The sequence below is a fragment of the Sphaeramia orbicularis genome, chromosome 21, assembly GCF_902148855.1.
Source record: "Sphaeramia orbicularis chromosome 21, fSphaOr1.1, whole genome shotgun sequence".
Lineage (NCBI taxonomy): Eukaryota > Metazoa > Chordata > Actinopteri > Kurtiformes > Apogonidae > Sphaeramia > Sphaeramia orbicularis.
In genome coordinates, this window is record NC_043977.1 from 55,701,175 (window position 1) to 55,845,353 (window position 144,179).

The 144,179-nt window shown below is 36.7% G+C and overlaps 3 protein-coding genes across 5 annotated transcripts in view; 1 reads left to right on the forward strand and 2 right to left on the reverse strand.

The window, feature by feature from the left end:
* Positions 1 to 18,749: 18,749 nt before the first annotated feature.
* Positions 18,750 to 45,278, reverse strand: LOC115413070 (rho-related GTP-binding protein RhoE-like). Its single transcript, XM_030125827.1, has 5 exons — positions 44,966 to 45,278; positions 44,743 to 44,830; positions 24,510 to 24,619; positions 21,765 to 21,890; positions 18,750 to 19,321 (listed from the first exon to the last, which is right to left on the reverse strand). Exons 1-5 carry the CDS (start codon positions 45,068 to 45,070, stop codon positions 19,076 to 19,078), a joined length of 675 nt encoding a protein of 224 aa, XP_029981687.1. The 5' UTR covers positions 45,071 to 45,278; the 3' UTR covers positions 18,750 to 19,075.
* A 17,992-nt stretch (positions 45,279 to 63,270) lies between these two features.
* mmadhcb (metabolism of cobalamin associated Db) lies at positions 63,271 to 72,739 on the forward strand. 3 transcript variants are annotated; one of them, XM_030125595.1, is made up of 8 exons: positions 63,271 to 63,484; positions 63,751 to 63,803; positions 66,358 to 66,502; positions 66,614 to 66,831; positions 68,458 to 68,563; positions 70,102 to 70,232; positions 70,332 to 70,418; positions 72,330 to 72,524. In XM_030125595.1, the coding sequence occupies exons 2-8, from the start codon at positions 63,795 to 63,797 to the stop codon at positions 72,522 to 72,524; spliced, it is 891 nt and encodes a 296-aa protein (XP_029981455.1). In that variant the 5' UTR covers positions 63,271 to 63,484; positions 63,751 to 63,794. The 3 variants fall into 3 exon arrangements, with proteins under 3 accessions (XP_029981455.1, XP_029981453.1, XP_029981454.1); XM_030125593.1 differs by lacking the exon at positions 63,271 to 63,484 and adding an exon at positions 63,548 to 63,598 and having other exon boundaries at positions 63,751 to 63,821; positions 72,330 to 72,739; XM_030125594.1 differs by lacking the exon at positions 63,271 to 63,484 and adding an exon at positions 63,548 to 63,598.
* Positions 72,740 to 92,348: 19,609 nt separating this feature from the next.
* The window catches only part of lypd6 (LY6/PLAUR domain containing 6), a 52,530-nt gene continuing 699 nt past the window's right edge, over positions 92,349 to 144,179 (reverse strand). The window contains exons 2-5 of the mRNA XM_030125822.1: positions 103,354 to 103,530; positions 100,997 to 101,095; positions 97,678 to 97,808; positions 92,349 to 92,975 (exon numbers count right to left, since the gene is read on the reverse strand). Coding sequence (XP_029981682.1) covers positions 92,802 to 92,975; positions 97,678 to 97,808; positions 100,997 to 101,095; positions 103,354 to 103,471 — 522 coding nt within the window. The 5' untranslated portion in view covers positions 103,472 to 103,530 and the 3' untranslated portion in view covers positions 92,349 to 92,801. The remainder of the gene's footprint in view (positions 92,976 to 97,677; positions 97,809 to 100,996; positions 101,096 to 103,353; positions 103,531 to 144,179) is intronic.

Sequence of the window (144,179 nt, forward strand, 5' to 3'; positions counted from 1 at the left end):
CAGTCTTCAAATCCTTCTCCTCTTTCATCCGTCTCCATGTTTCTAAATCATCTCCTTGTTTTGTTTCTCACTTTGTCACTTTGACGTATTTGGAATAATCCCTTTAGTCCTTTTAGGTTTATTAAGGTCAGACATTTGTGCTCATAAATGTTCAGCTGCAGCTCAGTGGAACTGCCAACCTGGATGAACAAAGGTACTGACTCTGTGATTGGCAGACAGGTGATGGGCGGAGCCTCAGACCAAAACACACAATGACATCATAAACATCATTTGGGGGCTGACACTGAGCTTTTAAATGTAAATATTCTGTCTGGACTACTACTGTCAGTGAGATCAGGATTTAAATGAACAGGATTCCTTCGTGTCTGTGACAGTCAGAGACATTTTAGAATGACTGAGAACAGAATTCACACAGACTGCACCTTTAACTCAGAAACTGTGCAGAAATCCAGCTGTGTTATACAGATACACAGTTCCATTCACTTTTAGTTTTACTGTCAGACGCAGCATCGGCCGCCCACCAGGTTGTGTTGTTTCTCTGCATTATTGTCTTTACTCTCTTTACCGAATCAATGCAAAACACTTTAAACTGTTCGAGTGTGCTGATGATATTGGCCTCCTACACAAAGCTACCTGTTCAGACAATGCAGAGGCTCTTCGTACACAAAGTCACACTGGCAGAAAGAAATCTAAGAACTGATCATCTCCTCTAGACTGAAAACACAACAGGTTTCATCTGAAAACTACCCTGTGGAAACTGTAGAAGTCTTTCTCAGAGGAGCTTCTGACAATACAAAGTGTTTTTTTGAGAAATGCTTGGACTTGTCGACCTCAGTGTTAGTGTGCAGCACATCCTAGACTTAATCGAAAAAGTTCTTGAGAGTTTTAACCATTCGTTTACCTGCAGTAGGGGTGAAAATGGAAAACAGAACACATCCATATTAACAACTGTGGACTTTTGTTTTAGCTATTGGCAATTATAGTAGCACCAGCTGTCTCAGTTTTTTACAGTTCTAGTTCAGTTTGCTGTGCATCCATGGGTTTCCTCAGGATATTTCACACATGTGCAGACCAGCTAGCAAGAGTTTTTACCACCATCCTCACATCGAGTATGGAGGAAAGTTTTGACAGTAACACCAGGACTAGGGCTGTGTATCGGCAAGAATCTGCCGATACGATACCAATCACAGTACTAGGCTCATGATACTGTTAAAAAGGCAATTTTTTGTTTGTTTCTTTTTAAAAAATGATTATTTCCTGGAAGAACTGAATTACACCAGAAATCTGCACAAATACTAAACACATTTTTATTTGATCACAACAGGATCTAATGTTATATCACAAAACTTTCCTGTTAAAACTTAAATTATGTTTCACAGACACTACAGTTTCAGATCCTGTTCAAATGTTCATATTCTATCAGTTCAGAACTAACATCAGAACAGTATATTTGTACAGTCCCAACAAAGGAACGAACATCTGCCTCTCAGACAGTAAAAAGTGCTTTTAGGATGCTTCAAATAATCATTATTTCATAAAACAGTGATAAATAATAATAAATAAAATATGAACAAGACAACCAGAAAACAACTAGAAAAGCACTCGGAGAGCGCAGACCTCCACCACAGCAAATCAGTGCCACCCCACCCCACGATCACCACCAAAATTTAACCATTTGTTCCTTGTGCCAGAATCAACATTTCCTGAACTTTTCGTCCAAATCCGTCCATAACTTTTTCAGTTATCTTGCACACGGGCAGACAGACAGACGGACAGACGCCGGCAAAAACATAACCTCCTTGGCAGAGGTAATAAAAAATGAACCTCCACCATATCTGCATCTCAATAAATATCTAAAAATATCGATACAGTACTTTTTAATATCGATACAATATTGTGAAATGAAATATTGCGATATATTTTCTAACAGCCCTAACCAGGACTATGTGACAGGGGATCAAGAAACTCACCGGCTACAAGGACATGCACATCTGACAGAAGCCATTTTAGTCATTTTATATGATTTTATTTATTTATTTATTTATTTATTTATTATGTTAGCAGAACCAATAGGGTCTTTTAGTCTGCATTGGTATTTATTGATTATTTATTGTTGATTATTTAAATGCAAACAAAAAAAAAGTAAAATCCGAATATTCAAGTCTGAATATTAAAATCTGAATATTTGCGTAATTTTGGACTGATGTTATTACAGTACTAACCTAATAGCCAGAAGAAACCTAGAAAAAAATGTGCTCATTGATGCGCTGGTAATGCTCCTGTTAGTACATGATGTTCCATAATGTGTCAAGTAAATTTTAAGCAAACTTTTAAAAATGTTGCCCAAAAAAAAAAGGAACTTTTCATTAACATGCATAAATGTATATAATTTATTGCATAAATAACACACAGATGCTTAACGAACCTTTTCAAAGACTTTAAAAGTGAATATTGGTTCCAAATATTAGATAAATACAATTAAAATTGTAATAAATTAAAACTATACTCAAATATTTGACATAAAAGCAGATCTTTACATAGGCGTTTTCTCTGGAAAAGTGCGGTAATCAAACACGATTATCATGAGAATTAGAACTGAAACAGTAATACTAACGGTTGGCAATTTTACCGCGGTTTATCGTTATACCGGTAATCGTTACATCCATAGATAGATAGATAGATAGATGTAACAATATGAAAATTTCATATCACGGTTATTGTGACCAAAATTATCACAGTTATCATTATTATCGTGGTATTATTGAAATTGTGCTCAAAATGTTCAAAAAGTACTAATACACACACTGAAATAATTTAACCAAGTTGTATGTTGGAAAAAAAAAACAAAAAAACAACAACAACAACAACAAAAGTAATTGGCACAATGTACTTTCTGTTGGCAGAAACATTCAAATATTAACCCTTTTGATTTTGCCTTTATATACTATATAAACAAATGTTTACTATACCCATGTATGGGATCTTTTTTTTCAGCACAACTTCATTTTATATCATCTGTCTATTATTTTTTCACTTTAACCTACTATATCAACATAAAAAGCCAGAAAACACCAAAAAATATATAAAATCCGAATATTAAAATCTGAATATTTGCGTAATTGTGGACTGATGTTATTACAGTACTAACCTAATAACTAAAAGAAACCTAGAAAAAAATGTGCTCATTGATGCGCTGGTAATGCTCCTGTTAGTACATGATGTTCCATAATGTGTCAAGTAAATTTTAAGCAAACTTTTAAAAATGTTGCCTTAAAAAAAAGGAACTTTTCATTAACATGCATAAATGTACATACAGGGGGACACAAAAAAACAGGAACTTTTTAACAATCCAATAAAACCCAGAGAGATGGAAGAAAAATATTTTGTTCATAGTAATTGAAACCTTAAAACATGCCAGTTAAGAAACAATGATGGAATTTTCATTTTTTAAAAATTACTTCCTGTAGATGGCGTCCTCCTGTACGAATGCATTCTTGAAATCTGCTGTTGAGATTCCTCATTGACCGCTGCAACATCTCAGCTGGGATACTGTGAATTTCATCCTGAATTCTCTGTTTTAACTCATCCAGAGTTCTTGGTCCAGTCGTGTACACTTTACTCTTGCGATAGCCCCACAAGAAAAAAATCACAAACGGACAAATCTGGCGATCTAGGGGGCCAGGGAACGTTACCGAATCTTGAGGTCACACGGTTACCGAACAATTCTTGCACAGCCGCCAGTGGTTACTAAAATGGGGGTGTGTTCACTTGCTCAAGGTCACTGCCTCACAGTGCTGCCACTTGCTCATGTCTGCCAATACGCACTTCAAAAATTCCCATTTTTTTGGGTCACCCTGTACTTTTTTGCATAAATAACACAAAACGAAACTTTTCAAAGGCTTTAAAAGGGAATATTGGTTCCAAATATTAGGTATAGAAAATTAAAATTGTAATAAATTGTTTATTATTGTTTATTGTTCATTTGCATGATTACAAGACAATAAAAACACAATAATAATAACAACAGCAAAAGACATGCTGGGGAAGCCAAAAACCAAAGTGGTTTATCGTGGGCCTCCCCAGAGACTTGAAATAAAAAAAGTATTTACAGTGTCTAATATGATATACAATCATAAATAAACAAAAATAATTAAAAGAAGGAAATAAGTCCAAAAAAACCCCAAAAAACAAAAACAAAACTAAATACATCGTAAGCAGTGCACGTAGAAATAAATAAGAATCGACAAAACTATGAACCAAAATTCAGAATGAAACTAATTAGTTATGATAAATGAATCAAGAAGAGCGAACAGATCAGGTGAAAGTAGTGCTTGGATGTTCTATGAAAGCCAGTTTTAAAAGTTTTTTGAATCTGGGTAAGAGCACACAGGTTTGCTGTGACTGGGTTGAATTGTTCCATAAGATGGGGCCCCTATACAAGTATTGTAAATTGTTTCTGATTGGATTTTGTCATAATCGGTCTTTAAAACTAAACTCAAATATTTGACATAAAAGTAGATCTTTACATAGGCGTTTTTTCCCCTAAAAGTGCGGTAATCAAACACGGTTATCATGATAATTAGAATTTAAACGGTAATACTAACTGCCTGCAATTTTACCGCGGTTTATCGTTAGACCGGTAATCATTACATCCCTAGATAGATAGACAGACACACACACACACACACACACACACACATGCTGTATGTACACAAATGGGAGAACACAGGCAGACTAACAGTCTTCATCTGTGCTGCTGTGGATAATTCTCCCCAGTTTCCATCCAGTCAACGTCCACATGTGTGCAGCCTCCCTGTCCCTCGGTGACCTCATTTTCTTTGTGGCTGAGTGCAGCTCTGGTCTTTGTAGACAAAATCCATAATTTCTATTTGATGGCGCAGTCGGCCTGGGCTTTCTCGAGGACACTGCCTGAAATTGATGTGTCTCATTTGAGGTCTACTGAGGACGCCAATTACCCTTTGGAAACTGTGGGAGAACACTCATACGACACTGGCTCCCTCTCCTGTTGTGTCGTCGATCTGTGACTCTTTTCTACTCGTTCCCTGCCCTCTCTGCGTTTATTCCTCAGATGTCTCTGTCCTCTTTCCATCAGATTTTTAGCCTTCCCTTGTGCAGTCCATCTTTCTGTCATGTTTGTGGATACTTTTTTGTGTCCATGTATTTTTCCTCGGCCTGGTCAGCTTATGCAATATCAGTCAAGGATGTGGAAGAAACTTTGTTTATAGAGAGGAAAGTTGCATACAAAGCCATCGTCTTCCTGACCACACTGCAAATGATGAGAAGAAAGAAGCCTTTTCCATGCTTTTAAAATGGACATTAATGTCTGGGGTCTAAGAAAATATCGGTTCTGCAATATATTGCAATATTTCATTTTGCAATACTGTATCAATATTACAAAGTACAGTATCGATATTAATAGGTATTTATTCAAATGCAGTTATTTTGGAGGTTCATTTTACTTTTTTTTTGTTTGTCTTTTTTGTTTATATTTTACTTATTATTATTTAATGCTCTTTTATTAAATAATGTTAGTTCCTTTGTTGGGATTGCACAAAAATAATGTTATGATGTTAGTTTCTTCTTCTTTTTCTTCTTCTTCTTCTTATTAATATTAATGTTATCATTATTATCATCATCATCATCAGCATCATCATCATCATTATTATTATTATTATTATTATTATTATTATTATTATTATTATTATTATTATTATTATTATTGTTATTATTATTATTATTATTACTGAATAAAAACACAGGATGCATGGCACACATTTCCAGTACACTACCAGTACCAAAGTACATATCCAGTACACCTAACAAAGGGTAAAAAAGAAAACATCAATCACACTGCCTTATTGTGTAATAATTATTATTGATCATCTTCCCCATCCAGTATGAAATTCAGACTCAATGATAAACCAAACCACTTTAATTGTTTTAATTATTATTCCACAGATGGAATAACTGTGGCAGATAATGTTTAGTATAGGATCCAAACCACAAATACATAAAACCCAGTTGGACTGTCAGGTCACAGCACGCGTTCAGAAGTCCTTTCAAACATGGAAGGTGCATCACATCTGTGGGCTTCATTTGGCTGCAACAACCTGCTGTGGCCAGTAGATGTCACTCACGTGTGTTGAATGAAAGACTGAGTATTGGACCGATTTTTTGGGGGGTTTTTTTAAGACTATATTTATTACATTTTCATTTTTCAAAACAACACAAAACAAAACAGCTGAGCACCACAGTCAAAACAAAGATAGAGAGATTCACAGTCAGCACAGAGACAGATTCTCATCACATATCTTTGTTTTTTAATGAACTTGTGAAAATTACAAACTCCCAGTGAGGATAATAATACAGTAATACAAATGAACAGAAATAAAATAAAGTACAAAAATCATGGGGATATGTAGGGCAAGAGTAAAATTACATTCAAATACAATATACAGTGCAAATTATTAGAAATTTTAATTTATATTAACATATAGGAGCAGAGATGCAACAGAGAAGACTTTTTAAATTAAAATACTAGATAACGGGCAATGTTCTGGCTTATTTTCATTGCAGTTTTTTTTTTTTTTTTTTCTAATTTTCTCAGGGACAAAACAGACATTTTAAATTCATTTGTAAATCCAGAAAAGGAGGGCTTGTTATTTCTCCTTTTTGCACAGTGGATATGATATTTACCCAATAATAAAATTATGTTAATAATATCTGAAACAGATGAGGCCAGTTATCCATATTAAAAATGTTATGATATACACTGTAAAAAAAAACAAAAAACAAAACAAAAACAATAATATACTGGCAGCTGGGGCACCAAAAAAAAAAATACTGGAAAATAACGGAAAATAACCATCTCATAAAAATATGGTCATTTTTCATAATTAAAATACAGTTTTTTGCCCTAACATGAGATTTTGAGGGGGGGGGGGGGGGGGGGGGGACTTTTAATGTTTAATAAAGAATATTTACATGTATTAAAACAATCCAATTCCCTATAAATATATATATAAATAATTTTCAGTGAGACTCAGTTGTCCAATCCACTGATAAAAACTGTATTTGGACAGTTTATCAGTGCTTATACATGTTACACATTCACAAAAATACATTTATTCAACATTTTTGTTGTGAAACCTCCTGTAATTACACAAGATATTTGTCAATTAACAAACAATTCTGGTTAAACTTACAGAACAAATACTTCTGTTACGGTTAATTGTCAGTAATTTTATCTGTTTTTTTTTTTTGTTTTTTTTTTACAGTATTAAACTTTAAATTAACAGTTTAATCTCATAAATAGAAAAGAAATATTTGTGAAATTACGATACATTTGCAAATGTATTTTAACTGTATTTTTCTGTGAAAAAAGAAAAAAATTCTTTTGAAAAATGGAAATTTTATGGTTATTCACAGTAACAGTTTTTTTGTGTTATTTTACATTTGACGTGTAAAATCACAGTCTGCTTTTGTCATTTCAATGATATTTTCCTGTATCTTAAAAATGCAGGAAAAATCTGTAAAATAAACAGTGAAAATTCTGTTAAATTACAGATTTTTTTTTTTTACAGTGTAATTCAAAACATGGAATATCATTAATTTTTAGTGAAGTCCAATTTTTTATGTCTGACCAAAAACAGCGTGATGCAGGACATAAGAAAAATAAATGTTCTAAGGTTCATCACATACAACAAAAAAATCCATTCAAAAACAGATGAAAGCTCGAGACCGATTTTTGACTCAATGGTTCAAAAATGTTCAGAGCTTTAAAAAGCCTCCTTCTGCCGTCTCTGAATACATGTTACATTCATTTTAGATTATTAGTATAAGCACGTGCACTAATTTAGGTGTGCCGTACTTCCAATATTAATTTGTTATTGAATAAAATGCTGACCAATCATTAACAGCTGCTGGTCAAGGCTCGTGCACGTCGTATGTTCTGCACGCCGCCGAATGGCGTCACACACTTTTTTTTTTTTTTTATTGACAACATACAAATATACAAAGAACTTGGCATCCGTTTTAAAGAACATACAAATGCACGGGTGCAAATAGGAGTACATATATGGATGTCAACAACCATGAAGACTGCAATTAGAAAAAAATGAATAAATAAGAATTAACAAATAAAATGAGGTGGGGGGGCGAGGGCTTGTTGTACAAATTATATTCTTCAATAATTGATAGAAGCTTCAGTGCAGGTTTACTCTTCATGAGATGGAGAGTTTTCATCTGGAGCAGAAACTCATTATGGAAACTGGAAAATGTGGGTTTCATCTTCAAATGTTTACATTTGTGTCTGAAAAACTGACCCAGAATGATGATATTATTAATTAAAAAGCTATGTTTGACATTGTCCAGTACAGGTCCATAAGTGTTCCATGCAGGCAGTACTGCAGTGCAGGAGTGTGTGTGGGTTTTTCCCTCCTCCTTTCTCTCTCATCTATCTGCTGGCCTGCACCTGTGGGAAGTGGTGGTGGCCCCTCCCATCCCAGGACCCTCCTATAAAAGGACCGTGCCTGCAGTGATCGTCCTCTTATTCTCTGTCTGCCTGTGGGAGCTGCTGGGCATGGTCTTCTGCTTGTTTTACACTGAGTTATGGTTAGTCCTTTGTGGAGTGAGGCTGTGGGCTTAGGTAAGTCGGGGTACCCTATACATTCTTCTTACACATAGATCACTTTTGTATAGACACATTAGGTTATAGTAGTGATGGGTAGATGAGGCGTCATGAAGCGTTTGGACACTTTGCCAAACTGTGTTGATACTGTGTCACTGAATACTGACACCTGCTGGACCTTCAAAACCCCTACAGGCAACCGAGTTGACAGACTCAACTGACACTGATTTGATGACCTAGTATATACAACAATAGAATTTAAGTCATTGTGTTTTATATTGTATTATTTCATATCTTCATTTAGATTTAAAATATCTTTGATATTTTTAGATACAGTCAATAAATAATGTGAACATGGATCATAACGTGAAAATCTAAGTGAACATGTTGTGAATGAGGATGCTTGTGGACTGGGATTTTTTTTTTTTTTTTTTTTTTTTTTTTTTTTTACAAATTTGTATTAAAAAAAGTTTTTTCCAATGTTTTGAGCTTAATGGTTAAAAATAAAGTAAAGAATAAATTAATATGAATTAATTATCAATGAAGCAACTGTGAGTCAGCTGTAGAACGGCTGTATATCTGAGCTGGTCCTGGTGGATCTGGACTTCATTCTCATGCCTGGACCTAGAATGCCTCAGCACTGAGGAAGTGCTTTTGTTTAAATAGGAAAGTTCTGTCCAACAAATGCAACATTTAACCTGCAGAAAATAATATGAATAGCGAACTAAGAGTCACTTTGAAATGAATTTGAATTCAGATCGATCAAGTGGAAACTCTGAGAGGAACAGGATGAAACAACAAGGACATTCAAACAAATCCCTTATTTTCTGATATCAGATCCAAATGGTCCCACACGGCGGAAACCTTTCTTTTGGTTTGAGCCTGCTTCATAATTCTTGATGAATTTGACGATGAACCGCAAAAGATCACAGGTTCTTTTGGCAGATGCAGCCTGTTGACAGATGCGCTTCCTTATAAACACAGGTTGGCGCCTCAGTGTCAGTTCCAAACACTTCCTGTATCAGTCACATGACTTTCTTGAAGCGATACGCACACCGACACGGGGTTTTGTTCTATGAGCTCGACGCATGCGCCGACGCATCGGTGTTGCCGGACCCATCACTAGGGGTACCCTGTGCATTCTTCCTACACGTAGATCACTTTCGTATAGACACATTAGGTTATAGGGTTGGTGCCACTTTTGTATTTATGTCACTTGTTTCCACCTACACTGACTCATCTTCATTTTGATTGTCAGGTTAACGTCTCCTTTTCACACTAACAAAGGAGTCGTAACAACGTGGGGGCTTGTCTGGGATCTTCCTTCCCTGAGCTAAATTGACGATCAAAGTTGATGAGGCACTGTGGCTGAAACAGTTGTGGTAAAGATGAGGTTCGATTTACAGGATTTTATTGATAACCCTACTCTTGAGAAGGTTGATGCATGCCGTAAAGATGATTTGTTATGTATTGTAGAACACTTTAACATTTCTGCAGGAAAGTATGGGGTTAAAAAAAGAAATCAAAAATAAGGTGTCGCAAGAACTGATTGAGCTGAAGGTCCTTGAAGTTCCAGTCGCCCTGGCCCAGCAGGTGGCAGGAGTTTCATCTGATGAGGTAGTTTTTGTGAACCATGTGCTTCCCCTCTTGTCAGGGGGAAAAGCCCCCTTGTTTACACCTCCAGGTGGTATGCCAGTACCTGAAGCCCCTCCTGCAACTTTGCCTCCTTTTGAGCCGTTTTCCCCACAGTTAAGTGGTGCAGGCGTGGATGGCAAAGTCAAGGTTCGTCTAGCCCGACTTCAGCTGGAAGCACAGGAAAGGGAGCGTAAGGCAGATTATGATCTCAAACTACAGGTTCACAGGCTAGAAATAGAAGCTGAAAAGGAAGTCAAGCTACAGCAGCTTGAGGTAGAGGCTATGAGAAACTCCTCTGAGCAGACGCACACACTCTTGATAAATCTGCATCCTCACAGACAACACTACATAAGCAGGGTTTGGATGGCAGCAAATATACTGTATTACTGTAGCGCTGACTTTTAGGGAATCAAAGGTTGATTCTTACTTTAATGCAGTGTTTCTCAAAGTGTGTGTGTGTGTGTGTGTGGGGGGGGGGGGGGGGGGGGGGGCATGGGATCTCTCCTGCGTGTTTTTTTTTCTTTTCTCCTTCAGGTTAGCACATGTAGCAGGTGGAACTAATATTTTAGTGTTGGAGCACCCTGGACTCATTTTAGGGACGTACAACAAACAAATCTCCTGCCATGGTGATCTGTCACTAGACTAGACCAAGAGTTTAGGTTTGGACACTGGACAAGGATTGGACTGGAAAAGAAAAATGTGACATGTTTCTGTTTTTGTACAGTTTGCACTTTAAGGTTCTGAGATGTGCAGTGGAAACAGGCTCATTACAGCCACTGATATTGTTAAAATGTTCATCTTTATAACCAAAATGTGTTTGTTGTTCTAAAAAAAGTAACTTTATTGTCATAGTTGTAAGATAATTGTGCATTTCCAATTTTTATTTGGAAAAATATTGTCTTGGAGCAGTCTTGTTGAGTTCATTTGTATTGTTCAAGTAAAAATCTAAGTTATTTTTAATTTGAACAACAAATTATTCAAGAAAAAGCAAAAAGTATTGTTACAATATTGACATTTCTTTCAATAAAAGTTATAATCGCACCACTGTTACAATGTTGCTGGGGTTGGGGGGGCCTGGAGATTTTTCATCCTCCAAAGGGGGGGCCCGACAGAAAAAGATTGAGAACCGCTGCTTTAACGCATTTGAAAGAACTGCCACAGCACTAAATTGGCCTAAGGACATGTGGCCAATCCTGCTCCAATGCAAGCTAATAGGGAAAGCACAGGAAGTTGTAGCGTCACTTCCCTTAGAGGAAGAAGCAGTTCTGCGTGCCTGTGAGCTGGTGCCAGAGGCATGCAGGCAGAAGTTCAGGAACCATAAAAAGTCCAGTGGACAGACTTTTGTCGAGTTTGCTCGTGAAAAAGGATTTCTTTTTGACAAGTGGTGTGCCGCCAATGAGCTGAAGAACACTTTTGAAGCCCTTCGTCAGTTAATGCTCTTGGAAGACTTTAAAAGTGCTTTACCAGAGACAATGGTGATGTTCTTAAATGAGCAGAAGGTGGCTTCATTGTCCAAAGCAGCTGTGTCAGCTGATGAATTTGTGCTAACCCATAAGAATGTTTGTCCCTTCCTCCTCCACAGTAGTGATCCTTTGTTAGTTTTTTTTTGTTCAATAAACCTTTGTCACTTGTTTCTACCTTCACTGACTCATCTTCATTTTGATTGTCGGGTTAACGTCTCCTTTCACACCAACAAAGGAGTCGCAACAAGTGGGGGCTCGTCCGGGATAAATAATGTCCATTACAGAAAATTCTTCAGGAAGGCAAATGTTTGTGAGAAGCCAGTCGTGAATGTTCAGCCAAAACACTTCCACATACATACAATGCAAAAATAAATGAATTGTGTTTTCAGACTCATAACAGAAAACACAGTTATTTGCTTCAAAACCAAATTGTTGTTTTATCAGATCATTGAAGGGATAGACTCCATGCAGAATTTTAAAATGAATTTCTTTGGCTTTTGGGTTTAAAGGAAACTTTAAATATTGGATTCGCAAAATTCATACAGATTTATGTGTATAAAATTGAGAAACAGAGTTTCTGTTGGACAGGATGGGATTTCCTAATTATTTTATTGTGGATTTTTGTTCTTTAAAGCTGGATCCTCCAATCAGAAGCTGAGGTAAAAAAGGTGGGACTGGATTTGGATCCATGAGGATTCCTCTGATTATGCAGAGAATGGAATTCAGAATGGCTTTGATAATGGAATCATAAGTGTTGTTGCTGCAAGCAAAATCATATTTCTGACAAAAATCCCTGCATGCATCACACACTTAAGGAGCAGGATAATGACAGTCTGTAAATATACATGATGCTTCCTCTCATACATGTTATGATTTTTTTTTTTTTTTTTAAATAAACCCGGGTGTTTGTAAACTCCTTCCTCCTTTAAACACAGACTAGTCTCCACACTAGTAGAGAATGAACGTAAACCGTGTCACTGTTGTAAAAAAGTAAAGCGTCCAAGTAGTTTTGGATGATGCCAAGTTCCAGATGTGGCTCAAAAAATTGAATTACAAGAAATGAATTAGAATGGGGGCTGAATTTTTCTATTGAATGAAGTATTATTTTAATTTTATTGCAATACACACTAAACTAATAAATTCAATTTCACATTAGACCAGGGGTATCCGGCCTCTGGGATGAATTTTCAAAGTGTAAAAATTCCACAGTCCAGGCTGTGGAACTCATCTTAGTTCAGGTTCCACATCCAGATCAATCTGATCTACAGTCAAATAATAACAGCAGAAGAACCAACACGAAAGAATGACTCCATGTTTTCTTCTCGGTTTGATGTGAAAAAAAATATTACATTATGTCTATAAATAATGACAACTTCAAATTTTTGTCTTTGTTTTAGTGCAAAAAATAACATTAAATTATGATTATTATTATTATTATATTTACATTTACAAACTATCCTGTAACAATAAAATGTGAATAACCTGAACAAATATGAACAACCTGAAATGTCTAAAGAAAAGAGTTATGTCTTTGTATATTCGATCCATAATGCACATGTAGAAATGATAAGTTGAGGCATAATATTGTCAAAATTGCACTTATTTTCCTTAATACATTTCATTTTTTTCAGGTTATTCATATCTTTTTTTGTTTGGATAGTTTAGAAAAGTAAGTATTTTCATAATTTAATGGGTTTTTTTGCACTAAAACAATGACAAAAACTTGGAGTTGGGATTATTTATAGGTTATTCTGTTATTATTTTACTGGTCCGGCCCAGGTGAGATCAAATCAGGCTGAATGTGGAACCTGAAAGAAATGAGTTTGAGAGCCTTGCATTAGATCTTTCAGATTCAAATTTTAAAAGCAATTATTCAAACAGATCAGTTCAGGTTCAAATTGATTCACATTCAGATGTAAAAAAATATATAAATAAAATTCAGATTTGCTTCCTATTGGAACAAGATTTATCCCATATGTTTCTTTCCAACCATTTCTGTTGTAGTTTGTGAAACTACACAAACTACACAATGAGAAAAATCACCAAATTCATGGAATTCATTCAGGTTTTTAAGAAAAACTTTGTTAACAGGAACTTGAAGTATCTTTAGAATGTTTGGGCTCTATTGTCCTTGTTTATGCTGCAGGATTTAGCATGAGTAGTATGAGTGATTAAACTATTAATTATTATATTTAATTATATTATTCTAAACTATTAATAACTATAAGATATACTATACATTCAGTATAAAGTTACAATAACACATTACTCATATCCATACATTTCATGTCAAACCTTTCTAGAGCTGCAACAGATTAATCAATTAGGTGCTTGAAGCGAATGCAAAAATTCATGATTTGATTAATCGACTCGAATTGATTGAAGGAAAATATTCTATTGCAATTTTCCTGAATTGAAGCTTCTTTGTGCATCACAATAAGCGTCCATGTGAAACACAACAGTGGAACCAATGTTTAACAGCAGAGAAATGAAGGAAACAAAGCTTTGATTCAGGAGAATTGTGGCTGAATGATTTGTTTTTGATCACTTTGAGTCGATTAATCATTTTAACTCTAAACCTTTCATAAAAATCAGACCAATGGCCCTGTAGCTTACCGGCCAAATGAAAAGCTTTGGGAAATGTATCCAGATGCCATTTATTCTCACCCAGTTCTGTGTATTTATTCTATTACAGAAATAGTCCATGTTTTGGTCATATTCCAATCAGATCTGTAAAAAATTCAAATTCCAACTTGATATCATTGATACTGATTTATTGGATCAATCCACTTCCTATCTGTTATAATGGGGAAATTTTTCAAAGTCGCACCACATCCAGAATCAGATCCGGATCGAAATAATTTCAATCCCTTGTGTTGACATCATCACACAGAAGCTGTATACCAAGTTTGAAGTCAATCAGAACTGGAGTTTTGGAGAAAAAGACAATTGAAATGTTTTCCCCATAAGAGCTCATGTTAAATTTTGCGTCAGTTCCAGATCCAGAAGAAGATCCTGATCAGCATGTGGACATTATGTTTTGGTCATCTCCCCATCAGGGCTGGACTGGAGACATTTACACTGGAGATCATTTATATTTACTGAGTTATTGCATCCATCCACTTCCTATCTCTTATAATGGGGACATTTTTCAAAGTGGCACCAAATCCAGAATCAGATCCCGATCCAAATAATTTCACTAACTTTTGTTGACATCATCATAAAGAAGCTGTCTACCAAGTTTGAAGTCAATCGGAATTGTAGTTTCGGAGAAGAAGACGATTGAAATTTTTGTAACGGACGACAGACGACGACGACGACGGACGCCACATGACGACAGTATCTTACAGCCTGTCAGCCGCTAAGCTAAAAACATGGATAAAGTTGCATCTAGTCGTGTATCATAATAAAAGCCACACAAGTCACAGTATTAGACAAGTTATTTATTTTTTGGGGTAAACATCTTTCCCACTTTGAAATGACTTATGAACAGGTTAAAAAGCTTAATGTCCAGTTTCTCCACTTTCTGCGTCTGAGACCAGACGAACTGTCCCAATAATCCCAAAACACAAAAGCTGAACACTCATGCCAAACATTTTGTGTACATACACAACAATATCAATACAATTCAACTGAATCTGAAGGGCTTTATTCAACAGTGGATGGAAGACAAACGGACAGGAGTTCACAGAGACACAACATCTGACAAGAGTTAAAGGAGTGAACCAGGACGTCTGTTTGTGGATTAGGTTATGAAACTGTGAACACTATGAAGCAACAACATTTGCATTTGGTGTCAATAATGAGACTCACACAGAAGTGAAGCCCCACCCCTTCTGGCTGTCACCTATGGGACCTTATTTTACATTATTACAGTCAATGGTGAAAGACAAATAAGTTTTTTTTTGTTTATCAATTTAAAAGATCATTTTATATTAAGTCAAGAAAGTCCCAATTTGTGATAAAACCGTTGAATTGTCAGACTAAAATAGAAAGACTACACACCGAGAGACACCTCATTGTAATTCTCTCTTCATCATCTGGCCACAGTTGCTGAAAACAATCTGTTCTTTAATTATTAATAATATTTTATGTGTATAACATGAAATGAGAAATGCAGTCTACTGAGCTGTTTCACACAAATCTAATTAAACTTCATATTTGTAATGATGCCACCATTTAAACTCAATTTGAACATTTTTCTCTTGCTGTTGTCCACTGTTCTGATGTATTTCTAAGTTTGGGGCTTCAGCTGTCTATTGCCGTACATATGTAATAAAAATAAATGCCATCTGTTTGTGGTTCTGAAGGATCTACCAATGATTCTGAAATATCAAAGCTCTGACTCTGGCTTTGTTTCCTGTACAAGTGCTTCAAGCTTCTGAGAACGCACAATTTGTACACGAAGAGGAGTAAACACGGATGGGGAGGGACAAATGGCAGCTGAGTTTGATAGACATGTCACCATTCAATCATTTTGATGGGCCGGTTAAAATGATTGGATGGTGTTTTTTCTGTCCTGTCCGTTCCATGGGTGATTAAAATTTTTTATTTTTGTGTTAGAGCCTTTAATGAATTGGTTGCAATTGGGGATTTTAAGCAAAATAGTAAAAAATGCTACAGGAAAACATCTCCTACCCTACCTTTAAAACTCAAAAACAGTTTGTCGGTTTAGACACCATACGTTTGTACCGTACCTCTGCTGTTTCATGAATTCAATAATCACACAGTACATAAAAATCTTAGTGTTACATAAACAGTATTACAACATTAACTCTTAGTGTGTTTGTGTTCCCGGTGAGCACTGAGTCTATGTTTGGTACGTTTCATACAGCTTGTCCACATTGTTTAATTCATACCATGCTTGGGACGGCTCATGACTCAGGACACAGAGCGGGTCGTCTAATAACTGAAGGGTTGGCTGTTTGAATCCCGCTCTGTCCTAGTCATGTGCCGTTGTGTCCTTGAGCACGTCACCCTCCTTGCCTCCAGTGTCGCTCACACTGGTGCATGAATGTATGAATGTTTGGAGGTGGTCAGAGCACGCTTCTGTCAGTCTGCCCCGGGGCAGCTGTGGATACAAACGTCGTTTACCACCATCGCAGTGTGAGAATGAACGAATAATGGTTTAATAATGTAAAGCGCTATAGAAATCTAATCCATTATTATTATTATTATTATTATTATTATTATTATTATTATTATTATTATTATACTGTACCTGACATTTCTCAATTTTGGCTTCAGAAAAGTGAAACATACAACACTGTAGGGATGCACCGATTCTGATACCAGTATTGGGCTTCAGCTCCGATACTCAGTGTGTGTACTTGTACTCATACTTGTAAAAGTAATCCGATACAACTGCACCGATACCACTTACGGCCATGTGACATTCCCAGTTCAGTGCAGCAGGTACGAGGAGGAGGAATAATGTGTGTGAGTGTGAAGAGTGTGGAGACTGAACCAAATAAATGAGGGTGATAAAAGTAAGGCTGACTGACAGTACCGTTCCAGACACAGACAGATACAGACGCAGCGTTCTGTCCGTCCTCTGCGTACATTCCATCTGTTTTCCAAGTGTTGGCGGATGAGTACCCAGACAGAGAATACCAGCGGAACCGTGGAGGTAGAGGATCTGTTCAAAGAGTCACTGTGGGAGTTAGAGAAAAACTACTGACACATTTAGGACAACTACCCAGGGCTGGGCTGGTTTACATCCTACTGATAATACTATGGAGATGCGGAGTGGTGCGGACTGCCACCAGTGGAAGTGAAAACGACACTTCTGGTTCATTTCTCTTTTCTCTTCCTGCTGAAGCTAAACTTTTAAACCTTACCAGCGAAAACGCTGCAACATTAGTATCACAGTAGTGTTCCCTCTGTCGTCTCCATGTTTGTTATTACTGACGTTCTTCTTCTTCTCAAAAAACTTTCCTCTTCTTCGTGGTATTTGTCCAGTATAGTTAATTCAGAGTGGCGCCCCGTTGAGCCGCATTATGTAATAAATTCCAATTATGTAATAAAAGTTCAAAATGTAATAAGAATGTCACATCATCTTGTAATAAAGCTGCATTATGTAATAAACTGACGCATTTTGTAATAAACTACCTCAATGCATTATGTAGTAAATTTTTTTGCATTATGGAGTAAGTTATTACAATTTCAGAAATTTATTACAAAATGCACTTGACACATTTTTATTTTCAGGAAAATGGACTGGAGCTTATCTCTGTGACATAAATCAATAAAACACACAATAAATGTCTGCTGTTCAATCTGAGGGTGTCAAGGAACATATTTCCAAGATCATAAAATACTATATCAGACACAACTGACACAGCAATAGAATAACAATGTGCTAAATTAATCTGTAAACTGTGTGGTTAAAGTTCTGATTCCATTACCTGTAGCTCCTGTGACTAATTTCTTCTAAATTGCTCTGAAATTATATTAATTTGGATTGTTATTACATAATGAACCATGTTATTACATTTTTTTTTAAAATAAAAATGTGTCAAGTGCATTTTGTAATAAATTTCTCAAATTGTAATAACTTACTACATAATGTGAAAAAATTTACTATATAATGCGTTGACATCGTTTATTACAAAATGCGTCAGTTTATTACATAATGCGGCTTTATTACAAGATGACATGACATTCTTATTACATTTTGAACTTTTATTACACAATAGGAATTTATTACATAATGCGGCTCAACACGCCCCCTGGTGGATTAATTGACAAACGCTCATTCCAACACATTAAATGTCAGTAGCAGCAGTTTGTTCCAGTCAGACTAATGACAACGACAATAAAGCACATTTACAAAAGGAACTAAGAACTGGAATGGGATTATTAAGGACTAGGATCGGTACTCGGTATTGGCAAGTACTCAAATGTAAGTACTCGTACTCGGTCTGGAAACAAGTGGTATGGGTGCATCCCTACAACACTGTGTTCTAATCTTGGAAAACTCAACTACTATTAGATTTTTCCACTGGATGCTTGACCTCCTGAGTCTAGTTAGTGTTGGTTAAGCTAAGACTGGACGGTGGAGATGCGACATGATGTCTCTAAAGGAGACAAGTCAGTCTTGGATCAAGGGGTGTGTGTGTGTGTGTGTGTGTGTGGGGGGGGTTAGGGTGTCGTCACCACCAACAGTTTAGAATCACAGAGATGACAGTTCTCCACAACGAGTACTGAAGCTGATCTAGATTTTTCAACAAACAGTTTTCTCATCCTTGTTTCCGGGGGGGGGGGGGGGGGGGGGGGGGTTGGTGGAACATTCCAGTTTCTGTCCATACCAGTGTGTGGTGTGTGTCTACATGACCACGCAGCTTTTGGCTTTGGTCTGCTGATAGTGTGTCGTGGCCACAGTGGGCAGGTCTCCTCCTCTGTGGGATGTCCTCTTGGTGGATCTGGATGACTTCCTCCTCTTCATGCTCTTCTTGTTCTTGTTGACGCAGGCCAGCGTAGCCACGTGGAAAATGTCTCTGACGCTGTTTTCAGATTGAAGGGATGAACACTCCAGGTACGGTGCACTCAGCTGTTTGGCTACGTTGGAGCCCTGGAAAAGAACACATCCACAGGAGTTTCATCTCATTTATACTCTCATATTTATACTCTCATTTTACTAATAATTAGTAAAAGTGAAACAATTAATTGATTAATTGACTCGAATCGATTACAAAAAAAGTTCACCCCTAGCCATAAGTCACACTGTACAAATGGGAGTTCCCAGTGCTGGAGGAATTATAGCTGTCACACTGCACATCATTTCCACATATTCTGGGAATGCCCAAAAATGAACCATTATTGGAAAGAAATACATATAGCCATAGAAATCATTCTGAATACCTACTTACCTTTTGATTTCAAAACCATGTATTTGGGATACATTTCTCCAGAGGTCAAAAACATAAACAGATACTTATTCAGCATATTACTAACTACAGGAAAAAAAGGCAATAAGTAAACGATGGATGACACAAGAAGAACTGACAATAAATAATTGGACAGACGTAACCATGGGAATTTATAGGATGGAAAGAATAACCTTTACTGTAAATTTGAAGATGGATGTTTTTGTGCAACACTGGGAGGGATGGGTGAGATATGTGAAGCATTTGAGATCTAATTTTGCTGAGATAAATAATGGATGAATATGAACCCAAAATCCTCTGAAGGAAATGTGTTTTTGTGTTTTTATTTATCTTTATTTATAGATTGATTCTTTACTTTGAGATCCTGTATGCCAGGACCATGAAGAGCTGCTGTAAATGTTTTTGTTTTGTGTTTTACACCCACTCTCTGGACGTGTATAGTTTGAGTATTTGTTTGTTTTTTCTATGCATGAAAAAAATCTGAATTCTTTCAATAAAAAGAGAATTAAAAAAAAAAAAAAGTTTGATCACAATTTTCCTGATTTGATGTTTAATTTCCTTAATTTTGTTCTCTCTAAACATTGGTTCCACTGTTGTGTTTCACACGGACGCTTATTGTGATGCACATGACACCAGGATCAACACAAACAACATGGTGTAGCTCAGAAGAGACGAGGACAAAAAGGTAGAAAATGTCAATATGTTGGCTTTTCTACATTGGAACCATCACTTTCTCCTTTAAACTGTGAACCTTTCAAACAAACATTGAAAATATTCAGACAAGGGGGTGAAATTCACCAAACTAATGCTCTGGCTAATTCACTGATAACACTGTAAAAGGCTAATTAGTAGATAGATAGGATAAACTATGCATAATAAATTAGATGTTTAAAGACAGACTTGGAGAAAAAAAAAAAAAAAAAACCTGGATAATTAAACTGTAAGGTACAAAAATAAAATAAAATGTTCGGTAAGAAGGTACAAAGACATTGGGTTTATGACCAGAGCTGTAGTACTACTTTTTGAAAATATGATTTAAACCCAAGCTAAAGCTAACATTAGGTAGGTTTTGGTTCTTTTGTGTTATTTTATTTTTGTGTTATTTTTCAGCCCCAGAAATCATCAGATGCCAAAAACATCCACCACATCAGACCCAATTTTTTATTTTTTTTTATGTTTACTTTCTGTACTTTTCATTGTGTAATGTATCATAAATGCAAATGTAAGCTTTTGGACTTTTCTTTGGATTGTTGTGAAACACACTGGGACAAACGCAGAATGAAACATTCACAGATAGAAATCAGATGCACACTTTGCTTTACAGTGTTTTGCTGGAGTCGAACTAACACAAAAAGTGTAAAAAAAAAAAAAAAAGGGGCAAAAATTCCACAGTCCAGGCTGTGGGACTCATTTTAGTTCAGGTTCCTCATACAGACCAATATGATCTACAGTCAAATAATAACAGCAGAAGAACCGACAAAAAAGAATGACTGCAGATTTTCTTCTTACTTTGATGTGAGAACAATAATATTACACTATGCCTATAAATAATTCAAACTTAATTTTTTTTCCCTTTGTTTTAGTGCAAAAAATAATATTAAATTAGCAAAATATTTACATTTACAAACTATCCTGTAACAATAAAATGTGAATAAATTGAACAAATATGGACAACCTGAAATGTCTAAAGAAAATTAAACACAACTTGAACTATTTTCTTCCTGTTCCTCAGTGTTTAGTGTCTTTGTAGATCTGATCCATAATGCACATGGACTAATGAGAAGTTGAGGCAGAATATTGTTAAAATTGCACTAAATTTTCTTAAAATTCTTAATTTAAATTTCATTTTTTTCAGGTTTTTTTTTTTGGGGGGGGGGGGTATTTTCATAATTTGATGGGGTTTTGTTTTTGCACTAAAACAAAGACAAAAATTCAAATCAGGCTGAATGTGGAACCTGAAAGAACATGAGTTTGAGAGCCCTGCTGTAAAGCCCACCATCCCTCTGTGTCTCCTACTCCACATGAAGCACAGGTGTATTCATTTATGTTCATGTGGTACACATTCAGAATCCCAACATTCTCTTTGAAAATAGATGACAAAAAACAGCATGTGAAGAATCCACCCACCTGGTCATATGATACAGGAGCCTGTCTGTTGAAGGAGCGGGTGAACAGGTCTGTGCGCAGGTCCGACTTACAGCCCACCAGCAGCAACTTGGTGTTGGGACAAAACTCTTCAATCTCTCCTTGCCACTGGTAAGTTAAAAAAAAAAACAGCCAATGATGAGTTGTTATTCAGTTAATCTCATCTATTGTTGTCATGAAAATACTTGGCTATGATTGATTGATTGATTGATTGATTGATTGATTGACTGATGTATTTATTTCAAATATGAATGCCAAAACAGAAGAAAATAAATAAACAAAACACTTAAACATAAGACATAAAACATATAATACATATTTGAAAAGGAGTGAGAAGAAGTACAACTTATAAACTCCCACCCCTTCTGCTTCTATAATTAATAACAATAATAACCTTCCTAGTCTAAGCAGATCTATACTGTATACTATAATATGACTGATACTTATTATTACATTTTTGGTTTCTGGCTTTATATTATTATGAACAAATATAATATGATTTACATAAACACATAATAGAATAACACATATATGTAAATACATATTCATACACAGATCTATACACACACACATATACACATACATGCACATATACCCACACACACACACACACACATATATATATATATATATATATACATATATATATATATATATATATATATATATATATATATATATATATATATATATATACGAGGGCCGTTCAATAAGTTCATGGCCTCACCCAGAACAGAACAACACAGACTGATAATTTATATTTTATTTTTCAACATAATCTCCATTTACACAATGCACTTGGTCCATCGATGTTCAAGCATCACTATCCCATCACGAAAGAATGTAACATCCTGTATTATAACAACCACTATTTCTGGGTGAGGCCATGAACTTATTGAACAGCCCTCGTATATCTCCATCCATTATCCACCGCTTATCCGGGGCTGGGTCGCGGGGGTAACAGTCTAAGCAGGGACGCCCAGACTTCCCTCTCCCCAGACTCCTCCTCCAGCTCTTCCAGGGGGACCCTGAGGCGTTCCCAGCCCAGCCCAGAGACATAGTCTCTCCAACGAGTCCTAGGGCTTCCCCAAGGTCTCCTCCCGGTGGGACATGCCCGGAATACCTCCCCAGGGAGGCGTTCAGGAGGCATCCGGAACAGATGCCCGAGCCACCTCAGCTGGCCCCTCGTACATACATACACACACACACACACACACACATACACACACATACACACCTGTACATACATATACACACACATACCACATACTTGTACATCTTTATGACACCCAGTGATCCCCAACCCCTCCCTCATCCCTGTACCTCTGAAAAATTGTGTCTTTGTTCATCCTTTTAAATTCTTTCATGCTTGGACGTTGCTTTAACTCTATATTAAATCGGTTCCACAGTCTCACCCCGCTGACTGAAACACAAAAACCCTTCCTAGTCGTTCATATTGATTGATTGATTGATTCATTACTTGCCACCACGTATGTGCTAATACGGCTAATATGCTAATGATGAATCATTTTCGTTAACTGAAATAAATAAAAACTATAATTAAAAGAAAAAATGATAACTGAAACTGTATTGTGTGCTTACAAAACTAACTACAACTTATAAAAATGATGGATAAAATTCCCTTCGTTTTCATCTTTGGCAATGTCGGATTGATAAGAAATCGATCTATTTTGCTTTAACTAGCGGCACCATACGACGCTTGATGGTCTGTCACTCTCATCACTTGTCGTTTAGTCCAACGCTATTTTGTGTCGATTTTATGATGTGGAAGAAATATGTAAGTTTTGTCAATCTGAATCTGATCTTTTTATGTGAACATTCTTCTAATTTTTGGTGTAAAATTGAAAATTATATCATATCTAAAAGTAACAATAAAATAAATATAACATCCCAAAATGTAATTACTTATTTTAAACATGATACTAAAAATCTAGAATTTATTGTAAATTTATTCATATTATTTGGAAAATTTCATATACATAAGAACAAATATACTAAAACACACCCAAATTTTAAAATCTTCCTATTAGAATTTGAAAATTATATTAAATCTTTAGAATTCATATATAATTAAAAAAGCACTAACACATTGGCTACTTATAAAAAAAATTTTCAATACTGACTGAACTCTCTGTTGCATTTATTTATTTATATTTGCCAGATTTATTATTTATTTACTTATTTACTTTATTTTTTATTATAATTTGTATTTTATGCTTCGTATTTTTAAATCTATGCATTATTTTCTTAAACTTATATGTTCAAATGCTTTTTCTCTTTTGATATCTTGATGTTTGTTTAAAATTTTGTACTGTATACTCAAATGTTGTTAATAAAGTTGTTAAAAAAAAATAACAAAACTTGTTGTTTAGTCCTGTATGGGATTTATTTGAATACGATGGCGAAGAAGATAAAAGATATGACAAAACTAAAATTAATACTAAAACTAAACTAAAACCAAGCATTTAGAAAAACATGAAAACTAATAAAAAACTAGCAAACCTGCTTTAAAAACAAATTAAAACTAACTGAATCAGAGAAAAAAAAGTCCAAACTAAATAAAACTAAACTATAATGAAAAATCCAAAACTATTAGAACCTTAATCAGAATTCCCCCATCTGTGCGTGCCAGTTCAGTATTCCTTATTTTCAGAATATGAAGCTGCTGTTGAATACAGTGGAATGAACCATAAACTGCACACTCACCTTCTTTAAAACGCTGTCTAGTGTGTCTGGTCTGCTGATGTCGAAGCAGATGAGGACGGCATCAGCGTCAGGGTAGGACAGAGGCCTGACGTTGTCATAATAAGGGGAACCTGGAACCAAAAAACATCCACATGTAAACCAGGGGTGTCAAACATACGGCCTGTGGACCAAAACTGGGCCCCCAAAGGGTCCAGTTTGGCCCATGGGATGAATTCACAAAGTGCAAAATGACACTGATGACATTAAACACTGAAGGCATCAAAGTCGTTTTAGTTCAGAGGCCTGATGTGATATGTCAAATATATGTAAAATAATAACATTAATAACCTAGAAAGAATGATAACTCCAATTTTTCTCTGAAATTTCTAAAGAAAAATAAGTACAATACTTTACCTGTTATTAAATGTTTAGTGCATCAATAGATCCACTATGATCTGTAAGTTGTTTTAATAATAAGTTGAGACCAAGGTTCTAATAGTTTTGGATTTTTCATTATAGTTTAGTTTTATTTTGTTTGGACTTTTTTTTTCTCTAATTCAGTTTTAATTCATTTTTAGAGCAGGTTTGCTAGTTTTTATTAGTTTTTATTTTCTAAATGCTTAGTTTTACTTTAGTTTTAGTTTTTTTCATATCTTTTCTCTTCTTCTCTGTCGTCGTATTCAAATAAATCCCAGACAGGACTCTGCTGCTTTAGTCTCCATGTTTCCAGGTAGAGTGGGGACCAGAAGACGACTGGAAACCACAAGTGACGGACCCTTAAATATCATATGGTGCCAGCAGCTAAAATTGCTAGAGCGAAATAAATTGATTTCATATCAGTCTGACATCGACAAAGACAAAAACGAAAGGAATTTTATCCATAATTTTTATACGTTTTAGTTACTTTTGTAAACACACAATACAGTTTCAGTTAGTTATCATTTTTTTCTTTTAATTATAATTTTTATTTATTTCAGTTAACGAAAATGTTTTTAAAATTCTAGTTTTCGTCATTTCGTTAGTTTTTGTTAATGATAAAAACCTTGGTTGAGACATAATATTATTGAAATTACACTTACTTTTCTTAAGAAATTTCAGGTTGTACATGGTTGTTCTGGTTACTCACATTTTCATTATATAATTTAACTTTTTTTTTTTTACACTAAAACAACTATTCTACTGGTCTAATCAAATTATGCTCAATGTGACCCCTAAATAAAGTGAGTTTGACCGCCCTGATGAAACATTAAACAGCACATGTTTAAAAGTCGGACTATTTAAAAGGACATTTCTGTTTGCCGTCTCCATTCAGCTGCATAAACCTGACTGGTTCTAACACAGGGGTCTCAAACATGCAGCCCAGGGGCCAAATGCGTCCCGCCAAAGGTTCCAATCTGGCCCATGGGATGAATTTACAAAGTGTAAAAATTCCACAGTCCAGGCTGTGGAACTCATTTTAGTGTCGGTTCCACATACAGACCAATCTGATCTACAGTCAAATAAGAACAGCAGAAGAACCGACAAAAAGAATGACTGCAGATTTTCTTCTTGGTTTGATGTGAAAAAAATATTACACTATGTCTATAAATAATGACAACTTCAAATTTTTGTCTTTGTTTTAGTGCAAAAAATAACATGAAATTATGAAACTATTTACATTTACAAACTATCCTGAAACAATAAAATGTGAATAACCTGAACAAATATGAACAACCTGAAATGTCTAAAGAAAATTCAGCCCAATTTGAACTCTTTTCTTCCTGTTCCTCAGTGTTTAGTGTCTTTGCAGATCTGATCCATAATGCACATGTAGAAATGATAAGTGGAGGCAGAATATTATTAAAATTGTACTTATTTTTCCTTGAAATTTTAGTTTTTTTCAGGTTATTCACATCTTTTTTGTTTGGATAGTTTATAAAAGTAAGTATTTTCATAATTTATTGGGTTTTTTTGCACTAAAACAAAGACAAAAATTTGGAGTTGGCACTATTTCCAGGTTATTATGTTATTATTTAGTATGTAAGTTGGGGCATAATGTTGTTAAAATTTCACTTATTTTTTTTAGGAAATTTCACTGACATTTTAGGTCAATTCAATCTCAAGTGGGTCAGACCAGTAAAATACTATCATAATAACCTATAAATAATATAAAACTACAAATTTTTCTCTTTGTTGTAGTGTAAAAAAAGTAGAATTACACAAAAATGTTTACATTTACGGACTAGTCTTTTACAAAAAATATGAATAACCTGAAATTTCTTAATAGAACTATGTGGAATTTTAACAATATTCTGCCTCTTATTAAATGTTTTGTGTATTTGTAGATCCACTGTGGTCTGTAAGTTGTGACGCACATGTATAAATGATAAACTAAGGCATAAAATTGTTAAAATTGCACAGATTTTTCTTAAGAATGTTCAAGTTCATATTTGTTCATGTTATGTTCAAGTACGGTTCGTAGACTTTCATCACAGAATTTGACTTTTTTCACTCAAAAACATAGAAAAAAAACTTTGGAGTTGACATTATTTATAAGTTCTTATCCTATTATTTATATTATTTTACTGGTCCTTTAGATCATATTAGGCTGAATGTGGCCCCTAAACTAAAATGAGTTTGACACCCCTGTTTTCGAGCAAAAAATAACATTAAATTATGAAAATATTTACATTTATGAACTATCCTGTTACAATAAAATGTGAATAACCTGAACAAATATGAACAACCTGAAATATCTAAAGAAAAGTGTTGTGTCTTTGTAGATTCGATCATAATGCACACGTATAAATGATAAATTGAAGCAAAATATTGTTAAAATTGCACTTATTTTTCTTAGGAAATTTCAGTTTTTTCAGGTTATTCACATCTTTTTTGTTTGGATAGTTTATAAAAGTAAGTATTTTCATAATTTAATGGGGGTTTTTTGCACTAAAACAAAGACAAAAATTTGGAGTTGTCATTATTTATAGGTCATTCTGTTATTATTTTACTGGTCCGGCCCACTGCAGATCAAATCAGGCTGAATGTGGAACCTGAAAGAACATGAGTTTGAGAGTCCTGGTTTAAAAGGACATTTCTGTTTGCCGTCTCCATTCAGCTGCATAAACTAGACTGGTTCTAACAGAAAGTCCCTGAAGGAAAACGTCTTTTTCTGTTCTACAGTGCAGATAATGCCTTTGTTACTCTGAAGTGTGTCTAGAATTACAGTGGGTTTCATTCCGTTTCTGTCCAGTAATAGCCTGTTAAGTCACAGAGTTACGCCGACGGTGTCATTTTCAACATCTTGAACAAGCATCGAGTAATGTGATGCACGGCATGATGACGTACACGGAAAAAAACTGAAGCAGCTCGTAAGACGTGAAACCAATTTGAGCACACCACCTAGGGCTGTGGAAAATTAGGAGAGTCGTTTTGCTATTTTTGGACAATTCTCTTCCTCATTATCTTCCGTCTACCTTGCTGGAAATTGAACCTGTAGGACATGTTGTCTCTTATAACAGCTGAGGACGGCATCAGGTCAACAGATGAACTACAGTTAAAGCACAATATTCATTTAAAAAATACATACACTGTTATAATAGGCTCTGGTTTGTATTCAGCAGTTTAGGGGAGCTATAACATTACCTGTTGTGTCCTGATGGTGGTGCTAATGCAGCGCAACAGTGCAACAAATGTTCACATTAACCCTTTCATGCACAGTGGTCACTACAGTGGACAGCTACTCTCCAGCTGTTCTCTTGTATATTCATGGGTTTTGTTGTTTTAGTTCCATATCAGCCAACACAGTGGACACTTATGCATCATCCCAAACACTGCAATTCATACCATTATTGTAACTTTGCTGTTCTTGGTTGGTTCTTGAGTGGAAATTAATTGTTAATATTTATTTTTTGCATATTATCTCCATGAAGTGAGTAATAACTAGTATTAGAATATGTTAAAATGTGAGAAAACATCAGATTAGCTGCATTAAACATGGTTTTATTTCACTGTTTTCATATCACTTTATGATATTGGGTTTTAAATACATGTTTCTTTGCTTCAAGAATAAAATTCATGGTGTAGCTGAGTGGACATTTTTGTAACTCCATGAAAAACAGGTTGATTTAAAAAAAAAAAAAAAAAAATTAATCACATTGTTTTTTTTTCATGCCTAAAGAGGAATAAAAACACTCAGGAAAAAAAATCTTGATTAAGGTTCTCATAATTCATGCATGAAAGGGTTAATTGCTAATTGTTATTAGACTAATTAACAGTTTTCTGAAACAAAAAGGGTTTTTTTGCATATCCTCCTGAGACCCAGCAATGCATTTTGTCCTCTAATGGGGGCAAAAGTTTAACAGTTTAACTTAAATGCTGTCCATTGCAAAGGACATTCCATTTAAAAAAAAAAAATCAACAAATGAATAAAAATGATTTTAAAAATGTATCTGAAAAAACAGTTGCATTATGCAGTTTCTAATCAAGACAATTTTTTAGTGTAAAAAAGGAAAAATTGTCAATTTCCTGGGTCTCAGGAGGATATTATCACCACGAAATGAGTAATAACTAGTATTAGAGTATGATAAAATGTGAGAAAACGTCACATTAGTGGCATTAAAAATGTTTTTATTTCATAGTTTTCACACAGTTTATCACTTTCTGATGATGAATTTTAAATACATGTTTCTTTGCTTCAAAAATTAAACGCATGGTGTCCAGCGGAGTAGACTTTTTTGTAGGGTCATAAAAAATTTCAATTGCATTGTTTTTTTCATGCCTAAAGAGGAATAAAAACACTCAAAAAAATATTGACAATGGTTCTCATAATTTATGCATGAAAGGGTTAATCTCCCCATGTCATATAATAATAGTAATAATAATAATAATAATAATAATAATAATAATAATAATAATAATAATAATAATAATAATAATAATAACTTTATTTATATAGCACCTTTAAAACTGACTTTACAAAGTGCTTTGACAGAGAATGCAAAAGTGCATAACAGCAGAAAAAAAAAACCGAAGTAAACAACACAACACAATAAAAAAGATGAGTTCAGCAAACATGAAAACATGACTAACTTTGAATGTATCAGAGTGGAGAGGGCAGAAATAACAGAACATGATGCTGTCAAATGCAAAATGAAGGAGTGGAATAAAACAGCATGTATGTCAATATAAATGAAGAACCAAAAACAGGGTAAAATTAAATATTCAACATTAAAAACATTAAAAAGAGACAACATCACATGAAGCAAGTCTATAAAAATGTGTTTTAAGAGGTGATTTAAAAGATGTCTCTGATTCCTTAGCCTTATCTCCTGGGGCAGGCCGTTCCAAAGTGGGGGGGTCCTGATGGAAAAGGCCCGCTCACCTTTAGATTTAAGCCTCGACTTTGGAACAGCCTGGAGCCCTCTGCCCCCCCGAGGACCTAAGGCTGCGTACTGGCTCATAATTGACTAGCATGTCCATTATGTAGCTAGGGGCCAGGCCCATTCAGGCTTTAAAAGTGATCAATAAAATCTTAAAATCAATTCTAAAATGCACGGGAAGCCAGTGAAGTGAAGCTAGGACTGGGGTGAGGTGATGTCGTCTGTTCAAACCAGTGAGAAGCCTTTCAGTATCAACATCATGTGCAACTATATCACAGGTGTCAAACATGCGGCCCACGGGCCAGAACCAGCCCGAGCAAAGGGTCCAATCCGGCTCATGGGATGAATTTGTAAATGCAAAAAATTTCACTTAACATATTAACAATCATTTTAGTTCCAGTTCCAACTCAGTCTCAAGTAGCTCAGATCAGTAAATACAACCATAATTACTGACAAATAATCACAACTCCAAATTCTGCTCCTTGTTTTAGTGTAAAAAAGTAAAATTACATGACAATGTTTACATTTACAAACTATCCTTTCACAAAAAATGTGAATAACCTGAACAAATATGAACAACCCGAAATGTCTTAATAATAATAACAATAATAACAATAATAATAATGCATCGGTTTTATATCGCGATTTTCTAAGTACTCAAAGACACTTTACAATAAACAGCCAAGGGACGAACACACATCAAACAGGTAAATGTTTGATGTGTGGACTGAGTGTAATTTTAACAATCTTCTGCCTGTTACGAAATGTTTTGTACATTTGTAGATCCACTGCGATCTGTAAGTTGCAATGAAAATGTGCAAATGAGAAACTGAGGCACGTATTTTTCTTCATAAATTTTGCTTTGTTCATGGTTGTTCATGTCATTCACATTTTTTAAAGGACAGTTTGTAGATGTAAACTTTTTCATAATGTATTTTTTACTTTTTTCACTCTAAAACACAGGTGTCAAACATGCGTCCCTGGGGCCAAAACCGGCCAAAGGTTCCAATCCGGCCCACGGGATGAATTTGCAAAGTGCAAGTTCAGGCATTGAACTCAAAAATAATATCATAATAACCTACAAATAATGACAACACCATTTTTTTTATCTTTAATTTAGTGCAAAAAACATTAAATTATGAAAATATTTACATTTACAAACTATCCTGTAACAATAAAATGTGAATAACCTGAACAAATATGAACAACCTGAAATGTCTAAAGAAAATTAAGCACAATTTGAACAATATTCTGCCTGTTACTAAATGTTTCGTGCCTTTGTAGAGCTCATATATAATGCACATGTAGAAATGATAAGTCGAGGCATAATATTGATAAAATTGCACTTACATTTCTTAACAAATTTCTTTTTTTTCCGGTTATTCACATCCTTTTTGATTGGACAGTTTGTAGACGTAAATATTGGCATGATTGAATGTTATTTTTTGGACTAAAACAATTTGTAGTTGTCATTATTTATTGGCTATTATGCTTTTATTTTACTGGTCCAGTCCTCTTCAGATTAAATTGGACTGAATGTGGCCCCCGGAAGAAAATGAGTTTGAGACCCCTGCTCTAAAACATACACGTTAGAAACTGACATAGTTTATGTATTATTATATTATTATTTTACTGGTCCAGCCCACTTCAGATCATATTGGGCTGAATGTGAATTGAACTGAACTACACTGCACGTATATAAATAATATGTTTATATGTATGGAACAACTATAAAATATAAATAAAGGATTCTCTTTTATATTTCCACTGCAGTTTCGCCACAGTCAGATCAGTAACGTCGTATCGTATCTTAGTGGGATGTGTGTCATGTCAGGGGTGATCAGAGCTGGTGTTTTCCTGTCTTTGAATCAGGTTGAGTCATACTTGTTTAGTGAATATTATCTGATATTATTCACCAAACATATGAACTTCCTGCCATGCTCTGTTTGACACATGAAGGACTAGGGCTGTGTATTGGCAAGAATCTAGCGATATGATACAAATCACAATACTAGGATTACGATATGATATATCACGATATATCATGATACTGTTAAAAAGGCAATTTTTGGTTTGTTTCTTATTTTTAAATGATTATTTCCTTGAATAATTGAATTAAACCAGAAATCTGCACAAATACTAAACACATGTTTATTTGATCACAACAGGATCTAATGTTATATCACCAAATGTTCCTGTGTTCAAACTGAAATTATATTTTACAAACATTACAGTTTCAGATCCTGTTCAAATGTTCATATTCTATTCATTAAGAACTAACATCAGAACAGTATTTTTGTGCGACCCCAACAAAGGAACTAACATTATTTAATAAAAGAGTGTTAAATAATAATAAATAAAATATAAACAAAAAAGAAAAACAAAAATGAACCTCCAAAATATCTGCATTTGAATAAAAACCTAAAAATATCGATACAGTACTTTTTAATATCAATACAGTATTGTGAAATGAAACAGAATCGATATTTTCTTACACCCCTATGAAGGACTGGAAGTTCAGTCAATGCGTCGACTATCAGTGCATCATTCTTTTCTGCCCCCTGACAGACTTTTTTTTTCATGACCTTTACTTATTATGCAACCTCTAAAATCTAATGAGTTCATCCTTGAGTCATCCAATGTTTTTGCCAAATTAAAAAAAAAAAATCCTCCAGACATTCCTGAGATACTGTGTTTATAAGACTGAGGTCACCTTTGACCTCGTGGATATGACATGTGCTGACATCATGGTGTTTTATACATGAATTACACAGTGATGTTAAATGTTGTTGTCACTGGATAATAAGACTAGTACATAAAAGTGGGTTTAGAACGGTCCGCTACGACTGCACTGAACTGTTTCTAACACAGATACTGATGGGAAGTTTAGCTGTGACATATCTAGTTATGTTACACAGAACATATTACTCTGTTAACCATTTGCTTCAGGTGTTGTTAGCTACACTGTAATGGATGAGTAAATATGTAAAGCCAGTTACAGGACAGACCCACTGGTGTTTGTCAATGCATCCACACAGTTCTTCATATTCCCTCTACTTTACATCAGGATTTTATTTTCATTTCTCTCAGTATCTGTAGCCACTGTGACTCTGACAGACTGTGACGTCATGTACATAAAAACAACCTGCAAGACAACTCATGAAAAGAGACTTGATGTTCTTTTACCATTGGCAGTTCAGAGCAACTTTACAGCACTTTGACTTGAACTAAAAAGAAGCTCACTCGTTTACTTTCAACTCCCATAAAGTCAGACCTGCTGGGATTCGAACAGCGTAGACGGAGCGTTACTTACCGAGTTATCCGTCCACATGTACTTCAGACCCGAAATATGTGCTCCAAGACTCTCCTATCCTATGTAACTCAAAAGTAATACAGGAGTCATGTAACCCATTACATTTCTGAGACAGTAATATTGTAAGGTAAGGAATTACTTTTATATAACAGCAACAAGTAATCTGTAATGGATTTCAGTTTGGAAGTAACTTGCACAACACTGGTCACTGGTATTCATATACATTTCTTTTACTCATCATATTAATAATACTTGTCTCGTACATATTGTACACATTACTTGTGTGTTTTAATACAGTGTTTTAATATGTATATTTAAGTATATACAGATTTAATGCTACATATATGTGTGTCCCAAGGTTATTATCGTTAACGAAAACTAACGAAATGATGAAAACTAGAGTAGAAAAAACGTTTTCGTTAACTGAAATAAATAAAAACTATAATTAAAAATAAAAAACGATAACTAACTGAAACTGTATTGTGTGTTTACAAAACTAACTAAAACGGATAAAAATTATGGATAAAATTCCCTTAGTTTTCATCTTTGTCAATGTCAGATTGATACAAAAGCGATTTATTTCACTCTAGCAATTTTAACTAGCGGCACCATATGATATTTAACGGTCCGTCACTTGTGGTTTCCAGTCGTCTTCTGGTCCCCACTCTACCTGGAAACATGGAGACTAAAGTTGGGAGAAAGCAGCAGAGTCCTGTCTGGGATTTATTTGAATACGACGACAGAGAAGAAGAGACAAGATATAAAGAAACTAAAATGAAACTAAAACTAAGCATTTAGAAAAAAAAAAAAAAAGAAAACTAATAAAAACTAGCAAACCTGCTCTAAAAACTAATTAAAACTAACTGGAATAGAGAAAAAAAAGTCCAAACTAAATAAAACTAAACTAGAATGAAAAATCCCCAACTGTTAGAACCTTGGTGTGTCCCTGCTACTTTTTCTTATACTTGCATGGAGCAGCTGTAACTACACAGTTTCTTCTCAGATTAATAAAGTATTCTGAATCTGAATCTGATGCTTCTCTCTCATACAATTAAATCTATTTGAAACCTTCTCCATTCTACAGCCTAGCTCCTTTTGTTTTTTTAGGGCATTTCCTCTCCAAGATCCGAGTCAAATCAAGCCAAAAATGTCCCTATTTGTTGTAGTTACACAGTGTGTACACTGCTGGTAAACACTAAAACAGTCACTTGTTTCTTCAGAAAATGAGTCATTTGGCCCAAAGGCCTTTAGTTCCAACACAAGAGAGTACAGGGTAACCCAGTATAGTAGAAGGTAAGTACGCTTTCATGGCATTACTGAAAGTCTCACCCATCACTCAAAGCCTTGTCCATTACCTTTAAAAGTAACTTTATAACCTCTTCAAACCAACATGTTTGGATTCCAGATGGGATCCAGATGGTCTGGTCTAGACGCATTCAGAGCCTCCAACACAAACGGCCCCACTGGCTTCTATACGTGATCAATCTGACTCCACTAAATACTAAAATGTGTGAGAATTTTCCCAGTCCAATCGTCAGACGCCCCGTTTCCACATGCGGGACGACCTCACCGAGCTGAAATCTGACACTGTGCCCTCCGCTGATCCACATGGGTAAGATGTAAACAGTGATGAAATATTTTCAGGTCTTGAAAATCAGCTTTCTTATGTTAAACAAACACAACAGAGGCCCTTGGTTTCACAGCCTGTAAATGTCTCCACCATCCTTCATACGCTGCAGTGGAATGGGAGGTTTTCCATGGAATGTTTAGATTACCAGAGCAAAAACACACATTTAATACTTTGGTCACATCAGAATGGAAAAGACCCTGATAATATTAACATGCTGTTTGTAGCTGGTTGTATTTATAGTGATAGCAATGATGACCCCCCCCCCGCCCCCAGGACCATTATTAATACTATAGAGCAGGGCTGTCAAACTCATTTTAGTTCAGTTCCACATTCAGCTAAATTTGATCTGAAATGGCCCAAACCACTAAAATAATAACAGAATAATAATCATAAATAATGTTAACTCCAAACTTTTCTCTATGTTTTAGAGCGAAAAAAAAAAAAAAGTAAATTTACATTATGAAAAGGTTTACATCTGCAAACTATCCTTTCAAAAAATGTGAATAACATGAGCAAACTGAAAAAATAAGTGTAATTTTAAAAATATTCTGCCTCAGTTTATCATTTACACTAGTATATTATAATTTACAGATCACAGTGGATCTACAAACACACAAAACATTTAATAACACACAGAATCTGGTTAAAATTGTTCTTACTTCTCTTAAGACATTTCAGGTTGTTCATATTTTTTCAGGTTATTCACATTTTTTGCGAAATTATACTTTGTTTTAGTGTAAATACATGAAAATATTTACATATACAAAGAGAAAAATTTGGAGTTGTCATTATTTCTATGTTATTATGATAGTATTTGACTGGTCCTGTCCACTGCAGATTGAACTGGTCTGAATGTGGAACCTGAACGAAAAGGTTTGTTATTATCTTAGTGTAATTTCTGCATTTCACAAATTCATCCCAAGGGCTGGACTGGACCCTTTGGCGGGCCAGATTTGGTCCCCGGGCTGCATGTTTGACACCAGTGATATAGACAGTATGCACGTGATGTCACCGCTAGCAGAAGTCACTGTGGTTCCGCCCACTGAGTGGCAGAAAGAGGGAGATGAGTGACAGCGCTGGCTTCAATACTGTCTAAACTGAAGAACAATATTTAATTTAAAAAAATGGAGATGAGCTGTTGTGAGACTGATTGTATTTTCAGGTTCTTAAAGCAGTGGGAGCTATCGTTTTACAGACACCGAAAGACAAAGAAAAGAGAAGGAGATGGATCCACAAATCCAGGAAACCAAACCTAGATCTGTGGATCCTGTTTGGTGTCAGCTAACATTCATTTATGCTGAATTTTTGGGTCCAATCAGACCTGAAATGACCTATTGTTTTGGCTAACGTTCCTTCTTAGTGCAGCTCTTGGTTTCATGATCAGATCTTTCATGGTTTTTGTCTTCATTTTGTGATTGTGAACCTTGTGCTCCTACATGATTAGTAAACTAACTGAAACTGAGGCCAACCTAGTTTTACAAATACGGGGGAACTGGAGAATAAAGCTACGACGGAGTATTAGGACCACAGAAGAAAAGAAAAACACTGGTCACTACGAGAAAAAAGTCATAAAATATCAATATAAAACCTGTAATTTTAAGATAGTAAAGTCGAATACAAAAAGAATCACGTTACGAGAATAAAGTCATAGTTATAAAAAAAACTCATAATTTAACAAAAATGTCACGCGTTTATGAGATTAAAGTCGTCATATTCCCACAATAAAACCATAATATTACAAGAATAATGTCGTAATTTAAAAACAGGTGGTGTAAATCTGCTAATTTCCCAGAATCCAGTGGTGCCCTGCTGGTCCACAGCAGTAGTATCTGTGTTGGATAAAGGACTGGATCTGAACTAGACTCAGTAAATCTGCTCAGTCCCAGTAGATCATGCATATATTCACTGGGGTCAGTCCACGCTCGACTGGAAATGACCTTTGGATCAGCTGGTTCTGGTCCTAGTTTTGGACCCTTTGGATCAGCTGGTTCTGGGCCCTAGTTTTGGACCCTTTGGATCAGCTGGTTCTGGGTCCTAGTTTTGGACCCTTTGGATCAGCTGGTTCTGGGTCCTAGTTTTGGAGCCTTTGGATCAGCTGGTTCTGGACCCTAGTTTTGGAGCCTTTGGATCAGCTGGTTCTGGACCCTAGTTTTGGAGCCTTTGGATCAGCTGGTTCTGGACCCTAGTTTTGGAGCCTTTGGATCAGCTGGTTCTGGGCCCTAGTTTTGGAGCCTTTGGATCAGCTGGTTCTGGGTCCTAGTTTTGGAGCCTTTGGATCAGCTGGTTCTGGACCCTAGTTTTGGAGCCTTTGGATCAGCTGGTTCTGGGCCCTAGTTTTGGACCCTTTGGATCAGCTGGTTCTGGGCCCTAGTTTTGGACCCTGGTTGTCAGTCCTGATGAAACCATGTATATTAGTTTCAGGTCCAAATAGTGCTGACCCCCTCCCCCCTGGATCAGGTCTGGATCCTCCATTTGTGTCCACATGTCAGTGTTCATGGACCACTTGTTCTTTGGTCGCTCGTACAGATCCATGTCCAGTCCAACTGTCCTTCATTTAATTTCAGATTTCCCATGGTCCTTTTCTCTGGCTGTGTTTACTGCTATACTCCGTCATGTTGAGCAGGTTGGTTTTTGCCACTCAGTCTGACTGAGAGGGGCGTGGCCTGGGGGGGAAGTGACGTATGTGCATATTCTCTGTCGTATTAGAGGTTGATTCCACAATTCTGTCTGGAAAAACTACTGTTGATGCATACAAGTATTTTGTTAAGGGGGCAGAAAATATATTTTTCTTCTTTCTGCTTCTTTTCATTACCTCCACCAGGACGTATTGTGATCACTTTGATTTGTGTGTTTACGTGCGTGTTTGTTTGTTTGTTAGCATGATAACTCAAAAAGTTATGGACAGATTTTCACGAAATTTTCAGGAAATGCTGATACTGGCACAAGGAAGAAATGATAAAATTTGGTGGTGATCTGTCTTGGCGGAGGTCTGTGCTCTCCCAGTGTTTTTCTTGTTCATAATGTGGTCGGTTTATTGAATTCTAGAAGCAGATTTACTTTTATCTTATGAATGAAATAACTAAACTAAACTGTAAAATAAGTAAATATGTAAATGTGAGTTCTGACTCAGACACTCCATTCCATGGCAGTCCTCAGTGACTCGGGAGATTTAGAAATGAAGATGGACTAATGCACTTGGACATGGATGAAAAATTTATATAATAAAACTCCAGCTCTGCCTGAGCAGAAGCACAGTCTACTTTCAGACTTCTAATTTTAGTCTTAACCTCATACCTGTGTGCTTTAAGTGTTGTCTCTCAAACTTTCCCACAGTGGGTTCTGGATAATTAACCCTTAAAAGACCCACAGCTATTTCTGTCACGACTTTCAAATGATTTTTTTCTCTCTCTCTCCCAAGTGATTTATCCCCATTTATGATACTATCCACTGCATTTAGTATTTTTTCAGTGTAAATTATGTATTTTTCTTTTATTAATTCAAAGATCATGTAGCTGTTCGTGAAAACTCAAAGTAAATCCAAAGATTGTTTTATCAAAAAGAGAAAACTGTAGAAAAATTGACTTTTTTTTTTTTTTTTTTTGATCGTTATTGGTATTTTCCCTACGTTTAAATCACTGATGAAGTAGATCAGGGCTCTCAGACTCATTTTCTTTCAGGTTCCACATTCAGTCTGATTTGATCTCCAGTGGGCCGGACCAGTAAAATAATAGCATAATAACCTATAAATAATGACAACTGCAAATTTTTGTCTTTGTTTTAGTGCAAAAAAACCCATGAAATTATGAAAATACTTACTTTTATAAACTATCCAAACAAAAAGGATGTGAATAACCTGAAAAAACTGAAACTTCTTAACAAAAATAAGTGCAATTTTAACAGTATTCTGCCTCCACTTCTCATTTCTCCATGTACATTATGGATCGGCTCTACAAAGACATTAAACACTGAGGAACAGGAAGAAAATAATTAAAATTGTGCTGAATTTTCTTTAGACATTTCAGGTTGTTCATATTTGTTCAAGTTTTTCACATTTTATTGTTACAGGATAGTTTGTAAATGTGAATATTTTCATAATTTAATGTTATTTTTTGCACTTAAACAAAGACAGAAATTTGAAGTTGTCATTATTTACAGACATAATATAATATTTTTTTCACATCAAACTGAGAAGAAAACATGGAGTCATTCTTTTTTGTCAGTTCTTCTGCTGTTCTTATTTGACTGTAGATCATATTAGTCTGCATGTGGAACCTGAACTAAAATGAGTTCCACAGCCTGGACTGTGGAATTTTTGCACTTTACAGATTCCTCCCAGGGGTCGGATTGGAACCTTTAGCAGGACGCATTTGGCCCTGGGTCACATGTTTGAGACCCCTGATGTAGATGTTCAGAAAAGCTCAGAAAACAGGACTTTTTTTTTTTTTTTAACAAAATATGTCATTAATTCTACATAAAAACAAGTGTGTCCATCCACTGTCATTGATCCAACTGCATGGGTTTTACTGGTGAATCAATGTTGAAGAGCAGGGGTGTCAAACATGCGTCCCACCAAAGGTTCCAATCTGACCCCTGGGATGAATTTGCAAAGTGCAAAAATTCCACAGTCCAGGCTGTGGAACTCATTTTAGTTCAGGTTCCACATACAGACCAATCTGATCTACAGTCAAATAAGAACAGCAGAAGAACTGACAAAAAAGAATGACTGCAGATTTTGTTCTTGGTTTGATTTGAAAGAAATAATATTACACTCTGCCTATAAATAATGACAACTTCAAATTTTTGTCATTGTTTTAGTGCAAAAAATAACATTAAATTATGAAAATATTTCCATTTACAAACTATCCTGTAACAATAAAATGTGAATAACCTGAACAAATATGAACAACCTGAAATGTCTAAAGAAAATTCAGCACAGTTTGAACTCTGTTCTTCCTGTTCCTCAGTGTTTAGTGTCTTTGTAGATCTGATCCATAATGCACATGGACTAATGATAAGTGGAGGCAGAATATTGTTAAAATTACACTGATTTTTCTTAAGAATTTTCAGTTTTTTCAGGTTATTCACATCTTTTCTTTGTTTGGATAGTTTATACAAGTAAGTATTTTCATAATTTAATGGGTTTTTTGCACTAAAACAAAGACAAAAATTGTCAGTTGTCATTCTTTATAGGTTATTCTGTTATTATTTTACTGGTCCGGCCCACTGGAGAGCAAATCAGGCTGAATGTGGAACCTGAAAGAAAATGAGTTTGAGATCCCTGTTGTAGAAGATGACGGTGTTTCCACGTTCACTACGAAGCCTCTAAAAGTCCAAATGGTGAAAAGAAATGAGTTGAAGTGCTTTTTAACATGGCTAGGGATGGGGCCTCTAGGATTAATAAAGTCTTCTGAATGTGAATGTGAATCTAAAGGGCGCTGTGCTTTGTAAAGGCAGGCTGGTGGGGGTGGGACGGGCTGAAGTGGATCTACAGGGGGTCCTTAACTTCTGCATCAGACCTGCAGGATCTATGCACGACACTGAGGTAAGAACAAGGGAGGAGACAACTGCCCATCAACCAGTTTGGTCTGCTGCACTCTGTTCACATGTGTAGACTGGGTTCCAGATGTAGCTGTGGATGTGAGGGAGTGGGAGTGGGAGTGGGCTGATGGGTGGGAGACTTTCAACCGTTGGCTCCAGTGAAATCTGACTCTTCGTTTATATGCAAAGCTCTGGAGCCAGGCTTCGCTTACATTCCAGACAGGCAGCGTCACAGACTTTCTCTGGCCCTGGCTGGTGTACGTTTCAGAGTATACATCCACACTTCATAACACGCTGCCCACCCACCCACCCACCACCGAATCAGCAGCTTCAGCTGAGACATTCTGATGTTACTTCCCAAACCTTTTGTTGTGACGTCAGGGTTTTTTTTTTTTTTTAGTGAGGGCGAACCCACAACACTCCCCAGAATCTGGCGGAGACGGTGATCTGAGCTCCAAAGAATCCAGATCCACCCAGCTGAGGCTCATCCAGTCCCAGTCCGACCACATATTTACTAAGTGTTTCAAGAGCAGAAGGGAAGATTTAGCCCCGAGTCAAACTGACAATAGTTCTGCAGCAACAAAACCAGAGAACTGGGACGGTGGGAGTTCTGCTGCAGGCGGCTTCAGCTTCAACAACCACAAAAGACAAAGGTCGAAAGAAAGACAGGGAACCTCCCAGGTCAGCCCTGGAGTGTCCGCCTCAGTCTGAAGGGATCACACCAACCAGTGGTGAAATTATACATTTAACTGGTGGCAGATATCATCCTTAATGGTGTCACCACTGTGTGACATGAGGATGATAAAAAAAAAAAGAAAAACTACTATGGCAACAAACCAGAGGTGATTTCTCCCAGACTGCAGTGGAAGCTCAGCTTCCACTAAAATTACACAAATTAAATGCTCAAATCTGTTCGGTTGTGTTGACATTTCATTGACTACAATTACGTTAGAACACGTTCATCTCACAGATGAGTTCGTTCACAATCAGCTTTATCACAAATCAGACTGGATGTTGTTCACTTCTCCTCCCTTCCCGTGTCTGTGTTTTCTCCTCCATCTCTGCTCAGTGCATTTGTCCGTAGACGCTCAGCGTCCATGCACTTCAATGGGACTGAGTGGAACTGCTTTTTTCACTGACTCTAAACTGGACACTAATTGGATAAATGCCACGATGTTGTCCCGCCCCTGGACGCTCAGCGTCTCTGGGGGTGAATGGAGCTGTGGGCGGAGCTCGGCCGGGCTGGATGGTGAGCTTCCACGTGCTGATTGGAGGATCAGTCGAAAGGCTGAATCCCGTTTGATTGACAGCTGTTTTCAGATCTGCTCCTTCACTGACACAGTTCAGTTTAATACCGTCACACATTCTGCTGGGAAATCAGAGAAACCACTACGAAATGACTTGTTCATTTCTTGCACTGTAAATAAAACACACTCATTGTACTTCCTTGTTTCAATTTAACATAATTTCAACGTTTTCTTGTTTACTTGGTACGATAAGGTCACAGAGCATTTTCTTAAAAAGGAATGGAGGGACGAATTTATGTTTAAATAACTTCACAATTTTCTTGATGTAAGCCGACAGTGAGCTTCCCCTGTCTGAAAGATGAGCAGCCGCCACTGTAATAAAAAGGCACCACCACAGTCATAAAATGCAAACAACAGAATCTGCAACTTAACCCTTAAAGACCCAAAAGCATCGACTGATCTAAAATGTTTAAAACCTTCTGATCCATTGATCCTATCAATATATGTAAATAATTCTGATCAAATACAGTTTGTCATTGTTTCAGCAGCATCACATCTTTTTCAGATGCATCCAAAGTCTCTGTAGTTACCATGGAAACACCGTCATCTTCTACAACATTGATTCCCCAGTGAAACCCATGCAGTTGGATCAATGACAGTGGATGGACACACTTGTTTTAATGTAGAATCAATGACATATTTTGTCAAAAAAAAAAGTCCTATTTTCTGAGCTTTTATGAACTTCTACATCATCAGCGATTTAAACGGAGGGAAAATACCTGGTTTTCTCTGGAAAAAATTTCACCTTTAATGACTTTCAACACTTAGGAACCATATTGTAAATATTATCATTAATTCTTAGACCTTTTAGTTTAACTAAAGAGAGAACTATATGTTTCTTTTTTCTAACTTCTCCATTATTGTAGAATATCGTCTGTTAGTAGATGCATTAATCTTAACTACAATTTGCTGTGAACTCAAACTGAACTCTTCCTCCATGTTCAGTGATTTCAATAACAGTGTCTTCTTCTACTCACTCATCTGCCACTCACTTTCTTCATATTACATGTGTTCAGAGTGGTGATGAGAATGATGCACCTGTATTAAACGTCAGAGCGTATTCTCTGGAAGTGACTTCGCCATGCGTCAGTTACTCCCATGTGATGTGTTCATCAACACAGCACATTAATGTAGAGACGAAACAATTAATCAATTAATCAACTCAAAATGATGTTAAAAAAAATGATCAGATTACAGTTTTCCTGAATTGAAGCTTTGTTTCCTAAATTTCGTTGCCCTTAAACACTGGCGCCACTGTTGGGTTTCACACACACGCTTATTGTCAACACACAGTTATTAGTTCCATGTTCAGTTGTTACAAGTCACAGGTGTCAAACATGCGGCCCGGGGGCCAAATCCGGCCCGCCAAAGGGTCCAGTCCGGCCCCTGGGATGAATTTGTGAAATGCAGAAATTACACTGAAGATCTTAACAATAAAGGATGTTAGAATCATATTGGGTCAGTTGAATCTAAAGTGGGTCAGACCAGTAAAATACTATCAAAATAATCTAAAAATAATGAAAAAGGACAATTTTTCTCTTTGTTTTAGTGTAAAAAAATTTGTATAACACAAAAATGTTTACATTTACAGACTAGCCTTTTACAAAAAAATGTGAATAACCTGAAATGTCTTGAGAGAAATATGTAGAATTGTACCAATATTCTGCCTGTTACTACATGTTTTGTGTATTTGTAAATCCACTGTGATCTGTAAATTGTGATGCACATGTATAAATGATAAACTAAGGTGTAATATTGTTAACATTGCACTTATTTTTCTGAAGAATTTTCAGGTTGATCAGATGTGTTCATGTTGTGTTCAAGTACGGTTCGTAGATATAGACATTTTCATTACGGAATTTGACTTTTTTCACTCAAAAACATAGAAAAAACTCTGGAGTTGACATTATTTATCAGATCTCATCCTATTATTTATATTATTTTACTGGTTCGGCCCAATTTATATCATATTAGGCTGTATGTGGAACTGAACTAAAATGAGTTTGACAGCCCTGTTATAAGTGAAGAAGCTGGATCCAAATGTGTAGCAGACTGCAGTGACATACTGTTTGTAGATGTCATTGGACTGGTTTAATGTTGTTTATATCTATAGATATTTTTTAAAATACTTTTATACTGTTGGTGTTATTGTTGTTCTATAGATATTCTTTGTATATTCTTTTACTTTTATACTTTTTGTGGTGGTTGTTTCAGCTGGTTCTGGAATAAAGGACAAGATGTTTGTCATTTTCAGACATGTCTGTTTCATATTTTTAGTTGAGTTTTTTCTTCTTTTATTTTTTTAATTTTTATTTCTCATTTTTATCAGTACCTTACAATCTCCTCAAGTTGAGGAGCAGGAAAAGAGCAAAAGAACAGAAAAACAAACAAGTGAAAAGAACAGCTTGTGTTGGTGTCAGAATATTTAAGGTCCCTTAATAGACACATTTGTCTCTGAATGTCAGCCATTTTCCCCAGTTTTTCATAAAGTGATTTGCTTTTAACTTCAGTTTATATGTAAGATGTTCTGTGATGAGTTTATCATCTATGATTACATTGTTTATCAGACGGAGCATCAGTCTTCAGCCAGTTCTTTGTTCTGGTCTTCTTCCCGGCCACCAGGAGGATCTGGACCAGATATCTGTCTTCTTTATGCACTGATTCTTCTAAATGTCCGAGGTACAGTTTAGGTGTTTTTCGTTTGTTTTTTTTTTTTGCCTATTCAAATAATGATTTAATCAAATCAAAGAAAATAATCAATAGATTAACTATTACAAAAAAAAATCGACAGCTGCAGCTCTATGTAAATGCTCAGTCAGTTTTATACAGTGGATTTCAGTGATTCTAAAATGCAGCCTTTAACAGTATTTTGTCTTTTCTATTGATTCCATGTCTAGTTAAACCTACTGTGTTCAGTCCAAATGATGCACTTATGGATCTGAGGTTGGAGATGATGATGCGTTCACGTACAAGAGTCTGACGGTTAGTTTTATGTCTGAGTTTTGTGCAGGTCAGGGCCAGTCCATGTCACAGATGATGGTTAAATAAGGGTTACAGCAGCATGTGAGCTGACCCGTGCGGGCTGACCCATGCGGGCTGTCCTCACCTGAAGTGTCCCACAGCCGCAGCTCCACCCTCTGCATGTCCAGGTCGAAGGTGGCCGTGTAGTTCTCGAACACCGTGGGCATGTACCCCTGTGGAGGACACTGGACACTGAACACTGGGCTGTTTGGACCCACATCACACCCACACCAGAACACAACAGAACAGAACAGAACCAGAACACAACAGAACAGAACAGAACAGAACCAGAACAGAACCACACTCACCTCAGGGAAACAGTCTTTGGCGAACACATTGAGCAGGGCAGTTTTCCCACACTGGCTGTCCCCCACAGCCACTATTTTACATTTGACATTCCTGTCTGATTCCATTCTGACACCACTCGGTCCAGTTTAGTGAAGAACTGTAAATTCCTGGAAGTCCGATCCAGTTTGTCCGGTTCCGTCAGATGCGCAGATCCGTGCGTAAAAGTCGGCCAGAGTCGGGGGTCGGTCCCTCCAGAGCTTCATCCAGACTTGTGTGGATCCAGTCCTGAACCCGGGCCCACTCCCTTCTGCTCAGCTCTCTCTCATGCTGGAATGGTCCTGTTCGGAGCGGCTGTGCGGGATGTTCTTCTCCGGAGCAGACTCGTATTTCCACAGGAGGGGCGGGGCGCGGCCGTGGGAATCCCGGCAGGAATGAGCCTATGACGGGAAGCACAGGGGCGGGCCCAGCCTGAGTGGACCCACACTGCCCCCGTGAAACACAATAGTTCTTTATTGTTGGTTTCCATACTGTTTGTTGGTTTGTTTGTTTGCACAATATGAAAAGAATTTGAAATACAAAGTAAAAGCCAAAAGAAGCCCAAACCCCTGGAGCTCCTCAGGGATCAGGTCTGGGACCACACCACCTTCAGACCATCCACAAAGCCCATATCCAAGCAAATGTGTGCCATCAGATACTGAACTGTGTGTGTGTGTGTGTGTGTGTGTGTGTGTGTGTGTGTGTGTGTATACATACACTCTCAAAAACAGAGGTATGAGATCAGAACATTTATGAACCTATAAGTACATTTTTTAAGAATGTTCTCTCAAAAGTACAATATTGGTCTGTAGGAGGCCAGAATGTCCCCTTCAGACTATGAAAAAGGGTCCAGAGTTCTGTACAGTCCAAATGTGTTCTATAAGGAACCCTGCAGCATTCCAAACTGTGTGTAGACCATGAGAATAGGCTATAGGCTAGAACGGAACAGTAGGACTAATTAGAGTTCAAACATTAGGCTGAGCACATTATTTATTATATATCATACTGTAATTACTCTATATTATATTTAACCCTTTCATGCACGAATTATGAGAACCTTAATCAAAATTTTTTCCTGAGTGTTTTTATTCCTCTTTAGGGATGAAAAAAACAATGCGATTGAAAATTTTCTTCTGAAAAATAAATAAAAAATAAATAAAAATTATTTTAAAAATGTAAAAAAAAAAAAATACATACAAAAAATAACAATGAAAAAAAAATTTCTTATGAACCTATTTTTCATGAAGTTGCAAAAATGTCCACTCAGCTGGACACCACACGTTTAATTTTTGATGCACAGAAACATGTATTTACTGTTAAATTGTGTGAAAACTATGGAGAGGGCTTGTGATTCTGGGGGTTTATGCTCAGGAGAGATCTACATAATGTTACCAATTCATGTCAGAAAAGATATGTAGTGTCTTAAAACTTTAATAAAGATATGTGTAAAAAAAAAAACAAAACAAAACAAAACAAAAAAACAATGAAAAGAACAAGAAAATCCATGAATATACAAGAGAACAGCTGTAGAAGAGCTGTCCACTGGAGTGACCACTGTGCATGAAAGGGTTAATAATAATTTGTGTTTTAATTTAATAGCCCAATTAGCTCAATGATAATAGCCTAATAATTTATTTCTCTTATTAGAACCTCTGATTATTGACATAATCTCTGTTTTTTCCAGTTTTCATTCACACCTCCGTGTCTTGATGTCGTAGCTTGCCTATGCCATTGTTTGTTTTTTTTTCTCAATTAAGCCACTGGTTCAAACTTTAAACATCATGGCATTATCAACTATATGAGAGTTTTCTTTCTATGTAAAGTACTTAAGGTACAAAAATGGACCATTTCCAAAGGGTACAGAAATGTCTCTCAAAAAAGTACACCCCCAGAGACAAGCATTTGGACCCTTTTAAGTACAAGCTGGTACCTCTGTTTTTGAGAGTGTACACACACACACACACACACACACACATATATGTATGTATGTATATTAGGGGTGTAACAATATGAAAATTTCATATCACGGTTATTGTGACCAAAATTATCATGGTTATCATTATTATCGTGGTATTGTTGAAATGTGCTCAAAATGTTCAAAAGTACTTAAACACACACTGAAATAATGCAACCAAGTTGTATTTTGACAAAAAAAGAAGAAATAACATGCACAATCTACTTTCTGTTGCAGAAACGTTCAAATATTAACATGTAAATATCAAACATACAAATGTGCATTAAAGCTGGCACCTTATGGACATAACAGATATCTGCACCAGTGGTGGGAATTAATAGGATTTTATCAATTATCAGTACCATTGTACATTCATTCATTCATTCATTCATTTTCTGAACCCGCTTTATCCTCACTAGGGTCACGGAGGGTCGCTTGGAGCCTATCGCAGCTGCATAGAGGCGAAGGCGGGTACACCCCGGACAAGTCGCCAGTTCATCGCAGGGCTACCATTGTCCATTCTGCTCACCAGTCCAATTCCTTATCAGTTCTCCTATTGATTCCTGAGTGGTTTTTTGAGTGGGAAAAAAAAGTAGTTGCACAGGTCAGAGTGGGCCTGTTTGACCCTTTCCAGATCAAATCATTCCTAGTGTCACACATATCCACTATCATACACACACAAACAGAAAGTGAAACACAATCCTATTTTCCTGAACTGTTTAATGAACAAATGTAAATATACTGAAAGAATGAGGATTTAAAACATGTTAGGCTGATCTGTTTCTCCAGGAAATGAGCAGTATCACCATGATTTTCAAAGTGCGGTAAACGAACACAGTTATCATGATAATTAGAATTTAAACGGTAATACTAACCAGTGGAAATTTTACTGCAGTTTATCACTATACCAGTAATCGTTAAATACTAGTCAGAATAAAGCAAAAAGCAAAGGGACATGGTCAGAGGGACCACAAACACACCATTAGTTTTCATTTGTTTCACATCCTAGGCCTATAATGACACTCTTTTTCCAGTGATCCGCAGCCTTCCAGCTAAACGACTCACTCTGGTGTGAGGTGGTGTGGAAAGAGAAAGGACAGAAAGGAGGAAAATGGATGAAAAATGACATTTCTCTGGGAGCCCTCCTCTGACATCCTCCTCCTCATTGTCACAGTCTATCTGCATCATTCCACATCCACAGGGTCATCTGAGACTCTGGCACCAAAAGACCCTCCAGGCTGAACATGCTGCACTTCAAATGACTATCTGATCTGGTTTACAGGGTCCATTTAATGGCACTAATCAAATGTTTAAACCAGGGCTCTCAAGCTCATTTTCTTTCAGGTTCCACATTCAGCCCCATTTGATCTGCAGTGGGCCGGAGCAGTAAAATAATAACAGAATAACCTATAAATAACAAGAATTCCACATTTTTGTCTTTGTTTTAGTGCAAAACCCCCCATTAAACTATGAAAATACTTAATTTAATAAACTATCCAAACAAAAAAGATGTGAATAACCTGAAAAAACTGATATTTCTTAAGAAAATAAGTGCAATTTTAACAATATTCTGCCTCAACTTATCATTTCTACATGTGCATTCTGGATCAGATCTACAAAGACAATAAACACTGAGGAACAGGCAGAAAATTGTTAAAATTGTGCTTAATTTTCTTTAGATATTTCAGGTTGTTCATATTTGTTCAAGTTATTCACATTTTATTGTTACAGGATAGTTTGTAAATGGAAATGTTTTTATAATTGAATGTTATTTTTTGCACTAAAACAAAGACAAAAATTGGAAGTTTGTATTATTTACAGGTGTAATGTAATATTTTTTTCACATCAAACCGAGAAGAAAATATGGAGTCATTATTTTTTGTAGGTTTTTATGTTATTATTATTTTACTGTAGATCACAGGTGTCAAACATGCGTCCTGGGGGCCAAATCTGGCCCGCCAAAGGTTCCTGCGGGATGAAAGTGCAAAACTCAACCTGAGCAGTCCAGGTTGTCCAAATCCTTTTGGTTCAGGTTCAACATACAGACCAATGTGATCTACAGTAAAAATAACAACACAATAACCCATAAATAATGACAACTACAAATTTTCTTTGTGAAAAATTTTGTGCAAAAAATTTAAATGAAAAAAAAAAACAACATTACACTGTGAAAATATTTACATTTACAAAACTATTCTTTCACAATAAAATGCAAATAAATACAGAAATAAAAACAAAGATCAACAACTTGAAATGTGCAATTTTAACAATATTCTACCTGTTACTAAATGTTTTGTGCATTTATGGATCCACTGTGATCTGGAGTTGTGTTAATAATAAGAGATGGAATATTGTAGAAATTGTTCAAATTTTAGTTCCAAACTCCAAAATTTTAACAATATTCTGCCTGTTACCAAATGTTTATGGAACACTGTGTGTAATGTACATGTATAAATAATAAGTTGAGGCATAAATTAAAATTAAAATTGCGCTTATTTTTCAAATGAAATTTCAGTTTTTTCAGGTTATTCACATCTTTTTTGTAAAATGTAAATATTTTCATAATTTAATGTTATTTTTTGCACTAAAACAAAGGCAAAAATTTGAAGTTGTCATTATTTATAGGCATAATGTAATATTGTTTTCACATCAAATCAAGAAGAAAATCTGCAGTCATTCTTTTTTGCAGGTTCTTCTGCTGTTATTCTTTGACTGTAGATCATATTGGTCTGTATGTGGAACCTGAACTAAAATGAGTTCCACAGCCTGGACTGTGGAATTTTTGCACTTTACAGATTCCTCCCAGGGGCTGGATTGGAACCTTTGGTGTTTGAGAAACCTGGTTTAAAATATACAAGCTTTTTTTTTTTATATACTCTTTTATGGGCGGCAGAACAACACAGAATCAAACAAAAGATCTAGTAAAAATGTATCTATTCTGTAAGTCTGCATAGTGCAGATTCAGTGTGCAATATGCAGAACTGATGATTTGACTTGAAAAAATAAAACTATTTCTATGTTATTCACCTTTACTGGCTTATTAGCGTCTTTTATCCAGGGGAGGATGAACCAGTGACCACAGTCTGGACTAGACTGACCACCACATTTAGGAGCTGGATGATCGCATTTGACAACCCATGATAACCTCCTCAGACCCAGCTATGGGTTTTCTGTCCACATTTGTGGATAAGAGTTTCACAACTTTATACAAAAAAAAGGAAAAGAAAACTGTCCACCACAAAGGACTTTCCATAAAAATTTTAAAAACTGCATCTGAAAAAACTGTTGTATCATGATGTTTCCAATATAGGCACTTATTTAATAAAAAAACAAAAAAAGCTGATACTTTGCTGAAATTTCCTGGGTCTGAGGAGGTTAAGCATGGCAAACAGTGCTGTAAAGTCCTAATCCTCAAGTTTAGAGCTGCAGCTATTCATTATTTTTGTAAATGATTAATCTATTGATGATTTCCTTCAATTCAATTTGATTAAACAATTATAAAAAAAAAAATAGCAAAAATGTGAAACGTACCTGTCTGAAAACAACAAACAACGTGTCCTTTATTCCAGAGGCAGCTCAAACAACAACCACAAAAGTATAAAAGTAAAAACATATTTTAAAAAAATATCTATAAAGAAATAATAACAACAGTATAAAAGTATATATAAAAATATCTATTGATTTAAATAACAAACAGTTCTAATGGCATCTACAAACCACATGTGCACTTCAGCCTTCAACACAACATTTGGATCCGCCTTAATAACAGCTTAAGATGGAACTAATGCTGCCTTCAGGCGCTGTCAGGAAGATGATCCTTTCCACTTGTGACTTCGATATTACCAGTGTGTTGTGTTCAAGTACATTTGTTGTTGTTGCAAATAAAAAATGGCTGACGCTCACAGTTTATCGTGACCCTCTACTTGGGTAAAACACTTTTGGACGTGTTCATTCATCTGCTACTGCATTTGTTTCAGTCAGTCATTAATCTGCTGAACATTATCTTCAAGAGCAGGGGTCTCAAACCTGAGGCCTGGGGGCCAAATGCGTCCCACCAAAGGTTCCAATCCGGCCCGTGGGATGAATTTGCAAAGTGTAAAAATTCCACAGTTAAGGCTGTGGAATGCATTTTAGTTCAGGTTCCACATACAGACCAATATGATCTACAGTCAAATAAGAACAGCAGAAGAACCGACAAAAACAGAATGACTAAATATTTTCTTCTCTGTTTGATGTGAAAAAAATAATATTACACTATCCCTATAAATAATACAAAGTTCAAATTTTTTGTCTTTATTTAAGTGCAAAAAATAACATTAATTTATGAAAATATTTACATTTACAAACTATCCTGTTACAATAAAATGTGAATAACCTGAACAAATATGAACAACCTGAAATGTCTAAAGCAGGGGTCAGCAACCCGCGGCTCCGGAGCCGCATGCGACTCTTTCATCCTTATGTTGCGGCTCTGCGTGGCTTGGGAAAATAAATTATAAGTGTCCGATTGAAGTGTATGTTATTTGTCTCAAAAACGTGTATCATGTCTTCTTATTAAGTCAAAGTTTTTAACTTCTTTCTTCAGACCTTGTGCAATTTCGATGATCAGCATTCGCCTTCTTCAGAGACGTTTGACAGCACTTGACGTGTCAGCCGGCAGCCGGCATGCGCGGAATGCCCTGCGACACCAAAACTGCACAATATCTGAACAAAGTATTTTATTTGTGTTTGTTTAATTGTAGTTGTAAATTGTAAGATTATTGTGATCTCGAAATATTAAAATAAAATTATATATATATATATATATATATATATATATATATATATATATATATATATATATATATATATATATATATATATATATATATATATTATTATTATTATTTTTCGTCGCTCAAAATATGCGTCACACTCTCCGACAGCCCGCCAAAACGCTATACATTTATCGAGACTTTCAACCCCAGGTAGGCCAAGTATGGAGAAATCTAAGAAAAGAAAAATATCTGAAGAAAATAGAACATTTATGTCACGACGGGGAGAAAAGAGAGGACTCAAATGCTCAGTACTGAAGGGAAAAAAACACAAGTTTATTAAACAAAAATAAAAACTAAACAACGGAAAGCACAGAACCAAGAACAGAGTCCATAAAGGAAGACAAAAAAAACACACAAAACCTGAGTCAGAGTCCGTAGATGAAAATGGATAATGTCCGGGTTATGAAAAAGAGTGAAGAGGAAAAATGGACCAGCGCTGCATGGCTGCAAACCAAAGCCTTAAATAGGCTAAAGGTAATTGGCTGCAGCCACGCAGCGCCAGCAGGTGAGTCTGATGATGATTATTAAGAGACGGAGGAACTGAGGGTCACACAGGCACAGACCATGACCAAGAGGGAGGAGCTGAGAGTCACACAGGCACAGATCCTGACAATTTAATGATGCCAGGTGCCATGGCACGACCAAGGTGCCGCGGCACCTCGGGGCCAACGCTAGGTGCTGTGGCACTGAAGTACTACGGCTCAGTGTCAGGTGCCATGGCACCGCGATGCCACAACTGGGTGCCACCGGTGCCGCGGCACCACCGGCACCTCGAGCCGAGGCACCACAGCGGTGCCACGGCACCTGGCACCGAGCCATGGTACGGCGGTGCAACGGCGCCGTGGCACCACCGAGGTGCGCCGCAGCACCAAGCCGTGGTACCGGTCAAATCGTTGGATAAGCCGCATCGGAGTATAAGCTGCAGTGTTTAAAGTGTGGGAAAAAAGTAGCAGCTTATAGTCCGGAATTTACGGTATATATAGGCTAACATCTTCATTTCAGATGTCAAAAAGTGTTTGCGGCTCCCAGTGTTGTCTTTTCCGTGGAAACCGGGTCGAAATGGCTCTTTGAGTGTTAAAGGTTTCCGACCCCTGGTCTAAAGAAAATTAAAGGTGCTGTATGTAGGATTGTGGCCAAAACTGGTACTGCAATCACATTCCAAATACTGTAGAGCACAGGTGTCAAACATGCGGCCCGGGGGCCAAATCTGGCCCGCAGGGTGAATGTGTGAAATGCAAAAATTACACTGAAGATATTAACAATCAATAGTGTCAAAATCATTTTAATTCAGGTTCCACACACAGACACATACAGTCCAATTAGATTTCAAGTGGGTCAGAACCAGTAAATATTATCATAATAACCTAAAAAATAATCACAAGCCCAAACTGTGTCTTTGTTTTCTTGGTGTAAAAAAAATCCACTTACATGAAAATGTTTAGTTACCAAACTATGCGTTTGCAAAAAACATGAATAACCTGAACAAAATGGAAATGTCTTAAGAAAAATAAGCGCAATTTTCCCAATATTCTGCCTGTTACTAAATGTTTTGTACAATTGTAATGTACACGTGTAAATGATAAACTGATAAACTGAGGCAGAATATTGTTAAAATTGCACTTGTTTTTCTTCAGACAATTCAAGTTGTTCCTGTTATTCAGATTTTGAAGAAAACTTTGTAGATGTAAACCTGATCATAACAGAATTTTCCTTTTTTCACTGGTATTATTTCACTGGTCTGGCCCACTGCAGATCATATTGGGCTGAATGTGGAACTGAACTAAAATGAGTTTGACAGGCCTGCTGTACAGCCTGGTATCCTCTGCTCCTCCCCCCAGACTAGGGGTGGGCACATCCAGCATGAGCGTCTACTACTGGTGTTTCCACTAATCCTGTCCACCACACCAGACAGTTCACACAAAACAATCCTCACCAGACGGATTCTACAGAAGTATGATATAGAATAGAACAGGACAAACGTTCTGCCCACTCAAATGAAAGTTTATGAAGATTCAGGAGATAGAGGAAAGGACAATGAGCCTTAAGTTTACCTTTTACTTCCGCGAAGTAATGGATCCCCCCCACCCCCCAAGTCCTACAGCGGTACCTGGTCTCTTCACCAGGGCCAGGAGAAGAGACCACAGCCTGGCCCCAGGAGAACACACCGCTGGTCTGGGACCGGGTGCAGAGACGGTGACCTCGGCTCTCAGTGGTTCTTCTGGTGGTCAGACTGAGGCAGAGCCGGCGTCAGTCTTCAAATCCTTCTCCTCTTTCATCCGTCTCCATGTTTCTAAATCATCTCCTACAGATCTCCTACAGGTCTGTGTCCTGCCCTGACCTGTGTCCTGACCCCCTCCCCCACCTGTCTGGATGGGCCTCCTCGCCCCTGCCTGTCTCATCCAGCGGGATGGACCCCTCATGTGTCCACCTACTGCATCTTTGCAGACTGGAACTACATCTGCAAATGGACGTCCATCAGTCCTGGTGCATCTACAGCCTGTCTGTCCATGGGAGTGGATCTGTCCTTCACTGTGGTTCTCCCCGAGGTTTCTCCCTTTTCCCACTGGGTTTGAGTTTTTCCTTGCCGAGAAGGAGGGTCTAAGGACGGGGGAAGCCCTGGACATGACTCATTTTCTTGCTGTTTATTTGACTGTTGTTGTTTACATCCAACTGACTCTGTAAAGCCCTTTCAGATAACCTTGTTGTGATATTGGACTGTACAAATAAAACTGAATTAAATTGAACTGAATAGATCCTTGTTTTGTTTCTCTCTTTGTCACTTTGTCGTATTTGGAATAATCCCTTTAGTCCTTTTAGGTTTATTCAGGTCAGACATTTGTGATCAGAAATGTTCATGTGCAGCTCAGTGGAACTGCCAACCTGGATGAACAAAGGTACTGACTCTGTGATTGGCAGACAGGTGATGGGCGGAGCCTCAGACCAAAACACACAATGACAACACTAGAAGCACTTGGAGAGCGAAGACCTCCGCCAAGGCAGATCAGTGCCCCAGATTTGGATGAAAATTTCAGGAAATGTTGATACTGGCACAAGGAACAAATGATTCAATTTTGGTGGTGATTGGGGGGGTGGGGGGGCCACGGGGGCCCAGTGATCAGCCTTGGCGGAGGTCTGCGCTGTCTTTTCTGGAAAACCACTCGGAGAGCGCAGACCTCCGCCAAGGCTGATCACTGGGCCCCCGTGGCCCCCCCACCCCCCTGATCACCACCAAAATTGAATCATTTGTTCCTTGTGCCAGTATCAACATTTCCTGAAATTTTCATCCAAATCCGTCCATAACTTTTTGAGTTTTCTTGCACACAGACAGACAGACAAACAGACAAACAAACCAACGCTGTCAAACACATAAGCTCCATGGTGGAGGTAATAAACATCATTTGGGGGCTGACACCGAGCTTTTCAAATGCACATATTCTGTCTGGACTACTACTGTCAGTGAGATCAGGATTTGAAATGAACAGGATTCCTTCATGTCTGTGACAGTCAGGACCATTTTAGAACGACTGCGAACACAATTCCACAGACTGCACCTTTAACTGCTTCATCTGTACATGAATGTGCTGCGTTAATGAACACATCAGATGGGAGGAACTGGCTCACCGCAAAGTCACTTCCAGAGAATATACTCTTCAGTTTAATAAAGTTGCGTCATTCTCATCACCACTCTGAACACATGTAATATGACAGCAGTGAGTGGACGCTGAGTGAGCAGAGGACACTGGTGTTAAACTCACTGAACATGAAGGAAGAGTTCAGTACCTTGCATATATCCTTTATATGTTGCATATATCAGTATTTCTTTGTAGTTTGTATTTTGTCAGTATTTTTCAGAATATATTTGAAGTATTTTTGTGTGATTCTATTATATTCTGATGTGATTTGAAAGCGTCTGTCTGATACTGCAGCTGCTGTGGAGGACTTATCGCTAATTGGTTTGTGATTATTCAAAGTGACAGCGTTCCCCTGAAATGTACCTGATATCTTTGTAGACAGAGCACTCATGGGACTAATGGTGCTTTCAGGGTCCATGGGAGAGCGCTGAGAAAAGAGCAGAGGGACCTCGCCCTGGGGGAGAACCCCCCCCCCCCCAAACACTCAGTGTCCTTTCATGGCAGGACTCTTCTGCCTTTCACTACATTTCATTCATTGCTCGGTCTTGTGTAGTCGTGGTTTACAGAGACTAAGTAACTGCTGTTAGCATCGTCTGCCATTTCACAGTTTGGATTGACTGTTGGACTGACAGACGGACAGACTGACTGACCGCTCTCCTAATGGAATTCAGAGCCTCTAGACGTACCAATATAAAGACAGTGAATCTGGGTCAACCAAGAAGGTAGATAAATGGAGATAGGAAGAAAGAAAAGTGCAAAAACAGTGCATATTTCCCAAGATGCATTTCTCCCTCGAGAAATATTCTATAGCACACTGTAAAAAAAAAAAAACTCATAAAAACATGGTAATATTCCGGCAGCTGGGGTGCCGAAAAAATGCTGTTAAATAACAGAAAATAACCATCTCATAAAAATACGGTAATTTTCCATAATTAAAATACAGCTTTTTGCCCTAACTTTACATGAGATTTTGCTTATTTTTTGACTTTTTAATGTTTAATAAAGAATATTTACATGTTTTAAAACAGTCAAATTACCTAAAAAAAATATATATATATAAATAATTTTCAGTGAGACTCATTTGTCCAATCCACTGATAAAAACTGTATTTGGACAGTTTATCAGTGCTTATACATGTTATACATTCACAAAAATACATTTATTCATCATTTTTGTTGTGAAACCTCCTGTAATTACACAAGATATTTGTCAGTTAACAAACAAATCTTGTTAAACTTACAGAACAAATACTTCTTTAATGGTTATTTGTCAGTAATTTTATCTGGTTTTATTTATTTATTTATTTATTTATTTTTTACTGTATAAAACTTTAAATTAACAGTTTAATCTCATAAATAGAAAAGAAATATCTGTGAAATTACGATACATTTACAAATGTATTTTAACTGTGTTTTTCTGTGAAAAAAGAAAAATTTTCTTTAAAAAAACGGAAATTTTATGGTTATTCACATTTACAGTACAGTTTTTTCCCTGTTATTTTACTTTTGACATGTAAAATCACAGTCTATTTATGTAATATCATTGATATTTTCCTGTATCTTCAAAATGCAGGAAAAATCTGTAAAATAAACAGTGAAAATTCTGTTAAATTGCAGATTTTTTTTTTTTTTAACAGTGCACGTTGCCACTAAAGCACTGGTATTACAAGGCAAGTAAAATGTCTTCATATAAAATATTTCATACATAAAGGCGGTTCAGTGTGATTTACATAAATACAAGGAACACTGAGAGAGAAATAAGAACAAATGATCAGAATATTAAATAGAATTAGAAGAGAATGCAGTATAGATAAATAGATAAGAGAATAATAAAATAATAATAAAAGAAAATAAAAACATGTCAAATCTAGTATAATGTATAATATCCATATATGACATGATTAAAAGAACATACAATATAAGAACGTACAGTCCTTCAGACTTACATCACAATAAGAAATGAGTGGAAGTCAAAGCTCAGTCATACAAAATACATGAAAAGAGAAATGTTTTCAGCTTGGATGTAAAAAATGTGGCGTGTAACCCATCGTGTCCACTCACGTTATGTGCGGAACCTGAACATTTAAACACAAATAAATTGTGAGTGATTTTGCAACAACGGTCATTTTTGTGAAACACTGCCTTGCATATTTACTTCAAATCCCAAAATGTACCTGTGAGAGAATAAGAAGATATTCGAAAAAATAGTAGTGCATAAATTTCGTGTCCTTTTTACCGTGTTACATGCGGATTTTTGTATAAAAATAATAAAAACCCTTTCATGCATAGTGGTCACTACAGTGGACAGCTGTTCAAAGGTGTTCTCTTGTGGACTTTGTTGTTTTAGTTCCAGATCAGTCAACACAGTGCATCATCCCATACACTGTAATTCAGACCATTACTGTAAAAATGCCGTTGTAGGTAAATGCAGGTATGTTAAAATATAAGAAAACATCAGATCAGCAGCATTAAACATGTTTTTATTTCCTAGTTTTGACGCAGTATATCAGTAAATACATGTTTCTTTGCTTCTGAAACTAAATGCATGGTGTCCAGCTGAGTGGATATTTTTGGAACTCCATGAAAATTAGGTTCATAAAAAATTTTACATTTTTTTCATGCCTAAAAAGGAATAGAAACACTCAGGAAAAAAAAAAACAACTATTGATTAAGGTTCTCATAATTCATGCATGAAAGGGTTAAAATGTGTTTTGTCTGAAAACGAGTTTCTCTTTTATCTCAGTAAATATTTATTTTTAAAATAGACTCAAAGTGCTTCCAAACCTGCTTCATAACATCAGTCTACATCTGGTTTGAATTTTTAGCCCCTCTGTCCTGTTTTTAGGACCAGTTTCATCGAAACATCCATGTTTATCATCGCCACCTGCTGGTCAGTTTGGTTTAGCATTCAATTTGTCTGTGTTTTCATATGTGGTATTCTCTATTATCTCAGGTTCAAAACACACCAGCTTTACATTAAATACATTTGAGAAGTTTAACTTCTATCCGTTTGGGTCTGGTCTGGGGTGACAGTGGGTCCTGAGCCCTGACCAGTTCAGAACCACTGGACTAGGACACCACTAGTGTTATAAAATAATAGACCATGCAGTTTTATCGACTTATTTGTCAAAGTTAGGACTGAAGTTTAAAGTGTAGCCTGATGCTCGATTCAAAGCAGCACCTCATTCCAGTGAGAACAACCATGAAACCAGTCCACCTTAAACGCTGTAGTCATCTGCACAGCACGCTGGAGTCAGTTTCTCCGAGGCACTGGTACTTGTTTTGGAAACGGTACTTAAGTAATTTTGTAACCTTGTATCTTGTGTCCTAATTGTTCCTCATCATCATATTCTCAGTGGTCCTCCTCCAAGACCCCATTCATGAGGTTCAAGGGGTTGGAACTGTTTGATGAATATGAAAAGGACGGGAATCAAGTGATGTGGCCTTCATAGTCTGCAGAGCTCAACCACTTTTATTTATTTATTTATTTATTTATTAAGACAAACACACTTCATTAGAGTAAGGCATAGTTGGTATGTTCACCACCTCAGCCTCTGGATCATCAGATCTCCCTCTGCCCTGAGCGTGCAGGCTCTGGAAGTCTATCAGTGGGTGAGACTGAACCTATGGGCGTCACTGACACTGGGTGGTTCTGCAGAGAACACCCACTCCTCAGATTTAGCTTTATATGAACCCTTTCATGCATGAATTATGAGAACCTTAGTCAAGATTTTTTTTTTCTGGAGTGTTTTTATACCTCCTTAGGCATAAAAAAAATTGCGATCAAGTTTTTTTTTTTTTTCATGGGGTTACAAAAATGTCCATGCATTTAATTCTTTAAGTAAAGAAACATGTATTTAAAACCCAATATCAGAAAGTAAAATGAAAACAATGAAATAAAAACATTTTTAAGGCTGCTAATTTGATGTTTTCTCACATTTTAACATACTCTAATGCTAGTTATTACCTCATATAATATGCAAAAAACAGCTCTTATTGTCTAACAAATAACTGATTTACACTTAAACATGTTAGTGCAGATCAGGTTTATCAAGAACAGCAAAGTTATAGTAATGGTATGAATTGCAGTGTATTATGGGATGTTGCATAAGTGTCCACTGTGTTGGCTGATATGGAACTAAAACAACAAAACCTATAAATATACAAGAGAACAGCTGGAGAAGAACTGTCCACTGGCGTGACCACAATGCATGAAAGGGTTAAGGTGTAACTACGATGTAGAAAAGCTTCCTGTAAAACTTTCTAATTTTCATAAACAGTTACTTTTATGTCGGTCCTTGGTATATAAACAGAACTTTTCCCCGCATAAATGTTCTATATAGAATAACCAGAATGTATGTTTCAAATGTAAGTTGTTGTTTTTAAAGAATTGGGCTGATAATGTCAGTTGTTTAACAGGGAAGGTCAGTTGTTTACTTATAGTGAATTTTTGTCAGAATATAAAATTCCTGTACTCCCAGGAGAATATGCCATTGTGTTTGATGCTCTCCCTTCAGGTTTAAAAACTTTGCTATCATCTACTATCAGACATTCAACAACTATCACCCCTCAAACTGCTCAAACACAATTATACATGAGGAAATTTAGATCCATTCTTGAGTAAAAAAAAAACTAATAATAAATGCATTAGAGAAATGATTCAAAGGGATACAGTTTGTAAGTCAGCTTCTATCTTTTTTGGAATAATTTATAATTTGATGTGGAATGGGAAAAGTCTGGTTATTAGCTGGGAAGTTTTCCATGTGGAATAAGGTGTGAGTGGTGTGTGTGAAGGTGTTCCACAGGTGTTCTCCAGTTCATTCAGCTCTGCTTCAGTTTCAGATCAGTGTCCAGCCTCTGGGTTCATTTTGTCGCAGTACTGATGAAACATTCGCTCGTCTGTTTTGGGAATGGGCCTTCAGTCCAGGTGTTCGGTGGGATATCAGTCTGTTTTTAAACAGAAAACTGGATATTTCTCTGAACTTCAAAATTGAAGATATTTTATTTGGTTTCTTTAATAATGATCTGCCTGTTTAGAAACTGTTTATTCTTAATCTCATTTCGTTATTAGCAAAATTTCATGTGCATGCGAGCAAATTTACCAAACAGAAACCCAGCTTCACATCCTACTGGAACACTCTGAACTTTAGCACGAACTCTAAAACTGTGAAAACTAAAACCTTATGTGATGAATTTAAGTTGTATATTTTTTTTTCCCTTCCTTCTTGTCAAGGTTATTATCGTTAATGAAAACTAATGAAATGATGAAAACTAGAATTGAGAAAACATTTTCCTTAACTGAAATAAATAAAAACTATAATTAAAAGAAAAAAACGATAACTAACTGAAACTGTATTGTGTGTTTATAAAACTAACTAAAACTTATAAAAATTATGGCTAAAATTCCCTTTGTTTTTGCCTTTGTCAGTGTCGGATTGATATGAAATCGATTTATTTCCCTCGAATAATTTTCTCTGCTGGCACCATATGATATTTAACGGTCCGTCACTTGTGGTTTCCAGTCGTCTTCTGGTCCCCACTCTACCTGGAAACATGGAGACTAAAGTTGGGAGAAAGCAGCAGAGTCCTGTCTGGGATTTATTTGAATACGATGGAGAAGAAGAGAAAAGATATTAAAAAAAAACCTAAAACTAAACTTAAACTAAGCATTTAGAAAATAATGAAAACTAATAAAAACTATCAAACCTGCTCTAAAAACGAATAAAAACTAACTGAATTAGAGAAAAAAGATTCAAAACTAAATAAAACTAAAGTATAATGAAAAATCTGAAACTATTAGAACCTTGCTTCTTGTTTATTCTTTTACTTTTATTTATTTATTAAATTCACTTACCTATCTTTGTATTTATATCTAATTTCTTCCTGCCTCACTTTGAGCATTATGTTTTTTCCATGTTCTGTTGATCTATTTGTATACGGTATTATGGAAATAAAGTTTTGGAGAAAAAAAAAAAAAGAGCACCCTCTCCTCTTGATATAAACTGTAGCTTTTGTAATGAATGTCCTGAAACTGTTGTTCATTTATTTTGGCACTGCCATACCGTTAAAACTTTTTGGCAAAAACTCTGTGATTTTATTCATAATAACATTGAAAGACTTTTTATGTTGTTTTGGAGGAATGGATTGTTTGGCCTATTTGAAAGTAGCTTGCTCAGAAGTGAATCTCTATACCTGATAAATCTTCTAATTTTAATGTCAAAATTTCACATTCATTGTTGTAAATACTCAGCAAAAAAGCCACACTGTACAGCAGGCCTGTCAAACTCATTTTAGTTCAGTTCCACATTCAGTCCAATTTGATCTGCAATGGGCCGGACCAGTAAAATAATACCAGTGAAAACAGTAAAATTCTATTATGATCAGGTCTACATCTACAAAGTTTCCTTAAAAATCTGAATAACATGAACAATTTGAATCGTCTTAAGAAAAACAAATGCAATTTGACCAATATTCTGCCTCAGTTTATCAGTTTATCATTTACATATGTGCGTTACAATCACAAAAAACATTTAGTATCAGACAGAATATTGGTCAAATTGCATTTACTTTTCTTAAGACATTTCTGTGTGTTCATATTTATTCAGGTTATTCTCATTTTTTATAAAAGTATAGTTTGCGAATGTAAACATTTTCATGTAATTTTACTTTTTTACACCAAAAAACAAAGAGAACATTTGGGGTTGACATTATTTATAGGTTATTATGATAATATTTTACTGGTTCTGACCCATTTGAAATCTAATTGGACTGGATGTGTCTGTATGTGGAACCTGAATTAAAATGATTTCGACACCAATGATTGTTAATATCTTCAGTGTAATTTTTGCATTTCACAAATTCATCCCACAGGCCGGATTTGGCCCCTGGGCTGCATGTTTGACACCTGTGCTTTACTGCATTCTATAATAATTTCAAACAACACATTCTCTCAATTAAGTACTCTGAAAAGCGAAAAGGCAATAAAAATTGTTGAAATCTGTACTTCCCTTAATATATTCACCTGAACTTTGACACCCCTAGTATAAGTTGGCATACTTTTTCTCTTTTTCCCAGCTTTCCTGTCCTCTTTTTCTTTTCTACTTTCTTTCTATACATGATTATAATTAAGCATTTATATAATGTCTTCCATTGCAAATGTTTTTTATATATATATATATTTAACCCTTTCATGCACGAATTATGAGAACCTTAATCAAATTTTTTTTCCTGAGTGTTTTTATTCCTCTTTAGGCATGAAAAAAACAATGTGATTGAAAATTTTCTTCTGAAAAATAAATTAAAAAAATAAATAAATAAATAAATAAATAAATAAATAATAATAATAATAATAATAATAATAATAATAATAATAATAATAATGGAAAAAAAATCTTATGAGCGTATTTTTCATGAAGTTGCAAAAATGTCCACCCAGCTGGACACCACACGTTTAATTTTTGACGCACAGAAACATGTATTTACTGATAAACTGTGTGAAAACTATGAGGAGGGCTTGTGATTCTGGGGGTTTATGATACATAATGTTACCAATTAATGCCAGAAAAGATATATAGAGTCTTAAAACTTTAAAGAAGATATGTGTAAAAAAAATAAAATAAAATAAAAAACAAAAAAAAAAAAAAAAAGAAAGAAAAGAAAAGGCCAAAAAAAAAATCCATGAATATACAAGAGAACAGCTGTACAGTAGCTGTCCACTGGAGTGACCACTATGCATGAAAGGGTTAATATGAAAGAAGCTGTATTTGTATTATAAACTGTGCTGTCCTAAATAAAAAGGCGCACCCTCTCCTCCTAACCATTAGGTGGCGGTAGAGTGCGTCTAACTTATGAGCCAACCCCATAGAAGAGGAAGAAGGTGGAAAGTACGCATGCGCGGATCCAAGGTGAATGTAGTATGGCGGAGTTCAGTTAAATATGCAGAACAGTCTGTTTTAAAGGAGTTCAGTCTGGACAAATACTTATCTAATAGACAAATATCACAACACAATAGAGTACAAATCGAATATCTGTTTATTTCTATGTCGTTGTGAATAATATGGAGACTAAATAACGTGTTCTGGTGGATTTTCGCTACAAAGGGGGTAAATAATAAGTTACCGGTTACTTTATGGTACTTAAATGTTTTGTTTTTGTTTCGTTAGCAGATTAATGGTTACAGATTTAACAGTCTTTCACAACAGTGTGCTTAGACAGGGTTTGTTAATGGATAACAGATGTATGTAAATGCTTAAATGATAAGATAAGGCTTCATATTTTCCATTACCTCGGTGACAGTAGAAGCTGTTGTGTAACTTTACTCATCTGTAAAATGGCTGTTTATGAGTTTGTTATCATCTTCTCTTCCAGAAACACAACTGGATATTGGGGGAAAAAAGCACAGTAACAACAGGATGGCCTCTGTAAGTCACATGTTACAGGTCTGTGGGTTTGTCAGCTGGAATAGTCCTACTGTTGTGTATCATTAAAATAGTTGTGATAGTGACATCCAGGCAGGTTTACTGAAGTCCAGCTGGTCCAGGGCGGTCAAACATGCGGCCAAACGCGGCTCGCCAATGGTTCCAGTCCGGCCCCTGGGATGAATTTACAAAGTGCAAACAATTCCACAGTCAAGGCTGTGGAACTCATAATAGCATCATAGCATAACAGCATAACCTACAAAACATAATGACTCCATATTTTCTTCTCAGTTTGATGTGAAAAAAGTTATATTACATTATGCCAGTGTTTCTCAAAGTGTGGGCGCGAAGGTGTGCCAGGAGGGCATGGGATCTCTCCTGGGTGGTTGTTTTTTTTTCTCCTTCAGGTTAGAACATGTAGCAGGTGGAACTAATATTTTAGTGTTGGAGCACCCTGGACTCATTTTAGGGACGTCCACCAAACCAGTCTACTGCCATGGTGATCTGTCACTAGACTAGACAACGAGTTTAGGTTTGGACACTGGACAAGGACTGAACTGGAAAAGAAAAATGTGGAATGTTTCTGTTTTTGCACAGTTTGTACAGTTTGCACTTTAATGTTCTGAGATGTGAAATGGAAACAGGCTCATTGTAGCCACTGATATTGTTAAAATGCTCATCTTTATTACCAAAATTTGTTTGTTGTTCCAAAAAAAAAGTAACTTTATTGTCATAGTTGTAAGATAATTGTGCATTTCCAATTTTTATTTGGAAAAATATTGTCTCAGAGCAGTCTGGTTGAGTTTATCTGTGTTGTTCAAGTAAAAAATCTAAGTTATTTTTAATTTGAACAACAAATTATTCAAGAAAAAGCAAAAAGTGTTGTTACAATGTTGCTGGGGTTGGGGGGGGCCTGGAGATTTTTCATCCTCCAAAAGGGGACCTGACAGAAAAATACTGACAGCCACTGCATTATGCCAATAAATAATGACAACTTGTGCAAAAAATAATTTTAAATTCTGAAAATATTTACATTTACAAACTATTCTGTTATGATAAAATGTGAATAACCTGAACAACTTGAAATGCCTAAAGAAAATTAAGCACAATTTTAACAATGGGCCTGTTCCTAAGTGTTTAATGTCTTTAGATCCAATCCATAATGCGCATGTAGAAATGTTAAGTTGAGGCATAATATTGTTAAAATTGCACTTATTTTTCTTTAGAAATTTCAGTTTTTTCAGGTTATTCACATCTTTTTTTGTTTGGATAGTTTATAAAAGCAAGTATTTTATAATTTAATGGGTTTTTTACACTAAAACAAAAACAGAAATTTGGAGTTGTCATTATTTATAGGTTATTATGTTATTATTTTACTGGTTCAGCCCACTGCAGATCAATTCGGGCTGAATGTGGAACCTGAAAGAAAAGGAGTTTGAGAGCCCTGAGCTAGCCCGTCAGCACTAAAAGTGTAGTCTTGCATATCCAGCTCTGTTTTCATCTGAGGCAAATGTTGTGCCATTTCTACAACATTCTGGTACAATTCACTCTGAGTCTGGAACAGGAACAAACTGCGTAATTCGGTGGTGTCACAGAGAAGTTGTTTTGATTAAATATTGCTATATGGAAAAGTCACACAGACTCCTGCACAACAAATCAAACTAACTGGACACTTGTTTTGTGGTTGTTGGTCTTTAACCTTTTGCAGTGTTTTCAGTGTTTCTTGTGTTTTAGTGAGAGCTTGTGTAACATATTAGTATTCATTTGGAGGATGCTGCATACTAGTGCAGTGGTTTTCTACCTTGGGGTTGCCTGGAATTCAAATGGGGTCACCTGAAATTTCTAGTAATTGATGAAAAATAAAATTTAAAAAATATATATAAGGTGAGTTGACAGACACAATCCCAACCCATCAAAGACATGACAAACTGTGAGTGTGAAACTGCAGCACTGTGGTTCTGTTTATCTGTCAAATGTTCATTGTGGTCAGTTTCAGATGCTGCAGCTCTTTCATAATTCATAGTTTCAGTTCTTGTTTGTTCAGTATTAATTGTCCTCCTTGTAAATCCAAGCTAGACTGACTGTACATATCCTGACCAAGGAAAATCCAATTCTCCCTTTGTGCAGTAATCTACACCTGGATTTACTGCCTCTGTCCACAATAATGTACATTATATAGACTTAAATGACGTTTAAATTCACGTTTATTTACAACATAGTGTAGCAAACTATTACATAATCAAAGACAAATTAATTTTAGCGAAATTTTTTTTATCTGTTTTGAATGTTTTGGGTCGCCATAAATTTGTAATGTTAAAATCACCACTGTCACCAATCACAAGTGTTTGCTCCTGAAGGATTCTGTTGGGTCTCTGTAAACTTAATTTGATTCTGATTTGAATTGATAAAGCACTTTGTGACTCTGTCTGTGAAAAGTGCTCTATAAATAAATTTAAAATGGGGTCACGAGCCAAAAAAGGTTGGAAACCACTGCTATAGTGGGTGGATAATGTCTATATTTGTGTTAATGTAGGGGTCTGTGGGTGTTTTTGTGCAGGTTCTGTGCAGCAGAGCCAGGCTGGTCACTTACCTCCCTGGACTCAGTGCATTGGTGGGTCGTGTAGCAGGAACTAGAACCTTCTCAGCTGCTGGATCCTCTGGGTCTGATGAACCCCACATAGCCACCACTCCCTCTGATATGGGTATGGACTCCAACCTTTTTTACATTTCTACACTAAATAAATACTGTTTGTCAAAGGAGTGTTGGTGTATCTGTCCTGCTTCCTGTGTTGTGTGTCATCATCCTGTTTTAGGACTGCGGACGGTGTGGCCTGATGAGAGTATGGGGCCTTTCGGACCCCTGGATCAGCGCTTCCAGCTGCCGGGTAACATGGGCTTTGACTGTCACCTAGAGGGACTGGCAGAGCAGAGGACCACCCCGGCTCATAAGATGGTCCCTGATGTTCTCTCTGCCCCGTCCAGCAGCGACCGACATGAATTCATACTGGCCCAGGTTGCCGGGGAGTTGTTTGTAAGTGATCCACTTTAGTACTGCGTTTTCTTTTTTTTTAAATTTTGTTTTTTATTTGAAAAGGAGCGAGATATCTCATCATTCCCATTCATACATGTGACATCTATTAGAGTCCTTTTTGTATTTCTTATTTTCTACACAAATAAGTGTCAGACAGAAAAAAAAAAAAAGCATATGAACTGAGTGCTTACAGTTTTGGTATTTCTCACTTAAAAAAAAGACAATCACAGCTTTCAACATTACACATGTTTATGCAAAAGTAAAACATAAGCAAAGAATACAGACAGGGAGATTATAAAGAAGAAATTTTTAGAGGAGTGATCCAAATTCTGGGCGGCTGGAGGGTACAAACTTAATCCATTTGTCCCAAATATGGTAAAATTCATCCCTCTGGATTCTGATAAAGTAAATCCATTTTTCCATTTTGAAAATTTGCAGACGATCTCGTACCAGTCTTCTAATGTTGGTGGAGTTGGCTTTAACCACCTTCTTGTAATAGATGTCTTGCTGGCTGCTGAAAGCGCCTGTAATAATTTTGTATCCTCCTTCTCTTCTAGTACTGAGACATCACCAAGATATAAATTTACAAAGTTATAGGGAACATGAACCTTGAAGACCGATATTAAAGTCCTGTGAATATCCCTCCAGTATAGGTGCATGTTGGTTCAGTCCCAGAACACATGATAATGTTTGGCCTCCTTTGATCCACACCGTCTCCAACACTCAGAAGAACCATCTCTGTATTTACCCTGATGGGGGGTCTTCAAAAATCTAACCACATTTTTCCAACAATGCTCTCTCCATTCTAATGAATTTGTAGAAGACCACTGAAACTGACAGATTTCTTCCCATTCCTCATCCGAAATTCTTATTCCCGCTTCCTTTTCCCACTTTAGTACTGCATTTTCTGATCCCTGTTCCAGATCAGTGCCAAAAGGACTGTACAGTGCTCAACCTAATATTTTTCTACCTCATATTTATTGATATTCTTTGTACAAAGATCAGCTTTAAACTGTGGAGCACCAGCCTTCTAGCCAAATGTAAACACACCAATCCGGTATCTGACCTTGGGTTGTGTGTAATACACACTGTACCTGTTTACACACCTGCATGTGAGTTTTCCACACTATGAAACAATAAATTTTCAACCACACAGCCACATTATATATTGTGATATATGCTATCATGATGCCAGTATTGTGATTTGTATCATATCACCAGATTCTTGCCGATACACACCCCTAATTGTAATTGTTGTGCATCAAATCTTGATAAAAGAAAGAAAATGTGTTTTATTGTTGCAGTAAATAGAAATAAGAGCTATTGGGTTTTTTGTTTTTTTGCAGTTCATAATCTGACTTGTTGACTAGTCGTTACAGTAGTGGATGACTAGTCAACTACAGACACAGTCATTATTTGCAGCCCTAGTTTGTATGTAAAGTGGTGTAGACGCCCTGTTGGATTATGGAGATGGAACTCAGTTTGGAGATTCAAAGTATTTTCAGGGTCGGGTTTGGTTTAGGCATGTTATGGTTAAGGGGAGTGTTAAGTCTGAAGGAAATTATAGTAACACACTATAATGTCCACTTAATACATGGAGATAAAATGTGTGTGTGTGTGTGTCAGGAAAAAGATGATCCGCTGTCGCCTCAGAACATGAACAGAGCTGACAAGTACTTTGACTCCAACGTGGAATGTGCCATTCAGTCATGTCCTGAGCTGCTGAAGAAAGGTACTGCACTGCACTCCCAAACAGACTGTTACAGCCTGTTCTGTCAGATGTCTGTCATTCCTCTTGTGTCCACCAGAGGGAGCCTAAACCTCACAGACCAGCATTATCAGTTCATGTGCGTCTGTCTGCTGTTATTCCTCTGAACCAAGGTTATAATAGTTTTGGATTTTTCATTATAGTTAAGTTTTGTTTAGTTTTGACTTTTTTTCCTCTAATTCAGTTAGTTTTAATTCGTTTTTAGAGCAGGTTTGATAGTTTTTATTAGTGTTTGTTATTTTCTAAATGCTTAGTTTTAGTTTAGTTTTAGTTTGGTCGTATTTTTTCTCTTCTTCTCTGTCGTCGTATTCAAATAAATCCCAGACAGGGATTCTCCCAACTTTAGTCTTCATGTTTCCAGGTAGAGTGGGGACGAAAAGAGTTAATATCAAATACCACATTAACCCTGATTTTCTGATGCAACAAGATGTTCTAAGCACTCCTGTGTAATTTTTTTGAAATTTTCATCCAACCCCCCCCCCCCCCCCCCCCAATTTACTTTTTTACCTCTGAAAATCCATGTTTTTTGCAACTTTCCCAGTTTCTCCGCTCTTTTGTCCAGTGCAATGTATAAATATGTTCATGATGGGCCATCTTGTCAGTGCCATATTGTATTGTAAGAGTACTTTGTACTATGAACAGTCTAATGTCAAGGTCATGTTGTAGGTTAAAGGTCACCAAAATGCCTAGTTTTTTCAAAAATTCATACCATTCTGACATTTTATCAAATCTGTCCTCAGTTCTTTTCCCTCTGGTTTCCTGGTGGGACCCCCCAAGGCCTTTGGCCCTTTAAAGACACATTACAGACTAAATATTACAACATGTACATTCCATTTGGAAGAACCCACATTAACAGCTGAATTCCATGAAATATGTATTTGGACCATTTGGGTGACCTTTGACATATAATTTGACTTTGACACTACACCTGTTGTAGTGGAAAGCACTCTGAAGACATGACATGTCTCAGAAAAAACATTAAAGGGCCCAGCATGAGCAGATTGACACATTGTACTTAATCAACAGTGAAACAGGTTTGACAGTTGACAAAAACCTCATGTTTTCAGGGTTGAAAAAGTAATTTTCGGAGTGTGTGTGTGTGTGTGTGTGTGTGTGGGGGGGGGGGGGCTTGATTTGAAATTTGTTCACGTTTTTGTAATTCCCAAGACATGGGAGCGTTAGAAAATCTGGGCTAAAGTTGAATCTGAAGAGTTTCCTGAAATAACACCCCCAGCTAGTGCTAGCAGCTAAAATTGGTGGAGGGAAATAAATTGATTTCATATCAATCCGACATTGACAAAGACGAAAACAAAGGGAATTTTATCCATAATTTTTATCTGTTTTAGTTAGTTTTATAAGCACACAGTACAGTGTCAGTTAGTTATATTTTTTTTCTTTTAATTATAGTTTTTATTTATTTCAGTTAACGAACATGTTTTTTCAATTCTAGTTTTCGTCATTTCGTTAGTTTTGGTTAACGATAATAACCTTCCTCTGAACAGATTTCCAGTTAATGTTCCCCGAGGCTCCGTCTTCTGGTATGATGGTGGTCACCGTGACCCAGAAGACCCAGAACGACATGACGGCGTGGTCAGCTGAGGTGGAACAGGAGAGGGAGCAGATGCTGGACAAGGTCAGTTTGTGTCTGACTTTAAAGAGCATTTGCACCGACAGTTATCACTGAGCACAGTAGAGTGTGAGTGTGAGAGTGACCGGTTCCTCCACTGTGCAGTTTATAGATGGAGCCAAGGAAATCTGCTACGCCCTGCAGGGGGAGGGCTTCTGGGCCGACTTCATCGATCCGTCTTCAGGCCTGGCGGTATGTAGCTGCTGCAATTCAGGACCACAAGAGAAACACGAGAAATGCAATATGGATACGTCATACATGTGTTGTCACTCCTGAAACTACACATTGTAGTTGCCTAATTTATTTTTTTAAATTTTACTGCCCTTTCTCAGACTCTGCTATAGCTGTAGCTCAAGTCAGAATTTGGAACAGTCAAGTGAATCATTATTTGGATCTTTTACCCAAAACCCATACATTATTATTATTATTATTATTATGTGTCATATAACTATTACTGTTAGAATAGAATAGAATAGAATAGAATAGAATAGAATAGAATAGAAGCTTTATTTGTCATTGCATAATAAATACAATGAAATTGCACATGCCCCCACATAAAAAAAACACAGTAACATTCATACTGCATTCTTCTCACTCATAAATACATTCACACACAACACACACACCGAAACACATCAATATTAAAATACTACTATATAAAAGTGCAATTATATAAAAAAAAAGTGCATTTTATATAAAAGTCCTCTGACTTGGATTCAAAGTGCTGGTGGCTATGGTATATGCTGGTGATTTAGAGAGTGGATGGCTCTTGATAAAAAACTTTTATGAGTCTGGTTGTATGTGATCTTACCTTATTATAACTTTTATGTCGTGATTATTAAACTATACATACATACATATATTTATAATATACATACATATTACATAATTAGCTATTTATTACTATTACCTCCACCAAGGAACAGCGAAGGTTATGTTTTCATTGGGGTTTGTCTGTTAGCAAGATAACTCAGAAAGTTACGTACGGATTTGGATGAAACTTTCAGGAAATGTTGATACTGGGGGGGGGGGGGGGGGGGGGGGGGGGCTGATTTTGCCACTCAGTCGGATTTTGAGGGGCATGGCCCAGGGCGAAGAGACGTATGTGCATACCCTCTATACCTGCATAGACGTAAAAGAACTAAATAAATCAGATGAACCTGTATACAAACAGGAAGACGCTGGAGTACTGGGGACAAATCCAAGTGCATTAATCCGATTTCTCCTAATCAGATTACTGCTGTTTTCTGATAAAACATATCGGATTATGCTGTTTACATGACCCCTGGAATAATCTGAAAACTCCAGAAATCGGATAACGATCGGAGAATTAGTGTGGATGTAATCAGGCTCTGCGAGGGATTCAGACTGATGAGCGGCAAGGTTCTAATAGTTTTGGATTTTTCATTATTGTTTAGTTTTATTTAGTTTGGACTTTTTTTTCTCTAATTCAGTTTTAATTTGTTTTTAGAGCAGGTTTGCTAGTTTTTATTAGTTTTAATTTTTTTTTTCTAATTGCTTAGTTTTAGTTTAGTTTTAGTATTAGTTTTAGTTTCTTCATGTCTTTTCTCTTCTTCTCTGTCGTCGTATTCACATAAATCCCAGACAGGACTCTGCTGCTTTCTCCCAACTTTAGTCTCCATGTTTCCAGGTAGAGTGGGGACCAGAAGATGACTGGAAACCACAAGTGACGGACCGTTAAATATCATATGGTGCCGCTAGATAAAATTGCTACAGCGAAATAAATCGCTTTTGTATCAATCCGACATCGACAAAGACGAAAACAAAGGGAATTTTATCCATAATTTTTATCCGTTTTAGTTAGTTTTGTAAACACACAATACAGTTTCAGTTAGTTATCATTTTTTTCTTTTAATTATAGTTTTTATTTATTTCAGTTAACGAAAATGTTTTTACAATTCTAGTTTTCGTCATTTCGTTAGTTTTCATTATTGATAATAACCTTGATGAGTGGTCAGTGCTGTTAAGTGGATGATCATGTCAGAAGTATGATAGCAAAAAGTATCAGAACACTTCTAGTTTTTCTGCTGTTTTGACAGAACAGGTGTCAGATAAGTGACTGATGGTGTGTGTCCTCCTCAGTTCTTCGGCTCGTACACCAACAACACGCTGTTTGAGACCGACGAGCGCTACCGTCAGCTGGGCTTCCAGATCGAGGACCTGGGATGCTGCAGAGTGATCCGACACTCGCTGTGGGGCACACACGTTTTTGTGGGGACGATATTCACCAACGCACCGTCAAGCAGCCTCATCATGAAGAAGCTGCAGGAAAGCTGAATATGATTCAAAGCCATGTGAAAATGAATATGGACTGGTCATCTGAGCGGCTGCTATTCCTAATTCCAGCCTCAATAAAACCCTCTAAGAACAGGTGAACCTTAGCCGTGTGTGTATACGTAGTAGACGACTTCTATTTAAAGGTACAAGTCTTTGTTGACCAAAACTGTTGACATGAAATGTGATCACATTAAATCTCTAGTTTTGTTTTTAAATTCTTTCCTGTGAAATATTTCCACAAGTCTAGAACAAAGCAAATACACAAGACACTTTTACTCCAGTGACTGCTTTAAAACACATACTGACCAAATCCATCCTGAAAAGGCCCGTGTGTGAACACAAATGGACAGGACCTGACTGTGATGCCACATGAAACTGATTCTAAATGGTCTGCAGACTAACTTGTGTGTGTTATGTGTGATTTTACAACAACACTATGACCTGAGCTAAAATCTGTCAAAACTAAATTAAAATTTAACCTCCTAAGACCCAGGAAATGTCAGCAAAGTACAAGTTTTTTTTTCGTTTTTCATTACCTCCACCAGGAGGTATTGTGTGATCACTTTGCTTTGTGTGTTTGTTTTTTGTGTGTTTGTGTGTTTGTTTGTTTGTTTGTTAGCAACTTTACGGGAAAACTATTCAGACCATCTTTCCCAAATCTTCCCCACAGATAGGCCTAGGCCCTGGGACCAACCCATTAAACTTTGGTCCCAGTAGGCCAAAGTTCAAGGTCACAGCAAGGTCACAACATCTACAATTTTCCATCTGTCATCATTGAGCAATTTTCGAAAATTCATAAAAAATTCAAAACGACTCCGATTAGCCTCCAATTGGATCCACCTGTAGCTTAGAACAATCTCTTGTATCTGGCACAAAATTGTCCACATCCACTGTGGAATGTGGACTCTGTGGACACTTACATTGAACATTGAAAATCCCATTTACCACACATTTAAAATTAGAACTCAACAAATATTGATGTGAATTGAATCTAATTGGACAGACACATGGCTGGTACCAAGCTTCAACTTTTTCTGCTGTATGGAACAACCTGGAAACTGTTGAATTTAAACAGAAATAGTCGATCCACACATGCACATCGTTCAGTGTGCTTGGTGGAGGTTTGCGTTCTCTGAACACTAGTTAAATCAGTGCCTATATTGGAAACATCATGATGCAACAGTTTTTTCAGATGCAGTTTTTAAAATTTTCATGGAATGTCCTTTGTGGTGGACAGTTTTCTTTTCTTTTTTTTTTTGTATAAAATTGTGAAACTTTTGTCCACAAATGTGGACAGAAAACCCACAGCTGGGTCTGAGGAGGTTAAAGGAAAACCGTACACATGCACTGGAACAGGAGTGATGTTCGCTGAAAGTGAACTGTAATGAGTTGTGATGAAGTGAAACTATCTTAAGCAGCAGGATCCAGAGGCAACAGAGAGTGGATTCATCAGATTCAGACTTTTTACTTCAGCAGGTCAGTGAGAACACTTCCCTTATGACAATTTTATAGTTTAAAAAATTGTTTCCATCATTAAGAAATCCAGAAAAACAACATATAACTAATTTCTTTTTCTGTACTTATGCACTTTCAACTCCTGTTCTTCCTTTCAGACGTACTCTTTCTTTGATCCCACTCCAGAGTTCTTAAGCAGCCTTTAACTAATAAACTTTGAGCTGTGAATCCACTTGTGTGTTTGGACCAGTCAAAGGCCTGGTGCTGGTGGAAGACAGAGGCCCAGTGGGATCACAGTGTAATCCCCCCGGCTGACCAGGATGGGTGCTGTTCTTCTGGGTAATCCCATTAGGCCTTCACACCAGGAATTCCATTCAATTAAGACTTAGGTCAGCTTAGGGCTTTGGAGGAAAAGCCACGTACAGTAGCACTGACCTGGGCAGGCAAAAGCACATGGAGGCTCCGGGCTCCGGGCCAGATCAGGGACGGCTGGCGTCCAGAGGCTTAAAGCAGAGGTCTGTGTGGCTGAAAATAGTCCCGAACAAAGGCCCGACACCATGTCCTCCTGAGTGAGGAACAGTTCCCAAAGACCTAACACTCCCTCCAACTGCTATTGGGAAAATACTGAGCACTAAAAAAAATCATCTGTTTATTTATGACTGAGTTATTCTAGAGCAGGGGTGTCAAACATGCGGCCCGGGGGCCAAATGTGGCCCACCAAAGGTTCGTATCTGGCCCGTGGGATGAATTCGCAAAGTGTAAAAATTCCACAGTCCAGGCTGTGGAACTGATTTTAGTTGCGGTTCCACATCCAGACCAATATGATCTACAGTCAAATAATAACAGCAGAATAAACTATAAAAAAGAATGACTGCAGATTTTCTTCTCGGTTTGATGTGAAAAAAATATTACGTTATGTCTGTAAATAATGACAACTTCAAATTTCTGTCTTTGTTTTAGTGCAAAAAATAACAAATTATGAAAATATTTACATGTACAAACTATCCTGTAACAATAAAATGTGAATAACCTGAACAAATATGAACAACCTGAAATGTCTAAAGAAAAGTGTCTTTGTAGATTCGATCATAACCCTCCAGTTAGGCACACTTTGCACTTCATTTTAAAAAAAACTTCATATTTTTCACAATTTAAATAAGGTTAGAATTCAAAAGTTGTTCATTTTTGCATGATCTTTAAAATTCTGGCCACCAACTCAAATGTGCACATTGTAAACAAAAGAAAAGGACCAGACTAGCATCTGTCTGCCCAGTGTGCCTAAAACGCACTATTTCTAACATTTGATCTGTATGATTAGGGCTGAGCTTGATTTACAAAAATAAAATCTAATTAGAGCAGAAAAATAACTCAATATATAATATTTAATAGTTTGATTTATAGGTGTGCATTTTACGCACACTTGGTGACAGATGCTAGTATTTTTGAACATTTGACCTAGCGCCAAAAATAATCATGCAAATTAACCAGTGTTGGAGTTAATCACTGACATATGCCAGGATGAAAAAATCAAATAATATGTGATCCACTTTTTATGTAGTATATTGAAAAAAATAATTTTTTGTGTTTTTTGCATCCAAAAAATGGTTTGTTTACATTACAAACACGGCTGTTAAAGGGTTAAAAAATATGACAATTATTGAGTATTTGGTATTTTGTATTTACAGCTCAAGTTGATGAAATAGAAAAAGTGTAAAAAAAAAAAAAAAAAACTTAAAACAAACTGTATGAATTTTTTTTTTTTTTTTTTTTTTTTTACATTTTTTACATTTACCAAGTGTGCCAAAAAGGCACACTTGGTGCTTAGTAAGGGCCTTGCTGGACGGGATCCCGGAGGGATAATGCACATGTAGAAATGATAAATTGAGGCATAATACTGTTGAAATTGCACTTAATTTTCTTACTAAATTTCAGTTTTTTCAGGTTATTCACATCTTTTTTGTTTGGATAGTTTAATAAATAAATTAATTAATTAAGTATTCTCATAATTTAATAGGGTTTTTTTGCACTAAAATTAAGACAAAAATTTGGAGTTGTGATTATTTATGGGTTATTCTGCTATTATTTTACTGGTCCGGCCCAGTTGAGATTCAATTCGGCTGAATGTGGAACCTGAAAGAAAAAAAGTTTAATCCCTGTTCTACAGTCTGAGAGACACTACAGTAATATTATTATAGTAATAGAAACAGATATCCACAGAGTAGAGGGCACCTGTTTTAGAAACAGGCACCGCTTCACCATTCAAGTATACTGTATAGTATATACACTGAACAAAAACACTTTCAGTTGGAACAGTACTTGGGCACTGACTGATGACGTTTCACAGGATTGTGAGAATGGAAGTACGACGCCCACTGATCACATGTGACACTGATGTTTACTTCATTTAACCGTAACACCAACGCTACACCGTAGAACTGCAGTACTGACATTAAATTAACAAACAACATTAATCGTCACGTTCTTGCAGTCTTCATAAAATACATGACTTTAACATTGTAAACAGACAAACATGAACGAACCACTTTGCCTGTTTGCAACCAGTGGGAGGGGTTAGCTTGAATAGCCACTTTTCTTAGATGACTCTTACACCTTCAAAACACAGTACGCCACACTGAATTCATAGTAATACTCAATAGTGAATGTAAACCACAAAACAGTACTGACCTTGTTCATTAGTAACACATACAGCTCTGTTTAGAATACTTTGTTTCTGAAAACAGAAAACGCAGCGCACTGCCCGTTTACAAATCAACCAACAAAAAGAGAACAGAAACAAGAAGACACGGAGACTGACTGGAAAATAACCTGAGCGCTCCTGTGTGGTCAAAAGTTGCAAATGCACTTAAAACCTAATGTTTTTAACTATGGTTTCTGCAAAGTTTATGGATGCAGAGAAAACGTTTTAATTGTTCATTTAAATCATGTTAACTTATTAACTACAGTACAACTTACATACAGAATAAATACAAATAAAGTAAATACAAATGAGAAAACCTTAGTGACTGCATTTAACAGGAAGAACAGACACAAACGTGTGTTGAGAAACGGCCCTGGACTTTGTTGCGTTATCTTCCAGTGGAAGTACCACCCACTTCTACTGGGAGATCCATCTCCTGCATCAGGATTCGAACATAAGTCCCTTTGACACAGAGATCCAAGACAAAAAGGTGAGGTGACGACCCCACCGTTTGGCCACCACTGACTGATTTCCACAGCCAAAGGAGTAACAGAGCTGAGACAGGCTGGACCTCTGCACAGCGGACCTGCGTTCTGGAATCAAAGGAGCCGTGATGCAGCGTTTAATGTGACGGATAACTTGCACATTGGAAACACCCCCAGCAGAGTGTTTCACTGTTAGCATGGATAGAGCCCTCCGTCCGCAGTGACAACAGCTCGCGGATCTCGGCGTCTCCCCCAGTTCGACCTTTTCTGATTGTGTTTATATGTTTGTTTTCTGTACACGACCCACACTCATTCTTAAATCCCTCCAGTGATGTATGCACGCACAAAACATCATCAAAACATCACACCTTGGTTGTGGAACGAAAAGTGTCCTTTTCCCCGTGGTGGACCGAACATTTCACTCCTAGGCCTTCAGTAGTGCTCTGTCTGAATCAATCCGCCCCTCAAGAACTATTTTATGGTTATAAAAACCATCTTATTCTGCAGAAATGCTGTATAAAGAGCCGTTGCATCACAGATAGATAACTGGTGTAGCCTCAATAAATGCCTTTAGTGAATAAACAAACCTGGGGTGCACCAGCCTGCTCCTGCAGCTACAGCTGACACCCAAAAAAGCAGCAATAACAACCTCATTAACTTATTTTGGAAAATAGCAACATTTTACTCACCAAATATTCTGATTATTTGTACACAAAATCCATCCTCCTTTCTTTCCTCAAAAAGAGTTCAACTCCCCTGTGGTACAGATTACCCGTGCAGGTACCGGGGGTACTGGGTACCGGGGGTACTGGGTACCGGGGGTACTGGGTACCGGGGGTACTGGGTACCGGGGGTACTGGTCATAGTTAGTGGACTGAAAGTGTTGGACAAATCCTTTTCCTGGTTGTGATCGGCTTGCTAGCTTTGGAATTGTCCGACCTTTCTTAACGACCATCTTTCCTTGAAAAGTCCATCTTGAAAATGGCTTCGACAATAAATCTGCGTCCAAATCCATTTCTCCTCCTTCAGTCATTGTGTTTTAACTAAACAGCTGTTAAACCAACACAACTGTATTTGTGTTGGTGCAGCTCGCTACAGATGCAGTTTGCTAGCTTTGGCTAGTCCACTGACTATCCAATCAAAGGGAGCGAATACGCTGATGTCACCGTACGCCTGCTAGAGGGCCCTGGTGTCGCCAACTCAAAATCTGATTGGTTGAAGCTGCAGTTTCATCCAGACTTGTGTTTTGCTAGAGGGCCTGCAGAAGTGACTGTGAAGGCCTCCAGGCAGATTACGGTGACTTTAACCCTGCCTGGCAACAAATGATGGCTGAAATGTGATTGGTTAAATGCTTTAATATGAGAATACATGTGTGGAAGCGGCACAGCCAGAGGAAAAGCCATGAAAGGAAGACCATCTGGAATTATTTAATAAGTATTCACTGACAAAATATAACGAACATCAGCCTGTGATTCAGATATTTTTTAGGCCGGCAGAGAAGGCCTTGCAGGCCCTGACGGACCACCACTGCCTTTTCCATAGCATCCCAGACTCATGATTCCGCCTTTATCACGGCTCTGTTTCTACCTCCAGAGGTGTTACAGAGCCGTGACAGAGGTGGGACCAAACAATCCCACCATTTTGTTTACACAGACGTCGTTCCCAAGGTGAAATATTATGGAAAAGGAGCTGTAGAGACAGACCTGACAACCTCGCAAACGCAACTGGAGACTGATTCTGGATCGAATGTGACGCTGACATACAGGGAGGCCTGTTTTTAAATATTTAATCTACTCTGGTCTTTCTACACAAATGGAATAATTGATGTAACCCACTCCAGACCCTGACGGACTCTGTGTCTGCACGCTGCCAGGTAATCCATACTTGTAAACGAGTATCTTAAGTGCACAGTCTCTTGTCCACTCCCAGTCAGAGGCCCATGTAATCACACCTGCCCACTGCCCGTGAACCACAGCTAATCTCTTTTCCCTGACATTCCAACAGGATAATGGGAGTGGGGGGGGGGTGTCCGGTCGGTCCAAAACCAGGACGTCCCCTTCTTCTCCCTACATTGAGCAGTTCATGGGCCGTGCACAGCTCCAGGTGCGATGGCTTAATCGTATCACAGTTTCACATGGAAGTCATGTTTTATTGGGATTCCTCTGCTTCATAGACGTGAGAGGGAATGACTGACCTCCTGTGTTTGGCTGCAGCTGTGGTGTGTGTTATGTGTGAGAGGAAAGGAAAGCTCGGCGCTGCCACAGGTAACAGCTAAATAAGCTTAGATAAGCTAATGACCCCAGTCCAGTTCACCTTTAATCCTACATTAATTGATTTCTCTAAAGCACAAAATAGACATACCTTCATGTACAATATTGAGGCAAATATGTCAGGAAAAAGTTGCGTTTTTGGATGTGAAGTGAATACATTAGTGATGTGAATACATTTATATGATAATATTTCTGTTTAGGTTCATGTAAACATACACATCTTAATGTGTTTTATCTTGTTGATGAAGTAGTGGAGTAAGCCCACTCCTCCAGCCCACTTTTCTTTCTGTCTTTCTTTTATTGTTCTATATTTGACTAAAAATCTTGGATTAGCATCTTCTTTCCATTTGACGTGTAGCAATTGAATTGTACACATAAGGGAAGTTTTGTATAAATTGCTTTTTCAAATAAATAAAAAATTTTAAAAACTAGAAGCACTCAGAGAGCACAGACCTCCGCCAAGGCAGATCAGTGCCCCGGATTTGGATGAAAATTTCAGGAAATGTTGATACTGGCACAAGGAACGAATGGTAAAATTTTGGTGGTGATCGGGGGGGGGGGGGGGGGGGGGGGGGCACAGGGGCCCACTGATGGGCCTTGGCGGAGGTCTGCGCTGTCTTTTCTAGAAAAGCAGTCGTAGAGCGCAGACCTCCGCCAAGGCCCATCAGTGGGCCCCTGTGCCCCCCCACCCCCGGATCACCACCAAAATTTTACCATTTGTTCCTTGTGCCAGTATCAACATTTCCTGAAATTTTCATCCAAATCCGTATAGAACTTTTGAGTTATCCTGCACACAGACAGACAGACAGACAAACCTACGCCGACAAGAACAGAACCTACTTGGCGGAGGTAAAAAATTTTTTAAAAAGTTGCCTTTTGACACTTCCAGTAGACACAATAGTAGAGTCATCTGAATTCATGTTTGATTGATGTAGATCATCACCCTTTCCTGGAAAACCAACAGTAGGTGACAGTGACAGAGCTCATCACTCCAATACACTTCTTTGTCTCTAGGACACAGAACGGAAAAAGGAAGTTCAGATTTTAACCTGTGACCTGAGTCACAAGGAATCTGTAGTCATAATTCCATACCAACTCCTCTGGTCTGAAAAACATGGAATAAAAACACCATCAACTTAAAGGTGGACTGTTGTTTAGTAAAAACCAAATTCAATTCTTTTATTTGGAGCCATAAGTGACTGTATTAGGACTGGAGGGGCAGAGGGTAGAGCTGGGAAACACATCGAGCTAATGCAAATGTACTCTAAGTACTCAGAGAACACCAGTACTGAGCAGTGATGAGTGATTCACAAACAAATCATTCAAAAGAATCAATTCATTTAAGTGAATGACTTGAATCGATTCACAAACGCAACTGAATTGATTCAGCAGCACTTTGTTAATATTATGGTCTACTATCATATAAAGTAGGCAGGATCACTCATTCAGTCTGAGGCAGAAGCGCTGTGTGACGCACCATGCAGCAGGTCGTCTCCACGGCAACATGTCTGATTGTATCGCAAGACTAGTTGCCGGCAACGGACGGACCGAGCCGAGGAAGTGAACCGCTAAACCACAGGTGTCAAACATGCGTCCCGGGGGCCAAATCTGGCCCCCCCGCCAAAGGTTCCATTCCAGCCCACAGGATGAAAGCGCAAAAATGAACCAAAATGAAACTGATCTACAGTAAAAATAACAACACAATAATCCATAAATAATGATGACAAATTTTCGTTGTGAAAATTATGTGGAAAAAATTTCAGTGAAAAAAATAAGATTACACTGTGAAAATATTTACATTTATAAAACTATTCTTTCACAATAACATACAAATAAATACATAAATAAAAACAAAGATGAACAACCTGAAATGTGTAATTTGAACAATATTCTGTCTGTTCCTAAATGTTTGGTGCATTTATGGATCCACTGGGATCTGGAGTTGTGTTAATAACAACAGATATAATATTGTAGAAATTGTTCAAATTTTAGTTCCAAACTCCAAAATTTTAACAATACTCTGCCTGTTACCAAATGTTTATGGAACACTGTGTGTAAATGTACATGTAGAAATAATAGGTTGAGGCATAATACTGTGAAAATTGCACTAATTTTTCAAATGAAATTTCTGCTTTTTTCAGGTTATTCACATAGTTTTTGCAAAATGTAAATATTTTCATAATTTAATTGGGTGTTTTTTGTATTAAAACAAAAATAAAAACTTGGATTTGTCATTATTTATAGGTTATTAAGTCATTATTTTACTGGTCTGGCCCACTTGAGATCAAATTGGGCTAAATATGGAACTGAACCAAAATGAGTTTGACAGCCCTGATCTAAATGGTCTGAGTAGGGCCGAGGCACTGAATCGTTCACAAATCGATAACAGTTTCTCGATATGCATTCGTGTCTATTCTTCCATTCTCACAGCCTCATGAAATGTGATCAGTCAGCTCCGAGTACTGTTCCATTTGAAAGTTCGCACAAACCAAGAACACATAGAATACCCGGATGTTGTTCTCGTCTGCTAGCTTAAACCGAGGATGCACTGATTGGTAACTCGTGTAGACTTAGCTGTAAATATTCTAATATGCACTTCCTGGTACCCTCAAATTCTACGGTGGCTTCTGTGAAAACTGAATTCAGAAATGCTGAATTGAGTAGACGACCGTCACTAGATGATGTGATAGAATCTTAGAACACGAGCAAGAGGCAGAATAGATAGAAATACGTCTTTATCATCATAACATGGGATTCGTTGAAATTTCTTCCAGTTTTGAAAAATATTTGTATAAAATATATACGTGACATGTAAATAGCAGCACAAATGTATTGAAATCAAACCCAGTGACATTGTGGTGAAATATGTTACACTGTAAAAAAAGTCTGTAATTTAACAGAATTTTCACTGTTTATTTGACAGATTTTTCCTGTATTTTTAAGGTACAGGAAAATATCAATGAAATGACAAAAACAGACTGTGATTTTACACGTCAAATGTAAAAGAACATGAAAAAACTGTAACTGTGAATAACCAAAAAATTTCAATTTTTTAAAAGAAATTTTTTCTTTTCTCACAGAAAAATACACTTAAAATACATTTGCAAATGTATCATTATTTCACAAGTATTTCTTTTCTGTTTATGAGATTAAACAGTTAATTTATAGTTTAATACTGTAAAAAAAAAATAATAATAAAACAAGATAAAATTACTGACAATTAACTGTAGAAGTAGTATTTGTTCTGTCAGTTGAACCAGACTTTTTTGTTAATTGAAAATTATCTTGTGTAATGACAGGAGGTTTCACAACAAAAATGTTGAATAAATGTATTTTTGTGAATGTATAACATGTATAAGCACTGATAAACTGTCCAAATACAGTTTTTATCAGTGGATTGGACAACTGAGTCTCACTGAAAATTATTTATATATATATTTATAGGTAATTTGATTGTTTTAATACATGTAAATATTCTTTATTAAACATTAAAAAGTAAAAAAAAATATGCAAAATCTCATGTAAAGTTAGGGCAAAAAACTGTATTTTAATTATGGAAAATTACCGTATTTTTATGAGATGGTTATTTTCCGTTATTTTTTTCGGCACCCCTGCTGCTGGAATAATACCATTTTTACAGTTTTTGTTTTTTTTGTTGTTTTTTTTTTACAGTGTAGGGAGTCGATGGTGGAAATGCAGCAGACAGGGAGGACAGTTCACAAGTCCACAGCTGTTCCAGTAAAGACTTGTGTAACAGGGTCAATTATTTTGCAGCAATGTGGGTATGTAGATGATATTGTGTATTGTATGTTATAATTACACAAAATCTGTTCATTTTATGTTCATTTCTTTTGGTTCATGCCTGACATTATGGGCCTCCGAGTCAGTGTGTGGAACTTTGAATTTGAGTCTGTTCCTCATTTACAGTGTGACACTGCCCACTACAACTACAGTTTTCACGCCTTTACCTCTGTCCTTTTGTTCCAGATCTCTATGGCAGAGGTAAGCAGCCGTGCAGTTGGGGAAAATTTTTGGTTTAGCCTCTGCTAATTTAATTTTTGAATGAACTGAAGGTTCAAACTGTAGGAGGTGCTTATGTACTGACACACATTTCTGTGTCATGTGGTTTGTGTAGGGGCATGTTTTACAGGGGTCGCTGACTGGAGGTTTTTGTGTCCTATGCCACTTTTATCAGGTATGCTGTATTTTGTTTTAATAATTTAATGCACAGGTGTCAAACATGCGGCCCGGGGGCCAAAACCGGCCCGCCACAGGGTCCGATCTGGCCCCAGGGATGAATTAGTGAAATGTAGAAATTACACTGACAATATTAACAATCAAGGATGTTAGAATCATTTTAGGTCAATTCAATCTCAAGTGGGTCAGAGCAGTAAAATACTATCATAACTAGAAGCACTCGGAGAGCGCAGACCTCCGCCAAGGCTGATCAGTGGCCCCCCCCATGGGCCCCCCCATGCCAAGGAGGTTATGTTTTTGCCAGGGTTTGTCTGTCTGTCTGTCTGTCTGTTTGTCTGTCCGTTAGTGTGCAACATAACTCAAAAAGTTATGGACAGATTTTGATGAAATTTTCTGGTCTGCACCCCCCCTGTGGGCCCCCCCCACCCCCGATCACCACCAAAATTTAATCATTTCTTCCTTATCCCATTTCCAACAAACCCTGAAAATTTCATCAAAATCTGTCCATAACTTTTTGAGTTATGTTGCACACTAACGGACACACAAACAAACAGACAAACAAACAAACCCTGGCAAAAACATAACCTCCTAGGCGGAGGTAATAACCTATAAAGAATAATGAAAACTACAAATTCTTTTTCTTTGTTGTGTAAAAAAAAAAAGGAAAATTACACAAAAATGTTTACATTTACAGACTAGCCCTTTGCAAAAGATGTGAAACATCTGGAATTTCTTAATAGAAGTATGTGGAATTTTAACAATATTCTGCCTCTTATTAAATGTTTTGTGTATTTGTAGATCCACTGTGATCTGTAAGTTGTGACGCACATGTATAAATGATAAACTAAGGTGTAAAATTGTTCAAATTGCACTGATTTTTCTTCAGAATTTTTCAGGTTCATATTTACCTCCGCCAAGGAGGTTATGTTTTTGCCCGGGTTTGTTTGTTTCTGTTTGTTTGTTTGTCTGTCCGTTAGTGTGCAACATAACTCAAAAAGTTATGGACAGATTTGGATGAAATTTTCAGGGTTTGTTGGAAATGGGATAAGGAAGAAATGATTAAATTTTGGTGGTGATCGGGGGTGGGGGGGCCCACGGGGGGGGGCCACTGATCAGCCTTGGCGGAGGTCTGCGCTCTCCGAGTGCTTCTAGTTGTTCATGTTATGTTCAAGTACGGTTCGTAGATGTAAACATTTTCATGACCGAATTTGACTTTTTTCACTCAAAAACAGAGAAAAAACCTTTGGAGTTGACATTATTTATAAGTTTTTATCCTATTATTTATATTATTTTACTGGTCCGGCCCACTTTAGATCATATTAGACTGAATGCGGCCCCTGAACTAAAATGAGTTTGACACCCCTGCTTTAATATATCTGCCCTTTTGTTCCAGATCTCTATGGGAGAGGGGCATGTTTTATGGGGGTCGCTGACCGGAGGTTTTTGTATCTTTGTCACTTTTGTCAGGAGCCGAAAAACAATAAATGGAGACTGCCTCCAAAGTTATACATGCGGTTCTCGTCCTTAAAAAAACAACACAACGCAGAGTCCGACACCAGCGGTTACAGTTGCGTTCTTAGGAAGTTCTCGCCCAGATCACACTTACTGAGTTCACAAAACCTTACTCTGCAAACTGAATATTGAGAAACAGCCAATGGCTCGCTAAATCGTTCATGAATTGCTTAATCATTCACAAACTGCTGAACTGTTCACGAACCGATGACTCGCTGAATCACTGCGTCTGTTGAACCTCTGAACGAGACTAGATACCCCTACTGTAAGAAGACAGAACAGAAGCAATATTAGATGTTAAGTTAAAGTTTAATTCCAAGAAAAAGACACTTATAATATAAAATTCAATACAGAGCACAAAGTTATTTTAAGCAACATAAAGTACATGGTAATTATGGGATTACGGGAAATGGGATTAAGTACTTGTATCGGTACTCGGTATCGGCAAGTACTCAAATGTAAGTACTTGTACTTGGTCTGGAAAACAGTGGTATCGGTGCATCCCTATGTTATAGTAAACACATGGAGATCGGACAAAGGACTAGGCCTCGTCCTGGACAGTCTGGAGTCTGCCAGTCTGACACATACTAATTCTGTAATTAACTTATGTTAGTTCTGAGGAAAGTCTACAATAAGTCTTTTGTTTGGGGGTCTATCAGGGTCTGTCAGGTCCTGAAACCTCTGATCCTCAACAATGTAATCTTTATTTGTATTTTCTTATGATTGTAGAGTATGATTTGTATCCCCGTACCCCCTGGTACAGCGCTGCCAACGTCCCAAATGCTCACCATCACTTGTTTTATTTTCCCTTTAAGAACAAGGAGCAGGTCAGTCACATCCTCCTCCAGGAAACCCTTATCTGAAAATACAGCTGCTTCTGCTGATTGAGTAGGTAAACACCGCTCAGATGAAGCGCTCCGGGGTCAGCGTGGAGAGGAAAGTGGCAGCTTTATTGGCTCTGTCAACCAGAGTTCACCATCAGTGAAAAAATGACAAGCACAAGGAAAGCAAAACAGCAAGAATAAACAGTTACATTTTCAGGGTATGAATAGTTTTAGTTGATGCACACAGTTAAAAATACATACTGGTTTACTGTAAAGGTACTGTATATTTACATACAAGTGGCACATGGACTGGATAAATAACACAAGTTGGCACAAGACTGACATGCAACACTCTTAGTACACTTATGTACTAGTGTTAGCGTTCACATTCTTTCAACCAAAGTTTGCCAGAAGTCAATGAAGGCAAAATGTGAAGCATATTTTGTCTTTGAAGTTCTCTGTTGAAAGCCTCCGTCTATCAAATAGTGTCTTGTTCAGAAAGTAAAACACTTCTTAGCCCTTGAACTATTGTCATAAAAACAATTTACGACAGCTGATAGAACAATCCCAACAATACAGACAAAGAAAAAACAATCATGGCGTATAAATCATGATGGTGAGCTGTTCCTCGAGGCCTCTGCCGTTACAGCAGTGAGATAAGAAAAGACGTGAACACAGACGGAGACAGTGGAAGGGAAGTGAACCGCCTCCGCTCAGTCTGGGACCACCAGCCTGAACAAATTTCAAGTCCTAAAGCACACACAAATGCAAACACAGCAAAATTCTCTGGCACTAACAGGCACACCGCTGAGTGATGGATGAGGGAAGTGTCATAGGTAATTACGACACAGAGAACTCTGGCACCGCTAGTGGAAAATATCAAGAGGATCTATTGTAATAAAACAAGAGTACACAAACTTCACTGGCTGTGGTTCAAAGGGCAGCGTAGTGTTAGATGAACATCAGTGTGGTGCACATGGGGTCTGCTCTCAGTCCACATCAGTGTCTACTGTTGTTTATTTACTTAACGGTTTAATACGTAGCATTTGTATGTGCTCGTTGGCCTTTGTGAAGTTTGTGTTGGAGTCCGTTTTGTACTGGGAGTCAACATTAGCTTCCATATCTAAGCTAACAACTGTTTCAGTTTCTATGTAGAGGACTCCTAATATTCCGTCCTGAATTCTTCAAGGCTTCTTCCTTTCTGCTCCTCTACAGCAGCAACAGTGACTCGGCTAATGTCAGCAAACAACTGGCCACCAGAACAAAACAGACTCCAATACAAACTTCACATAAGCACATGCTTATCTGAACTTGTTTGTTGGAAGAGGTGATGAAGAGGAGAAGTTTTAAGCTGAACTTTGAACAATCCTTTTGCACAAACCCTCATCATGGAAAACACACGAAGAAACACAGGGGTTGGACAAAATAATGGAAACACCTTCACCTCAAGATGATAATGCCCCAATCCATACAGCTACAATTGTTAAAGAACGGCATGAGGAACATTCTAATGAAGTTGAGCATCTCGTATGGCCGGCACAGTCCCCAGACCTCAACATTATTGAGCATTTATGGTCAGTTTTAGAGATTCAAGTAAGACGTCAATTTCCACCGCCATCGTCTCTAAAAGAGTGGAGGGTATTCTAACTGAAGAATGGCTTAAAATTCCTTTGGAAACAATTCACAAGTTGTATGAATCAATACCTCGGAGAATTGAGGCTGTAATTGCCGCAAAAGGCGGACCTACACCATATTAAATTATATTTTGATGATTTTTTAAGGTGTTTCCATTATTTTGTCCAACCCCTGTATGTGCTCGTTGGCCTTTGTGAAGTTTGTGTTGGAGTCCGTTTTGTACTGGGAGTCAACATTAGCCTCCATATCTAAGCTAACAACTATTTCAGTTTCTATGTAGAGGACTCCTAATATTCCCTCCTGAATTCTTCAAGGTTTCTTCCTTTCTGCTCCTCTACAGCAGCAACAGTGACTCGGCTAATGTCAGCAAACAACTGGCCACCAGAACAAAACAGACTCCAATACAAACTTCACATAAGCACATGCTAATCTGAACTTGTTTGTTGGAAGAGGTGATGAAGAGGAGAAGTTTTAAGCTGAACTTTGAACAATCCTTTTGCACAAACCCTCATCATGGAAAACACACGAAGAAATGCACGATGCAGCTTTTAAGTTAAAAGCAATCAATGTTTCTGTCCAAGAAGGAAATAGAGCTGCAGCACGGAAATGACAACGGAAGGAGTGTGACGGAGCCTTTGTGAGGATGTTCAACTGAAGAACACTGAAGAAGACGACTGCAGTGGTTTAATGAGCAGAAGGAAGATGAAGATACAGATCAATGACTTTTCTGGGTTTTTGAACCAGCCTGTTCCTGCCGTTTTACTGCCGTGTTCCAGGCAGTTTGGAAAAAAGCAGTTAAGGTATGGAAATAAATACTTAAATAATCTGTCTGTTTACCATCTGTCTGTGGAAATATCTCATGTTAGAACGTGGACAACTGCGGCTTATAGTCAGGTGCGGTCTATATATGTACAAATATTTTTTTCTTTTAAAATTCGGTGGGTGTGGCTTATATTCAGGTGCGCTCTATAGTCCGGAAAATACGGTACATATGACAAATTCTGCAGGTAAATACCCCATGTGTGAATTTTGATCGGCTTCTTTTGTGTTTCTTAAAGATGACTAAATAAGATGTTATCATTTTTTGTCAAAGTGAACACAAATCTCACCTGCTCATTCCACTTTTACAGCTCTGTTTTGTTTTACGTACCTGCCTGAATTAAAAGTTAAAACATAATAAACACACAGCCATTTTCTTTACAGCGGTGTCCTAAACTAGCTAATATTAGCTAGCATTAGTTGGCAAGTAAATTAGCAATATATAATGAATGTAGCTCTGAAATGCACATTACAGTTACTGAAGGGGTATTACAGTTACTGAGGGGGTATTCACATTATGTTTTTTTCTTTAAAAATGCATAAAATAAACTGATGCCCATTTGAGAAATAATCCAGGTAAAGGAAATGTGGGTATTTCCATTGAACAGAGTCATTTAGCAATAGAGCTCTTCAGTGGTCAACACTCAGAAGAAGGTACAACTGGAAAACAACAGCAAGGCTTGTTGAGCCACATTATGTAATAAATTCCCATGATGTAATAAAAGTTCAAAATGTAATAAGAATGTCACGTCATCTTGTAATGAAGCCGCATTATGTAATAAATTGACGCATTTTGTAATAAACTACCTCAATGCATTATGTAGTAAATTTTTTCACATTATGTAGTAAGTTATTACAATTTGAGAAATTTATTACAAAATGCACTTGACACATTTTTATTTTCAGGAAAATGTAATGTGCTAAATTAATCTTTAAACTGTGTGGTTAAAGTTCTGATTCCATTACCTGTAGCTCCTGTGACTAATTTCTTCTAATTGCTCTGAAATTATATTAATTTGGATTGTTATTACATAATGAACCATGTTATTACATTTTTTCAAATTGTAATAACTTACTACATAATGTGAAAAAATGTACTATATAATGCGTTGACGTAGTTTATTACAAAATGCGTCAGTTTATTACATAATGCGGCTTTATTACAAGATGACGTGACATTATTACATTTTGAACTTTTATTACATAATGGGAATTTATTACATAATGCGGCTCAACAAGGCTGATTCAAAGTGTGTTGAAATATGAAATGGAGAAATTTGTGTCTGTTTAACACAATACTACTTTAAATAATATTGAAATCAAATAACAGCGGTGTATTCACATCTGTCCTTTTTAACACTTCACATCAAGTTTTCTCATGGCTGATATTAAAAACAAAATCCATTCAATGACAGGCAACGTAGATAAGTGAGTCACACATGCAACAACAAGTTCTAAATACACAAAACTGTTTTGAGAGCAATAAAGTCCTCTTCATCTTTCTTTCAGTCTTTTAAGATGCATGGGATTATTATTGTTAAACTCCTTTTCTTGTTATTCTTATTATTTTTTTTTTTTTTTTGAGAGACAGGACCAATGAAATCAATCTATGAAACCAAACAGGAAATAAAACAGGTAGGTCAAATGTTTCATATACCTGAAAGGGCTTGCACAGTCGAGTCTTGCAGCTCTTTGTGACTTTGTTAAAACAAGCCTTTGGATCTACAGTAATTGTGACACAAAACATCAATTATGAAACTCTCATGTCCTTTTCTTGAAATGAAAAGTCAGCTTTGGTCCATTACTGAATTTTTCACAGTCCTGCAGCCGGCGGTTCTTTCTTTAGACTTGTTAGTGAATATTAATGCTATATTTTAATGTGTATTTGTTTGAGTCTTCCTGTACTTTTAACATTTCTGTATTTTCCAATTAAGTTCTGTTTCATGTCTGTCACATTTTGATCAGAACAGTAAAGGCTTAAGCACATTTTCGTTTTAAACTATTCCTAAATCACCTCAACTATAGCAGGGGAAGTACGGAGCTGCAACCTGATTATCATCAAAACAAGCCATTGACTGGGCTGAAAAAATGACACTGGACTGTATGAGGCCTGTGGGCATGGACCGTCAATGAGGGACGAGAGTTACTGCAAAATATGTAGGAACTTTACTGATATATAGTGTAGTGTCATGGAAATCAGTTCATTCATCAATGGTTTCTTATTGGTTATAATAAAACACATAGGTGAGAAGCTGTCATCAAACCAAAGGAAGACCACCCATGTGTAGTGAGGAGCAGGAATATCAAAAAAGTGATAAATCCAAAAGGAGTAACCTCATTTTAAGAAAATATATCCAACTAACATGGAGCATGATTGACCCAGTGAGACCATTTTCAGTTTTTCAACTGAAGCATATTAATGGTTCAGTATGTGATATTTGTGACATCTAGCAGTAAAGTTGCAGATTGCATCCAACTGAATCCAACATCCTGCTTGACAACAGTGGGTACAAAAAATGTGGAAGTTGATGATTAGAGTCAGTACTTTTTGTGGGTTCTGGGCTCGTTAGTTAATAGAATATTCATTCTGGTTCAGACTCAGTAGGTGACAGTAATGCTCCTCCAACTGCAATAAAACCTAAAAAAGAAGAGGAAGTTCCCTGTGAGCTTCTTTCTGGACATAAAAACAACAATTGTCATTTTCATGTTAGTCTTACCAAACAAAATTTTGTCCCATTTGCTGTTTTTTGTTTGACACACGACCATTTTTGCTTTGTTTTTTCAGTGAGTCCCTTGTAGCATTCCTAGCTGACACTACAAGACTGGAGTTAGGAGGATTTTTTTCCATAGTGAGATTTTAGAAGAACAATTATGTTAAACTTTTTTGTAACAAAGCTTTTTTTTCTACAAACTAAGTGGTTGCAGCTCTCTGCTGACTTCGATACAGCTGGTAAAAGGCATAGTTTTAAAAATTTAGCTTCATTGTCCCACGATCATTTATTAAGATTTAAGCAGTAAACATCCTTCCATCTTTAGCAAAGTTACAAGTCTATGGGTACAGGTCTACACATGGCTCTTCTTTTCCTCAACTGAGCCCAGAAGGCCTTTGTAATGTCCCATTATGATGAGTAAATAGTATCAAAAATTAATTGAATTCATGTTTTATGAAATGAACCATATTATTCTGTGGTTGATAACTTCACTATGTACACTGCGTCTTTATTTTGTTCCTCTATACCAGGGCTGTCAAATTCATTTTAGTTCAGTTCCACATTCAGGCAAATTTGATCTGAAATGGGCCGGACCAGTAAAATAATAACATAATAATATATAAATGATGTCAACTCCAAACTTTCTTCTATGTTTTAGAGTGAAAAAAGTAAAATTATGCAATGAAAATGTTTACATCGACCAACTACCCTTTAAAACAATGTGAATAACATGAACAAACTGAAATTTCTTCAGAAAACTAAAGTGTAATTTTAACAATATTATGTCTCAGTTTATCATTTACACATGTAACTACAACATACAGTGGATCAACAAATACACAAAAAATGTAATAACAGACAGAATATTGGTAAACTTACACTTAAGACATTTTAAAATGTTCATATTTGTTCAGGCTATTCATGTTTATCTGAAATTATAGTTTGTTTTACTGTAAATACAATAAAATGACATGAAAATGTTTACATTTACAAAAAGAAAAATTCGGAGTTGTGTGTATTTATCAGTTATTATGATAGTATTTGACTGATCTGACCTGCTGCAGATTAAATTGGTCTGTATGTGGATTCTGAACAAAAATGATTAATATCTTCAGTGTAATTTTTGCATTTCACAAATTCCTCCCAGGTGCCAGACTGGACCCTTTGGTGGGCTGGATTTGGGCCCCGGGCCACATGTTTGACACCTGTGCTCTATACACACAGCAAGAACGCTACTATTGAAACATGTCCAGTGGTAAGTGCTCAGTTAATACAGCCAATATTATGCTTCTATATTTAAGTACAACCTCAGTCACAATTTTTGTTGCATCACATCATACATGTTCTGATTTCATAATTTAAAAAAAAAAAAAAAAAGTCAGTCCAAATTGCTGGGCAGTGGTGCAGAGGATAGCACCGTCGCCTCACATCAAGAAGGTCCTGGGTTCGATTCCAACCAGGGACCTTTCTGTGTGGACTCTGCATGTTCTGTGTGGGTACTCTGGCTTCCTCCCACCGTCCAAAGACATGCACTGATAGGTTAATTGGTTAGCCCACGACCCTAGTAAGGATAAAGTGGTTCAGAAGATGACTGACTGACAGTCCAAACCGCTTTATGTCAGAGGAAAACTTTCCCTTTCCACTATACCTCCTGTTACCTGACGTCATGTTTTAAATACCAGTGCAGCTGACGACAGAACCAGAGATGAGCATAAGAGTTAGTGTGTAGCTCTGTGAAATGCCCACAGTACTGCTGAGAGGTGATGACGTGGTGAACGTGGCATCTGTTCGGTTCCATGGCACCGACAGGTTACAGATGTTTCCTTCACAGCAGGATGTGCATACCTTGAAGGAACATACACAACAACAACGTTAGCACACAAATTAGTATCATTATGCTAATGTAGCTTGGCTGAGCCATTCCTGAAGCCACTGATTTTGGCACTGTCCTTCTCAGACCCAGCTGTGGGTTTTCTGTTTGTGGACAAGAGTTTCACAACTTTATACAAAAAAAGAAAAGAAAACTGTCCACCACAAAGGACATTCCATAAAAATTTTAAAAACTGCATCTGAAAAAACTGTTGCATCATGATTTTTCCAATATAGGCACTGATTTAATAAAAAACATAAAAAGCTGGTACTTTGCTGACATTTCCTGGGTCTCAGGAGGTTATACGGCATTAACTTTTATGAACCTCCATCTTGTGCTTTACCTTTAAACCAGGGGTGTCAAACATGCGGCCCAGGGGCCAAATGCAGCGATTATTCACATCTTATTCACATCATAGATTATTCACATCTTTTTGTTTGGATGGTTTATAAAAGTAAGTATTTTTATAATTTAGTGTTGTTTTTTTGCCCTAACACAAAGACAAAAATTTGGAGTTGTCATTATTTATAGGTTATTCTGCTATTATTTTACTGGTCCGGCCCACTTAAAATCAAATCGTGCTGAATGTGGCCCCTGAAGGAAAATGAGTTTGAGACCCCTGCTTTAAACTTTAATGGCATTGTGTATCAGATTAATATGTGCTTACATGAGATTTGTCTTGGAGTTTGTGTTGCAGTGGTAGCTGGTCATTTGTTGATGCTAGCTAACTCCATTTGTAAGGTAAAGATGTCTAATATTGTGCACAGTTGCAAAAAAGAGGCAGTAGCAGTGAAGGTGAGGCTAACTTTTGAAAAGCCAAAAAAATGAAAATGCAAATTAGGTGTGTATCCATACACTGGTTTAGAGCAAATAACCTATGCTGTGGTGTGTCATCAGCAAGATATGTTACACGTTCCAAAAAAAGATGAGTCATTTGTATTACTGAGTCTCCTCACTAGGCTACATCACTGGTCATACAAGACATGTTCTCACACTTTATCAGAATATCTAGGAAGACGTAGGAAATATCTGATCAGTCAGCTGATCAATCATGTAAGTTAAACTTAGTGAGAATGTATATGAAAAAGGTGTTTCCAATTCCTCTGCACTCTTTGGTAAGCAAAGCAAAAACCACCTGGATGACTGTTTGAAATTTGAGTGAACTTTTTTTTGGATTTTTATGGAAAAAAAAAACACCTGTTGTCATATGCCGCCTTTCCACCACGTGGTACCAGCTCGACTTGACTCGACTCAGCCTTTTTGCGTTTCCATTACAAAAAAGGACCTGGAATCTGGTACCCGGTACTAGTTTTTTGGTATCAGCTCCGCTGAGGTTCCAAGACTGGACACCAGATACTAAAAGGTGACGTGTAAACACTGCAGACCACTGATTGGTCAGAGTCGTCTCTGTGACCCGCTGTTTTACAAAAAAACAGATGCGGAAGTTTACAGTAAATATAGCGGTAGGTTAATCCACATGATGACAGCCTGTAAAACTACACCATTCAGTCTGGAGATTCAGTCTTTGGTGGCCAACGTAAAAATTCAGCCTGAGTTTGACGAGACAACACGCAACGAGAGAGTTTATCAGCGACTCTCTGAGCAGAGACACGGAAGTAACGCGCTGCATCGCTATGACGACCAGGTACTGTGAAGTCGATAGTATCCTGTAATGGAAACGGTCTCCAGGAATAGGACCTGGTACCAGAGTCAAGCCGAGTCGAGTCAAACTGGTTCTACATAGTGGAAACACGGCAATAGAGGCCAGTCTTCAGGTGCTTATCACTGATGTAGTCAATCAAGACAATTACAAGCTTTGAAATTTAATTAGGAAATATCAACAAGCAAGCAACTCTTTGTATAAAATGGACTCTGAGACAAACTTCACAAAAACACAATCAAATCTTACATATTACACCTCTAACATGGTGAACAGAATTAATTAATTAGATGTTTCTGTCAGGAAATGGAAACATAGCCCAAAGAGAAGCAGCAGAAGGGAGATGTTTTCAATGGAAGAACTAGTGTAAATAAAGGACTACCAGTTTTGGTTAGTTAAACCTGCTCAAAAAAATCAAGTTAAATCACTGTGAAAAAAAAAAAAAAACCTTTAACTAATTGCACATGAAAGAAATTGAAAGATATACATTATGGTCTTTGATGTACAATTTATAGAATATCACAACACTGAATTCTTAGTCCCACAAGCTGCAACACTTAGGTTTAGGGTCAAACCAGGTCAGTATCCTACATTTATTCTTGAAGGTTTGAGAACTATGGTCTGTTAAACCAACACCAGAAATCTAGAAGAAATACTGTGCACTACCCAGTGTCCTGAACAGTGAAAAAACACAAGTGGAATCTGAAGATCATTCAATGGAACATTTCATGTATTTGTGTGAGTTGTGTGAAGGCTGACAGGACGCCTTCTGACGCTCATCTGGATGTCACAGTTTTGTCCAGAATAAAGAGCCTCCTAGACATTTGGGAACCTCATATTCTACTATACTCTCCACAGTAGTGACCTCAGGACCAGGGCCAACACAGGTGACAATGTGGACTGAGGAGGGGTCACAGGTTTTGGTGCACTGGGTATTAGGTGAATCTTTTTAGTTGGAGGTTTCGGGTCATCTTTGATTTTCCTCCAGTAAGAATAACATCTTGGCAGTCCTGGTAACTCCTTCATGACACTTTCCCTTCCTTCATGTGTACTCTGTTCAACAAAAATGGGTGAAGGCATACTTCTATTGATGAAAAATAATTACACACACTTAAACTAGGCTTTCACTTTCAAAATAAGCTGTGTTTTTCTTTGGATGTAAAAAAGCGCCTTGTCACTGCCACTTTTTTATCGGTGTTATATTACAGAAATGTACTTTATATGAATGCATCGTCCAAATGTCTTCAAATGGTTGACACAGTTTATCATGCTTCTCTGAGGTTTATTACTAATTCTAAAGCCAGGACACATCATTGTGGGTTGTATTCCAGAGTGGGCTGGCCTGCCCTGTCCACTAGGAGGCTGGGACACTGGTACTCCTTTATTTACAAGGAAGTAATTGGACTACTGCCTTCCTATATCTGTAGTTTAACCCTTTCATGCCTAAATTATGAGAACCTCAGTCGAGATTTTTTTCATGAGTGTTTTTATTCCTCTTTAGGCATGAAAATACAGTGCGATTGAATTTTTTTATTGAACCTATTTTTTATGAAGGTAGATTTGTTTCTTTATTGCTCTAATCATAAAATTGATTGAAAAGTTTTTTGGTTTTTTTTATTGAAAATATTTGTTTTTGGTTTGTACTTGTAGCATAGTAAGTGCACCGTGATTCATTCCACTACCAGGAAACAAAGTCAAATGAAGCAAGTTTGGGCGATTTAACTGGTAAAATACTCAATAAAATAATCAGAAATATAATTAAAAGTAACAAAATAAGACGAATGCAAAAAATATTTATGATAAAAAAAATTGCATTTGAACACTTTTTTTCTTTGAGTAAGGTTTTTTTCTTTAAGTGAATTTGTTTTTAATTGAATTTTTTTTTAATTGAAAAAATAAATAAATAAATATATGTATATATATATATATATATATATATATATATATTTTTTTTTTTTTTTTTTTTTTTTTTTTTTTTTTGTTAAAGCAATAAAGAAACAAATCTACCTTCATAATTTTTCATACAGTTCCAAAAATGTCCATTCAACTGGACACCGTGTGTTTAATTTTTGAAGCAAAGAATGCAATATCAGAAAGTGATATACTGTGTGAAAACTATAAAATCAAAACATTTTTAACGCAGCTAATCTGATGTTTTCTCACATTTTATCATATTCCCAATTTTTATTTGCAATTGATTTACACTCAGACACGTTACCGCAGATCAGGTTTATCAAGAAAAGCACAGTTACAGTAATGGTGTGAATGTCAGTGTATGGGATGGTGCATAAGCGTCCACTGTGTTGGCTGATGTGGAACTAAAACAACAAAACCCATGAATATACAAGAGAACAGATGTAGAATAGCTGTCCACTGTAGTGACCACTGTGCATGAAAGGGTTAATAACAAGAAGAAGTGTTGATTCTTACTGTCTGCGATCAAATGAGCATTTGTTCCTCTTTGTGCCATTCGCCTGTACAGAGGTGGGAAAAGGGCATTTATCTACTCTGCTCCATCCTCATGGAACATGTTGCTAAAAGACTGGAAACTGATGAAATTGAAATTGATCTCCTTGAATGCTTTTAAATCCAAACTCAAAGTGCTAGAGAATAACTCAATGACTTGCACGTGTTTTTCATATGTTGACTTGTCCTGTAAATTACTGTATGTTGTAACTGTATGATGTAACTGTATGTTGTAACTATGTGTTGTGTTTCATGCTGTCTCTTGGCCAGGACTCCCTTGGAAAAGAGGTTCTTAATCTCAATAGGATCTTTTTCCTGGTTAAATAAAGGTTAAATAAAATAAAATAAAACATAATCGGCACCAAACTCGCATATGCAGACCATAGTAAATTACAATATGTCATTTGAAGCTCTTCTCCCAAAAAATTTGCACCCAAGAATTTAAAGCTATACACAATTGTATTACAGTTAAGAACACCAAGAGATGTATTTTCTATTGTGTATTTGACACAAGAACATTCTAATACTGAGTGAGTTTCCGTACTCCCTACCGTGTTTCCTTCATGGTCCATTTCAGTGCATCCTGTGGAAAGACAGTCGTCCAGAGCCACACAGCGTTTGGTGACGGACACACTCTCTCCATCCCTGTCCATCGTGTGCCGTGTGTAACAGTATTTGGCCTCTGAAAAGAGGTGGAAATTCATTCAATGCTATAAATAAACATGCTTTTCATGAAAGCCAGATTAACACTGATGCCATGTGTGATTTCAGGTGGACTTAATTGTATCTAAAAGCCTTCATGTCCCTATATTTAGATTCACAGGTGTCATGGAAAACTACTAAATGCATGGGCGAATGCCAATTATGCAACATTACACAGCACATTCCAAAAGGTCTGGCTAAGCTTACAAACTCAAACAAAGAGGATGTTTATATGAGCAGGACCAGGAGATACCATTAAAAAACAGCTATAAATGTGTTCAGTAATGACTGGGCCTCTAGAAACAATACAAGACTTTTTAACCAACCAAGGGCAGCCGTGTGTTTACCTTTTTTAGACAGTCTACGGTATTAGTGATGTTCCAATCTGGATTTTTTTTGCTTCCAATCTTATCCAATTTTTTTTAGGATTAGTTTTTCTGATACCGATCCAATACTGATCCGATACCGACTTTTTACAATGAAATTTTGATTTAAATTTGGAGCCGTTATTTAAAGGCTGTTATGATATTATTTTACTTGAGATCACAATTGGGCTGAATGTGGAACCTGAACTAAAACAACTATGACACATTTGACTCTTAATAACTTTAGTATAATTTTTGCACTTTCCAAATTCATGCTGTAGGACAAATTAGAACCTTTGGCGGGCTGGTTTTGGCCTGTAGGCTGTATGCTTGCCTCTGCTGTAGTGTGTCTGTGGTCCGTCCAGGTATTATATGGGGTGCCGTACGTTAGTGATGTGCGGATCAGCGGGTTACTCACGGGTTGGGTTGGGACAGGTCAAAAGAATGTCCGTTTATTTGGGGGCGGGTTGGGTCAGGTCAAATAATTCCACAAAAGCCATGTGGGTTGAAAAAAAAATGACTTGCACATCACTACCGTACCATAAAGTGAAAGTGAAACTTATTGACGCTTTACTAATTCCTCTAAGCCTCCCACTGTTGTACAGCTAATTTTCCTGTTTCCTACCTTTGGAAACTTTCATTTGAGGGGGCAGGATGTCCACGTCCCCCTAGAACCGGGGCCGGATCAGCCCGATCTCATGACTAAATCTGATCTTCTAAAAAATGACAGATCGGCAGCCGATACCGATCTTTAAATTGGATCGGGACATGCCTACAGACTATATGAGCATACACAGAAAGTCACTGCAATACTCATCTAAAGTTTGCAGTTGTAAAATGAACCAGTAAAGGTTCAATACACAAAATTCAGTCATGTCTGTGTGTTTACGTAAAGTTTGTGTTAGAGTTTGTGTTGTGCAGGGATTTAGCTGATGTTATCAGAGCTCATTTCTACACTAACAGTAGGTAGTATTCCATATTGTCGCCACTGTATAAAACCAGAAAAGAGGCACTAAATAACTTTGGAGTGTGCAAACAGGCTTTTGAGTACGTTTAACTCTTTCGGTGCCAGACAGTTAAGGGGCTAATAAGCCTTAAAAGTGCCACAGAATTTGGCCGTTTTTCAGTATCTCGCGTCGTTTTTATAATATTTGAAGAATCCTGCAGGAAACCGCTCGGTAACATCCGACCGATTGCTGATTAGATTCAAAACGCACCGGACGCAGCCGATTCATTATTGATCGTAATTTGCATAATTTATAATAATAATAATAATAATAATAATAATAATCTTTATTTATATAGCACTTTTCATACATTAAAAACTGTAGCACAAAGTGCTTTACATATCAGTTTAAAAATCAGTACCGCCCCCCACCCACACCCACCCACTCACCCGCACACTCTCACACACACACACACACACACACACATATATACATGCAAACCCACAAGCTCACACGTACTTAAGAAGACTGACTGAGCACGGGTAGACCAGAACAAAAATGTACAAGTAAAAGTAAAACATCAGTTTAGGAGGCGCTGTCTCAGGGAGCCGTCCGCACCAGGAGGCAGCCGCCGACCCCGGCGACCAGGCACCAGCAACACAGCCCCACATCCCAACTAGTGGGAGAGGGCCAACTGGGACCCCCACCCACCAGAAAGGAGCGGACCCCAGTGAGAGAAGGCGCCACAGCCCCCGGAGTCCACAGCCACCCCCCGGCATGGAGGGCTCCCTCTGATGAAACACCGGAGAATAAGAAACATTAAAAAGATATACAAATATTATTCGATCGCGTGACCTCAAATTCCCGTCTGCTTGGTCTCAAAAGGGGGACACAGAAAGAACGTCATCGAAATGGGGGTGGATGGTTTGTTTGTACACAAATATGGCGTGTTCTCCAAAGCCGACCTGATCAGCCCGTGGCACTTTAAAGGTTGTATTCGTAAAGCCGATTTAATCGGCCCATGGCACTGAAAGAGTTAAGGAGGGGTGTCATATTTTTGGTCTTTCAAAGGCCAAAAATGTGAGAGCACAGACATCGGACATGGACTGAACAGGGTTTTAGAGCTTACCCTAGGCCAGTGGTTCCCAACCTTTTTTGGCTCGTGACCCCATTTTTACATCACAAATTTCTGGCGACCCCAGACATTCAAAATAGAGACTTTTTTTTTTGCTAAAATTAATTTGTTTTTGATTATGTAATAGTTTGCTATACTATGATGCAAATAAACGATAATTTTAGACAATATTTAGTTTATATAATGTATATTATTATGGACGGAGGCAGTAAATCCAGGTGTAGATTACTGCACAAAGAGAGAATTGGATTTTCCTTGGTCAGGATATGTACAGTCAGTCCATCTTGGATTTACAAGGCTGACAATTAATACTGAACAAACAAGAACTCAAACTATGAATTATGAAAGAGCTGCAGCATCTGAAACTGACCACAATGGACATTTGACAGATAAACAGAACCACAGTGCTGCAGTTTTACACTCACAGTTTGTCATGTCTTTTATGGATTGTGATTGTTTCTCTCAACTCAACATATATTTTTTATTTGTAAGGTGTTTTTTTTTTTTTTATTTTCATCAATTACTGGTGATCCCATTTGAATTCCAGGCAACCCCATGAGGGGTCTTGATCCCCAAGGTTGAAAAACAATGCCCTAGGCTGAACCCAATGATGTGTCTGATGTTACGTATGTTGTAGACTGGTCATTTTGGAGGTTAATATCTGAACACGGACACATATAAACAGACTAAACATGAATATGTTGTGTCAGAAGAATCGTACCTCGTGGGCAGTATACATCTGGTGCCCAGCGATTGCACTCAAAGTTGTCTTGTGTATCCTCACATGTAAAACACTTGAATCCACCTGGAAATGGAGTGGCTGAAAAAAAGGACAAAAACAAGCATATCCCCTGAACAAAAGCTGTCCAGCTTTTAACACTAAACATAGAAAAGCCAGTGTTTATTGTAGGCTAGCTGGCACTGATTTATCGGGTCATTCATCATTCTATTTGTCACGCTTCTGTGTGTTGTTGGGTCAGAATTGAGAGAAGGGGTGCACTGGGGTTTTAAATATCTAACTATGATCACCATCCCTATGTAAAAGAGGAACAGACAATTTTATTATAGTGGTCCATTGTGCACTGGGCCTGTCTCAGTGAAGAGCCTGAACATTAGAAGGACAGTCACAATGTGGACCATCTGCTGGGATCAAAAGGAAGTGCTGTTTGTTTTCCAATTAGGCACCATGGTATCAATCTGATAAGCCCCCTCCCCTATACATGGCCTGGTTCCATGTGACAGCTGCAGGTCTGTAAGTCAGACAAAACTTCATTAAGCTAAACAAAGCCTGCCAGTTAGCTTGATCTCCCTTTGACTAGAACGCATTACATTACCTCCCTGGAAATCTGGCTGCGTCTCCAAATCCTGACAGAAGTCTGACCCACGACATCAACTATAGTTACAGGGTGGCTACACCTGTGGACATGTCCCATCAGTGTAGAAAACACTATACTTACTGCTGGACTGGACACTAGAGCTAAAAGATAAATTATGTTTTAACTGTCATATGCAGGTACACTATAAGTATATTATTATATAATAAGGGATTGGATTTTTGTAGTGCTTTTCTAGGCACTCAGAACACGTTACATTGAATCCATTTGAATAATTTCCCACTGGGATTAATAAAGTATTCTGATGCTGATTCTGATTATTCATTAACACACTGGTGGTGGTAAACTACATCTGTAGCCTAGGGATGCAACGACTAATCGACTAGTTGACAGATAGTCGACAGAATAATTAGTCATCGATAGGTGGCATCATGCACTTTTGTTGAGGGAAAAATGTTTATTTCACTGCTGATTAAAACTCTTGAGTATTTAGTGTAAGTATTTGTTAGGCACTGTAATTGCTTTGTACAAAATACACTCTTGTGTCAGGGACAGAAAGTATTTTATTGCTGTTTGCAATATTTGTTGAATATTGAATTGAATATTTGTTTAACAAGCTTTCTTCTGCATTCTAATTGTTGTGCACAAAATGTTGTTGTTGAAGAAAATGTATTTTATTGCTTCAATAAATATAAGTAAAAGTCATCGTTTTGTTTTTTTTGCAGTCCATGATCTGACTAGTCAACTATTGAAATAGTCATTGCAGCCCTACTGTAGCTACAGCTGCCATGGGGCAGACTGGTGGGAATGTGGCTGCCAATTTGCACCAAGATGGGGTAAGTGTTTTGCCCAAGGACACAATGCCACATGACATGACTAGAGTGAAGCAGGTTTCGAACTGCCAACCCTCTGGTTTTGGGACAACTTGCTCTCCCTCCTGAGCCACAGCTACCCACAAATACTGCTCATATTGCTCTTGCGGAAGAGCTCCAATTTGATGAACAAAAACTCCTCGATTGGTCTCAAGTAAGACACTAACCAGTGTTGGGGTATTACAAGACAGAGCCACAGTTTTCTTTGCTAACAACAGTGGATTTAATAAGCCAAGACTGGTTGGCATATTTTCTCAGAGTGAACAAAAACTCCAAATAAGAACGTTGTTTTTTTTCTTTAATCTTTATTTGATGAGCTAGTTAATGTTAGCATCTTATGTTGGAACAAGATTTTGTTGATCAGATTACACAGTGTTGGAAATGCAGCCAACTATCTACTTTTTTTTTCTACTTTTCAAAATTATCATTGCAAACTTTTGCTATGATATACATTGGGCTATCACTCAGTGACATCACTGACATCCCCATAAAGTGCATGACAAATGAGTAACCACAGACGTCTGGACAAAGGCTGATGGTTTGTTTCTTATCTCTACCTTTTTATTTATGTTACTGAGGTGAAGTGTTTGTTGTGACTTTTAAACTCCAGACAATAAAAAATGAAACTTCAAAAACAGCATGTTAATTTAGTTGGTTTAATCTACAGCAGTACATCATATTTTACAAGCACATAAGAGCACACCTCATATTTGACGTGTTCTTTTTTACAGTATCTGAGGAGGTAGACGTGTACACTAGTCTTGGAGTATAAAACATCTTTTCACAGGTTTGGAATGCCACACTGCGCTGTGCTGCTACAGCTGAATATCCAGATAATACAGCTGCTCTGTTATTTTATGGCTGACACTTACTTGATGGGTGGAGGTAGATGATGTCTTTGTCAGTGAAGTCTCTGGTGTAGGTGGTCTTCTGCAGATCCAGGATAATGGTCAGCAGTAGGACCCAGGCCACTGCAGGCCAGGGCTCCATTGCTGACTACTGTGGTTTTACACATGCAGCTCTCCGATTGGTGAATTTCAACCATCTACCTGTGACCCAAACCACAAAAAGACATGTCATTATTTAGTCCACTAAAAACCAAATCACAACCTCCTGACCTGAAAAATGAAACCAATGATTAAGTACCAAAAGCAAGACAGACATGTTTTAAAGATGTTTTAAAGAACGTTTACCAGACCTGTGTCTTCATGTACAAATATGGTCACTTAACTCAAATTCTTCCCAAAGTTTTTCAGAATTTCTTTATGTTGTCCTCTGTTATTCACAATTATCCTACACGATATTCAAGCACATTTTATCTTCTGTACTGCCGAACTTCTGTCTGTCAGTATTCTCTGAAATATGGTGGACCAAATCTGTGGAATAATCTACGACCGGAATTTCAATCAACATCTTCTTTATCGTTGTTTAAAAAGTATCTGAAAAGGACTGGAATTAATGAAAAAATGTAAGGCTGTGGATCATTTGATTTGATGATTTGTAATGTGATTTGCAAGTTTATTGTTTTTACTTTAGTTTATTAATTCAGTTATATTGTATTTTTAATTCTTTTTTCTTTTTCTTTCTTTTTTTTCTGTGTATTGTTCATTTCCGGGAGGTATTCATATAAGCCTTTTTTGGCTTCTAACCTCTCCTGCACAATGATGTTACTTGTTTGAATGTTGTTGTTTTTTTTTATTTTCTCTTGTTGTTTTATGATGTGCAAATAAATAAATAAAAAAGATGTTTTAATGATCATCTTCAAAGCACAATCACTGTTTATAGGACTTCCTGAGCTTCTGTTAAAAACGCAAAACATATTTTTCCCTGATAGAGAGCTGTAGTTGTGCTTGAAAAGACAGTCTATGAATTGACCCCTCACTCTTCCACTTGTACATATGCACCTATTCAAAGACCATATCTTATGTATATATATGTCCCAGTGTTTCCCCTACAATTGTATAAGGTTGAAAAGGCTGAAAAACACTGCTTTAACTGGTCCTGTCAGTCGTCCATCCTCCAGGAGTCTGGCTCTGCTCCAGGTTTCTGCTGTTAAAGGTACTTTTTCCTTCCACTGTCACCAGTCACTAGTGTTTGCTCCTGGAGGATTCTGTTGGGTTTCTGTAAATTGGCTCAGAGTCTGGTTTCGACCGGCTCGATGTGTAAAGTGTCATGAGATAAATTTTGTTATGATTTGGAGCTATATAAATAAAATTTGATTGATTGATTGATTGAGTTAGGTGCCTATATGTATCACTGTCTCTCTCTCTCTAATGTCACTCATGTATGAACGTACAGCTGCAGGCCTATTGACCTGGCGTTTCATACTACACTGATAAATATCAAATTTCACACACTTTTGCGTGTCCGTCTGCATGCCAATTTTCCCCCCAAAACGAACATCTAAATTTGGAATTAAACGTGAGAATGCAATGCCACTTTTGCGTTTTCGGTTCAGATTGTTAAGGCCCCCACAGAGTCGGGCGTACTTGACTCCACAGACACCTGGCGTACTCAAGGTGGACTCGATGCGGACCTGAAGCAGAGTACGTGTACAGTACGCCAGACTCTGTGGGAGCCTTTGCCGTCTAAACGCAGCCTCAGTCTAGTCACAACTGAATGACCAGTTTTGATCCAGTCTGGCTGACAGAGGCCAAATACTGGCCCTGGTTGTACAAGACGGATCTGGGTAAGTAGGAAGTTACTTAGGAAATAAATACATGACTTAGACACAAACAGGCAGAGTCAGAGATAACAGATAGATGGATGGATAAAAAAGCTAGCTAGCCAGCTGCTAAATAATAATAATAAATAAATGATAGATAGATAGATAGATAGATAGATAGATAGATAGATAGATAGATAGATAGATAGATAGATAGATAGATACGTTTATGAATAAAGAAGTATACCAACTGAAAAGCACCTTATTATTATAACAGAATGAACAAAATGAACAATGTACCCCCCCGAGCCACACCACACCATAACCAAGCAAATCCCTTGCAGATCCCCCCCCCACCCCCCTTGTATCTTATATATATCACAAACTATAACATAAAATAAAAGGATGAAGGCTTTTAAACACAAGCCTTCAAAACAGCAGTTCATGAACCACAGCTCCATCAGTTTTTCTGGAGGCCAGTAATCACAACTTGGTGTCAACAGATATCAACCAGTGTTGAATTTAGCTTCTTCCATGTCAGCTTTACCAAGAAAACAACAAACTATCTCCTATTGGAATTCCTAGAGGTGTCTTTGAATCCGTTTCATCACCATCTGTAAGTTCACATTAATTTACTCTGCATACCGGCTTCTTTGAGAAGAGATTTATTTGTTTAGTTTCAGTGTGAATGCCAAAAAAACTTTGACAGACATGTAGTTTGGACTCAAGACACTGTGGTTTTACAGCTCAGTGTGTTTCGTCAGAGATAATTTGACAATTAATCAAAGACTGAAGACTTTCCCTTGGCAGGAGATCCTTTCATTCTTGTTTACCCCGCAGAACAGAAGAAAGGTCTTCCCCCGGCCAAAGTACGGAACAAAAACAGCAGCATACAGAGCAGTGACTGGGACTGTTTCATCCATCACTCTGCAGGTAAAGTAAGGCCACACTGGCCCACTGTGAACACTGGCCCCATCCACAGCCACGACACACAGGGCAGACTGTTCAATAGATACACTGCTGTGACATGAAGGAAAAAAATGGAACCATATAAACATTTGTCACATGTACTCGACTCCAGTCCTTTGTGAACTTTTCTCCGGCACAGCCACATACACTGTGAATTCTGCTGGAATCTGGATGAGCTCATTATCATTAGCTATCGTAATGAGCATCTCCCAAAGAGCTGCCATCAGACCTTTCCTCACAGGTTTATGTTTGAATGTGTGTTTTAAACAGAATCCCACAGTTATCAGTAGACATAAGCCCCATTTACACTGGGGGGGGGGGCTTAATATCAAATACGGCATTAGCCCTGATTATTCTGATGCAACAAGATGTTCTAAGCACTCCTGTGTAATTTTTTTTGAAATTTTAGTCCAAACCCCCCCCCACCCCGAAAATTACATTTTTAACTCTGGAAATTGCAACTTTCCCAGCTTCTCCTCTCTTTTGTCCAGTTCAGTGTATAAATATGTTCATGATGGGCCATTTAATGATCTTGTCAGTGCCATATTGTATCGTAAGAGTACTTTGTACTATGAAAAGTCTGGTGTCAAGGTCATGTTGTAGGTTAAAGGTCACCAAAAAGCCTAGTTTTTTCAAAAATTCATACCATTCTGACATTTATCAAATCTGTCCTCAGTTCTGTTCCCTCTGGTTTCCTGGTGGGACCCCCCAAGGCCTTTGGCCCTTTAAAGACACATTACAGACTAAATATTGCAACATGTACATTTCATTTGAATTTGCCACCATTAGTGTGGAAACACTAGCACACATTTTGGCGGGAATCACTAACACTTCATTCATTTTCTGAACCCGCTTTATCCTCACTAGGTCACTTGGAGCCTATCCCAGCTACTTACGGGCGAAGGTGGAGTTCACCCTGTCTCCAGTTCATCACAGACTGAACATATAGAGACAAACAGTTACTCTCACATTCACACCTATGGGTGATTTAGATTAACCAATTAACCTATCAGCGCATGTGTTTGGATGGTGGGAGGAGCCAGAGTACCAGAGAGAACCCACCCAGACACGGGGAGAACATGCAAACTCCACACAGAACGATCCCACCCCATCGACTGGTGTTGGAATCGAACCCAGGACCTTCTGTCTGTGAGGTACCAGTGCTATCCACTGCACCACTGTGTCACCCACAACGGGACACACACACACACACACACACATTTATTTATTTATTTATTTAGAATTGATGAAGCCATCCTCTGGACCTGTTTAGTGTACAGGGAGGCGGCATCACCATCTTGCCTTTTTTCCAGGATCTCTGTGTAAAAGTGGCTTTACATTCCTCTGTATAGCTCCCTGGGTAATATTAGGATTACAGCACTGTCAGGTCACCCCATATGGGGGGGTAAAGGGTCATATAAATCAACATACAGTGAGGAGAGGACCATAAAGAGATCAACAAAGCAGCGCAGATGGCAGGGTTGTGTTACCTTTAAGTACATAAATTCTACTTTCAAAAAAATATAAAATGAGGCCCACACAAACCATGAGAAGCCTGGTCAAGAAGTGATTTGAAATAGTTGAGTTTCACCTTTAACCTTTCCTTAACCGCCCACACTTTTCATATGAGCAAAAGTTCATGGAAGCTAAAGAAAAAAAGTCAGGCTACAATTCAAATCTTTGATTTAAATTTTTCCTTCATAGGAAACATCTTCCAGTTTCTCTTTCTTTCTTATGAATGTGGCTAAAACCAAACTGAAGCTACACCAGTTGAAATGTGTCTCACATGTAACCTTAACCCTAACCCGGAAATGGGTCACGGATGATTAGTGGATGTTAAAAGGTTAAAAACCAACCTTTCTCTGGTAGTATAGTCAGGATATAGTGTACAATTACAGTATATCAAGGGAGGCTCACATACCCTTTTTCTGGAATTGGTACAATTCTGGTGCGTCTAAGTGTCTACATGTTTAGAGCTTATTAAACAAAAACGCATTGTTTTGAAGTCTAATAAGTTGATTCCAAGCTAGAGTCAAAACATAAAAAAAAGGTTTTCCCTTGACCTGAAGTGTAATCTCTTGTGGGTGTGTTAGAGAGGGATGGACGAGACAAGAACAGTAAACAAACCTGAGAAACTGGTAGAAAAAAGAATGGAAGAAGGGAAATGCTGACTGGTTCCGTAGATAGTGCCAAAGGTGGAAAACTATGCAAATGAAACTACCCCAAGAACGTGAGGACAGGCCTAACATACAACAAAAGAAGAACAATTAAAGACTCAATTTTACACATTTATATTAGAGTGAAGGGTTGTACTGACATGAAAAAAAAATTGTTGTTAAAAGACCGCAGGGCTCCTGAGTTAAGGACCAAGGCTGTGTTGCCCTACCAACCCTCTCCCAAAGGGAAATGGATGAAGATGTGCATAATTTTACACTTTCTTTTGCAAATTATCTAAAAATTTGGTTAGCATTTGCAATACAGTAGGTCACAATAAAGCAGGTTGCTCCAATGGCCTACGAGCATGTTTTCAACAGGACAGATCCTGCAAAAGACCCAAACAGCTGCTGGCAACCAAAAGCATCTAAAATATCAAAGTGGCTACTGACACAGTACTGTGGCACGAAATGTTAGTTTGTCTGTTACCACAGAGCCAATCAGCACTCTCGTTATATCATGTCCGATAACTTGTTACACCACGAAAAGTACCAAGCCAATCAGTTAGCAAATAGGTCAGCTTTCGAATCAGCGGAGGTTTAGCTCAGTTGGTAATAGGAGTGCAACGGTACAGATCTCCCATGGCACACTACCACACTCAACATGTAGCTCCACCCACCTTCTCCAGCCTCAATCTGCACAGAGCAAAGAACACCATAAAACAACATATAGAGCATTTAGAACAATAGTTCCTAATCTATACTACCGTACTTTCCAGACTATTGGCCGCACCTGACTATAAGCTGCACCCGCCCCGTCTCCAGCATCTCACCATCGATTCATTGATGCCAAGCTTACGTGCAGCAGCTCTTTATCCTTCTTCAAAGGTCGGATCGATTGTTAGCCCGGAAAACATAAATTAGCCACATCGTTTTTGAGCCGCGGGTTCACAGCGTGTGGAAAAAAGTAGCAGCTTATAGACCAGAAATTATGGTATGTACTATCAGTAATTTCTCATTTCTTCCATCAATTGCCACAGTACTGTGTTAAAAAAATGCACAAAAGAATGCACTTAAGCATATGCCATCTATCACCACAGTACTGTGGCAACAAGAGGTTAAGGAGTTCATGGAACAGTATCCAGGATTGGCTCTAGTACAAATGCTAACATTTGATTGGCTCTGTGGCAATCGACAAACCCACATTCCATGTCACAGTACTGTGGCATTGGCCATTGCCCTATAATATACTCTAAAATACCTGTTGAACTACAGGCAAATCCTATCAATAAATGTAAATAATTGGTGTAAAATGCAGTTTGTCATCTTTTCATGGTCATCAGATATGACCCATTTGGATGTTCAGAGGCTCTGTAGTGAATGTGGAAACACAATCATCTTCTACAACATTGATTCACCAGTAAAACCCATGAAGTTTGATAAATGACAGTAGATGGAGACACTTGTTTTTATGTTCAGTTAATGGTATCTTTACTGAAAAAGTAACTTTTTTTTCTTTTTTCTGTTTTTGATAAAATAACCTGTAACTTTAACCCTAGCTTTTATAAACATCCACATGATCAGTGAATTAAATACAGGAAAATACCTGATTTTCACTGAAAATGCAAAATACAGAGGATAAAATTATAACAAATGGTGATAAATCACTTAAGAAAGGTTAAATAGACAGCACAATTCATTTGGGAACTGTCACCAAAGTAGCACTGGGTCTTTATGGGTTAACTTTCAATTCATGACAAGAAGAATGTCTAGATTTTGTTCTAATGAAAAAAAAAAACAAAAAAAAAAAACATACTGTCATAACCACCAATCTTTAAAGTGCTGATATGCTGACTTGTCACCTTTGAACAGAATAAGACCAGCTGTTTCCACATTTCAGTGTAAGTAAAATTCTTTGGCTGCTGACTGAAGACTCAGCAGATATTCTTTAAAACTTTTTTAAGAGTCAAGAAGGCACTTTTAAAACTACAACAGGTAAAATAACAGGTTTTAAGCTTTTTGGAGTTTTCTGACTGTCTTTTGTCTTCATCTTCTTTGTATGAAGATGTTCTGGAGGTCAGAGCTGACATTATTTTGTGAAAGCTGATACTAAAATCAGGTTGTAGTGAAAACAGTGAAAACAGCTCCAAACCCACAGGCTGCAGAGTCACGGCCTCTTGTAACACGTGGCCTTCTGACCTCTGCACAAAACACTCAGGAACTTTGGATCCAGGCTGGACCGCATCAAATTTCCTCACTGAGATCCTTATCACAGCTGAGGTCTACAACGTATTCACTCCAAAGAACAGGGCTACAGGATACATATAGAGCTGGATAGTGATCAGTCAGCTGCCCTACAACATTTAACCATTATTATATACTATAACTGCAGATTTGATCATAACTCAGTAAAACCCAAAGAACCACAGAGATCTGCCATGTTAAAAATCCTTCACTATCATTTATATATTCCACATATATTCATGAGTCCAGACTTTTAATGTCTCACTGGGAAGGCTCGTGTAAACCAGCCCAGACAGCTGTGTAACCTCTGCCACAAGCTTTTCAGTCCAGGAGAGAAGACCTTTTATATGAGGACGAGGTAAAGGACACAGACATCTCACTGATGTAAACACATGGGTCTGATTTCACTGCTACAGGTGTCCCAACACTGGACTGTGTATCCTATCCTATCCTATCTGTTCTACCTGTCTATTCTATGCCGTCTTAAAGGTCTAGCGTGTAAGATTTAAAGAGACTTAGGCGGATCTAATTACAGAAATGGAATACAGTAATCATAATTATGTTTTCATTAGTAAATGAACACCTGAAAATATGAATTATTTTGTTTTCATTTTATTAGCATGACTCATTTTTATCCATATTGCCTTTCATTGAGTCCTATGTTCCACAGAAGTGCCACATGGGCTTCTTCTTCTTCCTTTTCCTGATTTATGATTGGTCACATCCAGTATTAAAATGTATTAATGTAATCAACTACTGTATGTTATAGTGTGGGCCAAAGATAATATCACCTCAACCAGACAACCCAGAACGGAAAACCCTGCTTTTAAAGTGGGACTTTCCTTTTCAGCGACTACAGTCAGTCAGGAAAACACTAGGGCAGAACAGTTCAATCTGCAACTTCACTCTTAATGTCACAAAATACCATGTACTGGCCAAATATCAGGGTTTAGGGCACAAATGAATGAATTACTAGGGTCCTAAAGCCAGTCTCTAGGGCACAGGTGTCAAACATGCGGCCCGGGGGCCAAATCCGGCCCGCCAAAGGGTCCAGTCTGGCCCTTGGGATGAATTTGTGAAATGCAAAAATAGATATTAAGAAATTAACAATCATTTTAGTTCAGGTTCCACATACAGACCAATTCAATCTCATTCAGACCAGCACAGACTGTTTACTGATGCGCACTGAAAATATAGTACTGTTGATTTTTCATATTTGAAAATGTTTAAATTCATCCTGTTGTGTTCAGGTGGAGGAAAAATAAAGGTTAAAGAATCAGTTTAATTGTTGTTCAGCATTGTTAGAATTTCTGATCAGTATCAAATTAATTTAGCCGATAACCACTTTAACTAACTGTCCAACTGTGCATGCTACTAAATTTTTCTTTGTGCTACTAAAATGTTTAACTTGCCAGCACCAGCACTACCACCTAAAAAAGTAAGCATACAGCCCTGCAGGTCAGAGCCCTTGATATGATACTGGCTTCAATCTTTTTGCACTCATGACATATATCCTGCATTTCCCCCCCTTGCTGATCGATGCGTGCTGGAATCCCATCACCCATGGAGTAGGACTTTCAGAAATTCTGTTAACTGAATAAAACCTATTTTTGGTCTGACACCTCTACTGTAGCTGGGCTTAAGAACTTAAACTAATAAGCATGTTAAAGACATTTCTGTCACAAATATTTCTTTGAGTATTATACTTTAATACAATAGCTTAATCTTACCTTAACTTGGCCACATTATCTTAAATTACTTTTATCAAACACAGCTGTACATTTTAACATTTATTACCTCCGCCAGGAGGTACTGTGATCACTTTGCTTTGTGTTTGTTTGTTTGTTTGTTTGTTTGTTTGTTAGCAACTTTACGGGAAAACTATTCCAACCATCTTTACCAATTGTACCCACAGATAGGCTTAGGCCCTGGGACCAACCTATTAAATTTTGGGCCAAGTGGGCCAAAGTTCAAGGTCACAGCAAGGTCACAAGATCTACCATTTTCCTATTTCTCATCATTGAGCAATTTTCGAAAATTCATAAAAAATTCAAAATGACTCTGATTAGCCTCCAATTTGATTCACCCATAGCTTAGAACAATGTCTTGTATCTGGCACAAAATTGTCCACATCCACTGTGGAATGTGGACTCTGTGGACATTTACATTTAACACTGAAAATCCCATTTACCACACATTTAAAATTAGAACTCAACAAATATTGACTGGAATTGAATATAATTGGACAGACACATGACTGGTACCAAGCTTCAACTTTTTCTACTGTATGGAACAACCTGGAAACTGTTGAATTTAAACAGAAATAGTCGATCCACACATGCACACTGTTCGGGGTGCTTGGCGGAGGTTAGCGTTCTCTGAACACTTGTGGATGAAATTACTTAATAGCAAAATTAATTGGAAGTGGAGTTTGTTAGCAGTGTGTTTGAAGCTCTCAGTAAGTTAGTTAGCTAAAGCCTGCTACATAGTCTGCAAGAGCACAGAAATGTGTTTGTGTTCTTGAGGTGGCAAGAACATGAACAAAGTTTGTTCTGGTCAGGACATTTCACACTTCCAGAGAAACTCAAGTGGTAAACTCCAGGGAGGTCCACAATAACCACGCCACCTCTGAATTCAATCACCACATACGAAAAAAGTTCAGCCTGGATGGTGGAGAACTCTCAAACCAGGGCTGTGAGGACAAAATAATGTCATTTTGCCCTCACAGCCCTGTAATTTAGAAATTACCCTCCCTCATTTGTCTGTCCTGCTGCGTATCTGCATTGGATAAACAAAGTGTGCTTGTATTCAAACTTATTGACATTATCCTCCAGCTCTGATAGAGACTCAAGGCTAATTATCAATTTCAGATAACTGTTAATACTGGTTAAAAAAAAAAAAAAAAAAAGGGGGATTCACTTCAAAATCACCACAGATTGTACTTGTCCCATGCAAATAGGGCTTAAAGGCAGCAGCGTGGAAACGATGTGGAAACGGCAGGAGCTCCCTTCCCTCTATGCATATTCCTCCAGCCATTTCCAGGTTTCAGCCGTTTCCACGTCGTGTTTGTTTCATTCATATAATATCATACCTATCGAACATCCCTTTCCCACAATGCACGTCGCAACAAAATTCCGAAGATGCCCGAGTTCCCTCCCGGCTCAGTTTGTAAACAAATGGTTTGCTTATGGTGGATGGCACTTCAAAATTGTTCACCGTAATGCAAGAGATTAAGGGTGAGTAATCACAGAAAGACTTACAGATTCATGATACTGAGGATATGACTGAGGTTTGACAGATTTGATGAAAGGGGTCTGGTGGATTTGATCACAAAAGTCTCCCACACCTTTAAGGGTTATGACCAAAACCAACTAGAGATAGACAGAAATACCTCACTTTGAGGAAAGATAATAAATTCAAAAAATATTTTTACCATCTACATTTTTTAAGTAAACTATGTCTGACCACGGTATGGAACTGGACCATACCACTAGGTTGAACATTAAAGTGGAACTCTGTAAGACTTTACTGTTTTGGTTCTTTGCTGTTTTTATAGTATTTTTCTCTATGGAGCTTCCTCTACAGTTTTAACTACATAATCACTGGGGAGGCGTCCTGTTGTCAGAAAAGTCAGAAAAGGGTTAGGGTGACGGTTAGATTTATCAACTAAATCCAGAGAAATTTTCTGACCAGTGGGCCTTCTGACAATAAGGTGGGCACCATTCACGACCATAAAACCCACACTTAACCCACCCCAGTGGGGGTACGTGCAGACAGGAACCTCCTGGCCATCCAGGCAGACGGGTCACATTGACATGCCGGTTGTGGGTGCAGAGACTCTGCGGCTCTGTCTGCAGCTGCTAGCACTGCGCTGCTAATGTTAGCCACAAAGCTTAAGAGCTAACAGGCTAACAAACATCCACAGCTCCCACCTGTCACCACATCCCAGCCCAGATAGTGACTGGCACACTGCCATCCCAGAGCTAACATTTACAACAACAACAAACATCAGCAGCTCCCACCTGTCACCGTGTCCTGGCACCATTAGTGATTAGCACACTGCCATCCTATTGCTAACATTTACAACAGCAATCACAACATGCAGCCCAGGGGCCAAATCCAGCCCACCAAAGGGTCCAGTCCCTTGGGATGAATTTGTGAAATGCAAAAATTACACTAAGATGTTAACAATCATTTTAGTTCAGGTTCCACATTCAGACCAATTCAATCTCCAGTAGGTCATAGTAACCTATAAATATTCACAACTCCAAATTTTTCTCTTTGTAAATGTTTTCATGTATTTACACTAAAACAAAGTATAATATTGCAAAAATACAGGGTGGGGAAGCAAAATTTACAATGAACATTTAGTTGTTTTTTCTCAGCAGGCACTACGTCAATTGTTTTGAAACCAAACATATACTGATGTCATAATCATACCTAACACTATTATCCATACCTTTTCAGAAACTTTTGCCCATATGAGTAATCAGGAAAGCAAACGTCAAAGAGTGTGTGATTTGCTGAATGCACTCGTCACACCAAAGGAGATTTCAAAAATAGTTGGAGTGTCCATAAAGACTGTTTATAATGGAAAGAAGAGAATGACTATGAGCAAAACTATTACGAGAAAGTCTGGAAGATACCATTAAAGAAGAATGGAAGAAGTTGTCACCTGAATATTTGAGGAACACTTGCGCAAGTTTCAGGAAGTGTGTGAAGGCAGTTATTGAGAAAGAAGGAGGACACATAGAATAAAAACATTTTCTATTATGTAAATTTTCATGTGGCAAATAAATTCTCATGACTTTCAATAAACTAATTGGTCATACACTGTCTTTCAATCCCTGCCTCAAAATATTGTAAATTTTGCTTCCCCACCCTGTATCTGAATAACCTGAACAAATATGAATAACCTGAAATGTCTTATGAGAAGTAAGTGCAATTTTAATAATATTCCATCTGATACAAAATATTTTGTGTATTTGTAGATCCACTGTGATCTGTAAGTTATAATGTACATGTGTAAATGATAAACTGAGGCCTAATTTTGTTAAAATTACACTTTTTTCAGTTTGTCATATTATTCACATTGTTTGAAAGGATAGTCTGTACAGTTGTCCCTCACTATAACGCAGTTCACCTTTCGTGGCCTCGCTGTTTCGTGGATTTTTTTTTAGTGTAATTTTGCATGCTTTTTTTTTTTACAGCATATGAACGCACACTGTGTTCTGCATCCTGATTGGCTAAGGGACTGTAGACCATTGTCAATCAGTCTCCTCCATGCCGTGTCTCCTGTACAGTACAGAATGCGTTCGGCTTGCCAAATTTACATAAATGTTTGATTGCTAGCAGTGTTACTCTGAAGTGCTGTATGTTTGCAAGTTTTGTCCCTGACAAAACCCACAATGTCAACGAAACATTCTGCACCGACAAAAGCACCTGCAGTCGCACCCAAAAGGCAGAGGAAGATGCTAACCATCACACAAAAAGTTGGACTTCTGGACATGCTGAAGGAAGGTAGAAGTATTTTTATTTCTCAAACAAATGTTTGGGCCCGAAAACAGGTTTTGATCTTTGGATTCATTCTATAATGCTGTACTTATTTTTTGAAATCTATGAAGGTTTGAACTTTGACAGTGTTTAAACAAGAGAGAAATGTGAGAAAATGTTAATGCCTGTCTGAGAAAAGTGTATAAAGTGTGTGGTGAGGGGTTTTACAGCCTTAAAACATATATAATAATTGTAAAAAATAAAGCCAACTACTTTGCGGATTTCACCTATTGCAGGTTATTTTTAGAATGTAACCCCCGCGATAAATGAGGGACCACTGTAGATGCAAACATTTTCATAATGTAATTTTACTTTTTTCACTCTAAAAGTTTGGAGTTGACATTATTTATATATTATTATATTATTATTTCACTGGTCCAGCCCACTTCAGATTAAATTTAGCTGAATGTGGAACTGAACTAAAATGAGTTTGGCACGCTTGAGCTAGACCTTCACCTGGACGAGGGACAAGTATCATACAACACCAGGTAAGACCGAACATCAAGGCTAGTTGTTATGCTAGTCGCTATTCAGACAAAACAACATAGACATGGGTCATATAATGAACTACATACATCTCACAAAAACTAGACTCAACTGACAAAATTCTGTGGCTAGTAGTAAAAACACACTCCTGAGGCAGACAAAGGGCCATCTAGTAAACTAAACCAACATTCACCTATGTGACACAAACAACCGTGATTAATAGTGAGTATGCTATCATCTCCATGACCTAGCAAACATCCAGGTATCGTTCATAATGAGTTCATAGATGAGTAAACACTGTTACAACCAATAGCGGTCATCAAGAGCGCAGATACGAACTGAAATCCATAAAGTATAGAGAATTCACCTCAGTGATACTTAAAAGTGCAACAGCAACAACACAGAGCCTGCATCCTTTTTGTATGCTTTTTTTTTTTCCTTTCAGCTCTCGCCGTTCTGCTAAAGCTCAACCAAGGCAGACTCTGGTGTTGTTCCTGGTTCGGTCACCCACTCTTTTCTTCTTCCTCCATCCTTTGACAATGGGCTCCATACACAGCCCCACTACTTCCTGAACTTCAGGTGGCTCCTTTACTTCCTGCTTTTCATCATTGGACACACTGATTAATCCAGGTGTGTCTGCTACTTCTTGTCATGACTACTGGCTAATTAGACACACCTGGATTAATCAGTGTGTCCAATAATGAAAGACAGGAAATAAAGGAGTGACCTGAAGTTCAGGAAGTCGTGGGGCTGTGCATAGAGTCCATTGCCATCTTTTCCTTTTCTCTGACTGCTCTGCTATGGTAAACGCCTGTGAAATGAAGACATGGCTGGCTTGTGTTTACAGCTAGCCGGTGGTACCTGGCTGGGGGCGGGTTTTATCGTAGTGCCATAAACCGTGCCTTTTCTCACGATAGATTTAGGCCACTGGGATGGTGGCAGAGAAGTTGCAAGTGGCATATTCGGTCCTACAGACTCTAGTGGGAAGGGGGAGGGCTTCCATTCTACCCCTAACATGGCATTTAACCATCACAATTACTTTGAAGCTGTTTAATTATGGTAAACATTTTAAATAATTCCACTTTAAAACCAACATCCTGCCCCAACATCACTGTATGTGTGAGTCATACATGCACAGTATATGATTTGGAGGGATGGTGTGTGTTTTTGCAGAGTTACTTCCTAAACTGTTAGCAGCTAAGCAAAATGATCTACAGGCCTAGCAACTTGATATTCTGGGATGAATAGTAACCTGTGAATGTTGCTTCCTCCGGTCTTAAGGGGAGAAATGCAAATGGACTATCTGTGTGACACTGAGAACTGGTCTGACCAGATTCACAGTGATGGTGGGAGGTAGAGAAGGGAAAGCAGGGCTGAGGTAGGGCCACCATCAGCCTTTTCCAGCCATTAAACAATAACGGCTCATTTTCAGCTTGATGCTTTTCCATGCATTAAAGCAGTGGTTCCCAAACTTTTTTTGTCTCCTGACCCCATTTTAACATCACAAATTTGGGGCGACCCCAGACAATCAAAACAGAGACTTCTTTTTTTTTTTTTTGCTAAAATTAATTTGTTTTTGATCATGTAATAGTTTGCTATACTGTGTTGCAAATAAATGTTAATTCTAGATGACATTTAGTCTATACAATGTATACTATTATTAAGCCAGGTGTAGATTACTGTACAAAGTGAGAATCTGATTTTCCTTGGTCAGGATATGTACAGTCAGTCCAGCTTGGATTTACAAGGCTGACAATTAATACTGAACAAACAAGAACTCAAACTATGAATTATGAAAGAGCTGCAGCATCTGAAACTGACCACAATGAACATTTGACAGAGAAACAGAACCACAGTGCTGCAGTTTCAGCTTCAGTTTGTCATGTCTTTTATGGATTGGGATTGTCTTTCTCAACTCACCATATATTTTTTATTAGTAATTGTTTTTGTTTTGTTTTTTATCAATTACAAGAAATTTCAGGTGACCCCATTTGAATTCCAGGCGACCCCACATGGGGTTCCGAACCCAAGGTTGAAAAACACTGCATTAAAGGGCAAAAATGAACATTTGGGAAAATAATTACCTCATTTAAGGTTACTTAAACATTCACTCTCAACTGATAAGCACCAGAAATTCTCACAGTGAAGACATTTTATACTCCAACAAATCCAATTAGCATGTGCTACCAAAAAGGCGCTAAGAATGTACAAAAGGTTGGCTGCTAAAAATGCTAAAGCCCAGTTGAGTTAATGAACCCAGTGTGACAGAACAGTGGAAGTACAACAAACCAGTCAGCATGTGGGTGCTTCTATGAAACTGGTCCTAAAAGCAGGGCAGAGGGACTAAATATTCAAACCAGATGTACACTAATGTTATGAAGCAAGTTTGGAAGCACTCCATTTTAAAAAGGAATATTTACTGAGATAAAAAAGAATCTGTTTTTCCAGATATAACACATTTTTATTTGACATGCGCATACAAAAATCTGCATGTAACACGGTCACCAGGTTTCTATTATGAACTCCCCCATCTTTTTCTTTCAGGTTTTCCCCCCAATACTCACACTATTACACAAGGCAAATTAACAGACATGTCAGTGATATCTGAGTTTTCCCCTGAAATTCTGACTAGTCAGTATTATAGCAATGCACGAATGAGTGTGCATGCAATGATTACTCCGATGTAACCAAGGTAAATAGGACCCAAAAATTACGCACTACTATTTTTTGGAATACTTCTTTATTCTTTCACAGGCAGACTTTGGGAATTGAAGTAAATATGCAAGGCAGTGTTTCACAAAAATGACTACTGTTGCAAAATCACTCATGATTTATTTGATTAAATGGGCAGGTTCCGCACATAACGCAAGTGGACACGACGGGTTATGCACGAAACCATGCACAAGACTGCCGATTCATGAAAAATCTGCACATCTGGATTTAAAAAAGGACTAGGATTGTCAAATTTAGCACAGTGTCCTTATTTATAGCAGTAAATAAGACCATTTCAAACAATGTGTTCATGAAAAAATGCACTGACACCTACATAGCTTTTCCTGTCCCAAATTTTGGTCCTATTTTCGGCCCCAATGTTTTATTAAAATTCATTAATTTTGGGATGGCTCATAGGAGGAGTATAGTTTTTTTGCATTTATCTGAGGTCATCATTAGGTACATCCTGGGGGGAAATATGTCTAAATTTCTCTCTTATTATTGGGTCTAAAAAAGCTGGAAAAGGGCCAGATACCAAACTAAATCCAGTTTCATGGAAAGACCCTTGTGGTTAACAGTGCTACTCAGGGGTGTTAGAAGATACTGGTTCTGCAATACATCATGATATTTCATTTCACAATACTGTATCGATATTAAAAAGTACTGTATCGATATTTTTAGGTATTTATTCACATGCAGATATGACAAAGGTTCATTTTTGTTTTTTGTTTTTCTTTATTGTTCATATCTTATTTATTAATATTTAACACTGTTTTATTAAATAATGGTTATTTGAATCATCCTAAAAGCACTTTTTACTGTCTGAGAGGCGGATGTTAGTTCCTTTGTTGGGACAAACAAATGTTCTGATGTTAGTTCTGAACTAATAGAATATGAACATTTGAACAGGATCTTAAACTGTAATGTCTGTAAAACATCATTTAGTTTGAACACAGAAACATTTTGTGATATAGCATTAGATCCTGTTGTGATCAAATAAAAGTGTGCTTAGTATTTGTGCAGATTTCTGGTTTAATTCAATTCTTCCAGGAAATAATCATTTTACAAAAAGAAACAAACAAAAAATTGCCTTTTTAACAGTATCATGATATATCGTATCATGATCCTAGTATTGTGATTTGTGCCGTATCGCCAGATTCTTGCCAATACACAGCCCTAATGCTACTATCCCCACAGGCTGGAAGTAACAATGCTTGCTAACAATTAACTTGTTAATTTAGTTCTACTTCATTTGAGGGCAATTAGCGATTATATATGAGATATGATATGAGTTTTATACACAAAGAGCTGCTAGAAATGTCATCAACACTATGTTACCTTGTATACTTCAAGTACATGTCCAAACCTGTATTTTTTCACTTTCACTGCAGTAAAGAAGCTCAGTCCAGCTGAAGTATCTATACATCTGCTGGAGGAAAGAATGTGTGGCGTTTTGACACCTTTGACCTTTCCATAACACTTCATGTTCAGTACTGATCTGCATCGAGTGACTACGTGCATGACTCATGCTTAACCCACATGCATGCTTTTTTAAGTGCTTCACACAACCGGGGGGTCAAACTCAGTTTAGTTCAGGGGCCACATTCAGCCCAATATGATTTCAAGTGGGCCAGACCAGTAAAAAAAAAAGTGAAATTTCATTAAGAAAATGTTCACACTACAAAGTTTCCTTTAAAATCGAAGTAAAATGAACAACCTGAAATGTCTTAAGACAAATAAGTGCAATTTTAAATATATTATAACTCCGTTTATCATTTCCACATGTACATAACTGTAACTAACAGATCACAGTGGATCTACAAACACACAAAACATTTCGTAGCAGGCAGAATATTGGTAAAATTACACTTACTGTCCTTAAGACATTTCATGTTCATATTTGTTCAGGTTTTTCACATTTAGGGATGTAACGATATGAACATTTCATATCACGGTTATTGTGACCAAAATTATCACGGTTATCATTATTATCGCGGTATTGTTGAAATTGTGCTCAAAATGTTCAAAAAGTACTAATACACACACTGAAGTAATTTAACCAAGTTGTCTTTTGAAAAAAAAAAAAAACAACAAAAAAACAAATTAAATAATAGGCACAATGTACCTTCTGTTGCAGAAACATTCAAATATTAACCCTTAGTGGTCTGAGCCTATTTTGTCCGTTTTTCAGTACTTTTGATTTTGCCTTTATGTACTATATAAACAAATGTTTACAATACCCATGTTTGGGATCTTTTTTTTTTTTCAGCACAACTTCATCTATATCATCTGTCTATTATTTTTTCCACTTTAACCTACTATAAAAACATAAAAGGCCAGAAAACACAAAAAAATATATAAAATCCAATTTGAAAAATGTATATAATTTATTGCATAAATAACACACAGATGCTTAATGAACCTTTTCAAAGACTTTAAAAGTGAATATTGGTTCCAAATATTAGGTATAGAAAATTAAAATTGTAATAAATTAAAACTATACTCAAATATTTGACATGAAAGCATATATTTACATAGGCATTTTCTCCGGAAAAGTGTGGTAATCAAACATGGTTATCATGATAATTAGAATTTAAACTGTAATACTAACCGCGGTTTATCATTATACCGGTAATTGTTTGATAAGATAGATAGATAAACTTTATTACAGACTCATGGTCCACATTAAAAAGCAAAGAGAGAAATACAGATACAATTAAAAAAAAAAAAATACATATATATATATATATATATATATATATATATATATATAAATAAATTTTAAAAAAATGTAAAAAAAAAAAAAACCAAAAAAAAAAAAACTCTATACTCTCAAGAGGCAGTCATACCAGTGTTTCCAGAACAGAGATGTGTAACGTACAGCACTATATGCAAGATTTGTCAGCAATAAAATTACAGTATTTTCCGAGTGATTCAGGCGACACATAAATTTAAACATCAGATTTCTCAGCACAGCACGCAACGAATTTACATGATTAGACACAAACAATTCACTAGCACTAGTCCATCTGGGCTTTTTCAATAAAAGTCTTAGAGCATCATTATATGCCACTGTCAGTCTGTGGAAGCTGGCCTTTTTATAGTTCACCCACAGATGTGCTGTGTACAGAGGGGTGCAGTACGCTCTAAACAGTCAGTTTCACCTGGACAGAACACGACGAGAATTTCCTCGACAGTATGTTTGCTTGTGCATATAACATTCGGCACTGACGACACATGTCCTCGTCATCTGACAGCTGATCTGTAATGATGTGACCCAGGTACTTGACAGCATTGCATACATTTAAGATATTCCCTGTTAACTTAAAGTCAGGAAACTTCAAAGATCTGTCCTGTTACATCCCTATTCACATTTTTTGTTAAAGGATAGTTTTTTCCACACTAAAACACAGAGAAACATTTGGAGTTGTCATTATTTATACATTATTATGGTAGTATTTTACTGGTCTGATCCACTTTAGATCATATTAGTCTGAACATGGAACCTGAACTAAAATATTTTTAACATCCTTGAATGTTCAGTATTTCAGTGTAATTTTTGCATTTCACAAATTCATCCCTCGGGCCAGATTAGACCCTTTGGTAAGCCAGTTCTGGTCCAGGGGCGGTATGTTTGACACCTGTGACCTAAACTGTACCATTTTGGTTCAGTACGTTCTGGACATCTCAAGTTTGTAAGTGCAGCAACTTCGGTGTTGATTTGTATAACTGTCTGGGCCTCTGTCCTTTTACAAAACATCCTTCTGTGAACAATTAATGAGTTTTATTAATTAATAGGTTGTGTTATGCAGCTAAACACCAAGTAATGTCCTCTCTGCAAAGGTTATCGCAAATCAGTCTGAATTTCATTATAATGTTAAGTGTGAATTAGGTTTGTGGGATTACCGAGTCCCAATTTAACTTCTTTCTTTCGAAGAAAATGTAGAAGGAAGTAACTTTTTTAAAACAAGAGAACTACTGATAAACCCACTGGGTTGTTTAGATCCTCATATGAGAATTTTTTTCTAGAATGCTGATTTGGTCCATTTTCTCAGTGAAAATGACATTAGACTTTGTATGACCCGGTCCTATCTGTTTAGTTCTCTGTCACACAGTACACAGACTTTAACATCTAATCAGTAAACTAAAAAAGATTAATGGAAAGTTGTTGTTAAAGGAATATACTGTATAAAATAAAATTTTAAAAAAAACATAAAGATGAGGAAAAAGCAGTTTAATCCATATTAAGATGTTAGTAAGATGGATCCAAATGTGCTGAAGACTGCAGTGCACATACTGTCGGTAGACGTCATTGGACTTATTTGTTGTTGTTTATATAATTATTTTTATATATACTTTTATACTGTTTTTTATATTCTTTTACTTTTATACTTTTTGTGGTTGTTGTTTCAGTTGGTTCTGGAATAAAGGACAAGTTGTTTTGTTGTTGTCATTTTCAGACATGTTTGTTTCACATTTTTACTTCTTTTTTTTTGCCTATTCAAATAATCATTTAATCAAATTGAAGAAAACAATCAATAGATTGATCGATTACAAAAATAATTAATAGCTGCAGCTGTAGTTGTGTGTAATGGGAAAGGGGTTGGAATTAGGAATGTAACGATTACCGGTATAACGATAAACTGCGCTAAAATTCCAGATGGTTAGTATTACCATTTAAATTCTAATTATCATGATAACTGCGTTTGATTACTGCATTTTGAAAGAGAAAGAGACAGAGACAGAGACTATCTATCTATCTATGAAAAAGAAACTAAAACAACTCAAACTTGATATGGAAAATGGTCAAACAATGGCCATAAGGTGACATCTTTAATGCACATTTGTATGTTTGATGTTTACATGTTAATATTTGAATGTTTCTGCAACAGAAAGTACATTGTGCCTATTATTTTATTTGTTGCTTTTTTTTTTAAATAAAACTTGGTTAAATTATTTCAGTGTGTGTATAAGTACTTTTTGAACATTTTTAGCACATTTCAACAATACTGCGATAATAATGGTAACCGTACAAAATGTATTTAATGTAAATATTCTGTTTAAATGTGAAACCATGTATTTGGGCAATCTACCGTTTGAGTCGTGGAACATTAAACACAAAAAATTATTGGCTATACTGTTGGCAGCCAGTAAGAAATCTGTTACCAGGAAACGGTTAAAAGTAGAACCACCCACCACTGATGAATGGATTGGAATTGTCTGTGAGATTTACGTTATGGAGAAGATATCCTTTTCCCTCAAAGGTGAAAAAGAGACGGTTTATAATATCTGGTCCAAATGGACTGAGTATGTAAAACCAATCAGATCGGATTTCATTTGATTGTATTTGTGTTTTGTGTAAATCTATATGCTTTTATGTGAGGTTGTGATTGTATGAGGTGGTGCGCTCCCCTGTTTTGTTTTGTTGTATTAATGTTTCAACCGAAATTAATGGACCATAAAAGAAATTATAGAAGGGCAACACGGATATAATGATCGAAACTTTCTGTATCCATGCTATCGTTTGTTTTGTTTGTTTTTTTTAATGATTCTGCAATTAATGTATGTGACAGACATTTGCCTTTCTAATAAAAAGATAATTAAAAAAAAAATAATGGTAAACCGTGATAATTTTGGTCACAATAACTGTGATATGAAATTTTCATATTGTTACATCCCTAATAGGAACATATAAGTTTATCTATCTATCTATCTATCTATCTATCTATCTATCTATCTATCTATCTATCTATCTATCTATCTATCTATCTATCTATCTATCTATCTATCTATCTATCTATCTGTCTATCTGTCTATCTGCTGCTGAGGTTCTGCAGAGGCTGATGGTAGTTCTCTATCTGACACATTCCGTCCACTGGCTGCTCTTTCTTTTCATCACTCCTTCTATCCTCACTCATTTCTACAGTCTTCTGTCACCCAACGGAGCCGTGGGTCATCTGCTTTAAAAGCCTCCTTTGTTTTTGTTGGAGGCTCATACCAGCTTTTACAGATCCTTTGGCGGTGAGGGTGTACACCAAATCCCTTTGAAGGCCATGTGGGACATATGTTTGTCCTGACCCGAGTCTCCAGGAGGGCTGTGTTCTGCACAGACCTGTCAGAGGATTGTGCAGCCCGGTGACAGCTGCAGGCTTGGATACAACTCTGGAGACTGTAAAAGGCTACAGGGGCTGGGGTTTAAGGGGTATTAGAAACCTCTGTGCAGTGGTATGGTGTCTGGAGAGACTTAATATTCAATGAACTGTTTCTCAAGTTGGACTTCCCTGGATTACACTTTATATATGTGGGTGGCCGTGGCTCAGGAGGTAGAGCAGTTTGTCCAATAACCAAAGGGTTGGTGGTTTGAATCCTGCTCTGTCCTGGTCATGAGCTGTTACCTCCAGCGTTGTTACTCACACTGGTGGTGCTACATAAATCTAATCCATTATTATACACACTAACACCTGAAGCTACACCCCACTACCAATTTACCACATACACTATGGAAACCCGATTTTGGACCAAGCATGAACTAAGGCTCCAGTTTTGTTTTTTTGTTGTTTTTTAAATAAAATTCCATTTTCTCCGTGTAACCATTGTAGACTTTAAACCTTTGATGTTCTGCTGTTTCATAGAGAACTATTTATGTCACTTTGTTGTATTAACAATTGTGTTGAACGTAACATGATTCAGCCACCTCTGTCTTTTGGATGTAGGTTTAGATATGATATGTAAAAAAAAAAAAAAAAAAAAAACACTTAGCTGTTGTTGTCCATTTAAATTGTTTGCTTTTTCAGGACAATGAACAGAAACATCATTCCAGACACAAGAACTCAAAAATAAGCACTTTATCTTATATACATTATATAATCTTACCATCGGAATTATATCATTTTAAATGACAAAATACAGTCTAATAAAATGGGTCAAATATGTAAACATCTAAAAACTTGCTATGCTAAAGGTCATGAAGATAACCTCAAGTAATCATAACTATTTGCCCCCCAGAAAAAATGAGAAAAACAACTGTTCATTCATTTTTGTTAATGAGAAATGTAATGGTTGCTTAAGTAATTAAGTAAAAAAAAATTTTTTAATTTCCCTTTCCATTCTTCCTGTTTTTTTTTTTAATCAAAAATAAAAACATAATCCAACAAAAACTTGAAAAAAAAAACTTAAGCTTAAGGTAGTGACGGCAAGTTAAAAGAATTAAAAGTGGTATATATATATATGTATATATATATATATATATATATATATATATATATAAAGAGAGAGAGAGAGAGAGAGAGAGAGAGAGAGAGAGAGAGAGAGAGAGAGAGAGAGAGAGAGAGAGAGAGAGAGAGAGATAGATAGATAGATAGATAGATAGATAGATAGATAGATAGATAGATAGATAGATAGATAGATAGATAGATAGATAGATAGATAGATAGATAGATAGATAGATAGATAGATAGATAGATATATATATATATATATATATATATATATATATATATATATATATATATATATATATATATATTAGGGCTTTCAAAATTCATGCAAAAAAAATAAAATAAATAAATAAATAAATAAATATATATATATATATATATATATATATATATATATACATACATATATATATACACATATACATATATACACACACACACACTTATACAGTACAGGCCAAAAGTTTGGACACACCTTCTCATTCTTTGCATTTTCTTTATTTTCATGACTATTTTCATTGTAGATTCTCACTGAAGGCATCAAAACTATGAATGAACACATGTGGAATTATGTACTTAACAAAAAAGTGTGAAATAACTGAAAACATCTCTTATATTCTAGTTTCTTCAAAGTAGCCACCCTTAGCTCTGATGACTGTTTTACACACTCTTGGCATTCTCTTGATGAGCTTCCAGAGGTAGTCACCTGAAATGGTTTCCTAACAGTCTTGAAGAAGTTCCCACAGATGCTTAGCACTTGTTGGCCCTTTTGCCTTCACTCTGCGGTCCAGCTCACCCCAAACCATCTTGATTGGGTTCAGGTCCGGTGACTGTGGAGGCCAGGTCATCTGGCGCAGCACGCCATCACTCTCCTTCTTGGTCAAATATCCCTCACACAGCCTGGAGGTGTGTTTGGGGTCATTGTCCTGTTGAAACATAAATGATGGTCCAACTAAACGCAAACCGGATGGAATGGCATGTCACTTCAGGATGCTGTGGTAGCCATGCTGATTCAGGTTGCCTTCAATCTTGAATAAATCCCCAACAGCGTCACCAGCAAAGCACCCCCACACCATCACACCTCCCCCTCCATGCTTCACGGTGGGAACCAGGCATGTAGCATCCATCCGTTCACCTTTTCTGCGTCGCACAAAGACACGGCGGTTGGATCCAAAGATCTGAAATTTGGACTCATCAGACCAAAGCACAGATTTCCACTGGTCTAATGTCCATTCCTTGGGTTTCTTGGCCCAAATAAATCTCTTGTGTTTGTTGCCTCTCCTTAGCAGTGGTTTCCTAGCAGCTGTTTGACCATGAAGGCCTGATTCACGCAGTCTCCTCTTAACAGTTGTTGTAGAGATGTGTCTGCTGCTAGAGCTCTGTGTGGTATTCATCTGGTCTCTAATCTGAGCTGCTGTTAATTTGCGATTTCTGAGGCTGGTGACTCAGATGAACTTATCTTCAGCATCAGAGGTGACTCTTGGTCTTCCTTTCCTGGTGAGGTCCTCATGTGAGCCAGTTTCGTTGGAGCACTTGATGGTTTTTGCGACTGCACTTGGGGACACATTCAAAGTTTTTGAAATTTTCTAGACTGACTGACCTTCATTTCTTAAAGTAATGATGGCCACTCGTTTGTCTTTACTTAGCTGATTGGTTCTCGCCATAATATGCATTCTAACAGTTGTCCAGTAGGGCTGTCAGCTGTGCATCAACCTGACTTCTGCACAACACAACTGATGGTCCCAACCCCATCAATAAGGCAAGAAATTCCACTAAGTAACCCTGACAAGGCACAGCTATGAAGTGGAAACCATTTCAGGTGACTACCTCTGGAAGCTCATCAAGAGAATGCCAAGAGTGTGCAAGGCAGTCATCAGAGCAAAGGGTGGCTACTTTGAAGAAACTAGAATATAAGAGATGTTTTCAGTTATTTCACACTTTTTTGTTAAGTACATAATTCCACATGTGTTCATTCATAGTTTTGATGCCTTCAGTGAGAATCTACAATGAAAATAGTCATGAAAATAAAGAAAATGTGAAGAATGAGAAGGTGTGTCCAAACTTTTGGCCTGTACTGTATATACATATATATATATATACACACACACACACACACACATATACATATATATACACACACACACACACACACACACACACACACACACACACACACACACATACATACATACATACATACATATATATATATATATATATATATATATATATATATATATATATATACACATATACATATACACACACACACACACACATATATATATTGTTTTTGTCATTAACATAATTATAGTTATTAAAACTGATTTTCGTTATTGCCCAAAGAAAATGTTCACTCTGTGCCCCATGTGGCGTTTCCTCCAGGAAATACAAGCGCAGTAGGCCCACTTTTTTCCTCCAGCTAATTAGAGATGCTGCATGAAGCTTAAAGCTTTCAAGCGATTAATACTCAGGAAATAGAGGCCAAAGCTGCTGAGATGAGTGTGAGGAGCTGGAGCATTTATTTGTATGACATTTTGAGGAAAACCAAGAAAAAAATGATCGCAACATCTTGCTATAACAGAGAAAATGTGATGTGGCTTCAGTGAGTACTACAGTAAAACTACTATGAGTACTATGACCAAAGCATGAATTATTCATGGTATGTAAGACCTGAACTTCAAAGATCATCAAAGCAGACTCTCTAGAGGATTGTACACACCACTGAGTGAGGCATGAAGACCTTGGCTGCATGAAAACACAGATGAACTGAGTACACCCAAAAAACTATGTAAGAGAGGATTTTTGCAGATGTTCATCCAGCTGATATTCATGATCAATAAATAGAAATAGAAACAAAGAAAACAATATTAATCTAATGAATGGGTTAATTAAGACACAGCCTCACCCACACATAAATATTTAATCTCAAAAAGTCCTTTGAGTGTCTAGAAGAGCTCTTTAAAGATAATCTGTTTTAGTAGGTCAATCATACAACAAACACGATTCAGCCTGCAAAAAGCACACTCCTGAGACCCAGGACAGTACAAATTTTGGCTTTTTTTTATTATATAGGCCTAATTCCCTATTTTGGAAACATCATGGTGCAACAGTTTTTTCAGATGCATTTTTTAAAAAACATTTATGGAATGGCCTTTGTGGTGGAGAGCTTTTTTTTTTTTTGTGCCATCAGATTTTGAGTAAGCAGCTAAAAACACTGACATATCGTAGCATTTAACCCTGACATGAAGACAGGAAAGCAGCAGAAGGCTGACAGCAGGATCTGACAGTGTGACATGGAAGAGCACGTGTCCTGCAGAGCAGACCAGTGCCAAACATCTACCAGTTACTCATCTACACCAAGAGAAAAAAGGCGTGCCAAACATCTACCAGTTACTCATCTACGCCAAGAGAAAAAAGGCAAAAATACCTCTGCTACTGTCCATCACTCCACAAGCACTGGGCCTTTCAACGTCATCATGTAAGTATGTGTAAGCAGGTGGAAATTTGGGTATGGACAATATGGGAGTTCTTGTTTTCCATAATAATGACAGAAAAGTATAAAAATGTCTTTAAATGATCTACTATTAATGGACATCCTTAATCATTTTTCAGTTTATTTGAAAAATTTCAATTCAATTGAATGATTATTTGAATAGGTGAAAAAAACAGACATGTCTGAAAATGACAAACAACATATCCTTTATTCCAGAACCAACTGAAAAAACATCCACAAAAACTATAAAAGTATAAGGACATATAGTAAATCTATGTAGAAATAACAATAACAACAGTATGAAAGTATATATAAAAATTTCTATAGATATAAACAACAACAAACAAGTCAAATGACGTCCACAAATAATTTGTGCACTGCAGTGTTAACAGTGGAACCAACGTTTAGCGGTTAGCAAAATTAAGGAACAGAAGCTACAATTCAGGAAAATTCTAATCGAATAATTCTTTTAATCGATTCAAGTCAATTACTCGACTAATTGTTTCAGCTCTAAATTCTAACTGATATCATTTTTATTTTAGTTTTAAAAGACATTAATTCATGGTAACAGAGTGAATTATTATTATTATGAATTATCAAGACACTGGTAAAATTATCAGTTTTTGGAAACGTATGTTTCATTACTATATTTGATACACATCTTTCTGCTGTTTTTTAATAATAAATAACATTCAAAATCATAGTATTTGATTATTATGAAATATTAGATCAGACACAGGCATGTATTTTGAACATATTTGTTTACACATTGCTATTTAGATTCTGAATGTATGCTGGAATATTCTATGCATGTAAACATAATCACTTTGATTAACAGACTTCATCTGCTTTTATTCTTGTTTGCACACTCTTTAATTACCACTCCTGACAGATGCAAACACCTGTCACTATTCAGTAGTTTATGATGACAGGGAATGCTTTATTGTCTTCTTTTCTCTTTATATTACATGTTTCATACTGTATATTATAAGCTTGTCTTCCCTGCACTTTATTTTTGTAACTTGCTGCTACCAACTGTCAAATTTCCCCATAGTGGGATCAATAGTCTTATCTTATTTACATCTTATAATGAGACAGACAGCCCTACATCAGAGATGAAGTGACTATATGAACCATTCGACCGAATTGGTTGAAAGTGCAGTCCCACAATGAAAAACACATTTTAAAAAACAATTAAGTATTCTTTATATGTGTACCAGTATCATCTTATGGTCTAATTAATCACAATACATTAATTGAGATAATACAAAACTAAATATATTAAAAATAATCCTTTATATGTTACTTCCTATTGGAAGGTGGCTGCTCCAACCTCTAACCGCTAAATTTCAATTTATGAAAATAGTACTTAAAAGATTTTTGCCACTTTCCTAAATTTTGTTTTGAAATACAACCATTTGATTTCTTTTATGGGGAAGTTGAAATAATTAGATTGTTTTTATAGATTTTTAAAAGTTAAAAAACTTTATATCAAAAATGCTGTCCCATGTTTTCATGTCACTATCGAAACACAAAGAGTTTTAGTCCATAGGCGGAGCCTGGTTTTAACCACACCCTAAATCTGTCATCAAGAAACTGGCTCTGACCTGCTGATCCTCAATGGCCAACTGGTGAGTAATAAGTTTACATCAGTCTGAAGTAAATGTCTTCCAAAGTCTGAAAATCTGCATGTGGTTTTAAGTATTGTCACTACCAAACATATAATTTCTGCAATTAATCAAACACTTTTGTTTTTTAATGCTAAATATTATGTTTTTTTATCTGCGTACACCTGTTCAGAACTGTGTTTGCTAGCCATTTTAGCCTAGCATTGTTGAGTTAAGCTAAAAACTAGCTAAAAGTGTCACTACCAAAACATATGGTAATGTTTCAGTAGTGACATGATAGTTTCGGTAGTGACAAAAAAGTATGTTCATTCTTTTGATGCATATTATTATTTATTTATTTATTTATTTATTTTTTAAACATGACTTCTATTGTATTTGTGATTGTGCAGGGAGAAATAAAACACCAAAATGCCAAAAAGTGGAGCAGAGAGACTGAGAGAATACCTACAAATACTGAAGAATGACCCAGTGAAATACCAAGAGTGTTTAACAAAGGAAAGAGAAGGACATGAGAAACGAAAGGAAGAGGGAAAGTTGTAAAGTGTTAGCGAATTATCCAACAGGGAGAAAAGGAGAGTCAGAAAAGCATGGAGGAAAAGACAACAAGACCACAGGATGTCTGTGAAAAAACAGAAAGAAATGGAAATGTTTGGTCAGCTTCCACACCACCGACCAGCGCCGGCTCAAGTGAAGGTGATCAGACGCCAGGGCGTAGGTCTGCAGCCCAAAACAGAGCGAGACATGCAAGACTAAAGCAAGGGAGGGTTTGGGCACAAAAGGAGGGCAATGGTTCATTCTATACTGGTTCATTCTATATTGGTTCATTCTATACTGGTTCATTCTATACTGGTTCATTCTATATTGGTTCATTCTATACTGGTTCATTCTATACTGGTTCATTCTATATTGGTTCATTCTATTTGTGAGTTATCTGACTGAACTGCAAATTATTGTTTGTCATTCCAAATAAATGGAAACACAAAATGAGACCAGTTGTTGTCTTTTATAATGAATTACCATATTCTATTGAGCCTGTGTTTATTATATTTCCAACATAATGGATATTGAGTTAATATTTAGTGAGAAGAGTTAAGAGTTGCTGTATTGTTGCGATAGTGACCATATAACACTAACTTTTAATGTTATGGTCACTACAGCAACAGTACAGTCACTACTGAAACAGTGCAGTCACTACTGAAACAGTGCAGTCACTACTGAAACACCAGTTTTGTCAAAAATAAAAGATAATGAGATATCAATCAACATTTTACAATAATGACTGGTCAGGTGTATATGTAATTTTAACTATCATTAATAGTACAATCAATATAATCAAATGTATACATTTTACAAGAAAGACAGTGTTTTGATTTTGATGTGTCATAAAAATTCAACATTATAAAATATGTTAAAATATTATTTTTAATTTATTTTAATTGCGGAAACCATCCACATTATTTAAAAACTAGAAGCACTCGGAGAGCGCAGACCTCCGCCAAGGCTGATCAGTGGCCCCCCCCGTGGGCCCCCCCACCCCCGATCACCACCAAAATTTAATCATTTCTTCCTTATCCCATTTCCAACAAACCCTGAAAATTTCATCAAAATCTGTCCATAACTTTTGAGTTATGTTGCACACTAACGGACAGACAAACAAACAAACCCTGGCAAAAACATAACCTCCTTGGCGGAGGTAAAAAATAGCCTGTAAATGGGGGAATGGGAAAAAATATTAATAGATTAATATAATTATCTTAATTCTAAAGGTAATTTTATGTTTCGGTAGTGACTAGGGATGTAACAATTACCTTTATAACGATAAACCGCTGTAAAATTGCAGACGGTTAGTATTACCATTTAAATTCTAATTCTCATGATAACCGTGTTTGATTCCCACACTTTTCCAGAGAAAACGCCTATGTAAAGATCTGCTTTTATGTCAAATATTTGAGTATAGTTTTAATTTATTACAATTTTAATTGTATATACCTAATATTTGGAACCAATATTCACTTTTAAAGTCTTTGAAAAGGTTCATTAAGCATCTGTGTGTTATTTATGCAATAAATTATATACATTTTTCAAATCAGATTTTATATATTTTTTTGTGTTTTTTGTCCGTTTATGTTGATATAGTAGGTTAAAGTGAAAAAATAAGAGGCAGATGATATAGATGAAGTTGTGCTGAAAAAAAAAAGATCCCAAACATGGGTATAGTAAACATTTGTTTATATAGTACATAAAGGCAAAATCAAAAGGACTGAAAAACGGCCAAAATAGGCTCAGACCACTAAGGGTTAATACTTGAATGTTTCTCCCAACAGCAAGTATATTGTGCCAATTATTTTATTTCGGTTTTTTGTTGTTGTTGTATTTTTCAAAACACAACTTGGTTAAATTATTTCTGTGTGTGTATTAGTACTTTTTGAGCATTTTGAGCACAATTTCAACAATACCAAGATAATAATGATAACCGTGAAAAGAAAAAAAGAGAAGAAAAAAACAGAAAAAAAAAACCAAGAAGAAAAAAAAGAAAAAAGGAAAAAAAGAAAAAATAATAATAATAATAATGATAACCGTGATAATTTTGGTCACAATAACCATGACATGAAATTTTCATATGGTTACATCCCTAGTAGTGACAAATTTTGGGAGAGGAAAATGACTCCAATAACGTATGAAAATACAATATGAAAACTGACTGTACTTTTACTGAATATGTGTTCATTAGATCTGGTGCAACATGGATATGGTCAAAGTTTTTCCAAAAAAAAAAAAAAAGCATTCAAATTTCACACAATTTCCAACTCTATTCCAAGTGAAAAAAGTGTATAAAGACAGAACAATGAGGTTATATGAACAGTTGTAAGTTTTACATTTTGCTTTGTATTTGTACTGCATCTTGTGACATATTTATTTGCTTATTTTGGTCTGGTATAATGTTTTTGCATCATTTCGTCAGGTATATATTTACCTATGTTTTGTACTTTCTGGACATGTAGATGGTTTTGTATTCATTTTGTACTCTTTAGATGTATTTAGTTTGGTTTGTCTGACTTTATACAGTATGGTTTTACAGCTAGTTGTGTATGGCTAACCATTAGGGTTATTATCATTATTATTATTATTTAGAAGGGGGCAGGAAATATAAGATTTTCTTCATCCTGCTCCTTTTTGAGCATGGGTGTGTACATGTTTGTTTACTGGATGATTATTGAATGTTTGCTGATGAAATGCAACACCCATGAACGAAATAAATGAAATGAAACAAAATGAAATGAAATGAAATGAATTTGAACCAGTTCAGCAGAATGCCTCATATACATCACTAAAACCAATTCATTAAGGACTGAAAGCCACAGGATCCATCACTAACTATTAAAAAGGGAAATCAAACCACCCCCTACGCTCATGAAGCAGCTAATGGCGGTATTCCTCATCATTTCATCACACACCTGGGAGTTGTTGGCCCCTCCCACTGCCCCCAGTCACAGATGTGGGGCAGCCCTCCATCACAGTATCCAATGGATCCAGTATCTGCACCTACTGAGGCTGAACGCAGTTTCCTTTCCAGGCCTAAACTCATTTTTCAGGCCTGTCAGTGTCACCGCTCCAGACATCATCCATCACACAGCGGGACTGAGGCACTCAGGCCTGATCCATCACCACTGCAAGGTCAACGGAGAACGAGGACTAGACGTACAGAAACCGCAACAAAAAACAAGAGGGAGCGTGAAAAAAACAAACAGAAAACATTCCATTCAGATTGCTGATTGGTTTTAAAGGACTATTTCAATCATACCACTTCTCTACAGCAGTGCATAGACATCTGATTATGATCATCATAATTACGATAAGTCAAGCCTAGATATTAACTGTATTCAAGACACTTTAAAAACACTGAAGAATATTAATACAAAAGAGAAGAACCACTAAAATCCAACATAAAGAGACCTGATCAGATTGTCTTATTTGTAGGGGTGTGAGAAAATATCAGTTCAGCAATATATCGCGTTATTTTATTTCACAATAATGTATCGATATTAAAAAGTACTGTATTTTATATATTTTTAGGTATTTATTTGAGTGCAGGTATTGTGGAGGTTCTTTTTTTTCTTTTTGTTTATAGTTTATTTATTATTTAACACTCTTTCATTAAATAATGTTAGTTCCTTTGTTGTTATCGCACAAAAATAATGTTCTGATGTTAGTTGTGAACTAATAGAATATGAACATTTGAACAGGATCTTAAACTGTGATGTCTGTGAAACAGAATTTCAGTTTGAACACAGGAACATTTGTGATATAGCATCTAATCCTGTTCTAATCAAATAAAATGTGTTTAGGATTTGTACGTATTTCTGGTGTAATTCAATTCTTCAAGGAAATAATCATTTAAAAAAAGAAACAAACAAAAAATTTACTTTTTAACAGTATCATGATATATCGTGATGTATCATATGATGATCCTAGTATTGTGATTTGTATCGTATCGCCAGATTTTTGTCAATACACAGCCCTACTTATTTGTCCTAAATAATTCAGTTTGATTTGATGTCTGATTTCATGTATAACTATATGCAAATATATAAATAATGTGTTTATATGTACAGAACAAGTAACAGAAATAAAAGATTCTCTTATATTTTCTGTTTCACACTATAATATTTATTTGTCTTTTTGCACATTGTTTTTAGCGTTTTTGCTGCTGTAAACATTGCAATTTCCCCACGGTGGAATCAGTGAAGTCATATCTAGTTTAATAATAACTTCAAATATATATGCCAAAACTAATCAAGCAAATATCTGGACAGTTTAAGGATAATAAATGTAACACATATTATTAATACAGCCACTTTTCATTTTCTTTGGCTTTTCACATTTCTTATATCCAACATTGATAGTAATAATAGAAAAAAAGCTGTAGTTTCATGTCATGTGACCTGTTAAGTCCAAGTCCATACCAGGTTTTCTCCAGGTGTGTGGAGGCCTAAAGTAATAGAATGGCATTTTTTTTCTACCAAAACTCCAAATACGCTCATTGATGATAATTAACAAGTGTATCTTTTTCCTGGGAAGTGATGGTTCTGCATCTTCAGCAGGTGCTGTACAAATCAAGGTTCTAATGGTTTTGGATTTTTTATTATAGTTTAGTTTTATCTAGTTTTGATTTTTTTCTCTAATTCAGTTCATTTTAATTTGTTTTTAGAGCAGGTTTGCTAGTTTTTATTAGCTTTCGTTTTTTTCTAAATGCTTAGTTTTAGTTTAGTTTTAGTCTTTCATATCTTTTCTCTTCTTCTCTGTCGTCGTATTCAAATAAATCCCAGACAGGACTCTGATGCTTTCTCCCAACTTTAGTCTCCATGTTTCCAGGTAGAGTGGGAACCAGAAGACGACTGGAAACAACAAATGACGAGAAGTGACGGACTGTTAACTGTCATATGGTGCCAGCTAAAATTGCTCAAGGGAAATAAATTGATTTCCTATCAATCCGACATTGACAAAGACAAAAACGAAGGGAATTTTATCCATAATATTTATAAATGTTAGTTAGTTTTATAAGCACACAACACAGTTTAAGTTAGTTATCATTTTTTCTTTTTTTTAATAGTTTTTATTTATTTCAGTTAACAAAAATGTTTTTACAATTCTAGTTTTCGTCATTTCGTTAGTTTTCGTTAACGATAATAACCTTGGTACAAATCACTTGTTCCGTCAGTAATGCTACATGTAATGGAAGGAAAAACCCTCAATACCAAATTGTAGTCATACACTGACAAGTAATATAAATCTCTTCTTATTAGGTTCCATCTTGTGCAATAAGTGACTTATGAACAAGAATGAACTAGTTTCATCATTAAAACATTATATTAAAATCTTATGTCACACTTCATTTTATATACGACATGACAAAAGTCCTTCTCTCACTTTCAGAGTCTGGTTTGGACCAGCTCTACGGTCATGAGATAACTTTTGTTATTATTTGGTGCTATATAAATAACATCTGATTGATTGATCTCATACTTTTTCACAATTTCTGTTTTCTCCATTTTCTCATGACCGTAACATCCATCAATAATATCGTTGTCCAATACCACTTTCTTTCAACCAGTCTTAATTCCAATAAAAGTATTTCACCAATTAAATTACAATTGAGATGCATTTATGTGTCACTAAAAACAAACAAAAAATATTCCATAAAAATATGGAAATACTATGTTTTGTCTATAAATCACTAGATTGCCTTTTTTTATATTAAAGGAATATTTAGTTAGTTAATTCATGTTGTGTGTGAGACAGGTTCATTGGATTAAAGCTAAAACATTCATTTACAGGTGAAAATAAAAATTTGTCTCTAGAATGTCACATTTACCATAAAGAGGGTGGAACAGAACTGTGCTACTTTCGTTTAATAATTTAAAATAACAATGATTCATTTTAGTCTCTGTCAATCCACATTACATCCTGAGCTCTAGTGTCTAATGTCCGTTGAATAACAAAAAAATTAATGACAGATAAATTATTACATTAATGCAAAACAGATTAAAAAAAAATAATAAAAAAAAATAATAATAATAATAATAATAATAATAATAATAATAATACAGTAATGCTGTAAAGAAGAAGTATTTATGTACAACTGAAAATGTGTTTTAAATATATATGTTAGTTTAACAATGGTAACAAGCAGCAAAATAATTAAATTAAATTAATGAAAAATAAGCTAAAAATAAAAACAAAACAGTGGCAAATTTTTGAAGAAGCTGAACCAGAGTGATCTGTCCTATTTACATTCAGTTGTGGGTTTTCAGTAAATGAAATGATTAACAAAACTGTTTTTCAATTAATTTATTGGGAGTAAGACTGTGAGTAGGTGGTAGTAGGACAGTGACAGATTTTATGAAAAAAAAGAAAAAAAAAATGTATTGCAAAATATTAGTCCATCAGTATATCATGCAATATTCAAAAATACAGGACTGTTCACAGGAAGGCTCCAACAGCTCTATATCGAGAACAGTCTGTATATAATACTATTTCTAAAAGTAACTGTTCTTGATTAAAAATAGTCTGCTCCTTAGCAGTACACACCTCTGTGACCTTTGACCCTATGTGACCTGCCCTCTCAGTCAGTTTCATCAGGTCACTTAACAGCTTGTTGACATGCTCTTCTTATTTTTCTTGCTGCCTCAGTGTCACTGTTTTATTTCCAGGAGACTTTCATGTTTGTATAAATGTTATTAGTATTTTATCTTTTTTTTACTTTATTTTTATTGTTTATTTTACAAAACAAGACAAACATGGGGGACATATGGGATACATCGACTATAATAAACCTTGTGGCTAACAGTTGTTTTTAGTAGTGTGACGTTGAAGTGAAAATTGTCCATTTCGTCCGCTTATCCTGACACTGTTCTTCTTCAGTTTCAGTCTATGGGTCTGAATCTCCATCTCAAATATTCCATTCACAGTTTGTATCCAGTCGTTAGTTGTAGGTGGTTCTAATCTGCACCATTTTTTGGTAATAGCCTTTTTACAGGCTGCTAATAGTATTTTAAACAAATATCATTTTTTCTTACATTATTACCAATAATACATCCAAAATACACCACCAAACATGTTTTAGGAACTTCATAACCCAATATCTGAACAATTGTTGAATATACATTCTCCCAGAATGATGCAAGTTATTAGTATTTTTCATGTTTTTTTTTTCTTGTCATTTTAGACATCTACTGACGAATACAAGATCGGAAGAAATATTTGTCCATTATCTTCACATTTGCTGGTTTGCATTGTAAGGACAAATATCTACATGGGCATTAAAAATTTGGACTTGATTTCACAGCATCTTTCTGTTGTGCGTTTGCGAGCTGGTGGACCTCAGCTTTTCAGCGATCTGGGGGGGGGGGGGGGGGGTTGTTGGGGGGGGTGTGGTTTAATAAACTGATTGATTCACCATGAGGGCACCGCTGACAAAGGACCATCATCCTTTCTATGGCTGAAATAATTCCATCCTATTGATACTGCTTTTCTTTATACTACCAAACCCCTCTGACTGTTTATCACCTTTTTCTTGCTCATTTTCAGCTCATGGTTGGTGTAAATGACCCTACTCTGATACTGCTACTGCAAACACACACACTGCAGTGACAACGCTGAAATTAAACACTGTGCAGTAAGAGTTTCTGCAATAAACAAACAAACAAAAAATTTTTTACTCAAATTCATCTCAGACAACTGGATACTATTCCATAACAGTGTGGATCCCAAAGCTACACTTTGGTCATAGTCATGGAGCCCCAGCGCTCACGGTTCCCATGCAGGCCTGTGATGTGAGCGTCTTTGACAGTGGCCGGGCAGATGGACAGGAGCTCCACATAAGCCAGCAGGACATGAGTGTCTGCCCCCCATTCAGCCACCTCTGACAGACACACAACGCTCCGACACATGCACACAAACCCGCACAGCAGCAGCACTGAGCGTTTAGAACAAAGCCTCCTTCATGTGGGGGTGTTGCCCCATTTTTTTTGTGGCTGCACCCTCATGCAGTCTTAGAAACATGTCGTCTGCACGCATTCGTCTGCAGCTTCATGTCATGTTGTTTGTGCATTGATCCACCTGCTTCTCACACGCTCTGCTGTGTTTGGACTGAGAGCAGAGGCAGAGATTTCAGGCTTTTTCAGATTTTCAGCTCCTCGACGAATATATGAATTTGGCCAATTTGATTGTATTTAAGAATATCTGAATAATAATAATAATAATAATTTTACACATATGAATGAAGATATATGAAAACTTGTCAAATTCCTGTGTATTATAGCATGATTAAAGTGATCTAAATCTTATGTTATTTTATTTATTTATTTATTTCGAACATGCAAAGAAACAAAATAAAAACAAAACAAAAAACAAAATAAAAAATAAACATTTAAATGGACAGAATCTATCTTCAAGCACATACAAGTCTGAATTTTGCATGATCGAAAAGGAGTAGGAAGAAGTATAAACTTATTTAATCCTACCCCTCAGTGCTTTTACACCTTTATCACTAACTTAATACAAAAATCAAACAATATTCTTTTCTTAATTTTAGCGTCAAACCACAACAAATACATAATGCAGTAACTGAATTATACATACCAATATGTTCATGGTAGTACAGTCATACAGACTCAACGATTCAACCATTTTCTTCAGTAATTCCAGCAGATTTATCAATACAACATCATCCATAAACAAACAGGCCTCATTGTCATTATTAAATACTGTACCTCTCAAGAATCAATTCTTTATATGCTTTTTTTAAACTGAATTATGTTTGATATTTGTTTATTATTTATGTGATTTATGCTTATTTTAAGCTATTTTGCTCAGTATTTTCTTTCTATAGTGCTTGGCTAAGTTAAAGACAAAGAAAATGAGAAATTAAAGAATTTTTTTTTTTTTTTTGTAAATGATGAATTCCAGCAGCAAGTGATAAAGATATTGTATTCAGAGGTTGAATTCATAATTCTGTTTGGAATTACTACTGTAGATCAACTGGTATTTTGTTAAAGAAGCAGAAAATATATGATTGTTTTTTTCTGCTCCTTTTCATTCATAATGTGGTCAATTTGCTGACATGTAAAGGCAGATTGTCTTCTATCTTATGAATGAAAAATACATAAACAAAATTTTGGGGTTATAGTGCTGATTTTTTGGCCCTCTGCCAATAGTATCACTATCTCAACAGACTTGTTCTTTCTGCCATTTTATATTGTGTGGAAACCAGTATTAAGAAGCAGCCCCATCCCCTTCTGTGTCTGAGTGTGGATCTGAGTGAAGACCCTTCAGAATAAGTTCCTTTGCATTTCTGGATGTATTTTTACACCCTCATCTGATAAGAAACCGCACACAAAACCTTGCACGATGAGTCTGATGTATCAATTACAGCACTGGTTGCAAAAATGAACGATAAAGCACAAAATGTATTTGTCAAGCAGTGAGAATGATTTTATGGTCCTCTCACTTGTGTCACTTGCTCATCAATTCACTCTAGTTGCTGTCTCTCTCCAAAAACAAAGCATCAAGATTCTATGTAAGGCTAAATCTAAGTTCTGTCCATGACCAATCTACTGTTTTATTCCATCCTCATCTTGTCCATCACCACCCTCCATCATCTACCTGAACATAAAACAACACTGACAGCTGCAGAAAACAAAGAAAACTGAGCATCTTCTCAGAAGTTCCACTTTCAGGGTTGATATACTGAAATGGCCAACACATCATGAGGCCATTTCTTCTTTTTTTCTTTTTTAATGTGCAACAAGTTTGACAAAATACTTTCACCACAAAGCCCCAAACAAAGTAAATACAGGCTGTAACAAGAGCCTTTTGAGTTTTTAGTTCAGGAGAGGTCAAAATAAGATGGCTTCAGTTGGTTGAAATCTGCAACTTCACCACTAGACACACAGTACAAATAGCAGAACCTGAACTTTTAATACAGCTGACTCCTGCTGATGTAAAAAAAAAAAAAAAAAAAAAAAAAAAAAGACCTACAACATATTTGGACCATAAACAGAATAGTGATCAAATCTGTTAGAGTGAGATCTTCTTAAAGCCTCTGTAATGAGGAATTATGTTTGTGACAAAAGATCCAGCCACTATAAAAACACCCCCACTAAAGAGAAGCCAGTATTCTTAAAAAAAAAAATAAATAAATAAATAAATAACCAAATTGCCCCCTATTAAGTAAAACAAACTGCTAAATGTACCTTGGCTAGATTTCTTTAAATTGTAGCCATCATAATGAGCCTTAAAACAAAAAAATGTGAAATGGGTAAATGGTAAAAATGGGTATATGCTCCAGCTATAAAAGCAGTTATTTAAGAGAGACCTAAGATTCACTGATTGTATCACTCTTAAAAATACAGAATGCAGTCTTGTTCCTCTACTGGGATATTATACAAACTATTGCTTAGCATGATATTGGTTATACACTTTATTCCCCCAAACTAAAGAGTAAATCACATCAACTGTGTATACATGGACTCAGCATGAATAAATGAGAAAACCTGATCGACAGCAGAATAAATATCTGAAAGCACTACTGAATGTCTCACATCAATTAAATTATATTATTCTTGAATTGTTCCCTCATACCTGACATTATGAAGTAAGACTAAAAAGATACCAATTACTGCATGAAAATTCACCAGAATGCAGGAAAATGAGTCTTTTGCACTAAAATATCTAAGGAGAGAAAAATCCAGATAAAGGATTATTTATAATCACCAGCCCCAGAATCTGTTATCTATGTGTTCTTAAAATCACAACAGAACTGGGAAAGAAAGCTTTTAAATATTCTGGTTCCACTGCCTGGACCAACCTACCGAAGGAGATAAAAATGCAGGAGGCAGTCTCTATAAAGACATTGTTCAAACTGACTGAATTGGGTTCTGCTGTGAAATGCTTTTAAAGAACATTGTTGTTTTAGTCCCTTTTAAATTACTGGTGGTGTTTTCTATGCATGTTTTTAGTTTGGTGTTTTGTGTATGGTTCTGAAACTGAGTTTTACTACATTTTTTTATCTATATTTTTAGTGTGGATGAGTGGCTGAAATTTCTACTTTCTTTAACTCCTTCTGCTGTCTTAGCCAGGACACTGCAAAAGAGATATTTAATCTCAACGAGTCATTTTCCTGGTTACATAAAGGTTAATAATAAATTAAATAATGATTTGGGGTATTAAGGGTTAAAGTGACCCTCAACAGACCAAACCTACAGTGGTCAATGTCAGAGGGAAACAGGGCTGGAAAACACTGGAAACTGAATCCACATGCAGAGAAGAGGAGAGGACAATAACAAATACATAAATCACATGAATGGAAATTAATAAGCAGATAAAGCAAAGCTGAGGTAAAACCAAGTATGATGGAAATTACAGCAGTTCTTAAGTCAGTGTTTTTCAACCTTGGGGTCGGGACCCCATGTGGGGTCGCCTGGAATTCAAATGGGGTCACCTGAAATTTCTAGTAATTGATAAAAAAAAAAAATAAAAAATTAAGAAAAACTTACAAATAAAAAAATATATGGTGAGTTGACAGAGACAATCCCAATCCATAACAGACATGACAAACTCTGAAGCTGAAACTGCAGCACTGTGGTTCTGTTTATCTGTCAAATGTTCATTGTGGTCAGTTTCAGATGCTGCAGCTCTTTCATAATTCACAGTTTCAGTTCTTGTTTGTTCAGTATTAATTGTCCTCCTTGTAAATCACAGCTGGACTGACTGGACAGATCCTGACCCACGAAAATAAAATTCTCGCTTTGTGCAGTAATCTACACCTGGATTTACTGCCTCTGTCCATAATAATATACATTATATAGACTAAATGTCCTCTAAAACCAATGTTTATTTGCAGCATAGTACAGCAAACTATTACATGATCAAAAACAAATTAATTTTAGCAAAAAAATGTCTCAGGTTTGGGGTCGCCAGAAATTTGTGATGTTAAAATGGTGTTACGAGCCAAAAAAGGTTGGGAACCACTGGGTTAAAGTGTTCCTCATCGTTCTCAACAAACCAAACCTACA

What these genes read in the sequence shown, in the direction of transcription:
- LOC115413070 (XM_030125827.1), bottom strand. Translation starts at nt 45,070, where the DNA reads ATGGAATCAGACAGGAATGTCAAATGTAAAATAGTGGCTGTGGGGGAC. An exon ending in CCAAAGACTGTTTCCCTGAG is followed by an intron (nt 44,831 to 44,965) that starts GTGAGTGTGGTT and finishes TGTCCTCCACAG; the next exon opens with GGGTACATGCCCACGGTGTT. An exon ending in GCGGCTGTGGGACACTTCAG is followed by an intron (nt 24,620 to 44,742) that starts GTGAGGACAGCC and finishes TTTTGGTTCCAG; the next exon opens with GTTCCCCTTATTATGACAAC.
- mmadhcb (XM_030125593.1), top strand. Translation starts at nt 63,553, where the DNA reads ATGGTTACAGATTTAACAGTCTTTCACAACAGTGTGCTTAGACAGG. An exon ending in CTGTAAGTCACATGTTACAG is followed by an intron (nt 63,822 to 66,357) that starts GTCTGTGGGTTT and finishes GTTTTTGTGCAG; the next exon opens with GTTCTGTGCAGCAGAGCCAG. An exon ending in TCCTGAGCTGCTGAAGAAAG is followed by an intron (nt 68,564 to 70,101) that starts GTACTGCACTGC and finishes TCCTCTGAACAG; the next exon opens with ATTTCCAGTTAATGTTCCCC.